This window comes from Lepisosteus platostomus, chromosome 1 (assembly GCF_059453375.1).
Source record: "Lepisosteus platostomus isolate fLepPlt1 chromosome 1, fLepPlt1.hap1, whole genome shotgun sequence".
NCBI lineage: Eukaryota > Metazoa > Chordata > Actinopteri > Semionotiformes > Lepisosteidae > Lepisosteus > Lepisosteus platostomus.
The window spans coordinates 64,686,513-64,814,077 of NC_142611.1; the positions used below are offsets into that span (position 1 = coordinate 64,686,513).

The following is a 127,565-nucleotide window of genomic DNA, read 5'->3' on the forward strand; positions in this document are numbered from 1 at the left end:
CACATATTAACAGATAAGCCTGCTGGCCAGCACCTCTCCTGCAGCGCTGGTACCCCACAATAATGCCAGGCAGCCTGGAACAAGAAGTGGGGTACCCACAGCAATACACAACAAGCTCACCTCCGTGTTTGCGTCCTCCAGGGGGTTATTGAAACATGAGTGACTGCTGGTCAAGGCTTGTAGCCTGACAGCCCCCGCCCGTGCAGAAAGTGTGGGTGAAGCTCACTCTGTGGAAACAGGGACCCCCTCAGTCAGCGGGGGAGCGCTCCGATGACAGCTCACACACTGTTTAAAGCCATCAATTACAGTCCTGCTCTTGCACACTGCGTCACCCTTCTTGGCTCTGCGGGAGAATCCAAAGTTGCTTACCTTGTAATTAATTAATTATACTCCGCCGCACCCCCCCCCCCCCCCCCCAGGTCTGAGAGCAGCCCCTCGTTTAATGTTTAATTAATAAATTAATCAGCCGCTCTCTAAACGGCGCGCTCTGATCCCAGCCATTCATCACGCAGGGCTGGCAGTGCACCTCACCGTGTTAATTAGCGCTGGTATTTGAGAGAGGGAAGGTGTCCTGTGCCCGTCAGCATGCCAGCTCTCCTCATTAACATTTAATTCCACTTCAACACATCCTCCAGAGAAACAAAGGGAAAATAATAATGAATGTGCAGCAAGACCCAGAAAGACTCCTTCAAAGGTAGTGCTCTAAGAATGCTGGTATACAGGTACTTAACTCTCCTTCTTCCCCTCTCTCTCTCTCTCTCTCCCTTTTTACATTTTTCTTTGTCTTCTGTTTGCATCTGTCCACTGAACCTTTTATCACTGAACCTTTTTCTCTATGTGCACATCATCTGTTTTACTTAAGAACAAGAAGACGTTAATTCGACCAAGAAAACTAGAAAGAAGATAAAACTCAACGTTTCAGTTCGCCTCTTCAGGGGTGCGGAGGGGGCAAAGTGGGAAGAGGCAGAGATATGAGCTATGATCCTGAAATGCAAGAGTGCTCTGTCTGTCTGTCGATGGCTCTATGGGTATGGCTGTCTGGCAATGGCTCTGTAATAATATTTCCTTACGCTTACATAGAGCTTTTTTGGACTCCCCTCCATCACCAGCAATGTGTAACCCACCTGCATGCCAGGGTAACAACCATACTTATCGAGAAACACCCTGAGATTTTTAATCTTGGACCTTGATTTTATGTCTTATCTGTAGGACGACACCTTTTTTTACAGTATAGCGTCCCTGTCACTGGGGCATTAGGACCCACACAAACCACAGGGAGAGCGCCCCCTGATGGCCCCACTAACACCTCTTCCAGCAGCAACCTTAGTTTTTCCCAGCAGTCTCCTGTCCAGATGCTGACCAGGCTCACACCTGCTGAGCTGCAGTGGGCTGACAGCTGTGTGTTACAGGGTGATGTGGCTCTATGGGTCTGTCCATAGATTGCTCTGTTTGTCCATTGATGGATCTGAGGGTCTTTCTCTGTCAGCGTCTCTATGGGTCTATCCGTGTGTCTGTTGCCGTCAGTCTGTAGTGTCAACCCACCCACTACCTGTCTTCCCGCTTAAAGAGCGCCTTTCGAAAGTATTCAGACCCTGACACGCTTTTCACATTATGTTGCTTAAAAAGTTGCAGTCATGACACGTTGTAGTGTAAGCACAGGCTCCTCCACACATTTGAAGCCAAAAAAACAAGAAAGAAGTAACATGAAAGAAAAATGGAAAGATCATTCAAACTTTATGCTGTGGCAAACCTAAATTAAATTTGGCGCACAACATTGCCTTAACGAGCCCCACGATTAGTCGGGTGGCCTCTGTTTGCGGTTATTGTGGTTCACAAGGTTTCAGAATAAATACACCCATCTCTGAAAGGAACACAAGAACCAAGGAGATTTCAAAAGAAATCAGGGATGAAAGTTGTATTAAAGCGAAGATCAGGAGAAGTGTGTAGAAACAGTTCAAAGACCCTTCATATCTGCTTGAACAGAGGAAAATCAATCATTAACAAGCAGGAGGAACCCAGGCTGCAGAGATCAGGCAGACACTCCACACTGAGCAGCCAGACGAGAAGGGGACGGGTGAGAGGTGCCACTGTGGAGCCAATGGAGACTTTGAAAGAGCTGCAGAGCTCAGTGGCTGAAACGGGAGAAAATGAAATGTGCATCAGTCAGCAATATCCTGGTCTTTCCACAGGACTAAAAGTGTTATATCTGACACAGACCTAAAATAGTACATCACTCAGGCAACATCATCCCACGTGGGATCTCCTCCAGGTGCTCCGGCTTCCTCCCACAGTCGAAAGACACGCTGGTGGGTTAATGGGCTTCTGGGAAGACTGGCCCTGGTGTGAGTGTGTGTGTATGTGTGTGTCCTGTGATGGACTGACCCTGGTGTGAGTGTGTGTGTGTGTGTCCTGTGATGGACTGACCCTGGTGTGAGTGTGTGTCTGTGTTCTGTGATGGACTGACCCTGGTGTGTGTGTGTGTGTCTGTGTCTGTGTGTGTCCTGTGATGGACTGACCCTGGTGTGAGTGTGTGTTTGTGTGTGTGTGTGTGTGTGTGTGTGTGTGTGTGTGTGTGTGTGTGTGTGTCCTGTGATGGACTGACCCTGGTGTGAGTGTGTGTCTGTGTTTGTGTGTGTCCTGTGATGGACTGACCCTGGTGTACGTGTGTGTGTATGTGTCTGTGTGTGTGTCCTGTGATGGACTGACCCTGGTGTGAGTGTGTGTGTCTGTGTGTGTCCTGTGATGGACTGACCCTGGTGTGAGTGTGTGTGTGTCTGCATCTGTGCGTGTCCTGTGATGGACTGACCCTAGTGTGAGTGTGTGTGTGTCTGTGTGTGTCCTGTGATGGACTGACCCTGGTGTGAGTGTGTGTGTGTCTGTGTGTGTCCTGTGATAGACTGACCCTGGTGTGAGTGTGTGTGTCTGTGTCTGTGTGTGTCCTGTGATGGGCTGACCCTGGTGTGAGTGTGTGTGTCTGTGTCTGTGTGTGTCCTGTGATGGACAGGTGTCTTGTCCAGGATGCATCCCGCCTTGCGCCCGTTGCTTGCTGGGATAGGTTCTGGCTCCCCTGATGCCCTGAGTAGAATGAAGTGGTTACAAAATGGATGGAGGGACGGGAAGAGTTCACCCTCCTCCAAGTCCAAGACAAGGACAGCGCTTCTCATCGCCACTCCAGTATTGTCTTCGCACCCCAATTCCCCCTGTGGGAAGGGGCTTGACTCTGATGGCTTCGTCCTTGTGCGCCAGAGAGAAAGACATCAGTAAATGTGACGCAAACGACTGTGTTCCTGACCTTTCTCCAGCCTGTGCTGCAATTCACTGAGTTACTGGGTATTTTGTTTTTACCACACTGCCTGTACTGCCATTATGCTCAGCAGCAGGCTTCTAAACACTGTTGCTGCTGTCTCATCTGTTTGTGAACGTGACAGGAACCCAGAGACAGTCTCCAGTGAGACTTCCCCAGAACTGAACCCCCCTTCCCCCACGACCTCCTGGCCCCCCCATCACTGTTACAACAGGGTCCCTTGTCACTGCAGTCAGGGGACCAGAAGGCGCCCATTAACATCCCCTCTAATTGGGCCCCTGCCAGCTGCTACTGCTGCCTCCCTGTTCCCATAGCGACGGGGCCTAGCTGTCAGTGCTGAGCCTGTCTGGGAAAAGGAGTCAAACATCAACAGAACTGGAGATGGGCCCACATTCTCCACATGCTCAAAGGAAAAAGGAAAATAACAGCATCAGGGGTTACTACCGGGATTAGCAAACATCTCAACAAAGAGTTCAATGTGAAGTTATGGATGGAACAAGGCTTTTACATCTGAGATAGAGGTAATCTAATGATCTAATTTCAGTGTCAGGTGTGCTTTATTGATCTCACAACCACACACGCAAACCAGATTTCTGATTTAACTTCTCTTAACAACTTACAACAGTTTTTCCCACTTTTTCTCACAGTGGTACTAAAGTCTGCTGCACTGACTTCAGTCAGGGACAGTTTTGCTATTATTCAATCCAAAAATATATCAAAACAACAAAAAATAAAACAAAATGAGACAATGTTTGTTTGCAATAACGTAACTCTGTGTCTGTGTGTCTGTCTGGTTAACATGAATTCTCCAGACAGGAAAACTAGATTCCAGGAGACAATTCAAAGTCCCAAGACTGTCGGATAAACTGATTTCCAGACTGAATTGCAGCTCTAGTTTATATAATCATTCCTAAAACCCCTGAAATCAGATGCATCTCTCTCATTCTCATTGCATGCATTGGTCAAGACAGAAGCAGTACACCTGTGTGACACTAAATATACACCAAAGCTCTGGAAGGCTGTAGGCAGACCCATGTCCTTAAGACATAGCGGTTGAACCCAGGGTCCTGAGTTTGAGTCCAGCACGTCCCACCCTCCCCAAGTTCACGGAGTGTTTGCCAGGGTGGAGCACAAGGTTTGAACACAAGTGGAAACTGCACAGCAATGCACTTAAACCAAGAACAGGAGGCACGGGGCGCAACTGGGTTCAATTCCCTCGGCCAAGGTGTGAGTGTGCCTGTGTCTGTGTGCCCTGCGATAGACTGGCTTCCCGTCCAGGGTTGTACCCTGCCATGTGCCCGCTGCTTGCTGGGATAGGCTCCGGCTCCCCAGTGACCCTGAATGAACCACTGAATGGATGGAACTGGAGGCCCACTCGAGGTTAGTGGGAGTGTGGAACAAGCTGCCAAACAAGAAACCAGGAAGTGGGGGGAGTTTTTACCTTGCAGGCATCTGTCCCCAATTGATCCAAAATGAGCCTCATGGGCTGATGAGCACTGCTACTCTGCAATACGAGCAGAGCGATTTGTGTTAGGGGCCCAGCAAGGAACAAATGCCTTCTCTGTTCTCTGCCACCCCTTTCTCCTTCCCAGCTGCCACCCTCCAGACCCCTGTCTCGCCCAGCAGGTACAGGTACATCCCTGGCGCAGGGGAAGGCAGACGCTCACCACAGGGTGGGTCTCGGTGAGCCATGCTTTTCTTCACTGAGACAGTCGCTCTGCAGAGGAATCATGTGGGCAATATCGGAGCCTATTCCAGAGCTCCTGATCCAGATCCAATCAGGGATCTATCACAGAGGGCACAATGACCCGCCTGCGCGTTCGTTCTGCAGCCAGAGAAGAAATGCACGTTTTACAGTACCGCTGAAACCGCATTGGTGTTTATCCCTGCCTTAATGGGCTTTAACAACAGCCTCTGCAGTGATTTCAACAGCCCTGCACTCACATTAGCGCAGTGAGGGGAGGAGGCTGCAGTAAATTCAGCTCCAGACTCCTGGAAAAAGCAGCCCACAACAAGCTGGTGGAATCAAATGCCTGTCCCCAGTTCAATATCCCCCCTACTGCGACCAGATATGTTGCAATTAAAGGAATTATGGCAGAGCAAGCATAGCTGTGGTCAGATACTGAGATCCTGCATCCTGGAAAAGCCACACAGGCCTCTTGTCTTCCCATGCCCCTGACTTCTCAAAGGCTGAACCGGTCCCAAATTACCACACCGCTCTTCCTGAAGTCTGTGCTGAGCCCCAGGGGTAAATCCTGAGCAGCTGGCTTGGTCCCCGGGGGCCCTAAGCGGATACTTCTCAGCTCTCCTGAAGTTGCAGGAGTTTCCAAACCCACATTCTCCCAGGTTCTCCCGGTTCCCTGACTGTGCTTGGGGTAAGAGATGGGTGTGGACGCGGGAGTAGAGGATGAGCAGATTAGAGAAAGACAAGAGAAAGACATGTCTGTGCCCTGGTTCCAAAGCCAGGCACAGATGAGCAGTGTGTTAGTGCTCGGTCACTCACTACAGGAACTGGGGTACCAGAATCCAGAGGTCAGCACTAGGTCACTCACTACAGGAACTGGGGTACCAGAATCCAGAGGTCAGCACTAGATCACTCACTATAGGAACTGGGGTACCAGAATCCAGAAGTCAGGGCTCGGTCACTCACTACAGGAACTGGGGTACCAGAATCCAGAGGTCAGCGCTCGGTCACTCACTACAGGAACTGGGGTACCAGAATCCAGAGGTCAGCACTAGGTCACTCACTACAGAAACAGGGGTACCAGAATCCAGAGGTCAGCACTAGGTCACTCACTACAGAAACAGGGGTACCAGAATCCAGAAGTCAGCACTAGGTCACTCACTACAGAAACAGGGGTACCAGAATCCAAAGGTCAAGGTTAGGTCACTCAGTACGGACAGAGAGGTACCAGAATCCAGAGGTCAGCACTAGGTCACTCAGTAAGGACACAGGGATACCCCACTCCAGTCCCCAAGGCCTGCTGTATCTGCATTCTGCCACAGCTCTGAACTGCACCCCTCAAGTAACGATGGGCTTAAGTGGAGCAATTTAATAGCTCTCCGCAGCACTGCTGATCCAGAACCCACTACCTCAACTGCCCGTACCCAAACAGGGTGGGTATCCCAAAAACAACAGGGGAGTCTCACTTAAACAGAACACAAACAGCATTAGAGTTACACGAGACTGGTTCCTCTGGAATTCACGCAATCCCTTTCCTGTCATAGTGCGTTGATCAGCAATTTCTTTTTAAAATCGATGTTCAAAACGATAAATTCTCCATGTAATTTCAGTGCATGAAGGATTTCCAAGCGATCCTCTTTAGAGATCACTTTCATGGTATCTTTAATTCAAGCCTAGAGAGATCCTGAAATGAAGAAACATCAGTTTCTATCATTGTATGGTTCAGGCTAAAAAAAGTGAATATGTATACCAGGCACTCACAAGTTAACATTTTTATCTTGCACCTCTCTTCTTTTCATTTCAGTCTCTGCATCTCAAGCATTTAGAGGGGGGCTTTATAAAACCCATCCTGTGAGAGAGAACGAGTCTTTCTTGAGTTGAATTATTAATGAGTCTGGTAATTTAAGAATAAAATCAATTGTGAAAATAAAGTTACCTTTCCCCCTCGGTTTTTACAAGAGTGTACGTAGTGTGAATATTGATATAAGACTTTTCACTCTTTTTTTAAAGGTTTTGAGTGTGAATAACAGCCTGCTCCACAGCAGACGAAAGGGCTCCATCTATCTCTTTGTGTGGAATCTCAGCAATTCTAAAAGTAAGGCTGCTTTTAATGAAAAGAAATAAATCATGGGCGTATTTAAGAGACAAAAGTCCCAGTGCAATCATTTCCGAGCTGTAGATCACAAAGCAAAGACAGACGCACACAAAAAAAAGAGGTTCCTCCAGCACAGGAGAATAAAGAAGTCTCCAGAGACGCCATCAAAAAAAAAAAAGTTGACAGGCAGAAGGCAGCCATTTTGGATGACAGCAGCTCTGACTTCTGTAACTGCCTGAGGGACAAAATGGCTGCCTCCGAGGCAAGTTAGTAAACACTCCACAGAAATGGAAGCTGTGCATCAGGGAGAGGCACGGCAGGAAGGAAAACATCAGGTACTCACCGAAAGAAAAGACCACATTTACCCCACCCTTAATGTCTGCCGCAGCCTGGAGGAAGCATCTTTTTTTCACCCAGAAGACAAAAAGACCTAGCCATTACCCCAGTCTCCAACTCTGTTCAGAGAAAGGGAGAGCACTCGTTCTCCTTGACACCGCAAAATCACGTCAAGACCACAGTCCAGGCTCTTTCAGCAGCACTGAGCAGAAACATACCATGAAATCCCCTCGATGGCGCGGAATTCCAGTCAGTGTGCGTTCTCACAGGTGAACGAGAAAGATTTTCCTGAAAATCCAGGACCCCTGGTGAAGACACAGCTGACCGGAAAGTTCTGGGACACACCTGGTTGAACAGACATGGTGTGCCTCCCCCCCCCCCCTTTGGACGATGGTAGCATCACGCCACGAAGTGGAGACGTTTCCAAAAACCGCACGCCAAACGAAGATGGCTTCGCTCGATCCGTTGACCTACAGCTCCTTCATCTCCCAGCTCCCCCGTGAGCCGGCGAGCGCAGGCACAGCACCCCCACGCACGCCGCTCTGTGGAGCACCCCGTCTCCCTCCCCAGGCCCAGCGATCAGGGGAAGATGACAGCGCAATGCCCGGCAAGGACCGACAAGCCTCCAACGGGCTCCAGAGCCTCCGCGCTCCTCTCTGAAAGCGGCAGGTGTGTAGCGGAGAGCTGAAAGGGGAGCGGAGGAACCCCTCCTCCGGCGGGCGATGTGAAATCTCAGCGGCCTCTCCATGAGACTCTCCTGCGGTACGCTAGCGAGAGGCCCAGAGGCTCCGGGCGGCAGGACAAGAGCTCGTCTCGGATAAAACGGAGGCCGGGGGCGGGCCGGAGAGCGCGTGGCTCCCGATTGGGCGCGGGATGGGGGAAGGGTGGGGCCGTGGGACAGCGCCCAAAGAGGGGGTCGCAACACTGCCGCACTGAGGCTCCGTGCCCCACCCTGGGGGCTCCCCGTCCGAGCACCGGTGACGCCGCGAAGCAGACGGGCTCCTCTCCGTCTCGCGGTCGGGTCCATCCGCCATCTGGTCCCGGGTGGAATTTTTGATCAGCAGCTCTAATGCAGGTTTGATCTGCCATGACGCCCCCAGAGCGCGGTGGCCCCCATTCGCTTCCAGTCTGGTCGCTGAGGCGCAGCCTCGCTCTCCCACTCCCCCTCTCTTCCTTCTCTTCCTTCCCTCCGTCTCTCTCCCCCTCGCCTGCTTCTAAATCGCGCCCGTCTCTGCAGGACCATCCCGTCTTCTCTCTCCCCCCCCCCTCCCCGTGTTCCCCTTCACACTGTCATTTCTGCACCAACCTGCGGGAGAGAGACAAAGCCCTCCCCTCTTCCCCGTCTCGTCCCACGTTCCCCATGCCTGCTCGCAGAGCGCTCCCCGAAAAGGTTCTGAGCGTCCTGTCCCGCGCTCGCTCGCAGAATACCTCCTCTGAAATTCTCTGTTCGCCCCAAGTCCACCGTTAACACCTCCTACCTTCTTTCCCCGGCCCCATCACCGTATCGCAGCTCTGCAGCTCTGCAGCTCTGCAGCCCATTGGCTGTCCCTCACTGGGAGAGGAAGGTGTGTGTGTGTATGGGGGGGGGACGAGCGCCGGTGCTGATGGGATAGCGGAGCGTGCCCAGGACAGCCACGGCCACAGGCTTCGCAGTGAGGCCTCGTCCCGCCGTCCTGTCCCCAAGGGCCAGAGGCCGTCAACACAACGCCATAGAGAGCAGCCCTGTCCCCGGGGCTGAACTAGACCAGGCTGCACTACAGCGGAAAACATGTGGACCAGACAGATTCTCTTTTGGAAAGGTAATGGAAAAAACCAGGCTGGATCACAGTGGAACAGGCTGGACTTGAAACCAGAGACATTCACTTGGCCTGGTTTGGGTTGGAATGGCCTGTACTGGCCTGGACTACTGTGGCGTTGATTGAATTTCCTGAAAGGATTTAGTCTCCTTGAAGAGTAACAGTCACTCCTGGTACTGCAGAGACCGAGGGTCTAGTGCTCGTCATTCTGCCCATGAGCCCCTAGTAACCTAACTCAATCATTTTTTCAATTGGCTAATTGGCCAAATTACTGTAGATTCCAGGTCAGTAACTCCACTGAGGAATTTAAATTCCCTATAAAGCCATGTTGGACTAAATGCTGTCACGGCTGGTGTTAAACTATAAGGGGAGGGGGGCAGTTTCTTCTTCAGCACCTTAAGTCTTCTGCACATTGCAAGAGAGGACGTCACACGTTCTCTGAACAGGAGAGCAAGCAAGAGGAGTATGTGCCTTCTCCCTGATTTACTTAACACCCTGGAATGATATTAGGTACCAAATTGAGACTAAAATATAATACACAGATGTAAGGATGATCCACAAACAGGCAATGCAGATCTCGGGTGACAGGATTCAATTCTGGATCGGGGCACATTCTGTGTGGAGTTTGCATGCCTGTCCAGGCCTGTGCGCGTTTGCTCCTTCCTCTTTGCTGTCTAGGTTAATCAGGGTCTCAAAATTGCCCCCCCCCGTTTCTCCCTGCCCCCATCCTCCACAGCCTTGAGTGCATGTCTGCTGGGTAAGGCTGCATCTTGCCGAAAGCCCCCCCAAGGATAAAACGGTCACTGAAAATGGATGGATGGACCATAAACAGAGAAATGCAGTGGAGGCAGCAAATCAGATGGGAGCAGTGACCTGTAATGTCACACAATGTCATCAGCAGTGAGGGGTGTTTAAGCATCCCGCCCCAACGCCCAATCTGCGAACAGTCCTGTCACTCATCCATCAACTCATCATCCATCACTTTTCTACAGAGCTGACACAGCCGCTGTGTAACTTCAGAGAATCCCAGTACATCGCAGGGCTGGGGTTCGACAGCGCCCGTGTATTACAATCTCTGTAATACATCCTGTTTTGAGTTAGTCCTGTCTTTCAGTCACAGTCACCCTTTCTAAATCAGGCTGATAGATGACCTTCTCTCCCCTCCCTGCTGAACATTCGAAGCCGCCAACAAGAGTAACACCTGGGTGTTCAAAAGAAAATTCAACCAAAATGCACAGACCCCAACCTCCCAACAGGCTCTGAAACAGCTGCTGCATAACGTGGGAGAGATTTAAATCTAAATATATATACAGTATATATTCAGGCTCGTTTCAACAGAAAAACAATGGTTTGAAGATCAGCATCCGGCTTTTGAAGTAATGGCTGTGGACGGGCAGTAGGCTGGTAGGACCCACAGGGCTGCATCAGTAAGAGGGCCTCTCCAGGGTCCGCAGTGCCTGGGTCCCGCTTGGTCAGCTGCAGAGCTCACGCTCCAGCAGGAAGCAGGCAGTGATTCCAGTTCAGCAGCGGTGCCCTGCGCATTTCGAGCTCATCCCCTGCAGGGCGTGGGGCTGCCTTGTGCCCTGTATTTCCTGGATGGACTCGGAGATCCCGTGATTTCTTGCTCTTGGAAGAGGAGACAGTTTCCTCTCAGAGTGGCTCGGGGGGGGCACACAGCCAGTCAGTGGCAGGGCTCAAGCTTAGATCTAATAAGCGGCTCTTGCGGATGAAATCATCGGGCTTCCTGTACCCAGGCTCCCGTCCAGCACTTTCACAACTGTGCGCCCTTCACCGCGAGACTGCCGGCGCAGGAGAAGAAACGAGCTGTGGTCTGCGAGGAGCGAAGGACAGACAGTAACAGGACTAACGTGTTGTGTGCCGTAGGGCTGTGTGGCACACGCTGCGCCCTGGGGCCGGACGGAAGGGGCATGGCCGTCTCTCCAGGGAGAGGGTTACTGTTTACATCAGCGGCCGGCGCGAGGACACAGAGGCAGAGACGTTCTGCGGGGTCACCGGCTGAGGACTTTTTCAGAGGACCCCGCCTAATGCACATGAGCCTGACCACTGCAGACAAAGACTTCACTGCGCTAATCGCTGAGCACGTCACAGACATCAGTACATCTAGTCAGTTATTCACCTGCTTCTCGTATCGCAGCACTCTCATGCACAGTGGTTTGATTTCATCTGTACGGCACGTCCACCCCCCCGAAGGTGGGGAGTGTTCTGATACAGTAACATGTACTCTGGTGCTGCGGCAGGAAGTGGACCGGGACTCTTCCAGACAAAGACAGTGCTGATTCTGCCAGAGGCTGAGCTGCTGTGTTTTGCCAGCTTCATCAGTTTGGGGCCGTTCCCAGTTTTTTGCTGATCCTTCCTTTTGGATGCTGATCCCTGGCCCACCCCCCCCCAACCACCACCACCACCACCCGTTTCCCGTTTCCCAGCCTTGTGCATGCAGACGAGCTGACAGGGAGGCGAGGGATAACGAATTTTGGCCCAATTAGCACTGATCAAGATTAATTAGACAGGAGTATGAATTCCTACTCCTCCTCACCCCCCCCTCCCCACACACACACGTTTACCCAGGGAAACAGTGGCTCTCCCACCCATGTCACTGTGTTTCTGACAGAACACTGACAAGCAGGAAGAGCTGACTCTGAGACACACACATGCCTGCAAAAACGATTGTAGTGTGTTTTCCACTGCAATGTATTGTCCTGCATCTTACTGTGCTCTCCTGTCCTGACCTGTCTTATACTGCACACTATTGTTCTGTCCTCAGTAGTCCTGCTGTGTTCCACATTTCACTGCTCTGTGTCGCACTGTACTGTGTTGCAGTGATGTGAGTTATATTATTGTGTGTTGCACTGTAGTGTGTTGTTGGGCTCATTGTTGCACTGTAGTGTGTTGTTGGGCTTATTGTTGCACTGTATTGTGTTGCACAGTTGTGTGTTTTAGGGTTCTGTGTTGCACTGTATTGTGTTCCACTGTTGTGTGCTGTAGGGCTCCATGTTGCACTCTTGTGTGTTGCATTGTTGTGTTTAGCACTGTTGTGTTTGGTAAGGCTGTATTGCACTGTTGTGTGTAGCACTGTTGTGTGTTGTAGGGCTCTGTATTGCACAGTATTGTGTAACACTGTGTGTGCTGTAAGGCTGTGTGTTGCACTGTTGTGTGTTGCAAGACCGTGTATTGCACTGTTGTGTGTAGCACTGTTGTGTGCTGTAAGGCTGTGTTGCACTGTTATGTGTAGCACTGTTGTGTGTTGTAGGGCTCTGTTTTGCACAGTATGTGTAGCACTGTTGTGTGCTGTAAGGCTGTGTGTTGCACTGTTGTGTGTAGCACTGTGTGTGCTGTAAGGCTGCGTGTTGCACTGCTGTGTGTACAACTGTTGTGTGTTGTAGGGCTCTGTATTGCACAGTATTGTGTAGCACTGTTGTGTATTGTAGGGCTCTGTTTTGCACTGTTGTGTGTATCACTGTTGTGTGCTGTAAACCTGTGTGTAGCGCTGTAAGGCTGCGTGTTGCACTGTTGTGTGCTGTAAGGCTGTGTATAACACTGTTGTGTGCTGTAAGGCTGTGTATTGCACTGTTGTGTGTGGCCCTGTTGTGTGTTGTAGGGCTCTGTATTGCACTGTTGTGTGTAGCACTGTTGTGTGCTGTAAGCCTGTGTGTAACACTGTGATGTGTAGCACTGTGTGTGTTGTAGGGCTGTGTGTTGCACTGTTGTGTGTAGCACTGTGTGTGTTGTAGGGCTCTGTATTGCACCGTATTGTGTAGCACTGTTGTGTGCTGTAAGGCTGTGTGTAGGACCGCCCTGTACTGCACTGCTCTGTGCACAGCAGTGTGGCGATGTGGTAGGGGCTGGCGGGGTTAAGCTGTGCAGTTCACCGGGAGGTGGAGATTTATTCCGCCGGTGAGCCATCTACCTTCCCCTGACAGATTGGACACCCCTGTGCCCCGACGACGCTGTAAAAATCACTTTCCAACTGCCGCGCATTTAAGCCTCGACAGGTCCATTAACACACGGCGGCCTGCGTGGCCCCCCTCCATCAATCTCCCGCTCACCGGGGCCCCCGTCGCCCCCGTCGCCGCGAGGGGCAGGGCGCGGCGGCGCGCCGGGCGAAGTCGCGGAGGGGGTGAGAGGTGACGGCCGCGTCCTGCTCTTCCCCCAAACCGGCTCCCTTTTGAACCCCCCCTAAAGTCTGAGGGGGTGGTGGAGGGGAGGGCTGTGTAGTTCAGTCCTGAAAGCAATCTGATCTTGAGAGGGTGGCGTCTGGAGAAGCTGGAAGGACGGTCCGCGGCTCTCCTTTAGAGCCCGGCAGAATGATAACAACACCAAGAGCTTAGTGCCTGCCTCAGAGCAGCTTGTCTAGGTTGTTATTTACATAGATACTTTATTGAATATTATTTATTTATGGCTTTGCCTCAGAGCACACCCGGTACCAGGGCTGTGACTCAGTTCCCTGCGGCCAGAGAGATCGGGGAGGAGCACAACAGCGGCGCGAGGGACTACCGCTCTGTCTGGGCTCAGGGTGCGAGGAGCCAGGGAGGTGTGACCTGTGTTCCAGTTGTCACCTCATTTCGGCCCCGCCACCTCACCGAAACCCACCCCTGCGGCTCTAAGAAAATAAAAATATAACATAGCCGTTCCGGACGCGATCGGGATCAGTGGACCCGCAGGTGCAACACATCACTTCCCTGAAGAATTCCTCGCCCGCCCCTGCGCCCCCCCCCCCCCGACTCCCCCCGCCCGCAGGACAGGGCTCCAGGGCTCAGCGGGCGTTCTGCTCCTCTGACCCGGTGCCGGGTCGCCACGCTCTTCGGCTCGCGGCACGACAGAGGCGTCACCGCATAGCCCAGCGCCAATCCCAGCACACACCACCAGGGAACAAAGGTCAACACACCTTGGGGAGGTCTGAGGACGAGGAGCCCTGGGACACGATGCCCTGCCCAGCCTCGCAGACGGGCACAGAGCACAGGGGCAAGGCGACACAGATGCCTTTCACACTCCCGAACCCAGAGGGGGGCGTGTGAGTGTGTGTGTGTGTGTCAGGACATAATGCAGAGTAACCTTTTTTAAGGATGCTAGTCAGGTAATGACTTTTTTTTCCCCTCAGTTGCAATTTTCCACATGGGCACACTGAGGAAAATAAGGTTCCGAGTGAGAAAAAAGCCCCGATTTGATCCTGAAACGAATGCGCAGGGGTGGCTGGATTTTGGCAGACAGGACTGGCCTTGAGTTTTGAAGAGCTTCATGGTTCATGGCCAGAACAGAGGGCGTTTTTTCTTTATTATTACTGTAATCTTCCATAGCCTACAGCACTCTATAGCACGCTGTACCTGGCCAGAATGTGCTATAGTGCAGTGTGTCAGAGCGTACAGCAGCTTGCTTCATTGTGTTTCATTACACTACACTGTGCTGTACTACAATGTACTCTAGCGCTCGCCACTACACTGAACTGCAGAAAATTCTACTGTATCATGTGGTACTGTCCTTCTCATGTTTCATTCTTCTGTGTGGATCTATCCTGTCCTGTTTAACAATGCTGTCCTGGAATGTACTGTTAAAATGGATGTACTGCATCCAATATTTCTGCAGGTGTCCTGTCCAGTTTGACAATACTCCAGTTTACTGTCCTATAATAGACAGTAGTGTGTGGTGTCCTGTCCAGTGTTACAATACTCTCCTGTACTGTCCTGTCCAGTTACAGCACAAATTTGCGCTGGCTTCCTGTGCACAGTTCGAGAACAGGGCAGCGTCCCGCCATCAGAAACCCTGAGCTGGTGAGCGAAGCTCCCTATGGGCGAGATGCCAAAGAACAGGCCTGAGGCTCTGCACTCTGACCCACCGACGCTACACTTCAGTTTCTCAACCGGAGCGCCACAGACTCCTGGATCAGTCACCTATTGGAAAAATACAAACCTGAAGAAATACTGTTCAGATGTAGCAGTGGTGAGGAGTAAGCAGAGTGACGCCTTGCACGTTTTTGGTGCGCAAACAGGAGACAAAGGCCGTGCTCTCACACTGCACGCCTGAGAGTCTCGTGGCTGAGCACGAACCGGGCCTCGGGATGAGCCGGTTAAACACTGAGCCAAGCGAGATGAACACTAATGTCGCCGCGCCGGTGATGTACAGGAGAGGGTGTGGGGATGCAGTATGAGGCTATTTAATTCATGGTGTCGTGGGATGCGAAAGGTGGAGAAGCATTGCGCTAATTCATCGCCACTACCCCAGGACTAGCTGTTTTAGATAAAGGGGTTCCAGGCAGGGGACAACACAGTGGTGCAGTGGATAGTATTGCTCATTTCTAATGCTGAGACGTTGGGTTCAAATCCCGGGGTGCTGTCTGTGTGGAGTCTGTACGTTCTCCCCATGTTTGCATGGAAGCACCGGGATCCTTCTGCAGTCCAAAGTAGGCTGGTGGGTCAATTGGCTTCTGGCAAGACTGGCATGAGTGTGTGTGTCTGTGCGAGCCCTGCGATGGACTGGCATCCTGTCAAGATAGGATAAGTCCCGGATGTCCCCTGGATGTCTTGCGCCTGGCCTGATGCTTGCTGGGATAGGCTCCAGCTCCCCTGCGACCCTGTGCAGGATTAAGCAGGTTAGAAATGGCTATGTGGGAGGGTTTGAGGGAGTGCATTCCTGTTGGGCTTCCACATCCTGCAGACCCTCAGGCAACAGGTCATGTCTCACCACAGTAGCAGCCGGCGCTCACTGCTGCCTTTGAACTGCCGGCTGTAAATGCCTTCCTATCGGATTACACACAGAGGAAACACATCCCAGGTTTATGGCGTCTTAAAAGAGCACGCAGTCGCTGTGAATCATGGGATCTGAAAATCAATTAACCATGGATAATATTAACGAGCTGCGGCTGCGGATTTTGGCTTTGTGCGTGCAGGAAGCTGATTGAGAAGTCCCTCTACCCGTTCTGCCCTCCAAGCACTGTGAAAAAATAGTGCTAATTCATATTAAAGTCCTTAATTAATTGATAGATCAATTGATAATGTTATGGGTATGAATATTAATCAGAATATTCAGGGCAGAAATATGAATTGCCTACTCCAATACCAACACTATAGGAGACAGAACTGACTAGTAAAATGTCCATCTTTTGCATCTTTTGCACATCGCGAGTCAGTATGACAGATGGGTAGACAGCGATGAGACGCTGACAGGTTAATAGATGGAGATGTGGATGGGAGGACAGGTGAACAGACACGAATGGAGAGAGAAAGTGACTTTGGCAGCTCTTGTCTGCTGGTCACCCATGCGATGCCGTGATTTATCCCCTATGCTCACGGACAGGAGGAAGGTGGCTTTCCCAGGAAAAACACGAGTGCTGGTGCAGCATGGAGTCAATACTGTTGACATCACTCTCACACACACACAGCTCCCCTCCAGCTGGCTTCAATTACAGGAGCACAGGTCTGGTCAGTTTAAACATCACAGTGGCTTCACAGCACAGGGGGCAGGACACTCAGAGACAGAGAAAGACAAATAGACAGAGACAGAGGGACAGAGACACAGACAGACAAATAGATTGAGGGACAGAGAGACAGAGAGACAGAGACGCAGACAGACAAATAGACTGAGAGACAGAGGGACAGAGACACAGACAGACAAATAGATTGAGGGACAAAGGGACAGAGACAGACAGACAAATTGAGCGACAGAGATGGACAGACTGAGGGACAGCTAGAGAGATAGAAGACAAAGACAAGAAGACAGAAAACAATGAGACAGAGAGAGAGTTAGAGACAGTTAAATAGGCATTTAGGCTAACAGTGACAAATAGAGTGAAAGTCAGAAACAGCTAGATAAAAAACAAAAATTGAAAATATATATGACTGAGAATGTCCTGTTTGTGAATTGTGTGCAGCTTCAGATCACACCGTCTTTCTCTCGTGCTAGTTTGAGCAGTGTCCCTGCAGGACAACAGACTGCTGGCCCGCAGGCAGCTGTGATTGCTCAGGGAGCCCCAGAATTTCTGATCACATTTTTGTCAAAGCACATCGTGGGGAGCAATGAGTTCTGCCAGGAGAGACGGGATGCACCTCAGTCCCACACATCCCGAGAGGTTCTGTTGCACTGGACGTCACTTCTCTTGCAGGAGCAGAGTAAGGCATAACATGCAAGCATTTTAAAACAAGCCCCCCCAGCAATAATTGTGAGAGGTTGGGCCCTTGAGTGTTGCACTGTTGTGTGCTGTAAGGCTGTGTTTTTCACTCTTGAGTGTTGCACTGTTGTGTGCTTTAGGACTGTGTGTTGCACTGTTGCGCGTTGTAGGACTGTGTTTTGCACAACAGTGGCAAGTGTATCAAATCCTGTACAGCCTGAATAATAAACCCTGCGTACTCTTGCACACAAGGCCTGTTTTGTGGCAATGTGAATTTCCACTGAAGCCGGTGGGTCTGTGTGCGCAGTCTGTACAGAGGAAGCTCGGGAGGGGGGCGGGGGGACCCCAGCACCGCTGCCCCTCTCAAGGCTAAGGGGAGGTGTGCGCCCCCTCCCCCAGACCAGGATTGATGTGACAGCAGGGTGACAAGTGTCTGGAAAGCACAAAAGAAGCACCCCCCCCCATCCCTCCTCTGAGTCAGTGCCTCAAGCCACACAGCCAAGCACAGCCTCCCTGTATCTATCCTCCCTGTACCCAGTACAGCACTGGTCAGCAAGGCCTCTGAGCGACTTTACTCCCCGCCAGCTGTGATCTCTGCTTTGTACTGCTCTCTATGGCTCACCCTCGTTCCCTGTCACACCTACGTCCTGAATGCAGTGATACAGTTTCTGCCTTTGAACACCTTTAGTTGGTTTAAGATAAGGACCTCCACCATTTAAACAGAAGAACTATACGGACGTTTCTACTGTTCCTTCAGCTCCTGCGGTTGTTCCGCCTGCTAATGAACTTACTAGTGTTGCAGCAACTACTATCACCATTACTGTTAGAGCTGTTCCTGTAATAAATGACAGTGATGTCATTATAATTATGAATGTTGTAGCGGACCGCTGTAACGATGATGAGCAACAGTGATATTATTAATGCTATTAACCGTCTTCTTCAGGCCTGGCTCAGAGCCGCAGTGTTCCCAAGCTCGGAATCCTGTGGGGATTATTTTTATTGAAACAGCCATCTATAAATCACCCCCAGATTAAGATGTGGAGGATAGGGGGAAAAAAAGCGCTAAATTGGTCCAGTTAAGTAAATAATGAGTTGGATCAGAGTCATTAGAGAACGAGGAGACAAGGGGAGAAAACCACAGACCACTGCAAGCAGTGTCCCTGTGAAAGCATTAGTCTGTCTGTCTATCTGTCTGTCTGATCTTCTGCTTTCTCAATATTGATGTTGCAAAACAGCAGTCCTGCTTCTTAGCACCAGCTTTTAGCAACACGTTTTTAAAAACCAACTTGAAAACTGCTTTTGGACCTCTGCTGCTACTGTTTTTTTTTAGTTACACTGCCGATAGCTCACTGGGGCTTTTCTTTGTGCGTGGGCAGGCAGCCCAGTGGGGCAGTGGTCCTTATCGCTGCCGCGCAGAGCTGGGGGCACTTGTTCAATTCCAGGCCTGAGGTGCTATCTGTGTGGAGCTTGTACGTTCTCCCGGAGAGAAGGAGCTGGCCCTGGTGTGAGTGGGGCTGTGAGGCTCAGGATCTGCGCCTGTGGCTGGGAGGTTGCCGGCTCAAATCCCGCTGCCGGCAGAGGAATCCTACTCTCCTGTGGCCCCTGGCACGTGGGTCCCCAGGACCAGGGTGGGGAACCGCTGGTGCAGAGGTTCTGTGTTGCTGATGTTTGAGAGTAGTGAAGAGCTCTGAGGGTGTTTAACCTGAAAGGCGCCATACAGAAACAAAGAGTATTGCTATACAGCCCCTTCCTGCTTTTACTGTAGAGAGTTGGGGGTACAAGGAGGGACCACATTGTGGATGGGACACCACACCAGGCTGTGCAAACACACACACACACACCTTCCCACGAGTGGGAGTGGGAAGGTAGTTGTGCCATGACATTGTAACCTGGACAACCTGTCTGTGAACTGCGGGAGGAAACCGAGTCACGCAGAATTAACGGGACTGGAGAACGTGCAAACTCCGCGAAAAAAGGAGCTCCGGGTCGGAACCGAACCCCGAGTCAGCAGGAATAGAGCCCAGGAACAGAGCTCAGTCAGAAACGTGTGAGGATGTGACTGGGAGAGGTGGAAAGGTACCCGCAGAGCGTGGCATTTCTACGAAAGCAATTACGGAATCTTCCACGGGAGCCTGCAACTTTAAATCACCCTGGCTTTTTTTCCTCGCTGCGATGACGTCAAGGCCATCGTGAACTCCCCCCCCCCCCACCACCTCCCCTTTCAGGGACAGGGTTTTACGACTGCAACCTGACACCGTTTCTGTGTCCTATCAGCGACAGGGCCGTAATTCACATCAAAGGGCACCCGGCGCCCAATCGCAGCCCGCCCATAAATTCGCCTGTCACGGGCGGACCAATGGGAAGCGCACATTAAATCACGGCTGTCAGGGAGGCGGCCAATGGCGAGGCGGCGGCAGTAAATCTGTCACGAGCCCGTTTGTTAGCTGCCGCTGGGGAATCCGCGAGGAGAGAGAGAGAGAGGAGAGTCGCAGAGCGGCAACATGCCGTGAAATGAAAGAGATGCCTTTTTTATTTCTAAATCGTAAGCCGCAAATAAACACACCAAGGAGTATTCACAGCCGTGGAGCCCGGGTCTCCCTGATTGCAACGATACCAAACACGACCACAGTCGAAACCGAGCCCTTAACTGGAGTCTTATTGTTAGGGTTCACAACAGGATCTGGACCGGCTGCCATCGAGCTACCTTTTCCTAAGTATATATATAGTATTAAAATTTTAACTTAAAGTTAAGTCTGACGAAAAAAAAAGACCAGTATCGCATTTCTACGGTGTTATCTATGGTGTTAAAGCTTCATATCCATTATTTAACTTGATTTATTTGGGCTTTGCTTCCCCTCTCTTACATAGCAAATAAAAACACAAAAGGAAAAACGTACATCACCAAAATCCAGCTGAATTTTCCCCGTCACTGTGAATGGCAGCTCTGAGTGGACAGTGCCACAGCTACTTTGAGCTCTCACGTTTATTTACAGTCCCCTGCAAAAGTACACACAGCCTTCACATATTGTAGCTTTAAAGCTTGCTGTCGTGACATAGCAATTACTATCGGTTATACACACAAATAAGAAAATAGATCATACGAAACAAAACTGGAAAAGACATGATTCAGTAAATATTCAGACCTGCTGCTGTGGCAAATGTGAGTGCAAAATCACCTTAACAAGCAAACCAGTGAGCTGAGCGGCCTCTTGTCTGTGTGCAGACAAGAGCAGTGGCTCGCTTGGTTGCAGGATAAATACGCCCGCCTCGGGCAGCTGGTGAATTCCGACCATGGAAACCGAGGAGGTCCCGGAACAACACAGGCATGAACCTTGCGTGAAGCCCCAGATCAGAGGAAGGGTAGGAAAAACATTTCAAAGACGATGACTACCCCATCGGGCAGAGTGCAGTGGAACAGGAAGAGAGAGGAAGGTGTACCAGGCTACCCACCCAGGACCTGCCCAGATCAGACTGGGCCGCGGGGCCGGCCGGGGGAGACTGGTTAGGGATGCTGCAGTGAGACCAGTGGAGACTCTGAAGGAGCTACAGAGCTCAGTGGCTGAGACGGGTGTCCAAAGTGCCCATGTGTGGCAAAGAGGCAGGAGGGAAGCCATTCCTGAAATAAATACCCCACAATCCAGCATGGAGTCTGCAACAACGCGTTTCAGTGATACTGCACACAGATGACAAACTGGGCTTCTGTGGTCGGATGAGACACAACTGGACCTTTTTGCTTTGAATGCAAAATGTTACATCTGAACCACAGAGCCCCTAAGTCAGTCAACACTCTCCCTGCTCCCCAGCGTGGTGGGGGGGCAGCATTTCTCTGCTTCTCATCACTGGCTCAGCTTGTCAAGGCTGAGGAGAACTGGCAGTACTGGCAGATCGCAGCAGAAAACCTGCTCCAGACCTAAACCCGGGACAAAACTTCACCTTTCAGCAGGACGATGACCCGAAGCACAAGGCCAGAGCTACTCTGGGGTGAATGAGTGTCCAGTCATGTCCTATCGGGAATCTGAGAAAAGGCTGGACAACAGCTGGTCACAAGATGTCCAAGCCACTTGAGAGAAATGGAGCATTAAGTTCAGGTGTCTGAAAACTAATGCAAACAACATACTTCATTTTTTGTTTCTTTATTTTTTTACCGACATTTAGTGTAACTTACCTTACCGTCATTAGTCTTCAGTTTGAGCATGTGGATGAACTATTCAGTTTGTTAAAAAAAGTCTGTGCATCATTTAGTAATTGCACAAAACGGGACACCGTGGGAAGGGTCTGAATACAGTTTGCAATGCACAGTAACTGCTCTGCTGGGATCAGTCTTAACACTTCTGTGCCCGTAAATACTAAGACCGCAGCTACTTCTGGGAAAAACCATTATGGGTTCCGACTTCCTGTGTTGAGCCAGCGTAGCGTCTCCTTGGCTGGGATGTGGTCCCTCTGCACATCTGTATCCAGCTGTTTGGACACCTGGACACAGCTGTCCTGCAGAGAAACCCTTGTGGGTGGGGGGGGCACCTTCCTTCAACACGGGACGAAGTCATGCCGATTGGTTTTAATGTCTGCAGCAGCGAAACTGAACCGTGTAGCACAGCGGTAAAACGATAACACTTCCAAACAAAAAAAAACACAGCAAACAGTTGGGCCGGGTCAGGGCAGGAGCATGGTGAAGGATGGAGGAGCGCGGTAAAGCGAGGCTCTCGGTGGAGAACCAGGGTGAAACAAAGGAAATCCAATGGACGAAATGACGGGAAAACGAAAACCATGTCAATTATGTGGTGAGCGTTCTGGCGCACTATGGCTGCCGTCGCATCATCCAGGTGGGGCTGCACACTGGTGGTGGTGGAGGGGATCCCCATTACCTGTAAAGCGCTTTGAGTGGAGTGTCCAGAAAAGCGCTATATAAGTGTAAGCAATTATTATTATTATTATTATTATTATTATTATTATTATTATTATTAATAATTTACCAGTCGTCCGTCATGAGATGACTGCAGGAGAGGGGGCTGAGCAGTCTGTTCTTCTGTGCTTATTTTGGTCAAGAAACGAAAATGTGCATCTTGTCGCCTATTTGTAGAGCTGTGTGGCGTGAAAGCAGAGGGGTCGTGAGAGCAGTCAACGCACCCCGGATTCAGGGTCACAGTGAGAGGTACCGCTTCCCCCTCTCCTAAAATAAAAGTCCATTCCAAACTCCGTTTCCTAGACCTGCTCCTTCCCAATCCACTGATTCCGAATCCAGGACAACCGATACTGTGACAGGGGAGACTGGAATGGTTTCAAAAGGGGAACTCTTAACAAGGGATTGAGTAGCCCATAAAACAGCAATTAAAATAGAATTAGAGATCTGTAAAGTAAATGGCTGACTTCTGGCCCAGTGGTGTTTATCTATTTTGTTTGTTCAGTTTGTGACAACAGCTGGAAAATGATGTCCTGTCCTCCTCCAATTAAGGAAGGCACTAAACGGAGGCGAACAGGGCTGCAGCAACGCCGGGACTCTCTCCTGCCTGCGGAGCGCACTCTCCCCGCTCTCATGGAGATTGATCTCTTCCTGCAGCACTCTCGCCAGCTGTAAATCACAACCCGCATCTGCCTGCCAGTGTGCTGTTATCTTTCCTCTACATACCAGTCGTGCAAGTGAGTGTGTGGGGTGATGTGTGTGCATGTTTGTGTGCGTATCTGTGTGCGGTAGTGTGAGTGGATAAGTGTGTCTGTGTGTGAGAGACTGAGTGTGGGGGTCAGTGTGTGTGTGTGTGAGAGACTGAGTGTGGGGGTCAGTGTGTGTGTGTGTGAGAGACTGAGTGTGGGGGTCAGTGTGTGTGTGTGTGAGAGACTGAGTGTGGGGGTCAGTGTGTGTGTGAGAGAGAGACTGAGTGTGGGGGTCAGTGTGTGTGTGTGTGAGAGACTGAGTGTGGGGGTCAGTGTGTGTGTGAGAGAGAGACTGAGTGTGGGGGTCAGTGTGTGTGTGTGTGTGAGAGAGAGACTGAGTGTGGGGGTCAGTGTGTGTGTGAGAGACTGAGTGTGGGGGTCAGTGTGTGTGAGAGAGACTGAGTGTGGGGGTCAGTGTGTGTGTGTGAGAGAGACTGAGTGTGGGGGTCAGTGTGTGTGTGTGAGAGAGACTGAGTGTGGGGGTCAGTGTGTGTGTGTGAGAGATTGAGTGTGGGGGTCAGTGTGTGTGTGTGTGAGAGACTGAGTGTGGGGGTCAGTGTGTGTGTGTGAGAGACTGAGTGTGGGGGTCAGTGTGTGTGTGTGAGAGACTGAGTGTGGGGGTCAGTGTGTGTGAGAGAGAGACTGAGTGTGGGGGTCAGTGTGTGTGTGTGAGAGACTGAGTGTGGGGGTCAGTGTGTGTGTGAGAGACTGAGTGTGGGGGTGAGTGTGTGTGTGTGAGAGACTGAGTGTGGGGGTCAGTGTGTGTGTGTGAGAGACTGAGTGTGGGGGTCAGTGTGTGTGAGAGAGAGACTGAGTGTGGGGGTCAGTGTGTGTGTGTGAGAGATTGAGTGTGGGGGTCAGTGTGTGTGTGTGAGAGACTGAGTGTGGGGGTGAGTGTGTGTGTGTGAGAGAGACTGAGTGTGGGGGTCAGTGTGTGTGTGTGAGAGACTGAGTGTGGGGGTCAGTGTGTGTGTGTGAGAGACTGAGTGTGGGGGTGAGTGTGTGTGTGTGAGAGACTGAGTGTGGGGGTCAGTGTGTGTGTGTGAGAGAGATTGAGTGTGGGGGTCAGTGTGTGTGTGTGAGAGACTGAGTGTGGGGGTCAGTGTGTCTGTGTGAGAGACTGAGTGTGGGGGTGAGTGTGTGTGAGAGAGAGACTGAGTCTGAGGGTCAGTGTGTGTGTGTGTGAGAGACTGAGTGTGGGGGTCAGTGTGTGTGTGAGAGAGACTGAGTGTGGGGGTCAGTGTGTGTGTGTGAGAGACTGAGTGTGGGGGTCAGTGTGTGTGTGTGAGAGACTGAGTGTGGGGGTCAGTGTGTGTGTGAGAGACTGAGTGTGGGGGTCAGTGTGTGTGTGTGTGTGAGAGAGAGACTGAGTGTGGGGGTCAGTGTGTGTGTGAGAGACTGAGTGTGGGGGTCAGTGTGTGTGAGAGAGACTGAGTGTGGGGGTCAGTGTGTGTGTGAGAGAGACTGAGTGTGGGGGTCAGTGTGTGTGAGAGAGACTGAGTGTGGGGGTCAGTGTGTGTGTGTGTGAGACTGAGTGTGGGGGTCAGTGTGTGTGTGAGAGACTGAGTGTGGAGGTCAGTGTGTGTGTGTGAGAGACTGAGTGTGGGGGTCAGTGTGTGTGTGAGAGAGACTGAGTGTGGGGGTCAGTGTGTGTGTGTGTGTGTGAGAGACTGAGTGTGGGGGTCAGTGTGTGTGTGAGAGACTGAGTGTGGGGGTCAGTGTGTGTGTGTGTGAGAGACTGAGTGTGGGGGTCAGTGTGTCTGTGTGTGAGAGACTGAGTGTGGGGGTCAGTGTGCGTGTGTGAGAGAGACTGAGTGTGGGGGTCAGTGTGTGTGTGTGAGAGACTGAGTGTGGGGGTCAGTGTGTGTGTGTGTGAGAGACTGAGTGTGGGGGTCAGTGTGCGTGTGTGAGAGACTGAGTGTGGGGGTCAGTGTGTGTGTGTGAGAGACTGAGTGTGGGGGTCAGTGTGTGTGTGTGAGAGACTGAGTGTGGGGGTCAGTGTGTGTGTGTGAGAGACTGAGTGTGGGGGTCAGTGTGTGTGTGTGAGAGACTGAGTGTGGGGGTCAGTGTGTGTGTGTGTGAGAGAGACTGAGTGTGGGGGTCAGTGTGTGTGTGTGTGAGAGACTGAGTGTGGGGGTCAGTGTGTGTGTTAGAGAGTGAGTGTGGGGGTCAGTGTGTGTGTGTGAGAGACTGAGTGTGGGGGTCAGTGTGTGTGTGAGAGAGACTGAGTGTGGGGGTCAGTGTGTGTGTGAGAGAGACTGAGTGTGGGGGTCAGTGTGTGTGTGTGAGAGAGACTGAGTGTGGGGGTCAGTGTGTGTGTGTGTGTGAGAAAGTGAATGTATGAGTCAATGAGAGTCAGAGTGTGAGGTGGTGGGTCAGTGTGTGTGAAAGAAATCCATGTGTGATCCATGTTTGTGCTGTAAAAATCATAAAACAATGCTCCAGAATTACACCAAAGCTCCAGGCCAAAAGATGGATTTTTCTAAATATTTATATCTATGTATTTTTCCCCACGCGCAGGTTTGAGGGAAGACGTCTTTTTTCCCCCGATGGCTGAGTTATGGCTCAGAGGATAAAATGGAGTAAATTGACTCAGGGCTGTTATGGGCTAGCCTTGAGACAACTTTATTCTCTATTCCAGGAAAACCCATAAACAGGAGTAAAACACCAGGGCCGAGGGAGAAGAGGCAGTTACAGGCGGGGGAGGGAGTCTCGGGTGTGCTTCGGAGAAATCCAGGCCTTGTGAACATGCCGGGGCCCTGGTGGTGTCCCCCACCTCTCTCTGTTTCGCTACTGCACTGTCAGCCCAATCGACTCCCCTCAGCTTTCCGCCAGCTGAACCCCACATCTTGTGAACCCCGCATCATTAGTTGGAAGATTTGCACGTTTTTTTTTCCCACTCAGAAGTCTGGGATTTTATTTTACTTATAAAATGCAAGAGTTAAAAGGGCGATTCCAGATGGGCGACGCTCTTTGATCAGCTCATTAAAATGAGCTACTTGATCGACTGATCAGGCTTATACAGTATACACTGAAGTGCACTAAGAATGCAGCAATGCCATTAGTTCCTATACTCACTTGTGCTTCTATTGCTTTTATCATGCAAACCTTTCACATTATGCTGGTGGATGCTGCACATTGGTGGTGGTGGAGGGGATCCCCATTACCTGTAAAGCGCTTTGAGTGGAGTGTCCAGAAAGGCGCTATATAAGTGTAAGCGATTATTATTATTATTATTATTATTATTATTATTATTATTATTATTATTATTATTATTATTAGGTCAGGCAGGTGGTTTGGGTGCTGCAGTCTCCTAAATCCATGGCATGTTCCGTTACAGGATAAATGTGGCCAGCTCCCAGACGCAGCCTTCAGATCAGTGAAAAGAATGACTCTCACGCGGACAGTACAGTCGCCTTCTCTCAAACCCCTTCACTGATCTGTTCCAGAGCACAGCATCGGTCGGGGACACCACAAAAACACAAAATCAAACAGAACCAAGTGTTGAAATGTGGTTGTGCATCTTGGCCGTCGGTGTCCAGCCAGCCCGGGAGAGCTCCTAAAGTAAGCTGTGTGAGTGTGTGCATCTGCGGCTCTCCGTGTCACAATTCCTCTTCTTGAAGTGGGCGGAGAAGGACATTTGCAAAAGGGATTCTGGCAAATGACACAAATGCTTCCTTTCTGCCGACAAGAACTCCGAAGGCTCTGTGGATGATGAGAATTTATGGAGCCATCCACGTGCACACACATACACGGACACACACACATTCCAACTCCCTTCACACACACACACACACACACATCAGTCACAAGCTGTGTTTAAAGCTGTCACGCCCCCGACACAATTATAGCATGTTATATACAGCGTGACAGACTGTGCTGTTTTGGACTATTATACTCATTACGGTATAATTAATATAAATTACCTTATTACTTTATTTCTCACCATAGTAGAATAATTAGCAGTCCTTTCACATGGAAGGACCTAGTCCCTGATCGCCCAGTGGTGCTAAGATTGTGATGAATAGAGATATTGAAGCCTGGGTGGGGGGGCAGTCAACCCTCTTCCTGAATCCTGATTTCACTAATTATTAAACCTGTGTGAAACAATTATATCATCACTAGGATGGTGTTTTGGGGTGAAGGTGGGGGGGGGGCGAAGATGTAACTGGGGTGACTGACACTTCACCAGCAAAGACTGCAGCCAGATACTGTGATTATCAATCAACCCTTTGAGAGAAAGAGGCATCCTAATTCACCTCGGAAGACAGAGGATAAAAGAAGCGATAGGATGAACTGTGGATCTTATCCAGCTGCTGCTTGAAATATGTCTGGGTGTCCACTTCAACACCATGGCTGGGCAGCTTGTTCCACTCTCCCGCCACTCTTTGTGTAAAGAATTGCCTGCTGTTTTTGGTTTTAAATGCACTTCCACATAGTTTCCACTTGTGATACCATGTTTGTATTTTACTGTTGATCTTGAAAAAGATCCTAGTTTGAGTTGGTCCGTAACATTGAGGATTTGGAATATTTCAAACCAAGACTTTAAACATGAAGGTTAAATATGAAGCTTAAATGTCAGAATAGGACATCCCTTTAAGCCAAATATGTAAAATCCCAAATCAGTAATGTCTTACTTGTTTGTAACATTAAGGCCACAACTGTGCACCCATGATTACACAAAAATCCAATGATTGTTTCATGCTCCTGTGCTTCTGATCTCATCCCAGGGCTTATCCCAGTCAGTTTACAATCTTTTCCAGCGGAATCATGCCACCAGGCCATGATACTCTCTTGCATTGTTTCTGTCTAAAGAGACATTTATTTTTCATAGATAAATAGCAAAATAGCAGCTAACAATTACCAGCCTTGTTAACTCGTTCCTTCCTGCTGATTTGGGCTGGACTGTGCCCACTGGCTGCTCTGAGACTGCCTGGCCTGTTCTGGGCAGAGGTTTCCCAAAGGGGAAAGACTCACGACGTTCTTCAGAAACCCTCAGAGTTCCACCAGGCTTAAAACAGACAATCCTGATGACTCAGTTCCCACTGCACCCTCAGATTCCTATTCCCACCAGTACCTTGATGACAAAATTGTCTCTTTACTTAATTGACACTTAATTACTTAATTGGATTCTGCTGCACTTAAGTAATTAGAGTTTAGCTGAAAATTCCAAGTGGTAGTCAAGGCCCGATACAGACCCACACGCTTCACTGATATCTTCGGATTGCTGTCCAGAAAGCTTACTGCCTTTAGCTGCCCAGCCCTGAAAATATCTTGACAAGTTTGCTCAAGAAGAAACAGGATGCAGCACACACAGCAATAGCTCTGCTACTGATACGGCTATTTGTTCCAACGAAGTAACCACTGCCACTACCACAACCACTGCTGCTGACATAAACACTACCACAACCACTGCTGCTGACATAACCACAACCACAACCACTGCTGCTGCCACAATCACTACCACAACCACTACTGCTGACACAAGCTCTACTGTTGTAACCACTGCTGTTACTTCTTCAGTCTCTACTGCTACTACTGTTGCTGCTTCAAGTACCACTGCTGTCGAGGACTGTGTGCACTTGTGACTGTCTGGTTAGGTCACCTGTAGGAACGGGAACATCAGGAGCCATTGAAACCATCCAGCAGCTCCACACTGTCAGGATATTGACAAGGGCAGGAAGCCTCAATTTATGTTGATTAGCGTCATCCACCAAGGCTTACCTGTAGAAGATAAGGGACACTAATGGGCCCTTGAGGAAATTAAACCATGAGAGTGGTTCCTAACCCAGATCCGGGGGGACCAGTCTGATGTATTTGGTTTGAGCTGAGGTTTTAAATCACTGGTCCTATGTGATGCCCATAATTGATCAGCTAATTTTAAGATGTTTCTGCACTGAATCTTGAGTGTCAAAATTGCCCAATGTGAAGCATCCTATTGCCAACAACCTCAACACACAGAACTGGAAGCAAGGATCTCACAGTCAGGGGGCGTGGCTCAGGATCTCGCAGTCAGGGGGAGTGGCCCTGTAGCTCACAGACAGGGGGTGTGGCCCAGGATTTCACAGTCAGGGGGTGTTCACTGTCGTGGGGCGTGGCCCTGGAGCTCAAATACAAGGAGCGCTGTCCTGGAGCTCTCATGTCCTCAGCCAGCAGAGGTCCAACTGTTTCCATTCCAGCCACCCAGGGGAGGGGCCTGCCAGACCTCAGGAGGAAGAACAGGGCAGATACCACGTACAGATCCCTCTCAGCATTTCCTGAGCTGAAAGCCAACTCCAATATGCCCCCGGAGAAAACTGAAATCAATTAGCCTGCAATTACTAATTCAGCTAGAATGAACAGCAGAAGACACAGAGCTCCCCCAGGAGCAGGGCTGGAGACCCCTGATCTATAACAGCAAGACTGGGCTGATTGAAGGTGCATTACAAGGATTCATGGTGTCAGTGCAATGGTCTCTGGTTTACACTTACTGTATTCCAGGACAGTCAGGACATGACGTCAGTAACAAGGGAAAACTCATCTGGGCTGTTTAAGATATGGTAGAAACGCTCTTCTATTTTTTTAAGTTGGGGTGGATGGATGGACACATTTTTTATCCTAATCCTTTTCTACAATTTCCTTTGTTTCAGGAAGCTTTCAACCAATTCCTGCCACCAAGTGCTGAATAAGACAACCATGGAGTAAAAACACACACTATTGGGTTTCCTTGTAACACCAGGCCAAACTGTTACTTCATCCAATTCAGGGTTGCGGGAGAGTTGAAGCCTAACCTGGCAAGCAACAGGCACAGGGCAGGATACACCCTGGACAGGACACCAGTCCATCACAGTGCAGGTACACACAGACACGCTCACACCAGGGCCAGTCTTCCCAGAAGCCAATTTACCTGCCAGCGAGTCTCTGGACTGTGGGAGGAAACTGGAGCATTTGAAGGAAACCCACATGAACACGGGGAGAACATGCAAACTCCACACAGACAGCACCCCAGTAACTGAGCCCAGGAGCCCAGCATTGCGAGGCAGCAATGCTGACCACTGCGCCAGCCCCGAAACTGGTATCATTAGAGACAAGAGCAAAGAGAAGGCAGGTGAGAGATTCCACCCACACCCACTTGTTCACCAGTGCAGCCCAGACAGCCCGAGAGCGCGCCGCAGTCTTCCTCGGCATGAGTAGTGGTGGCAGGCTGTAGACGGAAATCAATATATTGACGGCATTTGTGTCCTGCTTTTCGCTTCAAGTATCCTTGAGCGCTGCACCCACCCGGGCAGCGTGCAGCAGCCCATGTGCACTAGCATGTAAAGACAGCAAGCTTAGAGGCTGCTAAGACAACCTTCGTGCACGAACCTTCGTATCATGGCGCGAGGTCTCGCTTCCTGTCCAGGTGCGGGTAACCAGGCAACCGCCCATTCCTTCCCGACATCCCTTGCACCTTATTGCTACGCCCGAGGACATTAATTAATGGAAGCACGCCCGTAGATTATAGTCTGGCTGTCAAAAGCCTTTTTAACAGGGAGTGTACCTCGATCGAGCGGTCCAGCGTTGCTTTATAGTTCTGGGTCCTCGGTTTGATTCCGGGCGGAGGTTCCTTCTGTATAAGTCTCGCATTGGACTGGCGTTCACCATGTAGCACTGCAAGTTTCGCGACCCTTCCCAGAGACATTTTCTGGCCGCTGTTATAGTCGTATCGTTTACTCACGAAACCCATGAAGTATCGACAGACTTTTTCGCGCCCTTGTCCGACGAAGCGCTTAACTGGTTCCGCACACCAGGCGCACTTCCATAATTGGTGGTAAATAAATGCAATGTCACCCGAACATTTGCAAGTAACGTGAGTCTTTAGGATAAAAACACACATAGTGCAGAAAAATAAATATTCCGTAGCGGGGTTCAATTAGAAAAATCTTATGTTCTTAAACACTGATCATTTAAAAGGCTAAATAAGACAGTTAAAATTTGACAGAGATCCGAGGAAGTTTTGTTTATGTAATTGTAGGCGTGCATTTCTCTGTAACCACCAGAGGGCGTAAGGAGACCATTCAGTGTTGCGCCGCGGTATAACTTTCTTCGCAGCTGACAAATCCAGAGGTATTGCTAAATAAAACAATAACTTTTGCAGTTATCTTAGGTGAGATAGAAATATTACGATGCGACTGAGCAAATAAGTAAGTAATGTAAGCAAAGTTAAAACATTCATTTCAGGAGGACAGTTTCAATTCTTTGCCGTCATTAAGTCTAGATATATTCTTTTTCTGAAAAGGCTTACGTGTATTTATGTGGTCCACCAGCAGGTGGCGCCCTTGCCCAGGTTTTGATGAGCCTTCCGGAAAGAGATTTCCTGGCGGCCATTTTACTTCTCTGGCAGCGCGCCTTTTTCAACCAACCGATTCTACTGCAGCGTAGGAGACCCGTTGCTAAACTGAATCCGGAGTCTTCTTCAAGGGGACTTTCTGTGGGGCTTTGAGGTGTAGCAAAACAATAAAAAAGTGGTGGAAAAACCTTCCACCTGTCTATTTTTAAAAACACCCGGTATGGAATCTCAGTGTTTACTGCAGCATTGCTGCCTCGCAGCGATGGGGCCCCGGGTTCAGTTCCGGATCAGGTGTGCTGTCTGTGTGGAGTCTGCATGCTCTCCCCGTGTTCACGTGGGTTTCTCCAGGTGCTCCTGTATCCTCCCACAGTCCAGAGACGTGGCCCTGGCACGAGTGTGTGTGTGCCCGGATGTCTGCGTCTGTGATGCACAGATATACCATCCAGGCTTCGCCTCGCCCGGCTCAGCTTTGCCCGTCTTGCGCCTGTTGCTTCCCAGAACAGGCTCCAGCTCCCCCACAGCCCTGTGTTGGATAAAGCGATTAGAAAATGGATGGATTGGGATCTCTGTGACCTATTTGAACACATGACTCTTGTTTTCAAAGCTCTGATAAGTGTTAAGAGTTTTCTAATGTGTTAATGTTGTCTTGTATGTGATGCTGTGGCGGTCTCACCTGAGGACAGTTCTAGGAGATAAATGACAAACAACGCTTCGGCCTTGGAGCTTTCCTCGAGCAGACTCGAAAAGGGCTCCACAGATGAAATGCTGTTTTTCTTCTCTTTTCAGCATAGAATAGACTTTTACTTGTTCCTCTGCAGCCTACGCATGCTGATGCAGCTACCTACTCAAGCTACTTCAGGATAAATGACAAGTACCTGTTCTGTCACCACCTGAATCGGTCAGTTCATAACTTTTAAGATTGAGGTTTCTGCCCCTCAAAGCTTTTTCACAGGGACTGTACACTATAGCAGTACAGTGTACACTGTATATACTCTTCTTGCTAATAAAATTACATTTGTCTTTCTGGTCCCTCGTAATCAAATAAATAAATGTCTGTTCAAGGCTGTAATTTTTGTCAAGAAGTGGTAGCTCAGAAGCTGAGCAAGTTTTATTTGTATTTATTTACGGCACAGCTCTGACAGAAGCCAGGTCGCCATCACTCTCTGTCCCACTCAGTTTCTGGTCACACTCAGGACACTCAAGGTGTTCTTGACCCCCAGCTACATGGGGCACCGTCCTGGGCATGAAGGCAGAACAGTGCTGGGTTACCTCCTTAGGGGCGGAGCGGTGGCTCTGTGGCTCAGGATCTGTGCCCGTGGCTGGAAGGTTGCCAGTTCATATCCTGCAGCCGGCAGAGGAATCCTACTCCGTTCGGCTCCTGAGCAAGGCCATTTACCCCAGTTGCTCCAGGGGTGCTGTACAATGGCTGACCCTGCGCTCTGACCCCAAGCTTCTCTCTCCCTATCGGTTTGTATGTGTCTCTCATGGAGAGCAAGCTGGGGTATGCAAAAAGACAAATTCCTACTACAAGAAATTGTATATGGCTAATTAAGTGATCTTATCTTATCTCTTACCTGGGAATGAGGGGGGGGGGGGGTGTCTATCGCTGGATTTGGATCTGTAGGATAAGGGGAAAAGCTTTGGGAAAGCACGTGTGTGTGGTGGATGTCATCGCCAGCTACAACCTCTACCCTTAGGCTGCAAATTCAACAAAACCACAGTTTTGAAGAGGAAGATCAGTGGAAAAAAGCTAAAAACACCATTTCATTTTTAAACGGCACACATGCATAAAACAAATTAACAGGTCAGGAAGAATTTCAGCAATTTTATTCATGTTTTAACCTGCATGGAATACAGTTCCCACAACCGGATTTCAGAACAATACATTGTACAGTGTGTTTTTTCAGTGCAGTCACTGCTTACTGCCCGTCCCCCAGATGGCAACCCACAGTACAGCCAAGCCAGGGCACACACATTCCTAGACCATTAATACAGCAGGATCATAACGCCAGACAAAATCCGTGTGCTACACGGTGACTAACACACAGCCGCTGAACCAGCAGGCCTTCCAGCCCACCACAGAGCTGAACTCTGCTCCAACCAGCTCCTAACTGGTAAACTGATAGTAGGATCCACATGGCCAAAATGGGGCCCTCGTTATGTGAACGTACTGCAAAGGAGTGGACAGGATGTGACCCCCCGGTCATGTTAGGAAATAGAAAGATGAAATCGAAGTAATGGAGGTTACAGTTTGTCTCTGGTCTCACAAGAGTCGTGCACATTATGGGGAAGAAGTCTCCAGCTTTGTAGCTTGGGGTGGGGTTATCGAAGAACACTTCCCAGCTTGCTGCTCCTAAACCAGGAAATACCGGATCCCAGCCACGGCCTGCGGCCCTCGCTTCTGCAGCGCCAAGTTCCCACCTGCTCCTCTTTCACGTGGCTCATCTCCCACCACCAGAACCACCTAAAGGAAACACGTAACCTTTCCCTTTCCGCAGCTGAAACGTCATGCCGCACTCAAGGGTGAAAAGGCTGAGCAGTGCTTTCTCACGTAAACACCGCCGTTGACAACACAACCCCAAGTCCTGCTCTCGGAAAACACACCGAAAGGCATAGCGACTATCGAGCATTGAAGAACTCTGCTGTAAATAATGACGCATCACTGCTATTGTTTGTGCTAATTATTACAAGGGTGGCCTCTCTGACAACTGTGAGCGGAGTGATGAGGTTATAGAGGAAACAACAGTGTACACAACAATCCTCTACTTGGAATGTGAACAGTCATGAGGGAGCTCAAGGCCCAATGGGAGACGAGCTGCCCTGCGAAGATTCCGCATATTAATGAGCCCTATTAATATTCATGAGCCCGTGGGGGGAGGGGCAGAGGCAGAGGGAGAGCGAACCACAGCCAAGACGGAACACCAGCCTCTGACCGCTCACTCCATCACACAAAACGCTCTCATCCTCGTCTCGGCCAATAGGAATGAACGGCTCAGGTTTTTTTTTGTTGAAAAAAAACTATGCTGATTGGTGGAACAATCAGACCTTTCAGTGCAGTGATCAGAAGAAAATAAGGTCCCAGTTCAGAGTTATCAGAGGCAGCAGTCTCACGGGGCTATATAATATATAATATGGTCAATAGTTAAGCCCACAATCTCCCCCCAGGAACAGACAAGAAGCCTGGGAGACTGTTCCCACGCACCCGTTTGGCACCCGGAATGCCTCCCATTAAATGGGGAGCACTGAATATTTCTGAAGAAGAAAATGTTCAGTTGAGCCCGTCTACTGACTACTGAGGACTTGTGTGTGAGACTGCTGCCCTGGAGAGAGAAAGAGAGAGGAATCCACAGCTGGAAGAGGGGAGGGGGGGGTGGGGAGATCACAGGAAGGACACGTTCACTTCTGTGTGTACTCTCCCCTGGGAGCAAGCAAGTGGCTCTCAGCTCCTGTCCTATCGCAGCAGAGACCACTTGATCTGTTCTTTGGCAGACTGAAGCACCTGTCAACGAAAGAGTGGAGCAAAGTTAAACAGGCCAGACCTTTTCCAAGGAGTCTATAAATCTAATGGCTCCAAATAACTGTCCATCCAGCGTATATCCACACGGAGCACGCCAGCCTCCCGCAGAGCGCACACGCCAGCCTCCCGCAGAGCGCACACGCCAGCCTCCCGCAGAGCGCACACGCCAGCCTCCCGCAGAGCGCACACGCCTCACGGGGCACGCCACCCGCCCGCAGAGCGCACACGCCTCACGGGGCACGCCACCCGCCCGCAGAGCGCACACGCCACCCGCCCGCAGAGCGCACACGCCTCACGGGGCACGCCACCCGCCCGCAGAGCGCACACGCCTGACGCCTGCGGAGCCGCGGCGGGGCCACGAAGGGAGACCAAACAGAAAGACGGAGAACAAGGGAAAAGATACTTGGCAAATAATGATACAAGCCTGTAAAAAGCTAGAAGCTAAAGATGAGTAACACTGCAGAGAAAAAAAATAAATCAATCAATCATTGTAATTCCTGGAACAGGAGACAAACTGTAAAGCGCACGGAAAGAGTCGCTATTAATCAACGGCACAAAAGAACTACCTGCAGTCTGTCAAATGGCTCTTAAATGAGGCCATTAATCAGAGGGATTCACAGGCGTTCGAGCCCCACTGACTCCTGCTAGCGAACAGCAGTCTGTCATTAGCAATCATGCTCCACACGCAGGAAGAGCTCTTCCGAGAGGAGCTGGGAGAACCGCGCGAGGAATACCAAACATCACCCGGAATCACGGCTGCCGCTAACAACGCTCCGCCTCGAAAGCCGGAAAAAAAGACGGCCTGCTCAACGAAAAACAGGGAGGAACATGAAACCCCCCTGCTTTTAGTCTTTTTACGTTCCTCAGCCGAGACGGGGGCTAGGGTTCGAGCGGGCGTGCTGGGGCTAAGTCTGGGCGCAGATCCACATCTGTCTTGTGGAACAGTGCTGGATTCAGGAGAGCAGCTAACAGGTTGGAGGCTTAGAACTACTTCCCGTGCCAAAACGCTCCGTATTACCGAGTCACACTCCCCCCCCAGGTGTTGAGACAAGAGTATGGAAATAAAACCACAGAACTCAAGACTGCGTCATGGTCTCACCTGGGTGACCGTCTGTTCTGTCAGAGGAACGTCATCCCCCTGCGAAGGAGAGAGCCAACATGTCAGACACTCAGCAAGGACAGAACAATCACGTCCTAAAGGCAGCAAAAATAAGCAGCAGGCTGTAGTTTCAATGCAATCCGCTGCAGGGCCAGCTTAGTAATAGCAGCCCCGACTGCTGCATTAAACCCCACTGTCAGCTTTTTATTTAATTAACGTGAACACTATGCCATGCCAGGCCTTCAAGAGGTGCACATTAGAGATAGACACACATCCTGCAACCTCCGTGCTTCGGACTCGGGAAGGATATTTTTGAAGGTGAAAAGCCACTGGGGGCTGCCTGTGCCTTCCGTTTGAGGTTCTTCTAATCTGGGATCACCTGCTGCTTTCTAACCGGCTTGGAAAACCGCGTGCATGTTTCTCTGATGCGCGTGCCGCGAGCACCGCAGGGACTAGCAGGAGAGGACTCGCCAACTGGAGGACCAGCGCCATTTCCTGCTGATGGCACTGTAGGCCCGCCAAGGTCGCAGAAGGTGGGGGTGACCCAGGCTATTACATAGAGAACCAGCTGGTGTGTGAGAGACTCGTTGTGCTAAGGCCCAACACAGAGAACCGAATCGGTTACTTAACCGGGTCAGGGGGAATGTTTAACACGTCTCTTGAAGTGCCTTTGAGCATTCCTGGAAATCCTGCAAGATAGGGACTTTGAAAGAGCAGGACTGGCCGTCGTGGCAAGCCAGCTGTAGTGAGGATAGTAGTATCAGCTGAGCTGAGTACATACGCTGATTATCAATTAGTTAATAACTGAAGGGCTCAGGGCCACAATTAAGACTAATTTGGAACACATAGTCTGCTCATTGGTAATTGGATTTAGGAAAATTGGCCCTAGTGTGTGTGCCCTGCAATGGACTGGTGTCCTGTCCAGGATGTATCCTGACTTGTGCCCCTGGCTTGCCAGGATAAGCTTCAGCACCCCACGACCCTGTATGGATAAAATGGATTAGAAAGTGGATAGTTGTGATATTGAGGGACTCACAGCAGTGAATCGTGTTGGCCTAGTTCTCAGTGAGAATTATTTAGATGAAGCATAAGATTCGTGTTGTATTTGTGGCTGAATAAATGCTCCTGTGCGCGGTTTTTGCTGTGCAGTGCAATTTCCACATGGTCGGGCCCCAGGAGACACCAGGTGAGAGGGAGGTCTCATCTTTGCTCAGCCTGGTCTCTGCCGATTGCCCTGGGCTCTACACGAGGGCAGGAAACCAAGTGCCCCGATCGCAGAACCAATCCTAGTTTTATTTCAGTAGTTGAGCTTTACAAAACCCTGCCCCTGGAGGAGTGTTCAGTCTCAGGATACAGACGTGACCATGCCCCCCCGCCCCCCTCCAGAAACAGAACAGGGTATTCAAGAGGCTTAACTTTTTACCCTTCACAACAATCAGAAGCAGCTTTGGAGGAACCCGACACACGAGACTCAACAACAACTCGGCGGAACAAAACCGCCCTTGAGTGAAAAACGGACGATAAAACACAGCGCTGCTCCGGTCAAGCGACGCAATCCAATTAAGATTCATGCTTTAACTCCACAGAGCTCAGCCTGCAGCACAATGGGGACCTTTACTCCACAGCCAGTTCAGAGTCATCCTAGATTTTAATTCCACACTCATTCACACTTCAGAGATCAAAGTAGTTTTCCATCCATCCATTTTTTAATTGTCTCTTCCAATTCAGGGTCGGGGGGGAGCCTAACCTGGCAAGCAACGGGCACAAGGTGGGGTGCACCCCGGACACCCCTGTGAGGCAGCAATGCTGACCACTGTGCCATCATGTCGCCCCCATTCTGTCAGAATGTGAAGGATAAAAATACAGTTTCCAGCAGGGTGGAAAGCACTGAGATTGGGGAAAAAAACAAGATAGAACCCGCCCCTCCTCTGAGATCTGTGGGTATTACAGGGATGAGGCATATCTGCGTACACAACCACAAGCTTGGATAATGCTCAAGTAGGAGGGGCGCAAGTGTGCTTGGACCCACAAATTCTCTATCCACCCCCCCCCAATGCAACCTAGTGCTGGGCCTGAAGAGAAGAGGAGCCAATTTCTGGGGTAAGTTCTGCCTCTCTGGGGCTGTCGACCTGCCGTCTCAGTCTCATCTTCGCTGCTCCTCCTCGGCCTTCCCGTCTGTCCCCCCACAGGAAGACTCACCCTCAAGGCCACGCGGTGAACCACCTGCTGGGGGTCGCTCTCCAGGATCACCCTGAGGGAGAGAGGAAGAGAGGGGGGGGGGTGTTGTCAGGAGGCCCATCTGCTCGAGCCGCAGTTTCTGAAGCGCTGGTGCCCCTACGCTTTAAATCTGTTTTTACACATCTGTGCTCATTACGTGGAGCATAATTACCCAGAAATGAGCTCTACAGTACAGGGGTTTTATTTGTGCATTATAACACCTCAATATTATTTACCTCCAGGCCAAACCCCCCAGAAACTGTTTGACTGAAGAGGACAATTCAAAGACAATCTCCGAGACGGACAAGGTAAAACTGACAGGTAACAGGTCTTTCCCCAGGAGCCACTTCACCTGTTAGCATGTCTTTGGACAGTGCGATCTCTAAATGAATATAAAAGATCACCTGTTTAATTGATCCCAGACAATTCGTTCCAAGACTTTAGTAATTGGCTCTATGACCTCAGCGGCTCATCATTTAATTACATCACACAAAAGATTAGGGAAATGATGGACCATCTGCCCCTGATGCACGGTGCGAGTACTGTACTGAATTGTGTTGAAGAAATGTCGTAGGATTATAATCCCAGTATTTAGATAGTATGCTATGTAGTTATCAAATGCTGGTTGGCTACAGTTTCTTCGGGATCCACGCTACACATTCCTCACAGCGATGAAGGAAGGGGCGGAGCCGCCTGTGTGCGCCAGGCAGATTAGGAAGCAGAACAGGGTTTGTCTTCGGAGACGGGAGGGCAGGGGTCCCAGAGCAGAGCGTCCCCTCAGGGGATGCAGGGAGTCACTACTGGCCAGAACTCGGACTGTGCCCTGGCTGACCGCGCCGCCATCTGGGACACTGCTCTCCAGCGGCTCGGGAGCTCCTAGCTTCCCCCTTTGCGTCAGCGCGGCGCAGCCTGCCACGCCGGCACGCAGGCTCTCCTCCCGAGAGGAGGGGTAACGGGGGCTTCGTGCACCCCCACGTCCCCCGTCACTGAAGACATTTCACTGCCAGCAACAACTGCTGCATGCTGTATTCTTGAGCGTTTGATAAATAAGCTTTGATTGACTTTCACCTCGTCCGTCTCGGACCGAATCTCTACACGGAAAGCAAACAGGCGCCCAGCTGGAGGGGCCCCGTCCTCCGACCGCTGGCGTCCCGCGACGGAGCCGCGGCAGGGAATGAAAAACACCCGCGCCGCGAACCGCCTGCCACCCGAGAGCGCGATGGGAGACTGACTGACCCGCCGTCCACGATCTCGTCCACGGCCAGAAACAGCCCCTCCATGTTCTCCAGCAAGGCCCTCTTCTCCACGTTCTTCCTGGAGGAGGGGGAAAGAGGAACGCGCGTCAGCCACCTCGCCGCTCCGATCCCTCAACGGGGGCGACTAGATCGGACCGCCACCACGGGATCTCCCCCCTAAACACGAGAGCGAAACCTCCGGGCCGTCGGAGATCAAAAGCTGCTTTTGGAGGGTCTTTTGCGAGACTTCACGCGGAGAATCAGTCTGATGCTTTGCTGTTGGCCCGAAGAGAGCTGACCGCTTTGCTCTGCGGCAAAACCCTCGAACTCTAGTTCTGGAGAGCCCCAAACCAGGAGGCTGTACCCCCAACCCTGGTGACCCTAAATCTCCTATTTCCAAAGAGTGGGAACACCTGTAATTTATTGAGCAACAAAGCCAATAATGTGATCAAATTCTTTTGCCCAAATGGTGTCAAGATTTCTGTGCCACATGATCTGTCCATCCATCTCCTAGCAGCTTCACCTACCACAGCATGTCTCTGGACTGTGGGATCTCTAAACTACCATAACAGATCACCTGCGGAATTGATCACGGTTAATTTGTTCCCGGTCTTAAGTAATTGGCGACCTTTAAAACCTGCTGTATCAGGTTTTAATTAAGAACTTCAATCTAATTTGCATGTTGCAGATTACAATCCCCATACTCGACACTGTTTATTTTTCTTCTTATGCCCTCCCAGTGGAAATCTGCCTTGGAATTTATGGCTCGCAGATCGGTTTGGCTTTTTTTTTTAAATTTAAACTGTGTCTAAAAAGCCTCTTTGATCTTAATTTGTCTCAACGCCTCTGGGTCACGCCGGCAGTCTCTTACCTCAGCATCTGACTGAGAGAGTCGAACAGGCAGTTCAAGACGGACATGAGCATTAACTGTTTATTTGAAAAAGAAAAAGACATGGCCTGGGTTAAACTCTGCGATTTTAACTCTGCATTTTTAAAACAGTGATTTAGATGTGGAACTGAACATTATAAAAAAAACGAATGCAATGTCTTTCTCCACTGGGCATCAATCAGCAACGTCTGAACTCATTTAATTATAATAACACTCTTATCATGCATATTGCCTGCTTGTGTATCTGATTACTGCAGCACCCCTGTGACATCACCCGAGGCCAAAGCTCACTGCAACCTTTTCCATTTGATGACGCCTGACCCCGTTATTACCTCGTTCTCGTGCGAGCTGCCGATGACATAGAAGTACAGGTCGATGTTGCTCTTGTAGACGACTGTCAGCCCCTCCAGCAGAGCGATCTCGCCTGTGGGGGACAGAGAGGCAGACAGAAACAGGAGGGGGGGAGAAAGGAAGGGGTGTTGGATGGGCAAAGACAGAGGACAGGGAGGGGTACGGGCAACCATTGAGTAGGTAACTTTTAAAAGCAATCACTTGCAAAATGATAATGGTTTTGAAAATGTTACGTTCTGAATTTTTATTTTTTTAACTCCCCTCCCATGCGGGGGTCCATTTTTGGAGCCGGGTGTGTCCCTAAACTGGGTCTCTCTCTGGATTGGTTGAAGAGAGCGGCTCGTTTTTAAAACGCCGGTACGGGACGTCCACAGAGAGAGGTAGAAGAGAGGTGTGGAATAAACTACGGCGACGTTTTGTGAGACTGATGTTGGTTTGTAGTTTTTGGTAAACGCGAGCTCTGCCGGGTTGTTTACTGGGCTGTGGTGGAGATTGGGAGTGTTGTGGCTCGTGTTTTTTTTCTGTTTTCCGTTACAGCTTCGTTTAGTGTAATAAGTTAGCTTGCGGAAGACTTTTCTTAGGCTTTGCCACCCCCTTTCTTGGGAGACAGGTTTAGAGGGTATGGGTTTGTAGGAAGTGCAGTATTATTTTTTTTTGTTTGTGTATTCCTTCCGTTTAATCCATGGCTCATATGTTAGTCCCCATTCGCCCCTAGGCTGAGCCATATTGGGGACGTAACAAAGACCTAAGTATACAGTGACAGCACATGGACCCTGTTTCCCAGGGATCTCTCCCGAAGCAAGCCATTCCTTTCCGAGCCTCCAAGTAAAAACTAGACGACGGCTGCGTCTCGCGGATGAGGTATAGGAGGAGTAGGGTTTAATCATGAAGAGGACGGAAGTGGGACGTGCATTTAAAAGAGAACACAAGAAGCACTTCTTTTGCCCAGAAGGTTGTCAGAGGGAGGAACAAGCGACCCAGCCACATGGTCGAAGCCTATACTTGTGCTTACTTCGTGACACAGCTGGATGACATCCTGGGATCAATTAGCAATTAATTTCCAAAACTGTCCAGATGGACTGAAAGGCCTCTTCTTGTCAGTAACCCCTCCTATGGTCTTAGGAGGTAGGTTTACGTCAAAAATGAGAATCCGGCTCCTCGAGATGGGAGCAAGTGTAAAACGGGGAAGAATTTCAGCTGTATTTCGGGACGTCAGGAAAAACAGATCAGAGGCCCTGCCGAGGATGGCGAGACAAAGCCAGGCAGCGGACGTCAAGAGTTGGGGTTCACTGCTCTTGGTTAAGTGGGGCATCAACAGCGTTTTTCTGGGAGAAACCACCCAGACAGGAGCAAAGGTGACGTTCCAGTGTACAGGGGCTCACAGAGCAACTTTCATCCCTCCATCCTATAACCACTTCATCCAATTCAGGGTCGCGGGGGAGCCAGAGCCTATCCCGGCAAGTGTATGGCGGGAATACTCTACAGGACACTCATGCCTCATGGATGTAGAAACTTATTAAATTTACATTAGTAACGAATTCAAGACCAATTTTTGGCTCCAGATGAAGAGATGCATCCCCCTACCTAGATCAACAGGGCTGTGGGCAGGGAGAACCCCAACATGTGACCAGTGCAGGTATGCGAATGAATTAAAACACAGCAGGTTGATCTTACTGTCAGTGCGGTGCGTCTTGTTGAAGATGTTCTTCTCAAAGGCCTTCTGCTCCTTCACAGAGGGGTACGTGTCATCGTAATACTGCGGACACAATCAATCGGTCTTAGATTTGTTTTAGGAAGTTACAGAGCACTTTACAAAGTTACAACAAGGCACGCATGGAAGAGCTATTACAGCAGGAAATGAAATGATTGACATAAAAATGTAAGAGAAAACCTCCTTACCTTTGCATACAGCCTCTCGCCATCGTTATCCAGTATTAGTACAGCTTTCACTGTGTACAGAGAGGGTTCCTGTTTGAAGAAAAGGAGTTTCTGGGTCAGTATAACAGCAACACACACAACAGAGTGAGAGGGGCACATTCTACTGAAATTGCCTAATTTGCCTAGAGTGATGAATCAATGTCAAAGCAAACAAGAGCCTATTTCCCTTGAAGTTTCTGAACTATAACCTTGTGTCAGAAATGAAAATAGGACCCCACACTGCACTGCAGACTGAGACAACGCAGGTTTCAGGACACACTGCTTTATAAGCCAGCACCATCAGTCATTCATCCAGCTGCTTGATCCGATTCAGCCTATCTTGGCAAGCAAACAGGCACAAGGCAGGACACACACTGGATGGGACGCCTGTCCATCACAAGACCTGACACTCACACTCACACCAGGGCCTGTTCTCCCAGAAGCTGGAGAACACACGCAAACATGAGAAGAACATACAAACTCCACACAGACAGCACCTCAGGAATAAAATCCGGGACCCTTGCACTGTGAGGTAGCAACGCTAACCACTGCAGCACCAGGCGGCGCTATTTTGACCATATCTAGAGTAAACCTGCACAGACACACCAAAAGGTGTAAAAACCTGAACTGGACTGAACAGCTGTGGAATGGAAGTCTGAAAGTCCACTACTGACAGTAAATGAAAGGAATCAGGCTCTTGTGGCTGCCTACCGCCACTCTCCGTGTCAGAGTACGTGTGCCCCACTGGGAGGTGCTGTCAGTACAGCCGAGTATTTTCGTTCTGCCTCCGGACGCCGAGCCTGTCTCGTCTCCCTCTCGCCGCTGCCGAGCTCCCGAGACAAAGTTCTGTGATGCACTGACTTCCCTGGAGTCACAGTCTGAGTGTATAACAGAACTTCACCTCAGATGCTGCCTTCACGTGCCCAATCTCTCACCTCCCAGTCGGACAGTCGGAGCGCCCAGGCTGCGTTACAGCCGGTCAGTCAGTCGGAGCGCCCAGGCTGCGTTACAGCCGGTCAGTCAGTCAGAGTGCCCAGGCTGCGTTACAGCCGGTCAGTCAGTCGGAGCGCCCAGGCTGCGTTACAGCCGGTCAGTCAGTCGGAGCGCCCAGGCTGCGTTACAGCCGGTCAGTCAGTCGGAGCGCCCAGGCTGCGTTACAGCCGGTCAGTCAGTCGGAGCGCCCAGGCTGCGTTACAGCCGGTCAGTCAGTCGGAGCGCCCAGGCTGCGTTACAGCCGGTCAGTCAGTCGGAGTGCCCAGGCTGTGTTACAGCCGGTCAGTCAGTCGGAGCGCCCAGGCTGTGTTACAGCCGGTCAGTCAGTCGGAGCGCCCAGGCTGTGTTACAGCCGGTCAGTCAGTCGGAGCGCCCAGGCTGCGTTACAGCCGGTCAGTCAGTCAGAGTGCCCAGGCTGCGTTACAGCCGGTCAGTCAGTCGGAGCGCCCAGGCTGTGTTACAGCCAGTCAAAACCTAAAAAACATGAAAGCACTACTTTACCCAAGTGGTTGTGGGAGTGTGGAACAAGCCAATAACCTGACTTCTCTCGAGTAAAAAAAAAAACAGCTGGAACCTAAGATCTATTAACTACTAACTACCAAATGGGCTAGATAGGCCAAGTAGAACTTCTTGTGTGCGACTGTTGTTCAAGCTGTCAGAGTAATATTTTAGAGCTTTTAATACAGAGAGTACTATCCTAGAGAGCCCACAAAGCCAGAAACTTAGCTAAGTGCCAGGCAGTCAGTGTCTTTTATTTCATCCCAGTTAGTGTGGTCTTTCATTCCTCCTATGTAATCCTAGACAATTCTGCACACAGGCCCTCCAGAAAACTCCCCGATTCTCTGCATCAGGTCTGACCTTTAAAAAGCATGTTTCGAGGTCAGACGGCCAGGGGGGTTCGGCAGAGTCTTGCGGGCTGTGCAGCCTGAAAGCGCGTGTCAAGGGGAGAGATCCTGCGATGATGTCACAAGGAACAGCCCTTACAGCAGCCCCTGGTGCTGGGGGAGGAGGGGGTCAGTGATAAAGCTTTAGCCCTAGAAGACTAGACTCACAACATGGGTCACGACTCAACGACACTGCTGAATAACACCCCGTTGGCGCCGCGCTGCACCGCGGCCCTGGGTTCAACTCTGGACCTGGGGTGCTGTCTGTGTGGAGTTTCTATGTTCTCCCCATGTTTGCATGGGTTTCCTCTGGGAGCCCCAGTTTCCTCCCCCAGTCCAGAGATACACAGGTATGTCAACTGGCTTCTGGGAAAACTGGCCCTGGTGTGTGAGACCTGTGATGGACTGGCCCTGGTGTGAGTGTGTGTGTGAGACCTGTGATGGACTGGCCCTGGTGTGAGTGTGTGTGTGAGACCTGTGATGGACTGGCCCTGGTGTGAGTGTGTGTGTGAGACCTGTGATGGACTGGCCCTGGTGTGAGTGTGTGTGTGAGACCTGTGATGGACTGGCCCTGGTGTGAGTGTGTGTGTGAGACCTGTGATGGACTGGCCCTGGTGTGAGTGTGTGTGTGAGACCTGTGATGGACTGGCCCTGGTGTGAGTGTGTGTGTGAGACCTGTGATGGACTGGCCCTGGTGTGAGTGTGTGTGTGAGACCTGTGATGGACTGGCCCTGGTGTGAGTGTGTGAATGTGTGTGCGTGACCTGTGATGGACTGGCCCTGGTGTGAGTGTGTGAATGTGTGTGCGTGACCTGTGATGGACTGGCCCTGGTGTGAGTGTGTGAATGTGTGTGCATGACCTGTGATGGACTGGCCCTGGTGTGAGTGTGTGTGTGAGACCTGTGATGGACTGGCCCTGGTGTGAGTGTGTGTGTGAGACCTGTGATGGACTGGCCCTGGTGTGAGTGTGTGTGTGAGACCTGTGATGGACTGGCCCTGGTGTGAGTGTGTGTGTGAGACCTGTGATGGACTGGCCCTGGTGTGAGTGTGTGTGTGAGACCTGTGATGGACTGGCCCTGGTGTGAGTGTGTGTGTGAGACCTGTGATGGACTGGCCCTGGTGTGAGTGTGTGTGTGAGACCTGTGATGGACTGGCCCTGGTGTGAGTGTGTGTGTGAGACCTGTGATGGACTGGCCCTGGTGTGAGTGTGTGTGTGAGACCTGTGATGGACTGGCCCTGGTGTGAGTGTGTGTGTGAGACCTGTGATGGACTGGCCCTGGTGTGAGTGTGTGTGTGAGACCTGTGATGGACTGGCCCTGGTGTGAGTGTGTGTGTGAGACCTGTGATGGACTGGCCCTGGTGTGAGTGTGTGTGTGAGACCTGTGATGGACTGGCCCTGGTGTGAGTGTGTGTGTGAGACCTGTGATGGACTGGCCCTGGTGTGAGTGTGTGTGTGAGACCTGTGATGGACTGGCCCTGGTGTGAGTGTGTGTGTGAGACCTGTGATGGACTGGCATCCTGTCCAGCGTGCACCCTGCCTTGTTCCCGTTGCCTGCTGGGATAGGCTCCAGCACCACAGTGATCCTGAACTGGAAGAAGCGGTTAGAAAATGGATGGATGGATTCGCACCACTTTCTCGCCGCTAGATCCAGTCAGTACTTCCCCTCTCGAAACCATAATCGTCAAACACGGTTCTTTTTTTTTTTTTTTTTAGCTCCCTCCTCATAAAATCCGGAGGCAGCTGCCTCACTGAGTGACTGACTCTGCTCGGCGTCCCCCGTAAATACTCCAGTAACGTGAACAAGCGGAATTTCACCCGCACCGCAGACAGATGCTGACGAACCCATCTAGCCAGCAAGACAAAAACAACTCACAAAAGGGTAACTCGCTACCTTTCAGTGTATCCTGTTCTCGGTAATCCCGGTGTGCTAAGACGAATACAGAAATAGCAGAAGCAAAAAAAAAAAAAACAACAACTCGAAGAAATAAAGATCAGTAAACCCACATGAAAGCTAACCGCCCCCCCCTCTCCCGCCACCCCGCCTTCTCTGCCCTTTGCCCGGCTCCAGCTCGCACTCTAGTCCGGCGCTTGGAGTGAACTTACAGGCCGTCAGCCTATTAAAAACAGTAATTGAGCACACGCACATTTCGGTCCCCTCTCTTTCAGTGGGGCACACCCCCTTATCCTAACCATTCCATTAATGTTATTCGGTATAAAATACAGCGTATTATTCTCACACGACTCCCCCAGGTTACAGTACCAGTATTAAAGAATCCATCTTCCCACACTGCCGACGTGGAGTGAGCCCAAAGGTAAGCCGCTGCCGATTGGCGAACGCACAACGTCAGTCGCAAATCCCTGTCTCACGAATGGCCAACCGCCACTGCCAATCAACATGCTGAGCCCACCCAGGAGAGCTTTGTAAGCTATTGTGATTGGTTGTAATACTAGAGGCCAACCTATGTCGCCAACATCAAAATTAACCCGCCCCCTCAAGGCAACGTCCTTGCGATTGGTCCAAAAAAAGGGCGGTGACATTCAAAAGCCCAACCCTTCTAGGTTGCTAGGCAACAAGTTGGTTGTTACATTTTACTATGACTTTTTACCTCCTAGCTCGAAATGCATACATTAACGTAGCCTAATTCTGAATTGTGCATAGCACATTGTAAATCCCTACACATCTGTAGACGTAATTTATTTTTCGTATAAAAAATAACTCGCGTCCATGAATTTTATCTTTGTATTTGTATGCAAGCAAACAATTGGAAATACAATAAAAATTAACATGCATTCTACACTTATTCGCTACTTAAGATAATTATTGTTATTATTACTACTATTAATGAACATAGTCCTGTTCATGGACTTAAAATGGATGGATAATATGAATAATTATTAAATACTATAGTTATTATTAATTAAAATAATCCACCTGTCTTCTAACCACTTCTTCCAATTTAGGGTCACAGGGGAGCCAGACAAGCAACAATCCCGAGGCAGGCTACACCCTGGATGGGATGTCAGTCCATCACAGGGCACACAGACACACTGTGGCTGGTCTTCCCAAAAGCCAATTAACCCACCAGCTTGGAGAGGAAAGCCGTGTGAACCTGGCTCTGTGGCTCAGGATCTGTGCCTGTGGCTGGAAGGTTGCCAGTTCAAATCCCGCAGCTGGCAGAGGAATCCTACTCCATTGGGCCCTGAGCAAGGCCCTTCACCCCAACTGCTCCAGGGGCGCCGTTCAATGGCAGACCCTGTGCTCTGACCCCAAGCTTGTCTCATGGACAGCGAGCTGGGGTATGTGAAAAGATAATTCCTAATAAAAGAAATTGTAAAGGGTTAATAAAGTGATGTTATATATAAAGGTCTTATATTAGTTGGTAAGTTAGGAGTGAACACCAATATTAAAAAAAAAAAATGTGAACCTGGGGAGGACATGCAGACTCCATACAGACAGCACGCCTGGTCTGTAACTGAACCCAGGGCTCTACAGCTGTCAGGCTGCGATGCTAAGCACTGCACCACCATGCTTCCCTTCTTATACTAATCTATCAGAATGATTGAGACTCCCCAAGGTCTCTGTCCAGACGGAATCAGGCCTGGAGACGGTCTACAGAGAAACTATAGGAACCCTCCCCACACACGCAAGCACCTCCACCCTTCCTCTCCCTGCCCATGTGTCAGACAGAGCAGGAGGGGACTCTGGTTCTCAGAGTGAGTCACCGGCCACTTCCAGCCAGTGAGCTGACCCGCGCTGGGGTCCTCACACCCACACACACCTTGTCATCAGAGGCACAAACACACGCACACGCACACAGGCACAAAGTCAATAAGAAAGAAAAAAAAAGAGGATGTTGTTGACAAGTGCCAGGAAAGTTTGGCCAGGGTACTGTGGTTTCTAGGAGCTAGCTCTGGCATTGCAAAACAGGCCGGAAGCAAGCGAGTTCTTCAGAAACCAACATTTCACAATTGATCCAGCCATGATAAATGAAAGCATACTGCAGTTTTCTATTATGTGTTTTCTAACAGGCACCCAGAAACACACACCTGCCCACACTGCCACTTCTACCCCACCCCCCCCCCTCCCCCCAACCAGAGGTGCAACCAACATAGTCACACAGGGGCAGCAACGTGGCACAGTGGTCAGAACTGCTGCCTCGCAGGGCCGGGGCCCTGGGTTCGTTTCTGGAGAAGGGGTGCTGTCTGTGTGGAGTTTGCATGTTCTCCCTGTGTTCTTCACGGCCCCCTCTGAGAAATGGCATGCTGGTGGGTTAACTGGCATCTGGGAAAATCTGCACTGGTGTGAGTGTGTGTTTGTGACCTGAGATGGACTGGCGTCCCATCCAGGGCGTACCCTGCCTCACGCCCGTTGCCTGCTGGGATAGGTTCTGGCTCCCCCGTGACTCCGTACTGGATTAAGCAGGTTAGAAAGGGAATGGGTGGATGATAATAATAAGATGCATCGCGTTTGCTCATCGTGACCGTGTTTCATTCTTATTAAATAAATAAATAAATAACCGGAGGGAGAGGTTAGTGGAGGACCGGATGAGCACGCAGAGAACACGCACGGCGCCCGAGGGGCATGGGACCGGGCAGCACGCGTGGGCTTGGCGGTTGGGACCCGCGGCTTCTCCCCATATCCTGGGCCGCATCAGCAGGGCAGCCGGACCGTCGAATCCTCCGCAGTGCAGGAGACAGCGTCGGGTGATTTCTTTAGGACGTGACGCCCGGCCAACACTTTGCCACGTAGACCGCGACCTCTTGACCTCTTGCGAGTTTGCAGTCCTGACGGAGGAGGCTGGAGAGCTGCACTAGGCCCAGGAGCAAGCCTGCAGCCTGCACGCCTGGCAGCTCTTCTCACACAGTTCACGGAGTCCAAGTCAGAAAATACCAGCTCCAGACAGCCCAGCTTTGAAAAACTGATTTCAGAGGGGGGGGTTGTCCGTCACCTCGTCCATCCACTCGTCCTTCCCGTGAAAACTTGTGGACCGCCTTGATAAAAAATCACAGCTATATCACGAAATAATTCGCTGATAGATACTATAGTGTGTATAGATATATAGATCTGTAGTGTGTAATACATAATATGTATGCAACACTATAGTACTATAGTTCACCAGTCCAGTTGAATATCTCACTTTCTTTGCAAACTTTCGTCGTACAGAGATGCAGCTTGTCTCACAGATTTGAGGAAAAGCTGGCAGCAGGGGGGTAACTTCCGAGAGAATATGGGGGAGTCAGGGAGGAGACGCTGATTTCCGGTGGACTCCCGGAACTACCGGGAGAGTTGGGATGTCCGCAGCTTACCAGGAGCCTCACCTGTCCTCCTCCACCCACTGTGACATTTCGACCTTTGGTGGGACCGCGTCAGATAACCCTGCACTGGCCTGCTCCCTCTCGCTCTCTCTTCTTTCCAAATTCGCTGGTATTCTTCAATTGCATTTCGACATCTGCCCGAGCAGCGTGTTGTGAAAGTAATGGTCGATCGTTGCAAAACCTGATGGTTAGCCGCAGTTCTGTTGCAAGTGTATTTTAGATGGAATTTCAGTAATTTTTTTAATTGTTTTTTTTTTTAGGAAATAATGTCTTCGCTGCAGCATTAAACACTCTAAACGGGCGCAGTCGGGTCTGTTTTTATTTTTTCGTTTTTTTTTTTGCGGAAGGCGAGGTTGGACGTGTAAGTTCCGCAGAAAAAGGAGACGGTTCTCTTGGGCGCGAACCGAACCGGATTTCGGGATTTCGATATGACGGCGCCGGCGTTAAAGTACTCCACCAATCAACACCGCAGTTGCTTTTTGTGCTGTTTAACCTTTTCTAAAATCGTTTTCCTTAATTGCGTTTTTGAGAGAGGCGGTTTTAAACGATTTGTATAGATCAATTTCCTTATTTCTCTTAAAGAGGCTTTGAGTCGTATCTCCGAAGATACTGATCCACAAAGAAGGGCAGAGGGCGAACGAAAATGAAAATCTTCCAGACAGAAAACGTCAGGAACGAAACAGTTTGTTAGTATTAGTAGTAGGTACCAAAACTTCAACTTTATAATGGGAAAGCGCTACTGCAGTCATTTTAACAGAAACGTTTTTTTATCCCACATACAGTACGAATAGAGTACAATGAGGACATATATTCTTAAAAGATAGAGTTATTGGTAACACAGATAAGGAGGATGCTGTCACGGCCTGAAACGTAACTTCAAGCCTCTCAGTTTCTCCGATGAAAGATATACTGTAGGAAGTATTTTCCACTTATCTCATTTTAGTTTTGTTTTCTCTAGAAGCGATTTTATGTTTCAATGACGTGTCATTTTGTAGCTCGGTTTATTGTTAAATATCGGTGCCATTACTGAGCCCGAAGTGTGATCTCTTCCTGGGAAAAAAAAAGCACTATGTAGCCTCATGTTGTCCTTAGACATCAAGCCTTCAGCCACTGATTATTTTTTTAGCCCCGGAAAGAAAGCTACACAGCGCTCTGAAGCGTGGAGCTTGTTCCACACACCCACAACCCTGTGTGTAAAGAAGCGCTTCATTTTTTTTTAACATGAAAAAGTGCTTTCACATAGTTTCCACTGGTTCCCTCTGAGACAGGGAAGTTTGTCTGGCTGTAGCCAGAAAGTCCCTGTTGTACACGTTAGAGTCATGTGGCTGAAACAGGGGGTCAAAGGTCAGGAATCACCCCCAAGGGGGGCCAGGGCGACATTCACATCCCCCCCACAGGTTTTCAATGAAGCAGCACAGACACAGAATTATTCACTGAGATGAGGGAGATGAGGCAGACGCTACTGTTGTCACTTGACGCTACGTTAACTGCTGTAACTCTCGGACTGCACAGTGAAACACGAACCAGCTGGCACAAGTGGAAACTTTACTTTTTTACACAAAGGGTGGTGGGAGTGTGAAACAAGCTGCCCGGCCATGCCCTCGAAGCTGATACTCTGGCTGCTTTCTCGAAAGACCTGGGTGAGATCCTGGGATCAGTTAAGCTACTAATTATCAAACGGGCCAGATGTTCTTAAGCCAAGGAACACAAAGAACATAACATCAGTGTCAAACAGAAGATGATTTCCACCTGAGAAGTCCAGATCACCCGCTGGGAAGCCTGAACATCGGGCTGTGGGGCGAATGCAGAGGGGCTGTTTCGCTACAGGCGGTTTCAATGCTGTGCTTCGATTTTGTAATGCTGAAAAAAAACAGTTGTGGTCACGCGGGCCCTCGAAAACACCCTCCTACACAACACCCTCAACACAGCAGTGTCCTGTCTTTCAGACTGCAGCGCTGTCAATAGAAGCCCTATCAGTACTGTAACTTCCTTCCATCCGTTCTCTAACCACCTCATCCTATTCAGGGCCACGGGGGAGCTGGAGCCTATCCCAGCAAGCAGCGGGCGAAAGGCAGGCTACACTCTGGGTGGAACACCAGTCCATCACAGGACACACACACACACACAGACAGACAGACGCTCACACCAGGAGCAATTTTCCCAGAATACAATTAACCCACCAGCATGTCCTTGGACAATGGGAGGGATCCCGCGCACACACACACACACGCACACACAGAACATGCAAACTCCACACAGAGATCACCCCAGGTCTGGGATTGAGCCCAGGGCCCCAGCATTGCGAGGCAGCAGTGCTCACCCCTGTGCCACCAAGCCAACCAGTACCTTAACCGAAGCACACATTTTCCAGAACGTTTTTCGGAGGCTTACTCTTTAGTATGCTTTTTAACTGTTTCCCCTGGAAAATACTTTCCTTCCAGGGTCTCCTTTATTTCCCCAGTTTACTTATTTATTACCCGGGGCAGGAGAATGAAACAGAATGAAACTGTTGTGATTTTAAATGTACTATATCTTGCACGACGGTGCCCTTTGATCCCAAAGTCTCATCCAGCTGTTTCCTGAAGGATCCCAGGGAATCTGTGTCAGCACCATGACCAGACAGCCCATCCTTTCCCATGACTCCTTGTGAATCCTGTTCTCACTCCTGAACGCACCTCCTCTTACTTTTCATATTAGGCCCTGGAGTCCTGTTTCTCTGCTGATCTTGACATTTTCAACTGATGTGTTAATTAACTTACCTTTTGTGTCTCTCAGGATTTTGTCTTGGAATTGTGCAGGAATTAGCCATTTTTCCTGGTATGTGTATTGCATAGCTGAGAGCCCTTTTAAGCAGTTTGTTTTAATGAGAGCTGCATTCCCAACTTGTAGCCTGACACAGTCAGATATGTAACCAGCACATGTACTGGTACAATGGAATTCGTACTTACAGAAAGTCTCTCAATTTTTAAAACAAGTGTAAAAACACAAAGTGCAGACAGAGCATCACGACAATATACAAACAAACAGTAGTCAATGTACAAGTAAACAAGTAAACAGTTTGAATGTAAACAATGCAGACATGTAAACAATGACTGGAGATGTGCAATAAATAAGAAATCATAAAGAGGTAGACGGTGATGGTGTAGGTGTGGTCCGAGGGGGATGGCTAAATGTGTTCGCCAGTCTCACTGCTTGTGGATAGAAGCTATTGAAGAATCTAGTGGTCAGTGTCCGTATGCTCTTATATCTCTTGCCTGAGGGCAGTGGGGTGAAGAGCTCATGCCCGGGGTGGTGACTGTCCCCTGTGATGGCCAGAATTCTACCACGGCAGCGGTCCTCATAGATCTGTTTAATCTCGGTGAGACTGCAGCCGATGATCTTCTGGGCCACATTGACCATTCTCTGCAGTGCCTCTCTCGAGAGAGAAGAGGAGTTGCCATACCACATGGTGATCCTGTTGGTGAGGATGCTCTCGATGGTGCAGCAGTAGAAGTTCACCAACACAGGTACTGGCATCCCCCATCGTTTGAGGCACCTCAGGAAATAGAGGCGCTGCTGAGCCTTCTTCAAGATAGAGTCAGTGTTCACAGTCCAGGTTAGATCTTTAGAGATGTGAATTCCCAAAAACCTAAAGCTGGTGACTGTTTCCACTTCCGTTCCATCAATACTGAGTGGGCTGTGAGTGTGCAGCCTGGTGTTGATGGACCAGTAGGGGGCACTCTTCATTCTAGATCTCGATTTCCAATCCCCCAGGATAGTGATAGGGGATACAGAAAGAGGTGATATCCTTCAGATGACATTATAACTACAGGTCCTGACAGCTACTCAGTCATTAAAAATCCCTTGGGCCTATTGCATTCATGCATACCTTTAAGTTCCCTCTTGCTTCATGTGTGGCTTTTTGTACAGAACGGCAGGTATTAGATTTTTTGCTATTTGTCCTTTGACAATTTTCTTAATCAGATCAATAACATCGACTTGGTTTGGCTGATGCTCAAAAACGCCATCAGTCAGCATTGCAAGTTAACTGCACACTGTTTAACCTCGTGCAATTAAACATGATTCATTTCCAATTTAATGCCTTTCAGTGCATGGGCAATTTTTAAGATCCCATACGGTCACAAAGTGTCTGGGTGAACATGGAGTCACCTCAGTTACCTACGTTTTGTGCAAACGTCAGTCATAATTCCCACAGTCTCAGACACTGTCAGAGAAGCATTGACAACAGGAAGAGAAAAAGGAGAAAGAAACTGAAAAAAAGGAAAACGCACTCGACACAAACCACTTTTTTCAAGATGGGTGTACAGGGCTTGTGATTCCTGGTATCCCTCACGGTGTGTGTGAAATTAGACACTGTCTGTATGGGCGGGCTCAACCTTTTTTTTTTAAAAAAAGGCCTGGATGATTTTAAAAGCAATGTCTGCTTCCCAGAAGATGAGGCCAATTTGCCAGTCGTGGGCTTTTGTGGATCAGAGCCAGGGGACTGGGGTCAGGGGTTCCAGTAACACTGTGTCTGTGGTGCAATCCAGGCAGTGCCCGGGCAGCAGTGGGCAGTGCCAGGCAAGCTAGTGATGAGCTCCATGCGAGCTCTGGTGCAGACACACATATATCGTTAGCATGCAAGCACATGCATGCCCCTGTAGTGCTGCACACGAGTCCAGATTCTGCAACAAAGACAGAGGGAATGGGACACATGCCAACAGCTCCATTCACAGGCACATGCCTGCAAGCACAGGTCTGGTCGCTCTCTGCTGGGACGCGAGGGAAGAGAAGCTGTAGGAGGCAGGCCGGGCGGTCAGTCTGTGGGGCTCGGCTGGGTGTGGGGGCAGCAGACGAGCGCCACGCCGCGGATGACAGGGCTGCTGGGAACCTGGGGCCAGCTGCCCGGCAAAGCTGCCGCCCGCGCCATGACATCACCACAGCCAGGTAACCACGGCGACCCCTGGCTCACCCTCCCCCCGTCCCCCTACCCCCACAGCCACCCCCAGCACAGCAACCACTGCGGCAGACCACAGCATCCAAATAACTGCTCTCAGCTGGGTCAGGGCTGCTTTCAACAATACCCGTCTGATTGTGGAATATTTGTTTTTCCTTCGTTTTACATCCCTTCCTAACATTTACACTTTTGAGCTGTAATAGACCCCCACCTCTGTCCTGCCTGTGTAAATCATGGTCCAGGAAACAAGAAGGCCTGTCCGTCTTCAGCTGAGGGATGCTGTGTAGCTATGCAATACATTGTAAGGCCTTTATTGACAGGGTCAGGGGCTACTGTTGTTGTTGTTGAAATTAGGGCCGCCTCAATCTTCAGTAAACGTTTCAATTTTCAGGACGCCTGCAATTCTCAATGGCTGCTCTGGAATCAGAAGAAATAAAACACTAGAAGGCCGATTCCTGACCTTGAAAATCTTACGTTTTTAGATTCTTTACGCAAAGGGTGGTGTGAGTCATTCGGTTCTATTTCTCATTGTCACAACTCCAGTGAGGGTTGTTCTGGGAGCAGATTTACAAAGCTCCTGTTGAAACCAGTCACATTGGACAATTTGGAGCAGCCGTTCAAACCTAGGAAGCACAGCCCTAGGATGTGGAAGAGGCAACTGGAGCAGCTGGCGACGTGCAGACTCCACACAGAAGGTGCCCAAAGCTGGACTCAAACCCAGAACCCTGGCACTGTGAGGCTTCAATGCTCACCCCCACGCCACATGCAATATTGGAGCTGTGCACCCCTGGTGCAGGGAGGGACCCATTCCAGACACCCAGAATACTGCTGCTTGAGTCCCACCGTCCACTGATTTTGTGGCACCTGGGCTATCCTTTCCTAACCTTTCTCTTTTGTGTCTTGTCCCTGGCGTTTCACCCTTTTAACTTTTTTTTTTCGTAGATGCGTCCAGTTCCTGAATTTCGTTCCTCTTTCTCTTAGCGATATTTCCTCCTTGCTCAACGTGCGCTGGGAAGACCTGTAGCCGAGGCGGCGGGGTGCAGATGGTCAGGTCAGACCTGGTTTCATTCGTGGTGCCAGTGACAGCGCAGGACTCGGCCAGCATTTAAGCATAAAGAGATAAGACAGCTCTTATTGTAGTGCTGGGGTTCAGTGTCAGAGGAAGGGCTGGTGCAATTCACGGATAACGAACGGGCTGCACTAAATAAATATATATAAATTAACTGGGCTAAGTGGCATCCGTGCCAAAACTACCCCCTTCTTGTCCATTTCCTTACAGTGGGCAAGAGTGTCAGTCCAGTACACCTGGCAGCTGATGATGTTTTGGCTCTCAGAGGCTACAGGAGGCATTTTGCTCTATGCTGAGCAACAGGAAGGGGCTCCAATGTGCCCATCTTGAAATGTCTGTGATCTGTTAGTGCTTTTCCCACTAGTATGCTTGTTGTGCCTGTGCTGTTCTTGCACAACACTTTCACAATGCATTCACTGTGGCGGCCTCAAGCTCGGTGGATTCATCTGCCAACTGGCCAAGTCACTGACCAATCAGAGGGCTTGACCTGGCCCAAGTCATTGACCAAGCAGAGGGCTTGGCCTGGTCCAAGTCATTGACCAATCAGAGGGCTTTACCTTGCCCATGTCATTGACCAAGCAGAGGGCTTGGCCTGGTCCAAGTCATTGACCAATCAGAGGGCTTTACCTGGCCCAAGTCATTGACCAAGCAGAGGGCTTGGCCTGGTCCAAGTCATTGACCAAGCAGAGGGCTTGGCCTGGTCCAAGTCATTGACCAATCAGATGGCCTGACCTGACCCTCACCCTCACATGGCATCCCCCTATTCGGTTGGCGCTAGGCTGCAATATCCATGATTCTGACAAGCCGCAAAGTGAGACACACAGTTGCTGAGATCTTTCTGTTAACAGGAGGTGTCTGCTACTATTTCATTGCGAGTGGAACAAACTGTGGGGCCCGGAGCAGTTTGTGAACTGTTGATGTCACGGCTTGGTGTTAAGTCTAGAAAAGAATCAAAGATAAGGAAATGAAAATGTTTTTTATGTGGCCATTCAGCCCTTCTTCGCCCTTTCTGCCTGTAGACCAAAGACAGATTCCCACGCGGTCGGTGTGTGCCACGTTAGCCACCAGAAAACCAGAACAAAAAGAATATTGTTATTGGCAAAGTGAGACAACACAAGAAGTGCAACAGCATCAAAGATCCATCAGTCAATTTTCAGTATGCTTGCATCATCTGGCTGAGGGTTATAGCAAACATCTATTCATTCTCCTCACCCCTTCATCCAATTTCAGGGTCCGGGGGAGTCGGAGTCCATCCCAGCAAGCACCGGGCTCGAGGTGGGGTCCTTTCTGGACAGGACGCCAGTCCATCTCAGGACTCATACAGACACACACTCACACCCACACAGACACAGGAAGAGCATGCAAACTCCATACAGACAGCACCCCAGGAATTGAGCTAAGGACCCTAGCGCTGTGAGGCAGCAATGCTGCCTTTTTACTGGAAGCAAATTAATTTCACCCACCAATCTGAACATGAAATCATACCGTAGTTCTGTAACTCATGTCAGGAACGTATCTCCAATTATTGCGCATTAAAGCACACCTGCATTTCGACAGATTGACCCCAAGATCAGCTGGTTATGATTCTCTATAGAAGAGTGACGATTATACACATTTCTGAACTGAGCAGTTCTCTTTGGCTGTGGGGATCCCTGACCCCCTCTCTGGAGTCCCTGTACCCCTGTTTGAAAGCTTCTGCTGTTTGGTCCAAATTTGAAGTGACCCCCCCCCCCCCAGATCAACTCAATAACTGATAGGCCGCTCTCCAGTCGCGACTGGGGACAGGGATATCAAACTGATCAATATGACTTATTTTGTGGGGAATGGTAATTAAGCAACAGTAAACATTTGGCAAGGGCTGACAAGTTAGTGTCTTTCAGCTTAAGGGCAACTTTCCATTCAGCCTCGGTGTGTCCTGGGAGACTATGGGACCAGATGGTGTCTTTCACTGGGGGAAGACTCAAAAATAGAAAATTTCATCACCACACGAGCGGAAAATAAAGAGATGGAAAAAAAAAAGAAAAGAAATACGACCTCAGACACCACACCTCTAATTTAGATAAAAGAACATTATAAAAAAAAAACAGCAAAATCATCAAACATCTCGAGGCTAAATCACCACAGCTCTTGACCGCAGTGGTGATTTAGCCTCAGTGGGGGGGCAGGCTGGTGTTTGCGAGTCTCTGCAGTGACACCGCTGTGTCTCCTTCCTGGAAGCAGACCAGAGCTTGGAATCCAATGGCTCTGGGACTGTAGGCGAACCGACCCGGAGCTCAATGGGTCGAACGGCCTCCTCTAACTTATGGGCTTTTCTGATGGTTCTGATGATAGAGTGCAGGGTTTGTGTGTGCTGGGAATGTGTGTGTTGTGTGTGTGTGTGTTGGGGGGGGGTGTGTGCCAAGGGTGTGTGTGTGTGTGCTGGGGGTGTGTGATAGGTGGATGTGTGCTGGGTGTGTGTGTGCTGGGTGTGTTTTGCAGGGGTGTGTGTGTGCCAGGGTTTGAGTGTGCTGGGTGTATCTGTGCCGGGTATCTGTACCACCAGGCTTTTCTGTACCAGGCTTGTCTGTGCTACGTGTGTCTGTACCAGGCTTGTCTGTGCCATGTGTGTCTGTGTCAGGTGTGTTTGTGCTGGCTGTGTCTGTGCCATGTGTGTCTGTGTCAGGTGTGTTTGTGTTTGCTGTGTCTGTGCCAGGTGTCTGTGCCATGTGTGTCTGTGTCAGGTGTGTTTGTGTTGGCTGTGTCTGTGCCAGGTGTATGTGCCATGTGTGTCTGTGTCAGGTGTGTTTGTGCTGGCTGTGTCTGTGCCATGTGTGTCTGTGTCAGGTGTGTTTGTGTTTGCTGTGTCTGTGCCAGGTGTCTGTGCCATGTGTGTCTGTGTCAGGTGTGTTTGTGTTTGCTGTGTCTGTGCCAGGTGTCTGTGCCATGTGTGTCTGTGTCAGGTGTGTTTGTGTTTGCTGTGTCTGTGCCAGGTGTCTGTGCCATGTGTGTCTGTGTCAGGTGTGTTTGTGTTTGCTGTGTCTGTGCCAGGTGTCTGTGCCATGTGTGTCTGTGTCAGGTGTGTTTGTGTTGGCTGTGTCTGTGCCAGGTGTCTGTGCCATGTGTGTCTGTGTCAGGTGTGTTTGTGTTTGCTGTGTCTGTGCCAGGTGTCTGTGCCATGTGTGTCTGTGTCAGGTGTGTTTGTGTTTGCTGTGTCTGTGCCAGGTGTCTGTGCCATGTGTGTCTGTGTCAGGTGTGTTTGTGTTGGCTGTGTCTGTGCCAGGTGTCTGTGCCAGTCCTCGGATCAGTTTGCTACTGGGCTATGACCAGCTCGGGTTAGGACCTGTCTGGCGTCTGCTGATTGTAACATGTATCAACACACACAACAACTGCATGATCTTGTCCCAGTCGAACCCGTGCTTGCAGGAATGTGAGAGGTTTTACCAAGCAGAAAATTAACAGAAGTAAATGTGAGCGAGTTGATTGACAAGGACTGACAAATTTCATGATGCCAATTAAAATAATATTAGCTGTGGATTTGGGAATTAAAAATGGAGGTGGACACCATGTTTGGTGGGAGGATATAAGTCTGAAAATCCAGCACTAGCAGCACAGCAGTTTTAACAGCATCCCATTCTTTACACTAATGGTAGTGGGTGTCTGGAACAAACTGCCCAGCCATGTTGATGAAGCCCATACCCTGACTTCTTTCAAGAAACAGCTGGATGAGAAATTTCAATCAGGACAGGATGCACCACTTTACACAAAGGGTGTTGGGAGATTGGAGCAAGCTGCCCAACCATGTTGTTGGAACCCATACCCTGGCTTCCTTCACAAAATGGATGGATGAGATACTGGGATCGATATGCAACTTAGCTACTGAACAGGTGAGACGGGCTGAGTGCCTGCTCTCGTTCTTGTTTGAGCTGTTCTTATGTTCTTGAGAGACCGTGTTACTCAATACACAAACTGTCAGGCAGGCACTGTACTCCTGGTCCTTGCCTTGCCTCTGGGGAAACTGTGGGCAAACAGCACACCACAGGAAATCAGCTACTGCATGCAGGCAATTTGCGCAGCTCCCCCCAGGGAAAACATAGATCCACCGTGTTTCATTTCTTTTAATTCCCTGTTTATTTAGCTGTGGACTGATTTTCATGAGGTCTCAGCTTTTGCCTTCAGCCCCTGCAGCATCTGTTCTTGTATTTTATGCTGATGTCTAAGAACAGATACAGACTTCCTGTTAAAGTTGTAGCCTCCATAATGTGATTTGTATTGTACCTCTGTAAAGGTAGTATCAAAAACAATTTATGATCTCTTCTTTTTCTTCTTCTTCTTCTTCTTCTTATTATTATTATTATACAAGGTGACGGACAGTACCGTGAAGTTACTCTAAAAATGGAATGCAGATATTCTGTTTTGCAACAGAATATGTTACAAAATAATCTCACTTAACAAAAGCACAAAATGTTACAACAGCTACAGTCTCTTAAATAATACCACATATATACAGTACAGCAAGTACATAAATATGACCATAAATGAATGGGCTTTTTACCATGGAGGAGATGTGGGTTCAAATCCCAGGAAGGACACGGCATACATCTTCTTGGGAGCAAACCCTGAGCGAGCCCTGGGTGCCAAGAGAGACTCTCTAGAGAGATGATTTGCTCATCCTGACCATTTGTGCCGTCTCCCCTGTTAAATTTAACAATTTGGCATGAACATGTTTTTTTCTTTGTGGGTGGCGATTCTGTTATCGCTGCCTCAGAGACCTGGGGGTCTGGGTTCAATTCCTCTGGTGCTGTCTACAGGGAGTTTGCATGTTCTCTCCAGGTTCACATTGGTTGCTGGCAGGTTCATTGTCTGGGGGAAAATTGGCCAGGTGTCTGTGTGTATCTGCGCTGTGATGGACTGGTGTCCCACCCAGGGTGTATCCTGCCTTGCGCCTGTTGCTTGCCAGGATAGGCTCTGGCTCCCTCGCAACCCTGAATTGAAGAGAGCATTTAGAAAATGGATGGATGGTTTTTTCTGACCCAAGGATTGTGAGCAGCTGTTTTGTTGAGTTTGATGAACACTTTATATAGGCTGTCTGAAAGGGGAGTTCTGCTCTCCCTGGCAATGCAGAAGGTCTGTCACTGCTTGCGGTTAATGTACACAATCACCAAGCACTATATTTAAGCTTCGGAGCTGACTAGATGGGAGTGCATTGTTTTCCCTCTGCCCAGGTCTCTGAAGACCTTCCTAACAAACTTGTTTCAAAAGCACCCCGAACGGCACTGTGGCTTCTTTTTGTTTTCCTGCAGCACCTCAGAACATCCAAGCCAGGTCAATCGTCCAGCGCTGATGAAGTCTTTGAAAGGAAGGATGTTGCTGTGATCCCAAAGGACTGTGGGCAGTCACAGGAGAGAACAGTCCAACAGGCAGGCTGAGCTGAGGTTCCAGTGAAGGGGATCCGGCTGGACAGTCCTCACAGGAATAACCTACCAGCGGGAGGGGTGCTATAGGGGTGATGGTTACCAAGAAGATCGGTCCTGTGGCACAGGATCTGTGCAGCTTTCAAAAGAAAAGGTTCATCCAGATCTTTATTACACCCATAACCTACAGGTGGGGGCTAAACATTGGTGGTGTTGGAGGAGAATCCCCATTATGAGTAAAGCACTTTGAGGGAAGTGTCCTGGACAGTCAGGTCATTCAGGGTGATGACGCCTTGGCACCACAACGCCTTCATGGCGTTCCCGACCCCTGACCCCGTATCCCCAACAGCCAGCCCCTGTGTCTGTCTGTGCCCCTGGTGGAGAGTCACGTGTCTCGGAGGCCAGCTTGATTGGTCACTCCTGCACATGTTCACTGGATTTACAGAAATAATCTGGGCTTGGACGGAACCACAACCATCCTCAACTGGTCTTGGCCCCATCCGGAAAAGTGGGACCCTGCGGGAGAGATCACCACTCAGAGGGCAGGTGGGCAGGTTTATGTCTTACCTTTGCGTTATCACAGTTAAAAACCTGAAACACTGAGGCCATGAGACTAAAATATTTGAATCACTTCCAACTGTATACTTCAGTGCTTTAAAACCCAGGGTCGATGTTTCATCCTTCTCCCTCCCTGGTTGTCACATTGCTGATAATCCGTGCTGTTGAGTGATAACAGCACCTAGGCGGACCAAGCACATGTGCTGACATGAGCACAGTGTCTCTCAGGTCAGCAGGATAACCAGGCCACCCTGACACTCCAACAGTAGCTGTGAGATTCATTCACACAGGGAAGGAGAGGGCCCAGAGCTGCAGACAGCACAGAGCTGTAATTGCAGGAATCGTGTCTTGACTCTTTACTTGGTGTTGAACGTATTTCGTGATAAGATGCACTGATTATTGGGGAAAGTTTCAAAACACAATGCATGCTAGTAGATCTTATTTTTCTTTTTTTATCAGGTTAAAAAGGAAATTAATGTTTGCTTTTTTCTGCGCAATATAATCAGCGCCTTCATCAGAGGAGCAGCCTCAAAAAGAAGAGGAAGAAGAAGGAGGAAGATTTGAATGCGAGGCAGAAGAAATAGATATTTGCAGCTGGGAACTGTGGGACCTTTGCTCGGACAGATGCGTCTTGCCATCTGTTGCAGGAAGTGCTCAAACACAGTGGAGAAGACAGGCTGGGAAGGAGTGAGGGAGGGCTGGGGAGGGGTGGAGAAGCCCCAGTTGTGTGCGTGGGGGGGGGCGGAAGTTCTGCTCAACTCTGATAAAGATGCATTAGGTGTTCACCAAGGGAGCCGCTAACCGCTGTGGTTTTTGCATGAGAGGAGGACTGGGGGTCGGCCTCTGCTATCGCCACGCCGCTCCGTCCTCCCTGTCCCGGCCCGTTGCACAACACAGAGCTCAGTTTAGCAACTTGCACGGCCGAGCACACTCATGCGTACACACACACACACACATCAGCACGCGCACGTGCACACCAGCAGGTAAAAGAGGCACTCGTGCAAAAATCACTCAACACTCAAACGGTGGCTGATACATGCAAAAAGAACAGGAAGTGGATGTAATCAGTGGAATCAGTGGATTGGCTGATGTCTGGTGTCAGTCTGTCTCTCCATGGATTCAGCAGGTTTCTGAAGATAAAGAGTCTGGACCACACAGAGACACAGCGTCAGCTCCAGCACAGTCACATGAATACCAGTGCACATAGAGGCAGTGTCATCTCCAACACAGACAGGGACACAGATACCAGTGCACATAGAGACAGTGTCATCTCCAACACAGAAAGAGACATGAATACCAGTCCACACACAGACACAGTGTCAGCTCCAACACAGTCACACAAATACCAGTGCACACAGAAACACAGTGTCAGCTCTAACACAGAGACATGAGTACCAGTGCACACAGAGACACTGTGTCAGCTCCATCACAGACAGAGGCATGAATACCAGTCCAACAGAAACGGTGTCAGCTCCAACACAGGCTCGCACATGAATACCAGTACACAAGCATGTTCAGAGCATAGTGCACAGAGCAGAGCATGATGCATAGGCTTTTTTGTGAACTGAATATTTTATTCACAATCCAAATGCTCAAACTGAACTTTTTAAAATGTTACACTAAATGTCAGTAAAAACTAATGAGAAAAAACTGAACTATGTTGTATGCATTAGTATTCAGACTCATGAACTCAATATTTAGTGACAGTAATTATAGCCACACAGTTTATTGGGTTAGTCTCTACCAACTTGGCATGCTAGCCTTGCACAATATTTGCCCCTTCTTTTAGTCAGACTTGCTTCATTTCTCCCAAGTGGCTTGGACATCTTGTAACCAGCAGTTTTCTTGTCTTTCCACAGATTCTCAATAGGATTCAACTCAGGACTTGACCAGGCACTCACTGATATTCACTTTCTTACCCTTGCGCCTCTCCAGAGTAGCTCTGGCCTTTTGCTTTGGGTCATCGTCCTGCTGGAAGGTTACAGGTCTTGGGCAGACTGAAGCAGGTTTTCCTCCAGTACCTGCCTGTCCTGGCTGTCACCATGCGTGATGGTAGGGATGGTGTTTACTGGGAGATGTGCGACGTTGGTTTTGTGGCAGATGTCATGCTTTGCAATTACCAGAAGTTCCACTTTTGTCTCGTCTCACCACCAAACCTTCTGCCACATGTCTGTAGGATCATTAAAGGCTTTGTTGCAAACTGCATGTGGGATGGGAGATGGGATTGGCACTCTGTCATGCAAGCCGGCATTGAGGAGAGACCAGGATACTGCTGAGTAACTGAGCTCTGAAGCTCTTTCAAAATAGCCAGTGGCCTCACAGAGCTGCCCCTCACCAGTTTCCTCCAGGCACTGCCCTGATGGGACAATGTGCGTTCCATTTCCTGGTGATTGAGTAAATTTGATGCTGACAGGGATGTTCAGAGCCTTCGATGTGTTTTATACCCTTCTCCTGATCAGTGCTTTTCAATGCCTTTATCCCTGACGTGTTTTGAGCAAGATCCCTTAGTCTTGCTGGGTGAATCTTTGTGTGAAATTAACTACTTGACTGAGGGACTTTATAGAGGTTCATGAATTTACTGTCAAATTATATGAACCTTTCATTGCGCACAAACAGAGGCCACTCATGTACCTTGTGTGGATCATTAAGTTAACTTTGTGCACCTAAATTAATCTGAGTTTGCCACAGCAAAGCGTTTGAACACTCATGAAATCCTGACTTTTCCAGTTTTCTTTCATAGAAATGATCCATTAATTTTGTTCTTTTCTTTTTTTGCTACATCAAAGTGTGGTGACTGCAAGCTTTAAGGTAATAAAGAGTGGACCTGCACCAGGGACTGATCACCCTGGCAGGGCGCTCCCTGCGCCTGTGCACGGGCTCACACGCATGCGCACACACATGCCAGCGAGGCAGCACACCCTGCTGTGAGCACCAGCACTCCTGAACCGCCAGCACAGCAGCAGTTGATTTCTGAACTGTGGACTGATCTTCACTCTCCTGAGAATTTTAATTCAAAACTCAAACCCTTATCCCTCTGCTTAGGTTTTAAATACTGGTCCTAAAGATATACTGTATATCTTAGTATATATTCACTAAGAGTCATTAAAAACACCTCCATATGGTGTTGGAATCAATGGCATCTGTTGCATTTCTAGTGACTCCAGTTATATATTTCTAACTCCTTCCAGGTCAGGGTCACAGGGGAACCGGAGTCTATCCCAGCAAGCAACAGGCTCAAGGCAGGGTACACCCTGGATGGGACACCAGTCACAGGGCACACGCACACGCACACGCACACACACACACAGAGCAGGGCCAGTTTTCACAGAAGCCAATTAACCTGCCAGCATGTCTTTGGACTGAGAAGAAAATGAAGCACCTGGAGGAATCCCACACCAACACAATGAGAACATGCAGACTCCACACAGACAGCACACAGGCCCAGAATTGAACCCAGGGCTCCAGCGCTGTAAGGCAGCAATGCTGACTGCTGCCCCACCCTGCCACTGAGTATATATTTGGATTTTTTTTTAAATTAAACAGAGTTAAGAGTGATCAAAGCTTAACTCCAAATTAACACACATACATGTGCGAATGTTACCCATATGCTAAAGTGCTGAACAAAGACACCAACACCAAACGTTACATATTAAATATTAAATATTAAATATTTAATATTATTTCCACGTAAATAAACCAGCCAGCTAAGCCGCTGGGACTCGTACTGTGTAACGTGGACGGAGGAAGACGTCCACTGATTCGAATATCTAGAATTAGATTTTGTATTTTGTTTTAGACTTTGGATCTCTGTCCATTTGAGTGGGGAAATTCTAATAGTTTCGGATGTGAAGTTGTAGGTGAAGGACCCTGTACTAACGAGAGATTCAGCCTGCTGTTAGTCGGTTAGAGGAGAGGCGACACGGCGAGATAACATCGCAGAACGGCTTCAATTAAAACCTGTAACTGACAATTAGCGGGGGGGACATTCCAGGTTGACGTCATCGGGAACAATCCCTACACCTTTTCCGGCTATGGACATACCGGAAGGGACAATGTGGGGAAACTTGGAAAAAAATGTGAAATGACGATGATGCGCGGAAACAAGGCAGAAAACAGACAGAAATCTCACTGACCTAAACCTAAACAAGTACGTCTCCCGCCGCCCAACACCATGTTGAGAGGAAGAGAGTGGAAACGCTGCGTGCCGGAGCACGGACACTGCGGGACGTGTCCCGCCCCGAGCCCGGGGCCCGAGGTCTCCGCAGCAGCTCTGGCGCCGGCCGCCGTGGCACGGGAGTCGGGAGCGAGGAAGGGCAGTGGGGCCGGAGGAGAAGCGCCGGGCAGGACAGTGTCCGGCGGACCCAACCTGGTGCCAGAGCTCCCTGCGGTCACTACAGACGGTTCGGAGGGGGGGGGCTGGGCTGTCTAGACGGGCCCAGCAGCCCGAGAGAGAGAGAGAGATACACAGACAGGGGAGATAACGGGAGCGACCGAGAGAGACTGAGGGGGCCGAGGGCAGAGAGAGAGAGAAATATAATATTTGTGAAAACATTCTCCTTCTACTCCGTTTTCACCCTGTGTGGTGTGTATTTGAGAAGGACAAATAAACAGAGTCAATGGAAAGTCCCCTTGAAAGCAGAGGAACATTAAGTGTTTGTCTCAGACCCCAAACCACTGTGACCTCAGTAATGAGAGATCGGCTCCCCTGTTTTCTTTGGGGGGGGGGAGGAGGAGGAGGAGGAGTAGGCTGGAGGCTTGGCTGTGTGTTGGGGAATTTGGGAAGTCCCCCGCTCTTGATTCCTGGTAGGACCCCTCCCACACCTCGAACCCTGACCAGCCGCCATGTGACAGCGGTTCCTTCCCTTTCTGCGGCATGCTGGCAGTGGGCAGAATCCTCAATTTTAGGGCCCCGGAACAAAAGGAGAACACACCGTGCAGCCCTGCGGAGCTGAGATTCCTCAGTACGGTTTGGGAAGGTAACAGCACGGTCAGGCTTTTGGAGCTGAGAAACAAGGGGCGACAGTAAGGATCTCAGGCAGTGGAAAGGCCCTTCCCATAGCAACGGCTATAGACCCTGTTCCCTTCATGGGAAGTGGGCAGGGCACCGCCATCTCGGGAAGAGCAGTTCTGTGAATGATTCCATCCATTTTCTGTCTGCTTCATCCAGTTCAGGGTCAGAGTGGACCGGAGCCCATCCCAGCAAACAGGGGGTAAACGTCAGGGTGCACCCTGGACAAGACAGCAGTCCATCACTGGGCACACACAGACACAGACTCTCACACCAGGCCCAGTTTTCCCAGAAGCCAATGAACCTGCCCGCTTGTCCTTGGACTGTGGAGGGAGTCCACACAAACACAGGGAGAACGTGCAAACTCCATGTAGACAGCACCTCAGGATGTGAACCCAGGACTCCAGCACCGCAAGGCGGCAATGCAAACCACTGTGCCGGCCTACGTGAATTCATGTCAGGATTGAACTTCACCTGGCCTGAGGCACCAGGTAAGGTGGTCAGAGGACAAGCCAAGCGAAGTCTTTAACAGCGTTCTGTGTTGCTCTGTATCAATCCGTGTTTCATATTTAGATGGTACTATCAGTCACTTTGTTTAAAGGTGTCTAATAATAAAAAGGAGAAAGGCGCAGCACGGTGGTGCAGTGGTCAAATTGCTGCCTCGCAGTGCTTATGCCCTTAGTTCAGTTCCTGGGGTGCTATGCGTGTGGAGTTTGCAAGTTCTCCTTGTGTTAGCATGGGTTTTCAATCCTGGCATCCCACCCAGGGTGTACCCTGCCTTGTGCCTGTTGTTTACTGGGTTAGAGACTGCGACCCTGTACTGGATTAACCAGGTTAGAAAATGAATGGATGGATAACAATAACAGTAACATGTGTTGTGTTGCTCATTGTGACCATGGGTCATTAATAACAACAGTAATCAAGCCGTCTGTGTTATCACAATAATGATAATGAATTGCATTTTTATAGCGCTTTTTATCCCAAAGGGTCACAGAGCTCTTTGCATGCAGGATGGGGCCCACTTCTGCCACTGCTGAGGTGCTGCCCCCCCCACCTGGGTGATGTGAGAAGGGCCTGGTGGTCACTAGAGGGCGCTGCCGCTCTCTGGCCTGCGAGGGACAGCCCCGAGTCCCGCGGTGGGGTTACTGGGTAAGGTCTGATGGCTGCTGTGTCTGAAACGCACTCCGCTCCCCCTCCCCTCCCCCCCTGCACCCGTCCCCGGCCAGCCGGCCAGAGGAACAAAGCGGTCTTTCTTACCTGCTTGAGGTGTGCATTCCAACCCCGCTGGCAGAAGTCACAATCTGCTGCCCCCACCCCGCCCCGCCGCCACACACACGGCTCTCAACCCCCGCCGGCTGTCTTTAACTCTTTACCTGCCAGGTGGGGCTCTGACGGATTGGCCCTGCTCGTCAGTGCAGGCAGCCCAGCGCTCCCACCTGGGCCCAGAGCTGGAGCCTGAACCCCCCCTGCGGCCAGCAGGCCCGACGACAGAACTGCAGGCGGGCGGTTTCGGCCCGTCCAGCTCCCTTCATCGGGTTCAGCTGATCAGATGGCGTATCGCTGGAATGCGCGTGTATGTGTGCCTGCGTGTAGGCGTGTACACGTGTTTGCATGTTTGTGTGTGGGCATGTGTACGTACATGTGTGTGCTTGTGTATGTGCATGGGGGTGCATGGTGATGTGCGTGGGGGTGCACATGCGTGCGTCTGTGTCCTGGGTGAGGCCTGGCTTCGTCTGACTGCCAGACTGAGAATTCGGGGGGTCTGCGATAAGACAAGAGGGGAAGAGATAATAAAGAGGAGTTGAGATGAAAATGGGATGTTGTGTGTGTGTGTGTGTGTTGGCGGGGTGGGGGGGGTCTCAGAAAGGCACCCCACTCGCCAAACCCTCTCAAAGGGCCACCCTCCACAAACCCCCCCTGCCCCGGATCTGGGATCTGGGACGTCCCGGTGCCGAGGGGCCGTCCTGTGGCCGGTGGAACATCTGCTCTGCAAAGGCCGAGCGGCTGAGTGGATTTCCCTGCAGTGGCTGCGCTCTCCTCACCACAGCAGGGGCGGGAGTGGAGGGGCTGGCCAGGCGAGGGGGTGGAGAGGTGGGATAAGGGAGGGGGTAGAGTTTGGGAAGGCTGGGCGGGGGGTGCTGATGGCTTTATTTCTCAGTTTGTGGTATTTCTCTCTTTCTCTGGAGATAAAGAGAAGAGCCGGGCTGGTTGGAGGGGAGGTTGGATGGGAGGGGTGTGTGTGTGGTGGGGGGGGGGGGCGGTGAGTTAGGAAATAAGAGAGAGAGGGTGGGTGTGTGTGTGTGAGCGAGCGCATGTGTATGTGTGTGTCAGTGTGTCTGTGCGCTGCAGGAAAGGTTGTTACATCGGAGACCCATCCCAGTTATGTAAGATCAGCCAGCGGGGACAGGCTGTGTGGCTTTCTGAGTTTGTCAAGCGGGGAGCGCGCACGCACTCACACACACGGGGGAGAGAGAGAGAGAGGAACCGGCGCGGACGCCGGGGACATGTAACGGCCACCGCCAGGAGCCGGCCAGCCCACGGAGCCACAGGAGTCTCCCCCATCCCCTCTCTCCCAGCTCCCGGGACTATCACCCCCCGCCTGAAGGGTGTCATCCTTGGCCCACCTGTCCGAACCCCAGCCTCCCGGACATGCAGCTCAGGTAAGATCCGCGGCGCCGCGGCCGGCTGAGGCCCGACCTCCGCACCTGCCCGCCGCCCGTCCCGGCCGCGGTCCGAGGGACAGGACTGCTGACGGACCCTGCCTCTGCGCGCTGGGCAGAGGCCAGAGGGTCCAGAGCTCTGTGATACTGGCGCTCGTGTGTCCCCATGACGCCGTGACATTGCAGGAGGGCCGCAGAACGAGATGTGGGTCCGCGGACATGCTGGGTGCAGAATGCAGAACTGTAGGAGAAAAGACACAGAAAAACTTCAGTACTGAGGATCAGGATGATGGTGACGATGATGGAGCTGGCAATCTCAAATCTCTGCTAAGGAATTATTGCAGTTTTGTGTAGCTTTCAGCGCCAGAACAGTTTTTCCCAGCAGTCCGGAAAAGAAAGGATACATTGTTTTTTAAAACTCAAAAATACATTAAAATGTCTTCATATTTTTTTTTTTAACAAGGCGTCTAAGGTTGCTACCAAGATACAGCCTATTGTATTATTGTAAATGTTTCTTCCAAAAACTGCTCCAGATAATAACGCCGCTAAGTTTAGACTTTCTAGTCTGCATCCTTTTTGGCAGAAGGCAAAAAACAATTCGTTTTCAGACTCGCGTAGAGAAGAAAAGGGATAAATGCCGGCACTCGAGTGGGGTCTGTGGGTTTTCGGGAGGCGGTGAGGCTGGCTGGTGGAGGCAGTAGTGGATTTTCATTGGCTGTTGGAGAAAAAGGTGTTAATGAAATTAGAACACTTGGCGTACCTGGACCTGCCTCTTGATTAAAAGGAATGTGTAGCTCCGTGTTTTGTAAAGGGCACCTGTTGCTGGGTCTCTGGGCTGACAGGACTCCCCCATGAGAGAGACAGCCCACCAGTTTCTCTGGCCTTTAACGTACTTAATGAGCTTGTAGAATACAGTGTTTTGAGGCTGATGACTCGGAGAGCACAGCCACTCTCTCTAACAGTGAGCCGCCTGTCTGGATATACATGGACTACTGCTGTGTAAGTAGTGTATTTTTACACAGCCTTTCACAGCTGCAGTCTGCTGGATCGGGTCTCTGCTGAGTGTATTTTGTTCTGTCTTACTGATTGACTCTAAATCAGCCATAGTCACCAGTGCTACCCCTGTCTGTTTTATAGAATTATTCTTACAAATCAGGATATTGTCACAGGTTAATTCTGTGTGCAAACACAGTTTCACTCAATGTGTGAGCAAAAATATCTGACTCGCAGACACTAAAGAGGGTAGCAGAACTCACATGCCGGGATTCAGTCAAACTGACAAGATGTATAGTCGAAGAAACGCATGATCTATTGAGTGTATGGTGCAGAGTCAGACTAATTGCATCAAATTATCTAGAAAGAGAGCATATAACTTCACAGAGAGCAATCAAACTTAGGACCTAAAAAACTCTGTAACGGGGAATTCATGCATTATGCATGCATTGCAATATGAATCTACTGTAAATGATGGAATGAAAATCCACGGTGTCTCTCAGCTGAATCTTCTTTTAAAACGGGACAGGTGTGTTTGTACTTCCTAACAGGTGTTCTTACGCCTGTTGCTCTGCTGCCTTTAGGAAGATAGCCGCTCAGTTTTCCTCAAACCCTGCTGCAGGCTGTGTCTGCGAGCCCTGTGGTCTAATTTTTGTACCTTATTACATGAGGGGATGTTACCGTGTGACCTGTGGCGTTAACTGGCGTACAGCTGTAGATTATGAACGTTACCCTGTTCATATTTCACAGTCCACTGAATGCGCTTTGTGATGAATCAATGCGTTGGCTAGATGAATTACTGTTGATATATATCTGAATATTCTGGTATACCCACCTATACAGGATGCTTATCAAAAACGTCAGCGGTAGATTTGTGTCATAATTGCGCACTCCTGGGGGGCTTTCCACTTGACTGTGTCACACGCTCTCCCGGGGCTCTGCCTCTAGACTGGGGAAGTCCGCCTTTCCTCCGGGGGCACGCCGGTCCCCTGGCTGAGCACGGGCTGGTGAGCACTGCGGCCGAGGCCGCCTCATCCGCCCCCCACATGGGGGCCAGCCAGGGCCGCAGTCCAGCCCTTCGGTACCGCGGCCCGTCTGACCCTGTCTGCACTTCCGAGGGCTCTTACACATTTTCAGCTCCTCGGCTGGAAAATAATCTGATTTTTTAAAATGGTGCCTCGGGCCTCGGTGCCGGTATCCGGTATAAAGAGCCCGGATGGGTCCAACCACGAAGAGAGCCGAAGTCGTGAGTACAAGAGTTGAGTCGGCCCGGTGACGTCCAGGTCGGACCCTTAGATCACGTTCCGGCAATAAAATGGGCCGGATTAGCGCAGAGTGCCCTGCGCTGTTCCGAACATTCCTGCTCCGAACATTCCTGCGAACCGGCGCAGGGGGAACTGACAGTTGTAAGGCAGAAGAAGAGCAGATGTTCACTAGGGAGTGCGCCTTTCCCATTCGCTGGAGAAAATTCAAGCAGTTTTCTTCTTTTTTTTTTTGTGGGTGCCGGACAGTGACAATCCAGCACAGTGTTTTCCAGGAATCATGGGATATCTGGCCCGGTACAAGGCTGGGACACTTTAGGCTTGTCCAATTCGCGCCAACGCAGGCATCCAGACTCCAGGACACATCCTCAGAGATATAGCTTGTGGTACCCAGGACATTCCCAAAATAAACTCAGCTAGCCATTTTTCCAACACACCTTCAGATGATGTACCGTGAAAGGCGCTGTATTCAATACAGATTATTAATAATATTATTGCCAGAGTGGATTTCAAACCCATCGACCTGTGAAAAGATACTCGAATACGTTAAGAGTGCTTGTGGTTTTGCAGACAGCAGTCCTCCCAATTCGTTTAAATAAAGCTGAATTAAACAGAAGGAAGGCTAGCTGGGAATTGAACAGTGCGGAACGGGAGAGCTCAGGCCAAGCCAGGAAGAGGATAAAGCAGGGATCCGCAGGGTACAAATCCGGTAATGTGAAATAGGGCAGACGGTTCCCCAGTCCTGTATCCCAGGACACTGCCTGGGGTCGGTGTGTTACAGCTCCAGGGAACACTGAGCTTGGCTCTTGCACTGAGTCTCTTGCATCTTGCTGAGTCCCTGTTCCAAATAGTTCCCAGCTCTGGAAGCACTCGTCTGCGGCAGGACGCAGCAGGATGTTGTCTCTGAATATCCCTGCTGTGGCCTCCATGAGTCTTTGTGTCTTTATCTTTACTCAACGAAGGATCAACTCAGCAGGAGACGCGCTGCTTGGATTGAGGCTCTGAGGCAGCATGGAGGCCGTTTTTCCGAGCTGACCAGACTGAGCTCCGTCAGGCCACAAGGGCATTCCTGGCACTTGGTAGAGCTGGATCGTGATAACCCCCTGATTTACCGAGTGCTTTTCATTGCGCTTCAAAGGCGCTTTCTGACAGGGAACTCGCATCACCCACCCCCTGAAGTGCAGCCCCCCATGGGTGACACACAGCAGCTCAGAGGAGGAGAGAGACACTGCTGCTCCAGGCGGATTAAGAGGGAGCTGTAGGAAGGAATGACTACAGCCCCGAGATGTGCTGGTGCGTCTGTTTCTATACAGGCACTCTATTGATACAGACCAGGGACACAACTCTTTGGAGAGTTTTGTTGCATCGGAAATCCTGACTGCATAGCCGAATCCATGTGTTGCTGAACTGGAGCAGTTTGAACCTTTTTGCCAGTTCTGAAGCGGATGGCAATTTAAACAGACCTGTGACACCTACTGGGCTGTGTTCCTGGAGGAGCAGTGCTGTGCATCACTGGTCCAGCTGTGGATCTGAGCCTGAAGTGCAGGCTCAGAAGTGAAGGCAGATCTCTAGACCGCACTCCGCAGTCACTGGCCCATTGTGCAGCAATGGAAAGGGTAGCAATTAAAAAGACACAGAGAGCAGTGTTGTTTCTCGATCGCTCGTGCAGTGAGGAACGTTTACAAAGTTTGAAAGCATTGCACTGGCGTTCTGTATTCCTTGCAGTCCCAGGCTGTTATTTTTCATTTCTCAAAGACTCAAACCACAGCCAGCCCTCGGCATATCAGCTCCAGGAAACTGGCTCTCAGTTGTTTTTTTTTTTATTTAACGTGTTGTTGCAACACGTAATGTCGAAACAGAGCCTGTCGGAGAGATGGCTGCCCTGCTCTCCTGCGGCGCGGCGTGCGAATGCTGGAGGAAATCCGCCGCAGAGACACAGCTGGGGCAACGACAGCACTGACGTCCTATCTCTAAACTGGCTTTTGCAAAACGCACAGAAAGGCACAGTACAGTACGGCACCCAGCACTGCACTGGGCAGCAGCAACAGTTCTGTAATAAAAAGATGCAGTACTGCGGAGCATCTCTGCAGCCTCTTGAATGTGGTTCTGCAGTACGCTCCTGCACAACACCTGTGATACAGTGTGGAATGGCACAGTGAAGTGTGGTGAGTGAGAGTGGACAACACTGTGCAGTAGAGCACAGAGAGTCTAGTCCTTTTCAGGACAGTTCTGTTTAAGCCATTGTAGGACAGTCCAATATAGTCCAGTGAAGTTCAGTTCTTTCCACAGTAGTGCTGTCCAGTTGACTGTAGTACTGTAGTACAGTTCAGTCCAGTGCAATGTAGCAAAGTGTAGTCTGATGCAGTACAGTAGTCCAGTGTAGTTCAGTACTCCAGTGTAGTATAATCCACCCCAGTGTAGTTCAGTAGTCCAGTATAGTCAAGTGTAGTACAATCCATCACAGTGCAGCCCAGTGTATTACAGTCCAGCCCAGCACAGCAGGCAAGCCCAGTGTAAAAGAGTTCAAATTCTGCATAGTCCAGTGAAGTACAGTACTGCAGTGCAATACAGTGCAGTCCAGTGTAGTACAGTAGTCCAGTGTAGTATAGTACAGTCCTGTGTAGTACAGTACAGTGCAGTCCAGTGTGGTACAGTTCAGTCCTGTGTAGTACAGTCCTGTGCAGTCCAGTGTTTGTACAGTGCAGTCTAGTCCAGTGCAGAAGAGTTCAGATTCTGCATGTCCAGTCCAGTGAAGTACTGTAGTACAGTGCAGTCAGCTGCAGTGTAGATCAGTGTCATTTACAGTCGTGCATACATTACAGAGCATCACGTTGCATGCAGTTCTGTGCAGGATAGTTGCTGAATAGTGCAGCTCAATGCTGTGTAGCACAGTTCAGTTCAGAACAGCACTGCACTAACAAATTCATTCTAATTCTTTAAACAGGATTCCGCATTTCGCAAGCGAAATGTTCGAATTAGAAAAATCTGCAGTCTGCAAACATCATTTAATGACGATACCCCCTTTGTTTTCTTAAACAAAAACAATTACAATCGTTTATACATCGGATTGCGTGTGCGTTTGAAGTGTGTTTATTTGCGATCGCTGCTCACAAGCCGCGGAGAGCATTCCGAGAGCTCGGGCGGAATTTGAGAGCCAAGGTGGCTGATTCGCGGCACACAATCCGCAAGGCTATATTGAAATCCGAGCCAGGAGCAGAAATAAAATACCTCTTCTGTCTAACCCGGAGATGAAAAAACGCATTCCTTCCATACAAACTGAAATCTTCCTTCACATAAATAAACACTCTCGCAAGGAGGGAGGCGTAATTGTGCTGTGACTGGGAGAGACTCTTCTCCGGTAAACAAGCTATTTGGTTTCGTGGCCAAAGAGGACAACAAAGCGCAACAAAGGAGACAAAGGCGAGGGAGAGACAGAAAAAGCTCATCAGAAAACAATTCGCGTCGGACCCCATCAGTCACTCAAGCCCGCGTCCGTGGAGAAACAGCGACGCAGAAATCTGCGTTATTGCGGGGATTGATCCGCCCCCATCCGTTATCGTAACGTTACTTATAAGTAAGAAAGAACAAAAATCTGAACTGAAAAAAAAGAACTGCTTTTTAAAAATATATATATATATTTTATTTGAACACTAGAAATACAGAGGAACGCGCCTCATCAGCCTCTTGACTCGGACCACAGGAGCGAGGCGTCGCGAGCGCGCGTTGCGCCAGGGCGCACGTGCTGCGAGAGCGGGAAGAGGGACCGTCCGAGTGGAGGGGACGCGCCGCTCGGACTGTGCAGGCAGTCAAAGCCCCTCATCCTTTCCCCCGCGGACCTGGAACAGGCAGGAAAGAAACTAGCGCAGGAGACCCTAACCTCCCGTTCCAGAAATCAAAGATGTAAACGCCATTTTCTACCCTGCTCAATCCACTTGAGGGTCACGGGGGAGCTGGAGACACCAGTCCATCACTGGGCACACACACAAAGACGGGTACACACACTCGCATCGGGACCAATTTGACCAAAGCCAATTAATCTACCCACATGTCTCTGGACTGTGATAGCAGGTAAACCCACATGAATGCAGGGAGATCATGCAAACTCCACACAGACAGCACCCCAGGTCTAGAAATTAACCGAGGACCCCAGTGCTCTAAGGCGGCAATGCTGACCACAGCGCCACGGGCCACCAGACACATGCATATGATATAAAAAGCGATTTCCCTGGATCCAACCCAACAGTTTTATCCCTTATTCCATCTTCCTGATGTGGCCACGGAGTCACGGGGTCGCTGACATCACCCTGAGCCCTGAGCCAGAGCTGTGTGACCAGTCGCAGGGTGAGCTGGGATAGCTCCTTGCACTCCTCTCCTTGTGGCCGCGCCGTCTGGCCCCCGCCCTTGGGGGGGCCCTACGCTAATCGCAATGCAATGAACATGGGGGTGTCTGGGCTATAAGGCTCAACCTGCCCTCTGAGGGGCACCCCTGGGCCCCGGCACGCCCCTTTTGAGCTCACTCACCACGGCCAGAGCAGCTCAGGCATGTGCTCCATGCGCACATGGACGCACACTCTCACACATGCAAACATGCTCACACACTCACACGCACACGCAAACATGCTCACACACTCACACACTCACACTCACACTCACACTCACACATGCAAACAGGCTCACACACACGCAAACATGCTCAAACACTCACACATGCAAACATGCTCACACTCTCACTCACACATGCAAACATGCTCTAACACACAAACATGCTCACACACGCAAACATGCTCACACACTCACACACGCAAACATGCTCACACACTCACACACAGCACGGCTCCCTTTCGACAGAGAGCTAGATGTCCGAGTGGGGGCACATGTCATTTCCACAGCAGAGCCCACCCTGAGTAATGAGCCCAGGAGCTGCTGGGCTGCTCTGCACGAGCACCTTTGACAGCAGGCCCTCCGAGGGTCAGGGAAGGGGGCGTGGCAGAGCGGCCTGCTCCTTCCCAGGTGCCCAGTTCAGTTTCCTGCCCAAGGCGACTGTCTGTGTGGAGTCTGCATGGTCTCGACCATGTGTTCACAGGGGTGTTTTCTGGGAGCTTCCTCCCACCTCCCCAAGACTCACTGCCTGGTTGGCCGGCTGTGCTTTATTTCCCATTTCACCAGGAGCTGGGGAGTCCGTCTGGAGCATGCTCCGTTACCCAGCTCCCCCACACAGCTGACTGACTGCAGGGCCGAACGAGAAAATTGGCAGACACAGAACCGGTAAAAAAAAGCCCTTCTAAAGAAGCAGGTTTTGAGTCTGGATGTGAAAGTGCACAGGAGAGGTGACTCTGATCTATGGGGAGAGAGTTCCAGAGCTGTGGGGCGCAGCGGGAGAAGGCCCTGACACCCACAGAGGGGGACAGATGGGAGGCCAGAAAGCTAAACACATTGAAGAGCCCAGCCAGGCCCCCGGAGTCCGTTAGTCAGGGAAGCGGCTGGGAGGCAGCAGATAGTCTTATCAGAGTCCAGCACAGCGGCCCGCAGGGCGGCTGATACTGAGAAGCCCTCTCACTCCGCAGTACTCGGAACTGGCTGCCAGACATGCCTGACACATGGAAGAGCACACACAAGCACATAGCAGACACACAGGGTTTCTCCAGTGCTTTGTCCCCAACCTCCAAATGATTTCCATCGAAGTTTCGACACCTTTCAAGATCAAACGGAACCAGCTTTATTGGCGTGAATGATAAATGACAGTGTTGCCAAAGCATATAGAATCAGAACAACATCTACAGACGTTTATAATACAATATCCTGCACAGTGGTTCCTCTCTGTCCTGCTGCACGTTGTCTTGCCCCTCCCAGCTCGCCAGCGCCCAGTGAAGTACGACTCCAACACCGGCTCGTCTCACAGGCTCAAGGGCCACGTGAACTGAATATCTTCAGTCTTGAAGGGCGAATCAGTTCAGGATCCGCCCAGCTGTCCTCTCCTTCGGCACGAACAGGGAAACGCACGCCGGGGGCTCTGGGGGAGCCCAGGGCCTGTGCAGACTGTGAACGGGAGGCGCGAGTCTGGAGCTCCATCCCGCAGGCAGGCCCCGCTGTCGGAGACGGAGCTCTGACTGCTTCCGGGAAGAGACGGGACGCACCACGGTCCTCGGACCAGCCTCAGGCGGTCCGGAGGGTCTCTGTCCGTCGGCAGCGTTCCTTGGTTCCCATTCCTGCTCTCTCCCGCCTCTCCATGCGCAGTGGGGATCACCAGCCTGGTGCAAATCCAGCAGTGGTCACTCTTGGCCTCCATGACATTGCAGTGACATGTTACCCAGCACTATTGACACCATGTAAATACTTTGCTTGGCCACGTTTTTACAATGATTCCACTGCGCTTTACCCTACTTTGGCCGATGGCATAAAACAGCGATGTTTATGTGACTTCCTCTATGCATGTTGGGGGGTGGCGCGGGTATTTCCTCTGAAGAGTCAGCCTCTGAGCAATGACTCCCAGTTGCTCTGTTGGGCTTCACAGCGGACAGGCTTGTCTGCTGGCTCCTGTCGTTCGGGGCCTTGGCCGTGGGACTGTGTCCCCCGTCGATAACGCCTCCTCTCTGTCTATCTCTCCGCTCCAGGAGGAGCTGTCGCTGCTCCATCGCGTCCTGAATGTGCGCGGCTGCCAACTGCATCCTCCCACTGCGGAGAAACTGTGAGGTGAGCGGGCTGTCTCTCTGGGGCCTGACGGGCAATAAGGGAATTATGGGAATAGTTCCCATAATTCCTAGCACACGTCTTTTGCTTTCTTGGACAAACACATTTTTTTCCGTATCTGTGCTGGTACAGAATCGACTGTGTTTTCTCTCGATTCAATTCAGTTCAGTTCAATTCAAGGTGCTTTATTAGCATGACCGATGGGTACAATCAGTGTTGCCAAAGCAAATAAAACTAATGAAATTCACATGAAACAAAAAATCAAAGTTAAAAAAAATACAGACATATTACAGCCATCTACAACAAAGACATATCATAAAATGTTTACATATACTGTAGGCAGATGGAGCATGATTGGGAGACAGACTCAGTTTTCTCTCTCTCTCAGGGGCTGGCCCACCCTGGCAGACTCCATGGGGGTGTACCGATGTCCACCGCTGTGCCTCCGGCTCGCCCGCACCGCCCCCTCCCGGAGGCGGAGATGGACTTCACCTGGCAGGAGCTGATGGCCATCACGGAGCTACAGGTGCGCGCGGGGACAGGGCTCCTCACCCCTCCTCCTCAAAGCGCTCGGCAGGTTCTGAACCCGAGCACAACTTGTGCGTACTCCGCCGAAGGTGGTGTCCGAGGAGCCGGTGGAGGGCTCAGCTGGGACAAATCCCACCGAGATCGGGGTCACCGGGACCTGGTTTGGACACCCCGGACGCACTGGGCCTAGGAGCGTGTGCCGCGGGTGCCCGAGGAAACCTTCTCCCCGTGTTTTCACATGTTCCCAGTTTCCTAGCTCTGTTCTCCCCCGACACTGTGGTTTTGACAGACCAGCTGACACTGTAGCGCCCCTGTGTGGCGGCCGACAGGAAGGCGTCGCCTTCAGTGTTTTGTTCGGCTGCTCCAGTCGACAGCGGTCGACCCCAGGGCTGTGCAGGAGATGCAGCGGGGGGAGATCCGCCCTGGCGTGTTTTAGGACCTGCCCTGTAGGAGCCTGCGGAATTATTCCACTCTTTTAGAGCGTCTTACAGGCTGCACGTTTTACTGATTTTACACACACGCACATACACGCAGCGCTCAGGCCTCAGAGATAAGCTGTGCAACAATGGGCTGATTGAGTGATGAAGGGATAAACGAAGAGGGGGGGGAGAGAGGGAGGGTAAGGCTCACCCCCAACTCCCCACCCCCCCCTCCCCGCAGCACAATGCCCATCTGTTCCTGAGAGAAACCTGAGCGCACCTGAGAGGGATCTCTGGTGTGGGGGGGGTGTGTGTTTCACCTCCTGTACGTGACGCACGGATTTGAAGGCTCTCATCTGATGCGCCAGATCGCTGTGCTGCAACCCCGTCGTGCCACACTCTGCAGACAGGACTACCGTGCTACCCCCCCCAACCTCTGACCTCTGACCCCTGACCTCTCCTCCTCTCTCCCTTGCACGCAGGAGTTCGACGTGCCAGGCGAGAGCCCGTTCGAACAGGCAGCTTACCAGCCCGTGTGCCCCCAGCTGACCCCGGTGGGCTTCGGGTTGAGCCAGCCCCCCCTGGAGCCCCCGCTGCCCAGCTGTGGCCCGGGTCCGGGCGACGCCTTCGAAAGCCCCTACACGGAGGCGATGCCCCCGGGGGCGCCAGCCTGCAGCCTGCAGCGCCTGGGGAGCAACATCGAGACCCTGTACGGACACGCGGGCTCCAGGCTGCTCCCCAACCCCCACTCCCACTCCCACTCCCTGCAGCCCCCGCTGATGAGCCTGCTGGAGCACATGAGCCTGGCGGGGGCCGGCGAGGCGGGGGCGCCCCCCTTCATGGGCGCCGGGCAGGGGCGGGGCCCCCAGGGGGCGGGACTGGGGCCGATCAAACACCCGCCCCCCTCCGACGACCCGGAGTCCGACTCGGGACTGTCCCTGGGGTCCAGCCCCCCACTGGCCTCTCCGGGGAACGCGGCCGGGGGCGCCCCCCCATACGGCGGCGGGGCGGCGGAGGCCGGGCTGGGGTACAGCGACGGGGAGCCCCCCCTGGAGATGGAGGGCATGGCGGAGCCAGGGAGGATGAGGCCCGATTTCCTGTACCCCGTGGACTACCAGCACCCCATGAACCACTACCCTTACCCCGTACCCCAGCCCTCCTACAGCCTGCCCCCTCCCCCTCTGCACCCGCACCAGCAGCACCAGCAGCACCAGCAGCTCCAGCAGCTCCCCTCCGACCTGCAGCCCCACCCGATCGCGCCCGCGGCTCTCCACGGCCTGGTGCCGGGCGCGGTCGGCCTGGCGGGCTGCGGCGCCGCCGGCTCTAGCAGGGTAACCGCCCCGTACGGGAAGCCGAGGGGCCCTCAGGCCCGGGGGGCCGGCGGCGGGGGGGAGGCGGCGGCCGCGGCGCCCCTGACGCGGGACGAGCGGCGCGCCCTGGCGCTGAAGATCCCCTTCGCGCTGGAGAAGATCGTCAACCTGCCCGTGGACGACTTCAACGAGCTGCTGTCCCGCTACCAGCTCACCGACGCCCAGCTGGCCCTGGTGCGCGACATCCGCCGGCGCGGGAAGAACAAGGTGGCGGCCCAGAACTGCCGCAAGCGCAAGCTGGAGAACATCGTGCACCTGGAGGCCGAGCTGGGCCAGCTGCGGGCGCGCAGGGAGCAGCTGGCGCGCGAGCGGGCCGAGTACCAGCGCGGCCTGGCCCTGGCCAAGCGCCGCCTCTCCGAGCTCTACGCCGACGTCTTCGCCCGCCTGCGGGACGAGGAGGGGCGGCCCTACTCCCTGGACGATTACTCCCTGCAGCAGACCAGCGACGGCAGCGTCTTCCTCGTGCCGCGCAAGCCCGGGGAGGAGGGGGAGTGACCCGGGCCGGGTGGGTCGTGCGCTCGCTACCCCCCCCCTCCTCCCCCAGGGCAGGGATCTCCGGCTTCCGTCTGGAGCGGCCGCGGGGGCCCAGTGTTTAAAGACAGCGCAAGAGCCGCCGCCCCCGACAGCCCGGGTCAGTGGGGTCGGGTCCGGAGTCCTCTCCCCTCTCAGCCCTGTGTGAGACTCGGGACCGAATTTCAGCTGATTAGGAGCCGTTCAAAGCGCCCGTCCCCCGACAGTGCCTTTCCCGAGCGCGCTCTGGGTTGTGACCGAGGCCGACTGTGTGCACCTCCCCCCACAGAGACACGAGGCGCACAGAGGAGTCCCCCCTCCCCCCTCCAGAGAACCAGAAGCTCAAGGCAGGAGCGAGGAGATTCGGGAAGGGACGGACCCCCCGCCCCCACGATGTCGACGCTCCTGGCTCCCCGTTTTGCGCCCCTTCACTGGAAAGCGGGGAGCCCATATTGTCGCAGGAAGAGCCCCGCTGTCCTTGGCGCTCAGGAGCCCCAGGCTGTGCTACAGCGCCCCGTGGACAGTCTGCTTCTCGACAGTCTCTCCGAGAGACAGACTTCCAAGATGGGGCGGGGGTCCACACAGAATTCCCATACGAGATTACCCCTCCGGGGGGGGAACGCCGATGAACGGGCAGTGCTGCAGTTTGGCATTCACACAACAAGCGCCTCTCCGGGCTCTCTCTCTCTCTCCTTGGCGTTGCACACCGACAGTGGGGGCGCACTGCGAGTAGAGACCCCTGTTCACCTCTGAGCCTTAACCTCCACAGCACCAAACTTCCACGCAAAGAGAATCAACTGGGATAGTCCCTCCCCACTAAACCCCTGGAATTTAAGCAGGATAGGGATCTCCTTCCATCTCCCATAGACATGCTAGGTGAAGGGGTGCCCTGCTGTAAACTGGCATCTCCTCTTTGGGCAGTATGTGCCCAGTGTGATCCCCAGAAAGTCGTGATTCACCTGGAGAATGGGCGACTTCCTGCTCAGAGCACCGATCCGGTCAAGGCATACAGGTCATCCTGTCTCACACGTGCTATTGATGGGTCAGTTAACACACCAGGCTCCATTAAGGGAGCTCTGCTCCTTGAGGTGGGAAGGGAAGAGGGGCAGTTTTGCTCCAACCGATTGCCTAGTTTCACAGAGCACCTGAAAATGGATGACAAATTCCTAATGCCTTCAGAAACCGAACACTTCATAAATCCCACTGGATCAGGGCTTTCTGGAGGCAGGGAAGGGAGACCCCTGGGTATAAGCAACAATGGTATAAGACAACTACCACAGATTGGACAAAAGGGCATTTCAGAGCCAGATGTTCTGCTCTCACAATCCCACTTTCCAGCAAAGTGCACCCTCCCCACAACCTCCGTATCCAAATCCAAAAGCCAAAGCGCGAAGGCGATTGCTTTGTACAGTGTTGCATTAAAACCAAATGTCTCAGGTCTACAAATGTATGAAGAACCTTGCTGTACATCATGGGTGGCCAAAGAAATTGCAATAAAATATTTCTCTAATCCTCTTTGAACTTCTTTTTTTGTATACCAGGCGTTAAGAACTGCACAGCCCAAACAGATTTAACACAGCATGACCAGGACACCGCTGTTCCTCCCCGCCCTGCTGAACACCATGCACACAGGCAGACCCATCCGATTTTGCTCCGCGTCTTATAGAAACTTGTATGGGACGAGGGGTCATGTCCATTTATGTAGCTGCTTCCCATGCAAGCCCAAATCTCTCTCCCAAGTTCAATCTGGGGAGCACTAACGAACCCAGAACCCCCAGTGCAGGAGACGTGGCAAAAAGGTACAAGTAAAGGAAACTCCCTCGGATTACCTTACGGGATTTCTGCAAAACAAAAACAAAAACCCAGGCTTGGTGCGCTTTGCATTTCTGTATTTTATTAGAAATATAAAAACCATTACAAAACTGGTAAAAAAATAAAAATTGCTGTCCTGCAGACTTCCAGTGAAGCTTTTTTTAAAAGCCATCCTCTTCGCATTCCTTTAAAAAGCCTGCAAGACAAGAGAGGGAGGGGGGCGAGAGGGTTAGGAGAGCAGAGCAGAGCCCAGCAGGCCACGGCACATCGCACGAGGCAGCGGGCCAGCCGGCGCATACTTTCCGCCGCCAGCGGCAGGCCCACGGGCCCGCAGGAATTTGCTGCGTCCGGGCAGCGGATTCCTCTGTGCCCAGGCACCCCAGCTGCACGGCCACATGAAGGGGCTCGCGACGACAACTGCTTGATTAAAGCAAGTCAGCGAGGGCTGGTGGCTGGCTGGCCCGGGCTTACATCACCCGGCCACTGGGGAAAACCGAGGGGTTATTAAAAAAAAAAACAGGCAGGCAGGCAGGCAGGCAACCCCCCTGCCCCGGGAGAGGGGGGGGGTCACAAGACCCCCCAGCTGGCCTCTGATGGCACCCAGATTTCACACCGATCCCTTATCTCCCCCCTGAGAGACTCCATCAGGAGTGGGCGGGGGGGGCATGAAAGGCATCAAGCAGCAACACAGCAGCTCCCCCTGCTGGTGAGCGGCGATCAGCCCCCGGCAGAGCGCGAAAGCCAGAGTGAACTGGGGGCCAACAGGTGCACCAATAGGAGCTAAAAGCTTAACCCTTTGACATGATACAAGACGCACTTGAGAGACGGATACAGACGGTCAGGAGGCTCGAGAAGGAATAAGGACTGGGGTCGCAGCAGGAACTGGGACCCCGTCGGGCTGGTTTAACCCTCTTCCTGATGAGCCCTCCATTAAAAAGAGGACTGTGCCCCACGTCAAGGGAGCTCTGCAGCGGACTCCGACCCCGGGTAGCGGAAGAGGCGCCACAATTCGCCCCCCCCCCACTGCCCCCCAGGAGCCGGGCGCACCCCCTCCCCAGGGAAAGGGTCAAGGAGCTGCTTCAGTAACCTTCGTGTTGGGATTGTACTGGACGCACCTTCTCAAGGCTGATCAACATGCCCACTTTGTCACGTCAGGCTGGAGGTGCCGGAACATCCTTCCCTACCAAGTCCTGAGAACAAGATCTTTAAGTTAGTACATTGTGCACAATTAAAATACAAACACTCACAAGCAAGTGACTAAACTGCTGATCATTATGGCTTGAATCAAGATGCCCTTATTCGATTAACTAGGTTAATGTCATTTCTGAAAATCGGTGGAGTACATGGTTGTCCAGGACAAAGATTTGCTTTCAAGTTACCTTCTTGAGATATCAAGCTTCCCAGCATGCATTAGTGCCCAACGGAATGTGCACCAGGCGTCGACTTAACCTGCTGGCCACCAGGGACCAGCAACACTGACCTGTGCACTTCCAAGTCCAGAGCAAACTAAGTTCACATGAGGACAAAAGGCAAATACAGATGCTGAACTTCAACTTTCCCCACCCCTTTCATTAAAAGCCTAACAGTCTGGGTTTGAATCAACCAGGCAACTTTTCCCAAACCTTACCACCTCCCTCCAAGAAACGACAGCCAAACCATGAATATGGGTTTTAATCTGCTCCACCCCTCCAATCACGTGCATTTCTGTCATGCAAGATTTGACTCCTTAGTTGGCATTACCCAATTTTATATACCCCATTACAAGAAACTTCAAAGCTACTCAAACCTGTGAGGTTTTGTTCCAAAAACTAGGCTGTCTTGTATCTGGGGAATAACCCACACTAAAGCGTCACACACAGATTAACATACCCTCAAAATTCCCTCTGCATCACCTGGTTTAATTTGAACTGGCTGAAACAAACCCTGGACTGAGAGAGGATTAAGAACTTAAACAAAAGTTGAAAAATCTGTTCTTACCTACTAAGCACGGTATAAATATACCCCTTTCGTAGCTGCTGACTCTGCTAGTCTTATTAGAGCAACGTTCTGTACTCAGAAAGACTTCTCTGGCTCCTTGCGATGATCTCTCTGGCTACTGCTCTCCCTGGCAGCTGCCTCCAATGGCTAGCCTCAAGATACGCTCGTAATGCAAGCCTCCAGCCGGGCAATGTGGCCGAAACCAGCGCTAAAGACTCCTAGTGGCACCGTTAACCTTTCCGAAATAAAAGGGTCCTCATCCAGTGAAGAAATCAGGCTTCCAAGCACATGTAGAAGAGGAGAGTGGGACTTGCTCTTAATCCCACACTCCACAAAAAAACCTTCCAACTCAAGCAGTCTTTAGGAGCCCCTTTTTTTCCCCCCCAAAGACCGGGGAGCACGAGCCATTCAAACGATAAAAAAGGGTCGCTTTAAAATCCAGTGCAGAAGTGCACTCACACAAAAAACAGGTTTTAAAAAGACACCCCCCCCCCACAATCACCCTTCATTAATACTTGATCTGTCTGCTCTGGGTGATGGCCGAAGTGAAGCAATGACCAGCTCAACACCAGCTACCAAGCGTCAAAAATCCTATTTAAAAAAAAAAAGCCCAGCAGAAAAACCCAGCTGGCCAAAAAGAGTGCAGTTCACAGAACATCCAGTAGGAAAGCATACCGGAGTACAAATATACAAGAAACTGCAAAGGACAAGGGGGTTTTGCACTACACTTAAAAGCTTGGTTAGCGACGGCAAGCTGGATTATGCTGAAAGATGGCCGACGGATTGCTGTGCTGGAGTCTGAAGGGCTCTGGGACACGGGGACAGGTGAGCCCGTGCAGCAAACTTGTGCTCAGGTGGAATCGACCGCCTGATCCACGTCTGCGGTGCACGACTGCCCGAGCAGGCTACTTTCACTGCTGCAGTACTCCACCTGCCGTCAGGAAGCATGACGGCGCCGAGACCTCTACCCAGTCACATGTCACCTACACAAACACTACACACCTTTTTTTTTAAAAAAAGTGTAATGTGGTTTATTTTGACTTGATTAGTTGCAGTTACACTTATAAAAACACACACACCACACAGGTGCTGCCAAAAAAAAAATCTACATAAAACCATCTGGAATGCTTGACGCTTTTTACAACAAATTGCAACTACAAAATATCCTGCTGGATGGCATTTTTTTTTCCACAAACACAGAAACCATGTTTGAAGGCTCAACATGATACAAGGAGTCTCTACATTGTTATTTGTACACTTCATGCTCTTCCATGTAGCAGCTGTAACCTGCCACAACTGTGCTTGGCTGAGCAGATCTAGGGTGTGAACCTGCTGCTTCCCTGTCACTTCCTGTCGCTCTCCTCTCCTAAGTACTGAACCCTGTTGAACAATACGGAACAGCATTATTAATCTGTGTACTGGCTTCATGTATAATAATGAATCTACATTGAAAACAAAACTTACAGGGAGGCACCCAGGAGCAAAACCATCACTTTGTGTTGTGCATTGAAACCCTCCCAGAAAACAGAAACCAGCTCTTGAGCAGAGCCAGCAGAAAGGAGAAAGCTTTAAGTCAAGGCCAAGGAGTCCAACACTAATTGGATTTTAATTGAAGGCTTTTTTTTTTTTTGCCAGAGCAGGGGTATCAGTGCTGAGAGTTGGGGGAACACATGAAGGTTTGCTTCTGGATCCTCTGCAGAAAGCACTATTCAGTCACAGGTTAGTCTAACAGTTACATATTCATCAGGCTCTTGTATGTAGAACAGCTGTTTAACGTGAGCCAAGGCTGAGGAGACCCATCTTCAAAGTTACTCTGGTCTCTCAGGTTGAGCAGACTATGCAGCGACACAAAGACAAGAGGGTACCGAAACGGGGGTGCCCTTACCTCCTCAGAAGTGGGGGGGTTCCCTAGAACCTTCGGCCTCCGGCACTGCTTCCATAACCCCCACTGCCTGAGCCACCCCCATAGCCGCCTGGGAGACAAGGAAGAAAGGCCATGAATAAGAGGTGGGGCTATCGCTCGTTACCCCACACGAGGAGGGCAGAGCCAGTTGGCACCTGCCCGGGACACTGAACGGCCAATTTCACACTCGGGAAAGTTTCCATCCCAACATCAGCAGCTGGTTTTCCTCCATCACTTTGCGATTGCATAACCAGTTAGAATATGACGGCAAAGCTATTGGTCAGAATGGGAAACGTGTCGAGCTGCACGGCTCATCGCGCCAGTGCTAGTGTGATAAGTGAACACAGGGACGGTGCTCCCCCCTCCCAGTCGGAAGGCTGCAGCTCGGGCACGTACCCCCATATGGGCCTCCGCTGTTCCGGCCGCTGCCTCCTCCGAAGTTGCTCCCCCCCTTCATGGGGCCGTAGCTGGAGGAGGACTGGCTGTTGTAGTTGCCGAAGTCGTTGTAGTTCCCGCTGCCGCCGAAGCTTCCTGCGAGGCCAGAAGAAGAAAAATAAATAAAAAGATCCGGTTAGCCCCGTAGGGCACCGGCACAGTTCAAGTTAAGCCAGGCTCTCCCCTCGTGCGCTGGGGTGCCTTCACGAGCCCTCGATTCAGAGTGAGCTCCTGCAGCTTTCAGGCAAAGCACAGTAACCAGCCGGCCGAGCAAGTCCGGACCAACTGAGGCAAGGTTGAGGGTACAGGCAAGATACCTCAGCCCTGAGGCACCCAGCTCCACCTCTTGACTGGGATCCAGCACTGACAGCATGCGGAAACTCGACCTCCTAGCATGGTGACCGACAGACAGACGGTCACCCCACCCCCACCCGGAACCAGAACGCAGGAGGCTTCAATCAGCTGCTGGAACGTCAGAAAGCACTCGGCTGGTCCGCTCGGGCACTCCGCGAGGCCACCACAAGCCGAGGCAGAAAGACCCGGAGACCCCGCCGCGCACCGCTCTCCCGCCAGGAGAGAGGCCGAGACCGTGGCCGCTCACCTCCTCCGAAGCTGCCCCCCCCTCCGTTGTTGTAGTTGTCGTAGCCGCCTCCGTTGCCTCCGTATCCGCCCCCCTGCCCGCCGCCGTAACCCTGCCCTCCGCCGTAGCCACGGTTACTCCCGTAGCCAGGGCCGCCGCCGTAGCCGCCTGCAGGAGAGAGAGAGAGAGAGAGCTCGATGAGGGAGGCACGTCGGCACGCGCAGGCCGCAGCCAGGTGAGGGTCTATCCCACGCGCCCGCTGTGGAGCCGCCTTCGGGCGCGAGAGAGACGGGAGAACAAACCCCCCCCCAGGAAGAGGCAGGAGTAGGAACGAGGCAGTGTGGACACTCAGCCGGTCAAGTCAAAACCGGCAAACGAACAGGCGGGATTAGATGGAAACAAGTCTGAGAGGTGTGTTCAGTCAAAATCGAGCATCAGCTGCCAATTTTCCCCTCTCACACCCGAAGAAGCAGCCCCACAGCTGAAAGAGACCCCGACTGCGGGTCCGGAGCCACGGATCCCCTCCGGACACTGGCGATAGTGGAATTCAGCTCTTAAAAGGAGAAGCTGGGACGTTCAACCCAGGCCGCAGTAGAAATATATCTTACATATACTATTAAAAATAAACAAGTAGCGATAAATCCAAACTCACTGTCTCCTCCGAAGCCGTTGTAGCCCCCATCTCCTCCATATCCACCACGGCCTCCAAAGCCTCCTGGGGTAGCAGAAGAAAAAAAAACAACCCCAAGGTGGTCAGTGCAGTGTAACAAAACAACCTGAATAAAATTAAATCCAAGAAATGCCAGGGGGGGTTGGGGTAGGGAGGGGACAAAGCAAGTTAAGGGGAAAAATGATTAAAAGGAAGAGAGATAAAAAGGAAAAAAGTGGTTTTGAACCACATACCACGGTCACCGAAGTATCCATCACGGCCAAAATCATTACCTCCAAATCCACCACCTCTGCCAAAGTTCCCTGAGCTGCTGCCCCCACGTCCTGGAAAGAACGAATGTCACCACAAAAGGACACCAGGCTCGGGGGAGCATTTTAACCAAGCGCACGTCTTGAGGCCTGCACAGCGCCACAAAACCTTCACAGTCCTCCACACGAGAGCCAGGAGGAACCCAGTGACAGACCACTGCACCGATCAGCTACCAAGCAGGACAGATGGACTGGACGGGCCCCACACACCTGTGTGTAAGGACCCAGTGCTTTCTCCTTTGGTCAGAATAAACCCCCAAAAGCACTCGGGTCTAAAGCCAAATCAATTCTGAGATAAGAGCACCCAGGGTCATCCCCCTCTCCCAAAAAAGAGCTGAAAACACCAATGGCACAGGGTCCAAGACCCCCCCGCCCCACCCCAAGCGCAGAGGGCTTACCTCTCATGTTCATCCCTGCACTCGCCATCTCCTGCTTCGACAGCGCTTTCCTCACCTCACAGTTGTGGCCGTTCACTGTGTGGTACTTCTGGACTGCGGAAGAGCGAGACAGGACAACGGTCAGAAACTGGGGGGGGGGCACGCCCCAAACCAGGGGTGCAGCACCACACCCCCAAAACCCCCTCCCCCCCTAAATACCCAGAGCCAAGAAGCCAAAACAAAGATCCGTTTAAATCACATTCGCACCCCGGCATAAGAACGTTCGGCACACGAGTTTTTGCCAATCTGAACATGAAGAGATTGAGCGAACTTGTCTTCGGTTCGGAAAGGGTGGATTTATGATCTTCCGCCTTCCGAACAGATTTCCCATGAACGAATCGGGCTCGGATACCGGGGTACGGGTGTACATTGGAGAGGTACTGGCACACGTCGCTACGGTGGCCTGGCAGGCTCCCCCAGGGGCGCCACACCCCCCAGCACAAGGCCCGTCGCCCCCCACCCCCACACTTACTGACGATCCGGTCCACGGAGTCGTGGTCGTCGAAGGTGACGAAGGCGAAGCCCCTCTTCTTGCCGCTGGCCCGGTCGGTCATGATCTCGATGACCTCGATCTTGCCGAACTCGCTGAAGTAGTCGCGCAGGTGGTGCTCCTCCGTGTCCTCCTTGATGCCGCCCACGAAGATCTTCTTGACGGTCATGTGGGCGCCGGGCCGGGTCGAGTCCTGGGGGCAAGGAGACAAGGCGGGTCACGAGAGGAGGAGGAGGAGGCTGTGGGGTCAGTCCAGCCCCCTAGGGCAGCTACTGGCTTAAATCGACCCCATCCATCTGGGGGGTGGTGGGGTACCGGCTTCAATAACGTGGCTGAACAGCCTGTTCCCCACTCCCACCACTCTTTGGGTAAAACGGAACCCGCTGCCCCAATCAGAAGACTGAATGGATATTCTGCAGAGCCGAAAAGGAAGCCAGGGAAACCAGCTTCAACATCAGTTCCCTCCTACCACCACCCTTTGCGCAAAGACGTTCCTCCTGTTCTGGCTCCGCAGTGCGGACAACAGGTCCAGCCGGGGACCGACGAGCCCCCCGCGTGTACCGGGGTGGCAGGCAGCGGCTCCACAGCTCTCTGGCGGGCCCTCGATCCGGAAACACTCTCCCCAACCCCAGGGAAAACAGACAGCAGACTGGGGGGGGGCTCACCTCTCTAGACACGGCGCGCTTGGGCTCCACCACCCTGCCATCCACCTTGTGGGGCCGGGCGTTCATGGCAGCGTCCACCTCCCGCACCGAGGAGTACGTCACGAAGCCGAACCCCCGGGACCGCTTCGTACTGGGGTCCCGCATCACCTGGGGGGAGAGAGAGAGGGGGGGTCACATCAGCACTGGAGGCAGAGGGAGAGCACTGCGCCGGGCCCCTTAAACTGAACCGGTTCCCCCCCAACCTTTAGGAAACCAATCAAAGTCACAGTGGTGGGGTCACCCAACCAGGGTCCCGGGCGGGACGCTGCCCTGAGTTCTGGGACTCCCAGCCCACACAGATCACGGCCTGAGCTTTTAGTCCGCTGCCACTCGCGGCCGCCAGGCCTAACAAACACACCCCCCCTCGCACAGCCAGGGCAAAGGGCAGGCGCTCCCCGCACCACAAACCGGCGCGTCCCGGGATCGTTTACACCCGCCCCCACACCGCGAGCACGGGGCCCGGGGGGGGGGGGGGTCTCTCCTCTCCTTACCACGCAGTCCGTGAGCTGTCCCCATTGCTCGAAGTGGGCTCGCAGGCTCTCGTCCGTCGTCTCGAAGCTCAGCCCTCCGATGAAGAGCTTGCGCAGCTGTTCCGGTTCACGGGGGGCCTGCGGGGGAGAGCGGGGGTTAGAGACAGGAAGCGCTGGGTAAGAGGCAGGCCGGACCCGCCGGTCACCCGAACCCGGCCGGAAACCCGCGACGATTGCACGCCCTGCAGAGCTTATACGCAAATGAAAACTTCCGGAGCGTGTCCTCCTACCCTCTTAGGGTTACACACACGTAGATCTGCTCCGCTCCGAATCAGCAACGCCAATTCCAGAACGCAGAAGCGAAGCGGCCCCAGGCCGGCGCGTGGGCACGCTAGCCAGCCCGCGTGAGCGCGGAAGGTTCCAGACCGGAGACAAAGGCCCTGGCAGGGCGCATGCGCGAGCTGCAGCCTACACTCACCGTCTCAATATTTACTAACACGGCCGCCCAGGCTCCACAAAACTGAGGAGCGCGTTTTAACAGCGTCCCAGTCTTCATGCGGGAAATAAGCCGCATTGCACAGGTCTAACTGTTGTAAGAGCGATCTGGGACGACTGACCCAGGGCAGGACTTCCAAGGCCTGGGCGCCATGTTCGTTACACCAACAGGAAACAAAGAAATGGATCCGAGTCCTTTTTTCTTGGATTTGCAATATTTGTGTATATTCACCGATTAACGGTGTTCCCATTTGCTCCGGATACAGAACGCGGGTCGATGCTACAGCCACGCGAGACAAGCGTGTCTTTCTCCTGGGGAAAGACACACGATTTCGCTCGCAGGCGCGTGGCCTGCACACCCACCGCCCTCACGAAATGGCGGAGCGACAGATCGCACCTCACCAAAGACAGAAATAAAACACAGTAATGAACTAGAAAGACGGGAAATATACTACTGAAGTGAACAGTAACGATGTGCGTCTTCCCCCTTCCACAATTTCAGCAACAAACGAGCCACCGACTTATGAAAACACAGATGTCTTTTATAGCTACGACCTTTTACACCAATAAGCTTTAACTACCACGTTATTCAAAGCACGGGTATTTTGACTAAAAGGTCCTAAAAAACGCCTAGTAAGTTGCTTTAGTTTGAAGAAAAGCAAAAACTTACCTCCTTAGACATTACTACAAGATCTGTACCAGCACAGCGCCTCTTGCTGAAGGAACAAGGTCGAAAGAGCCCTTCTCACTGCTCAGGCTACTGAGTTATGAAGACGGTAAGATCCGCCCACTGGCATCAGTGATTGGCTAAAAGTTCCCGCTGCAGCGCGGAGCTGGGAGAGTTGCTCAAAGCTCATTGGATAGAACTCTCGTCTATCTGGTCCTTCTAACCAATCGCAGAAATATTGTCGGAATAATCGCACTCCCCCCGTGTTGTGAAGTCGGAATCCGATTTGCTCCTCTTCCTGCTAATCATTGGGGAAGGCGTCCGAGCGATCGCGGAGAGAGCGGCCGGTGACGCAGTCGTGTTGTGGGGAGAAAAAGGATCCGCGTACTTGCGTGAATAAGGAGTCAATTAAATCAATAAAACATGAACATCGTCTTCATGAAATGTCCAAAGAAATCTGCCACCCAGCAATACTGGCCCATGCAACTGCATAAGCATGTCATTTTAGATGATTATTAGTGGTAGATGTATTACGTGGAATTGTTACAGCAGCTATACAGAGAGCTAGGCTGTCGCTTTTGCAAATAGGCACATTCTAAGCACTTTGAAAGTATGTTTTCCTATTATTTTTCACAGTAGTTTTTAGGTCTAATGAATACAACTCCTAACGTCAGAGATACAATTCCTAAACCCGAGACACACGGCTTGTTTGTATCAGCTAAACCTGCTTGTTTGGATTCAGAGGACCAGGGAAAATGGTCCTGGTCGAGATTTTGCATGATCTTGTTTTTCATCATCATCATTATCATTATTATTGTTGTTTGAAGCATTTTTATCATCCTGACGAGCGGGGAAAAGCCGTCTTCTTATCGCAGAAGGACCCCTTCAAAGCTCCCTGCGTGCGCGTGCGCGCTCCAGCTATTGTGTGTTTTTTTTTTTGGCGCGCGCGTCTACGCAGTCAGGAGGAGAGTCGGAGAGGCGCTCGAGCTGCAGCTGCGGCGGCGGATTGGGTCGTAACGTTTTCTCTCCTGGATTCAGACGGTCTCTACACCGACTGGGTGAGCCAAATTCTCGTTCAGTTCGCACCAACGAAGAGCTGGAGGGGTAGGCTTCTCTGCGCTATGTTAACGAAAACGTGCGAAAGAGAGTTTTTATGGTGGGCAGGGGGGGTCGATTTGAACGTTTCTTCGTTCACGTCTCTTATGTGAAAGCGGCGGGATTGAAAGAAACAAGATGGGGGGGGAGGAGGAGGAGGTAGGTGGGTGGGGTCGTGTTGGGCCGAGCGGAAGAGCGACATTGATTGACAGTCGCCTCGGCCACTCAGAGAGGCGGCTTCCTTGCGTTGGCGGGGTCGCTGCACCAAGCGTACAAATCACAGACGCGTCAGGTAGGAGGGACTTCCTGTGCCAGGGTGATTTGCGTTACGGCCATGTGTGTTTGTATTGCAAATTGGGGTTATAAACTGGGATTTACAGGAGAAGGCGGGTTTCACAACAGATAACGCATGGAGTCTACTTTTATAAAAAAAACAAGTGTGTGCAGCGATTCAGTTTGCCTGGTGAATGGCGATTTTTGCAGATAAGCGGTGCTGCTCTCTGCCCCCACCCCCTGTCTTGTCTCTCTGTGTGAATTCATTCGGAGCTGCCGGAGCCCGGCATGCTTCTCCAGAGTAAAATCTGGAGAAAAAAAAAATCTCGCCCCGTCTCTCTCAAGACGATAAGGCTGTGAATGGAGCGGAACCTTTAGTGAGAGTGTTGTGACGAGCATTGCACGCCTCCCAAACCGTTGTTGTGACTTGAAATCGGGTTGCCTGGGTTTGGGACTGAACGTTATGCTGAGTTCTGCTTGCGAACTTGTGCTGGCGTTTTTTTTTTACCAGGAAAATGACCCCCCACCCCCACCCCCACCCCGTGCCAACAGACGCGTACGGTGTAAAAGCCTTTAAAAGGAATGCCCTTTTCCTTGCTCACGGTGAAAGCTCAACGCTCTCCTTAAATCTCGGGCGCGCTCACAAGACGAGGGAATTAAACCTCCCCTTGGAACACAAAACACAAAAAACAAACGGGTGCCGGTGTCTCTCGGTAAGATAAGAGACTGGTGTGTGTGAATCCAAGCCCTCCGGCAAACTTCTTTAAGGTCCCGAGTGGAGAGGAGCCGGAAACGCACAGCTCTGTGATTTTGTGTTTGTCACATGCGCAGGCCGGGTTGGCGGTGCGCATCTTGCAAATCGGTAACAGGGACCGATCACCCCCATTGAAAGAATCAAGCAGCGACAATTTTTTTTAATGTAGGTCATCAAAGAGTGGCGCCGATCCCCGCATCTGGGGGGTATGATGGGCTTTAGCGACGGCAGCGGGCATCGCAGTTTAAACCGCGGAGCGCCCCTGACGCCGCTTCTGTGGGTGTGCGAAAGTGTTACTCATCGGACGCGGTCAGGTAGCTCCCAGATCGGGAGAGTGTTCCCCCCGGGCTCGATCGGGAAGCCTTCCGCTTCCAGTTCAGGATTTCCAGCCGTCGCGGGCGAGTTCAGCTCCGGGTCTGGCGGACACGGGGTCTGCGAGGGAGTGGGGTCGCGACTGAAGTCAGCGCAGGCGAGAGCATTCGTGGCACTTTCTGAAAAAAGGATAAAGACAATGTAGGGGAGCGTAGAGCCCGATAATCTCACGGGGGAGATTGATGAATCTCCCCCACCCCCACCCATTGATGAATCCGGAGGAACCGGTTTTGGATTGATTGCTGACGAGTCTGATGAAAGTATCCCCACCCCGTGCAATATTACCAGCGTTGTTTTTCTGAATGTTGGTCAAAATGTGTATCACGCTGCACCTCCACGTGCTACAACCCCCCCACCGGGTGATCCACACGCATCGTGGAGAGCCAGGCTCTCGCACCGCACGGCCGAGGTGCGTCTTCGGCTCCTGCATCTCCTGCACTTTTCTTTTTGTAAACACTTCAAACACGTACAGGACAACAACAACAAAAACATGTCTATCCAGGTGAGAAAAGGGAGAGCTGGATTAACTGGAGAGATGCGCAAGTGAGTGTTAAAAGCGATAGGCTGATTCATGCATATTCATGCTTGCCGATCTGGGAAGAGCGCTTTAACTCTTTGGCGTCTTGTTTCCCCACTGATAGGCAAGCTAGTCAAAGTAATCAGCTGGATCAAAGGAAGCAGCTGTAAGAATCGCCATCAGCAGAGAACAGGGGTGGGGGGATCCTTTCAGTGTAACACAGGGGCTTCCTTTCCTGTCATTGTTCTGTGGGCAAGACGCCACCTTCGGATGGCAGAATCTGCCGCGCGTGGTTACTCCTTTCAGAAGCCCTTCGGGGCAGCGGTGTGGAGCGGCCGGCCGGGGCTCTGGACTCCTGACCTGTGGCCACGGGTTCGAGGCCGCGAGCGCGCGACTCTGCAGTCACGCCCCCCCCCCCCCCCCCCCCGATCCCTCCAGTGAAACGGCCGGCCGTGCAGAAGAGGGCGAATTGGACTCTGCTTGGTGGAAGAGCCTCCGCGGAATGAATCCTAGCCTTGTCCCGAAGTTCGCAGCTCTCCCAGATGAAGTCCGCGTGGCGTGCTTTTTAAGGAGTATTCTCCTCCTTGCGCGCAAGCAGTCGAAGGCGTTTTCCTCCCTGATTGTCCCAGACCTTCTTGCATTCGTCTCTGTAGCAGCCCCAGGCTCTGAATTGTCTTTTCTCACCTTTTTCTTCCAGGCAGCAGCTGGACTTGAGCTCTTCCTGTGGGGGCACTGACACCCCTGGAACTGTTCTCCGTTGTTGGCACAGACCACAGTCTTCAGGCCTGGAGGATTTGCAGTAAGTCCGCAAGGCTTAGGCCAGCTCTTTAACCACCTGTTCAACAAGCATGGAGGGAAACTCACCCGCTGTAGAAATGTGTATTCTCCCATGCTCCAGCCTGCGATTTGCATTTCTGATTGGACAGGATCGGCCATCAGCTCCCTCATTGTGGCCGCAGCTGAGAGAGGCTACTTTTTAAACATGAAACTGCACATGTACCATACATTCATATATATATATACAGGATTTTTAAAAGGGAACACGTTTTCAGGGAAATGTAGTGCTTCGCTGCATTATTGTCCAAGGGTGGTAACAGCCGTTTTGCCATTGTGTGTTTTTATGATGGGGAATTGTACTGTAAATGTACTGCAAGGGGTGAATCAGGAGCAGGCTGGCATTGCAGCCTCGCAGCACTGGGGCTCGGGGGTCCATTTCCTGACCTGGGCTGCTGTCTGTGTGGAGCTTGCATGTTTTCTCCTGGTTCACATGGGCTTCCTCTGGGTTGCTCCGGTTTTATCAGAAAAATCTGATAAATCCTGCCCACTCTTTGCTCGCCATCTTCTGGATTACTGATTTGCTCTTAAAGAGCCAGCTTTTAACAGTGTGAGTAGCATTATTACATGTCTGTATACCTCCCTTTAAAATGCAATTCGCATGTCTTGTCTCTGCTGAATCCCAGTGGAGCAAAGCCTGTTCCTTGTCCTCCTTGTCCTTTGATTTGAACTAAGCTTAACATTGAGAGTAGTGGGGCGGCCCGGCAGCGCAGTGGTTCGCCTTACAGCTCCGCAGCGCTGGAGAACCAGGTTCAGTTCCTGGGGTGGCGTCTGTGTGGAGCCTGTCTGCTCTCCCCGTGTTCGTATGGGTTTCCTGCAGGTGCTCCGGGGTCCTCAGATTGTCCAGCGACATGCCTGTCGTTTGTCTCCGGGGGTAAACTGGTCTTGGTGTGGGTGTGTGTGCCTGTCTGCCCACCTTCGTGCATTCTCTGGTGAAGCCCCGACTGGGAAACATGAGAAGCAGGACGTAATTAGTCTGTCATGCTTTCTCGTTCAACAACGAGTGCAAGTGATTGAGAGCGTACGAGAAGCTACAAACGAGAGAAGGCCATTTGAGCCATCTGTCCTGTTGGGTGGTTAGCAGCTAATTGACCCCAGGATCTTGTCAAGCTCTTTTTTGAGAGACACCATGGTGTCAGCTTCAACGACACGGCTGGGCAGCTTAATCCACACTCCCACCTCCCTCTGTGTAAAGAACGCACCTCCTGCTCACAGTTTTAACTGCACTCGGATCCATGGGGTGTCAACCGCCAAGCAGGCGAGATGGGCCGGATAGCCTCCTCTCATTTGTAACTGTTCTCATGTTCTTATTTGAAAATGTTGATGCTTTGCAGAAAGGAGCTAGCAGGCACGTATGGGGGTTGGGGGTTGTGTGTGTTGGCGAGGAGAAGTGCAGTTGTTTCAAAGCCCTTCTTGGAAGAATTGAGGTCTTGCAGTGGTTTATGTGGCCATGCAGAACAACCAGACTTCCGAGCCCACCCACCCCACACACTTCTGCACTTGTGTCCAGAGCGTTTCCCCAATGCTGTCTACCATGTTGCGGTCTGTCTGTCTGTCGCTGGCAATGGAAGGCTGTGTATCTAATGTAAACGGTGTGCTGTCAAAATCTGACCTGACCTTCTTTCTGCATGCCTTGGCGAGGTGCCTGGTTCATTGCCGGGGTTCATGTACAGGTAGTGAGGGGGTAGGGTGTTACTGAGCCCTAAAAGCACAGTGCCAGCGTAAGAGACAATGAGGGGAAACCCCAATAAAGTGCAGGCTCAGTGACCACAGCCTGGCCATAGAAACTGGACACGGACAGACCTGTCTGTACAGAGAGGACAGGCTCAGTGACCACAGCCTGGCCATAGAAACTGGACACGGACAGACCTGTCTGTACAGAGAGGACAGGCTCAGTGACCACAGCCTGGCCATAGAAACTGGACACGGACAGACCTGTCTGTACAGAGAGGACAGGCTCAGTGACCACAGCCTGGACATAGAAACTGGACACGGACAGACCTGTCTGTACAGAGAGGACAGGCTCAGTGACCACAGCCTGGACATAGAAACTGGACACGGACAGACCTGTCTGTACAGAGAGGACAGGCTCAGTGACCACAGCCTGGCCATAGAAGGAAACGAAGAGCTGCAGTCTGGTAAACAATCTCCTGTCACAGCCTGAGGAAAAGGGACAGACCTTCTCAAATATTAGTTAGTGTTCCAAATATTTGTAAATATTTCATTAATCGCTCTTCCTTGGCAACACTGCAGTTTATCAGTCATGCCAATAAAGCTCTTTGTGAGATCAGAGAGCGGTGTTCAGGGCACCGTTTATGAGCCCTCTCAGTGCTGGCCAGGCTCCCCCCTCAGATTCCACCCTGAAGCTTCAAGCCCAGGATCGGGGAGTCCTGAACCCCACCTTCAAGCAGAGAGTTAACGCTCATTTCCAACCTCTTACTCCTCGGGAGCCAAAGAAGATTTTTTAAAGGCAAACTGTATTTAATCAGGCATTGGTAGAGGTTCATTCTGCACCAAATGTTAAAAAAACAAAACAACTTTTATATAGGAATAAAAAGTAAAAGAAATAAGAATAGGAGCTGTATCGATAAAAAAAAAAAAGGGACTGTCTTTCATATAAAATATAAAACCGAGATCCTGACTCTCCAGGGCCATTAAAACTCCCAGGGTGTTGCTCAGGAAGAGTAGGGGTGTAACCACGGTGTCCTGGCCACATTTCCCCCCGGCCTTTACCAGTCATGGCCTCTGAATAACCCCCATCTCTGACCTGGCCTCATCACGCTGTTCTCCTCCCCAGTGATGGTGTGTGTGGGTGTACAGGCACGTTATCTAGGTGAGAGGAATGGAGTCCACATTACCCGTAAAGCAGAAGTGTGGTGTGTCCAGAAAAGCGCTGTGTAAGTGTAAGGATTATGATGATGATGATGATGATGATGATGAATAGGCTCCCTCCTGGAACCTCCTCAGTGCGGATCCTGGATTTGGCTTCTTTTTCCTCATTCCCTGTGTCGCTCCCCTGTACTGCCATGGCTCCCGACGGTGTGGTGTGGTGTGGGGGTTCAGCAAGCTTGGGGAAAACTGGAAGGCGGGGGGGGGCTCGGCCCGCATGGCTGGGACAGGCTAGTCTGGGCTCAGCTGTGGCGCGGCGCCGACAGTGGGCACACCTGTGCGCCTGGCAAGGGGCCATGGTGTCTGCCGCGGCCCCTCCCAGCTCTGCCTGTCTGGCGCCCCGTCCCCACAGCTGCTACCTGGGGGCATTTGGGGAATTTAAAAAAAAAACGCGTTGAGTGTCTTCAGGTTTTATTCCCCACCTCGCCCCACCCCTCCTGCTGAAGGCTGCTTTTCAGTTCTGCTATGGACAGGCCTCTCTTTGCCATATGATTTCAACCAAAACGAGTGTTCTGGAAGGTTACAGGAGGAAAGGTGTTCTGGGCAATAAAAGGAGACTTGCTATTATCATAGCAACCCTGCTAACCATCTGCTAACTGCTTCATCCGGTTCGGGGTCGTGGGAGAGTCGTTGTGTTGCATCCCAGCAAGCAACAGGCAAAAGGCAGGGTACACCCTGGACGGGACGGGATCAGTCCCTCACAGGGCGCGCACACACACACACACACACACACACACACACACACACACACAGGACCAATTTTACCAGTTACCCCAGGAATTGAGCCCAGGGTCCTAGTGCTGTGACCACTGTGCTGCCCTGCGTATTATTTGACTGGAGCTACTGTATGTAATCTGACACTGTAGTGAATTTAGAGCCACAGTTCGAGCTCATTTCACTCCATATGAGTGATGGGGGGGGGGAGCGAGAGTGTATTGACTTAACCCGAGTCGTTTTCAGAGGAGTCGGTGCTGCAGGAGCAGTCCTGCTGAGGGTGGGGGATTGTATGAGGATCTGAGAGCTGGATGTCAAGACCCTTATTAATTATTAGAGATGAAATCCTCCTCAGGGCCTATCACCATTTAACACCATGTCGCCTGTGCCCACGAGCACCATTCTGTATGTTTGCACAGGAGTTTTACTTCCTTAGCCAGGATGAAAATGTGGTGAGTGTGTAACTCCCCCGGGGGTGAAGCCCTGGAACTTCAGAGGAAAGAGGAAGATTCGGTAGGAGAAGTCAGTTCTGCGTGGCCCTCAAGGGGTTAAAGGTCCAAATGGGACAGGTTGTCACGCGCTGGGCTGAAGCCCGTCAGCGGCTCGGTCGACAGCTTGGCCACGCTGGATCTCTGAGTGTAGTTGTTCCTCTTGCTCACCAGAGGGCGCCGCTTCCCCGCGCTGCTGCTGCTGCTGCTGCTGCTGCTGCTGCTCGACCGCCTGTCTAGCATAGTCTGCCATGGGTAAGAAGAATCAGCGGCGTCTAGACGAGGAGGAGGAGTCGTCCGAGGAGGAAGAGTATGTGGTGGAGAAGGTGCTGGACCGTCGGGTCGTGAAGGGGCGTGTGGAGTACTTCCTCAAGTGGAAGGGCTTCTCAGAGTAAGACGGTCTCTCTTTCACCCCCCCTCTTCCGCCTGTTTCGCCCTCCCCCCTCCCCCCTCCCGGCTCGCTGGCGCTCTCCTTTCTCCTGGGTTTTATTTTTGGCATCCCGGTTCTTCCTGTGTGCCTCCTCTCCCCCCTCCTTTATGGCTCCTGATGAGAAATTTGCTTTGCAGGCAGGTAAAAGGCAGAACCCAGTACACGGGACATTTACCACAACGTGAACGCATTAACAGGTAGAAACGTACCTTTCTAAAGGGGAAAAAAAAAGCATAAATTGATTAAAATCTAGAGTAGACCAGATCACTTTATTGGCCATAAGCAATTTCATGTATTAGGAATTTGTCTTTTCGCATACCCCATCTTGCCCTCCATGAGACACACAGACAGGGAGAGAAGCTTGGGGTCAGAGCGCAGGGTCAGCCATTGTACAGCACCCCTGGAGCAGCTGGGGTTAAGGGCCTTGCTCAGGGGCCCAACAGCATAGGATTCCTCTGCCAGCTGCAGGATTTGAACCGGCAACCTTCCAGCCACAGGCGCAGATCCTTCACCACAGAGACACCGCCCCGCCCCAGGTTGTCCAGAGCCGGCAGATTAATAGCCGTGGGGATGAAGGATATCTCAGATTTCTGTGCACCAGAACTAGGTGGTGTAAATCAAGGCCCTGGGGGAAGGAGCTCAGATTTGCCGTCCCAGGGCTGGTCGTGACGGTCAGTGATTATACTGGCCCTCTGCGCTGTTCGGTTGACACTAGACGTCTGCCAGCTGTAGCCGTTGTGCACCGATAATTCGCTGTCCTGCCCAGTCTGGTTTAATTGCGTGGATTAAGGTTACCCACCAGGGTTAGCGCAGTGGGTGTCGGGACAGATTAAATACATTTTCCTGGCTGCTCCCGAAACCCGGAAGATCTGCTGCCGCAAGAAACGCGGGGCTGCCTGAGCCTCTCGGGGAGTCCGGGATCCGTCGGGAATTTGAGCCGGGAGAACTGGGGGAGCTCTGGTTGAGTCCGAGCAACGCCCTCCCCCCGAACATCAGGGCGCCATCAGAATTGTCCCCCGTGTCTCCTTGTCTCCTCCCGCGCCGCAGCAAACACAACACGTGGGAGCCGGAGAAGAACCTGGACTGCCCGGAGCTCATTGCCGAGTTCATGAAGACGTACAAGAAGGGCAGCGGGGCGGGCGCCGGCGGGGGCACGCCCAGCGGCGGGGGGGGCGGCAGCCGGGGCAGCACGGGCGCGGCGGGGGGGCGCTCGCGGGACGGCGCCGGCGCCAAGAGGAAAAACTCCACCGAGGAGGACGAGGAGGACGGCAAAGCCAAGAAGAAGAAGGAGGTAAGGAGCGAGACGGCCTGGTTTTTAATGGCGTTTTTAACGTCTCTGTGTTCGTCTTGGACGTTGGGAATAAAATAGCTACCGGTGACGCCCAGGTGGCTCAGCTGGTAAAGGTACTTGCCTGAGCTCTGGTTGCGGGTTCGAGCCTGGGTCTTGTCACTAGTTGAGAGGCAGTGGATGCAGGCGGATGTGCCTCTTCAATCCACACTCGTGCTCTTGTATGAGGTGGCGCTTTTTGTGAGCGACACTCCTCTCCTCCAATCAGCTTTAACCCTCCGGTATGGGGCGGAGCTTCCTGTGAGGGACGGAACTCTCCTCCAATCAGCACGTACTCTCCAGTATAGGCCAGTGATGTGTCAGAATGTGAGTGGCTTGGGTGGCGGGCAGGGCCGAGGAGTCTGCTAGCACTTCCTGACTCTTGTTTGCAGTCAAGACACAAAAACCCACAATTGGCCATACCAGATTGGGGTTGTATAACAAAAAGTTTGTTAATTTGTAGGAAGACCTAGTAAGGCTATCCTTGTTGTGGGACTTTTTTTTTCTTGATATTTAAAGCTAATTGCGGCCCCTCTTGTAGCGAAGGTTATTTCTTATTTGAGAAGAGTTTAAGGCAGGTCTCATCGTGCTGCAGAGCTCTTCCGTGTTTGAAGGCAGGCAGTTTCCTTCTTGTTGTTTAGGATGATATCCTGATAGCCCGGGGCTTCGAGAGAGGCCTGGAGCCGGAGAAGATCATCGGCGCTACGGATTCCTGTGGGGACCTCATGTTCCTCATGAAGTGGTGAGTGTGTTTCTGCTGCTGCGGCACTCCGGAGAAGGGGAGCCCCACGGGGAGCCTGGAGGGGTGTGTGGGCACGCATGCAGGTTTGATGATATCTGAGACCATGTCAGCAAAAAGCGTCCATACCAAGAGCTAGCTGAGTGCTAATGTCCTTACCTAAAATGCATTTGCTTTGTTGATCCCCTCACAAGACCAGCTGTTATTTTATAATCCGGATGAGATCCACCAATTTTGGTTCCTCCTTGATCTTACAAATGTTTCGGCCAAGTAGAGAAGGGTGAATCAAACGGTAGGGTTCTCGCAAGGAAGGAGATACAGATGTCCGCGCTGGAGCCTGGGCTGTGATCAGTTTGCTCTGGGTCTCGATTACAAGCTTGAGGTGGGTTACAAATCAGAGGAGACCATTTGGTAGTTAGTAGCTAGTTGATCCCAGGACCAGGCTTCTTTCAAAAACGTGTGGCTATCAGCTCCAGCAGATTGGCTTTGTTGCTTGTTCCAGACTCCCACCACCCTTTGTGTAAGAAGTTCCTCTTGTTCTCAGTTTCAAATGCTCCTTTGTGTTGTCTCTGCTTGTCCTCAGGCTGGTGTCTCATTATTGATCTCAAAGACATCTGTGGGGTTGACTGTCAGTCCCCCTTGAGGATTTGGAATATTTACATCAGGTCCTCTTTGTTGTCTTCTCTGTTCAAGACTAAAAAGGTTATAAATGAGGCCTTAATCGTGCGTTCTTCATTTTTAATGTAAACTCGCTTGACTTCTGGATTCTTTAAAAAATTCCGGAGCTTTTTTTAAAGTATCTTAATATTCTTTGCCTTTTATAGTGCGTCTCCATTGTGCAGAAGATGTAAACCAAGTACCGGCATAAACACCTGCGGTCTTTTCCATAAGTAGCCTGTTCTGGCTCGCAGTTTTCCCATTTTGTATGTATAGTTTAGTTTTACTTGCCGCCTCAAACACCCAGCTGTCTCTGTGCGACAGACATCATATCTGAGGCGTTTGTCCGGGCTCCAACCTGCTATCCGAGCCTCCTAGTTTTAATTTCCTGCTTCCACGGCGTTAGCTCACATTCCCGTCTTGCGTTCCTCCGGACGGCCTTCTGGCCGAGCGGGCCGTCGCTCCTGTGTGTGTGTGGAAGTGAGAATTGACCGTCGACAGGGCTCCTGTACGCGTTGGGTGAAGCCAGCTGTGGTAGAAGCAGCGGGGAGGCGTTGGGGGCAGCGTGGTAAAGAATTAAGATGGGTTGGTGACCCACGATAGGAAAACGAAGAAAGAAAAACATCCGAAAAAAAACAGCCTGGTCTGAGGAAAGCCCAAACCAAACGCTGGATACAGAGAAGGTGTGGGGGGAATTCTGTATCCTCGGACCTTGTGGCGTCGAAACCAAATGCTACAGAAATATTTGCTTTGCGATCTGAAACCTTGCGGTGTTTTTACTTCGGCCTCCGTCCCATCTTCCCCGCACGGAAGCCTGGATTTCCCCCAGCTACAGCGCCTTGTCGTGTAGCAACAGCGAGCACAGCACTCAGGATAATAAATCTTGCAAACTCTTTGCTAGCCGTCCTCTGGAATACTGATTGCTCTTAAAGAGGCAGCTCTTTAATTAAATACACAACGGCGTGAGCAGAGGTATTTCACGTCTGTATACCTCCCTTTAAAATGCAAGTCTCGTGTTTGTCTCCACTGAATCCCAGTGTAGCAAAACCAGTTCCTTGTCCTCTGCGTGAAGGATGGATTTAAATTATGCTTCATATGGAGTAGTCGAGGCGTCCCGGTGGCACTTTGGTTAACATTACAGCCTCACAGCGCTGGAGCCCTGGGTTCAATTCCTGGGGTGCCGTCTGTGTGGAGTTTGTATGCTCTCCCTGTGTTCGCAAGGGTTTCCTCCAGGTGCTTCAATTTCCTCCCAAAGTCCAAATACAGGCTGGTAGGTTAATTGGCTTCTGGGAAAACTGGCCCTGGTGTGAGCGTGTGTGTCTGTGTGCTCTGTGATGGACTGGCGTCCTGTCCAGGGTGTACCCTGCCTTCTGCCTGTTGCTCGCTGGGCTAGGCTCCAGCTCCCCTGAGATCCTATAAAGGGGTTAGAAGGTGGATGGATGGTTCGCTGACACGAAAGAGCCCCATAGCTTGTAACACCTGAGACGCCTCTGTGGCACTGAGAGCTGGTGATTTCCACCTCCGTCCGGCGTGTGAGTGTTGTGGCCGTGTGGCGTGTGGGCCTGGCAGCGCAGGGGCTGACGGCGCTGTGCGTCTCGGTTTTGCAGGAAAGACTCGGACGAGGCCGACCTGGTCCTGGCGAAGGAGGCCAACGTGAAGTGCCCGCAGATCGTCATCGCCTTCTACGAGGAGCGGCTCACCTGGCACGAGGACGGGGACAAGAAGGAGAAAAGCACGGTGAACGTCTGAGCCGGGCCTGGGGGGGGAGTGGAACGAGAAGCGGCGTGGGAGGGGTTAGGGGAGGGGGCTGCCGAGCCGGAGACAGACTCTCGCTCCCCTGACCCCTGACCCCCCTCCCCTCTCCGTGGTTGAATGGACAGGTTACAGACAAACAAAACACAACAAAGAGACACTGCCCGCTCATCACGAAACCCAAGACGACGACGATGACAGTGACCCGGGCTGTTTTTATAAAACTGTACAACGGGAGTGACTGGGGTGGGGTTGTGGGGAGGGTAGACTGACAGCTAGAAGTGTCCCAGGATGCATCATGCTTCTCAATGTATTTTTTTCAGTATTTTTTCAGATTCATTCCTTTTATAGTTTTCTTTTGGTCACAAATGTTACAGCCTGTCGGTATGGGGGCCTGACGCAACTGTGCTCTTTGTAGATTTATATATATATATTATTTTTTTTGTGTATTGATAGGCGTGTAGGAGCAGTAGCGTAGGGTTTTTAGTTGCAAGGAGCCTGTAGGTCAGCAGGTTTCGGCAGAGTTCCCTGTGGACATGCTGGGCCTGTCCTGCCCCAGCTTCAGTACAAAGGCAGGAGAAAGGCTGGGCAGATGAAGAATAAGAATTAAAGAGATTTGTGCACACTGATGTCTAGACAAGAGGTGTCAGACAATGATATTTGAGCCTGTCTACGCACAGTCTCCCCTTAGCTGCCAGTGGGTAAATGTTCTCCTGCACCACTCTTTCTTTTAAGGAGGTATCATGGTTTGTTGGCCTACTGCATCTTTCCCGCGGGCTAATCTGCCACAGTTTCAGCAGAGCACACAGTCGAGCGGGACTGTAACCCTGGGAGGGAGTGTGGTGGTGTTGGCGGTCTGGTTCATAGCCACAGGACCTTGGGTTGCTGCATTTGCAAGTAAGAAATAAACCAGTTTCCGATAGGTTTAGTCCAGCTGCCTCTTCACTCTTATTCTGGGCTGGGGTGCCATCTGTGTGGAGTTTGCATGTTCTCCCCAGGTTCTCCAGCTTCCTCCCACCTCCCAAGGACAGGCAGACGAGCCTCACTTGGCTACTCTAAATTGTCCCTTTCTTCGAGGTCTGGAGCAACAGGCTGGCGCCTCAGCCCACATGGCCTTGACCTTATGCTGTCTGCAATTCTCAAAATCGAGCTCAAGAACAAAGCCATACTTTTCTTTGCATCAGGAAATCCCCATTGGAACTGAAGTCATGGGCTAAAGCGAGGATTCCCCTATTCTGGTGCTCGGCGACCTCTGTTTTTTTCCTTCCGAGTGACTTTAGCTCACTAGATCTCGCGTGTGTTCAGGTAGATCTTTTCCTGATGTTGTTTGCAGCTCTTGCTAAAATGGTGGCTTTGGAGGGACTTGGCTGGAGAAGCTGAGTGGTTAGCTGTGGTGGTGGGGTGTGGAGGTGATCTCCTGCTGTTGCCCAAGGGGTTCAGCGGCCCAGGATTGGGGGAACCCTGACGTACAGCCGTGCCTCGGAGGGTTGCAGTCCTGCGGGATTTGTAGGTCTCGTTACACCAGCAGCAGTTGGGTTATTAGGATGCCTCACACACGCACACATACACCAGGGCCAGTTTACGTAGAAGCGACTTCACCAGCCAGCAGGTCTTCGGATTGTGGGAGGAAACCAGAGGAGAAACCTAAAGGCACCAGTATGAACCTGAGGAGAACATGCAAACTCCACACAGACAGCACACCGGGTCCAGAATTGAACCAAGGGCCTGCTCTGGGTTTTCAATGCTAACCGCTGCACCACTGTGCCACCCTCTTAGTGAAACTGTTCATCCATCCATCCATCCATCCATCCGGTTTCTCCATTGATCGCTTAGCTTGAATGGTAAAACTCCACGCAGTAGGTCCGTTCAAGCGTCGGGCCTGAGTTGTGCACGTCGAATCAATTTTGAACCCCTGCCTCCCAGCACTCCGATCACGCCCGTTCACATCACTGCTGCCCTCAGCTCGGGGCCGCCCTGGAAGGAGACGCTCGAGTCGCACGCGGAGCTGACCTCATGCTTCAGGCCGAGCGGCTTCCGTGCGGGAATTGGGGGGTGTAAAATTCCTGTGGGAGCCTGCGCACTCTGGCTGGGGTTCTGGACACCCCCGGATGTCACGTTTTGAGCTGGGAAGGCCGACCTCACGTTGCTAGCGGGGAACTTCAAGACTCATTTTCTTGTGGACTGGAGCAGTTTGGGAACGATGGAGGCGCATTTCTGACGTGTTTTAATAATGCAAAGGGTATTCCTCAGCCTTTTGCGTTGTGGGATACCCTCCCCAAGACAAAACAAAAACAGGGTTTTAGAATCTTTGGTGTTGACTATAGTGAAACGTGTTCCTAGCAGTCTGTGGCTTAAAAGTATTAACATCACTTGTTTTTTTTTAATGTTGTAAACATCCCTTCCTCCCCTCCCCCTCCCTGACCTCCAGCACATACATAAATTACTCCCATTTTTTAAACATTTAATTTTTTTAAAGAATTCTTAAATCTCAACGTATTAAAATGTGCAGCGTTTGTGTACGTTACCATGTCATTGGAAGTGTTAATGTAAAAGACTGCTCTGCACTTTTTGATTTTTGTATGGTCTTGTATCAAAATCTAGTAAACTTAGTTTTCAACATTCTAAAAAACGATTTTTATTGTTTTCTCAATAACTTTCCTGGCTTTGAACTCTGTTTGTGTTTGTGTGTGTGTCTGTGGGGGGGGGGGGGTCTTAATTCATTTGTGAGGCTGACACTTTATGCATTAACCCCATCCAAGATCCTGTGAAAATGAGAAGTAAAAATCTGTAACAGTCTTGCAATTCCTGAGCCATTAGTCTCACTGATTGGGCTCAGTTTGAATGAAAACGAGAGGAGATGGGTGTTCACCAGCATGAGGTTTGAGGATCTCTGTCCCTGAACAAGAACAAAGCACAGGAGATTAATAGGCAATGCTGAGAGAGAGTTACAGGTGCAGAAAAGGTAACTAGACCTTAAAAAATGTAATTTAACACAGATCCAATCTGAGTGAATCAGATCATAAGGGGTGTAGAGGTTGACATTTTGCCCATTGGAATGTACTGGATTAAGAAATGTGTTTCAGATTGAGAATAGGAAACTGCTTTACACAGGTAAAGGTGCTTTGGGACCAAACGCTGGGAGAAGCAAAATCATCCTTTTGCTCATTTGAATGTTCAGTTACTTAGCATGTTGAGCCTCAGCAGCTGAAAGACAGACTTGGCCATGAAGAATTATCATTTCAAAAGAATATTGTCGGCACAGCCAGAACTTTCAGCTATGGTGGGACCTGGCGAAGGTCTGGTCAGCGAGGACCTGACTGGTGCCGGTGTGGTCAGTGTGGAGGTGACCAGGTCTAGGTGTGGTCAGTGAGGAGGTGAGAGAGAGTCTTTAATAGGGGGGCAGGTTGTTTTACAGCAGCAGGGTCGGTGTACAGACAGACGTGGAACAAACCGACAGCAACAACAATACCTGGAACAAGGAACGACAGGAACAACAGTGACCTGGTGTGGTCAGTGTGGAGGTGACCGGAGTAGGTGCGGTCAGTGAGGATGTGTCCTGGTGTAGGTGTGCCCAGTGTGGAGGTGACCTAGCACAGGTGTGCCCAGTGTGGAGGTGACCTAGCACAGGTGTGGTCAGTGTGGAGGTGACCGGAGTAGGTGTGGTCAGTGAGGATGTGTCCTGGCACAGGTGTGGTCAGTGTGGAGGTGACTGGAGTAGGTGTGGTCTTTGCGGAGGTGACCTGGCGCAGGTGTGGTCAGTGTGGAGGTGACTGGAGTAGGTGTGTCCAGTGTGGAGGTGACCTAGCACAGGTGTGGTCAGTGTGGAGGTGACTGGAGTAGGTGTGGTCAGTGAGGATGTGTCCTGGCACAGGTGTGGTCAGTGTGGAGGTGACTGGAGTAGGTGTGGTCTTTGCGGAGGTGACCTAGCACAGGTGTGGTCAGTGTGGAGGTGACTGGAGTAGGTGTGTCCAGTGTGGAGGTGACCTAGCACAGGTGTGGTCAGTGTGGAGGTGACCGGAGTAGGTGTGGTCAGTAAGGATGTGTCCTGGTACAGGTATGGTCAGTGTGGAGGTGACCGGAGTAGGTGTGTCCAGTGTGGAGGTGACCTAGCACAGGTGTGGTCAGTGTGGAGGTGACTGGAGTAGGTGTGTCAAGTGTGGAGGTGACCTAGCACAGGTGTGGTCAGTGTGGAGGTGACTGGAGTAGGTGTGTCCAGTGTGGAGGTGACCTAGCACAGGTGTGGTCAGTGTGGAGGTGACCGGAGTAGGTGTGGTCAGTAAGGATGTGTCCTGGTACAGGTATGGTCAGTGTGGAGGTGACCGGAGTAGGTGTGTCCAGTGTGGAGGTGACCTAGCACAGGTGTGGTCAGTGTGGAGGTGACTGGAGTAGGTGTGTCAAGTGTGGAGGTGACCTAGCACAGGTGTGGTCAGTGTGGAGGTGACTGGAGTAGGTGTGTCCAGTGTGGAGGTGACCTAGCACAGGTGTGGTCAGTGTGGAGGTGACTGGAGTAGGTGTGTCCAGTGTGGAGGTGACCTAGCACAGGTGTGCCCAGTGTGGAGGTGACTGGAGTAGGTGTTCCCAGTGTGGAGGTGACTGGAGTAGGTGTGTCCAGTGTGGAGGTGACCTAGCACAGGTGTGGTCAGTGTGGAGGTGACTGGAGTAGGTGTGTCCAGTGTGGAGGTGACCTAGCACAGGTGTGCCCAGTGTGGAGGTGACCTAGCACAGGTGTGGTCAGTGTGGAGGTGACTGGAGTAGGTGTGTCAAGTGTGGAGGTGACCTAGCACAGGTGTGTCCAGTGTGGAGGTGACCTAGCACAGGTGTGGTCAGTGTGGAGGTGACCGGAGTAGGTGTGGTCAGTAAGGATGTGTCCTGGCACAGGTGTGGTCAGTGTGGGGGTGACCGGAGTAGGTGTGGTCTTTGCGGAGGTGACCTGGCGATGTCAAGGCAGTCTGAGCTGATGTCTGCGTGTTGCTGTGCTGTTTTTAAACAGTCCGGGAGGTGTGACAGAAGGTTTTCATTTGTAAAGTGGCGTTTCTGCCGCAGCGACCACCAACCCGCAACAGGAAAGACGCAGCGCCACCTGCTGTGCGCACATATCTGGGAATATCTGCACAGTAGGCATGCGGTTTATTACTCATACTACACACTTCCAGAATCTAAATGGTAAAATAGCCTTATATCTAGAGAAATTTACATTTCTCCCCTTCCAAAATTAATTGGCAGCGTTTCGGAAGAAAAGCATCTCGAAATGTACTAGGTACATAAACTAGTAAAACGGTTGTCCGTTATTGCTGAATGACCCTTTTTCAGCTCCCAAACTATATAACTTTCCTATTTTGGCTTATTTTAACAGTTGTAGTCGACACAGACAATGCAAATTGTACTACTGAATTGTTTGCTTTATCGGAGAAACAAGCTCTTTGTTTCATGTGTCGTACACGTGCTGTATGACATTTCGCTATAGCACACCAAATAACAACACCCAAGCCATTGGCCTTCCCCTGAGGGCACCCTTCATATTCCTGAATGTTAAACCGATGCCGTATTTATTTTTACTTTGATTTATTTATTTCTGTGTTTCCCCGTAATTGATGGGCAGAGCCCGCCAATTCCGCGTTTTCAGGCAAACTTTCAGCAGATTTTGTCCGTCAAACCCGAAGTCCCTTGAAGCGAGGAACAGCTCTCTCACCCCGGTGATCTCTCCGTTGCCCATAGCAACGGGATCCGGTATTCTGGTGCAGTCTGGAGTTGTTCCCTCTGGGCCGCTGAACTTCTCCTTTTCAAATATTGATTTGAACAGCGCGAACAGGTAGCTCCGTACAGTACGTGACTTTGGAGACAAACTCTGTATATCAGTGAGTGAAATAAGAATAAATTGTAATTACTGGACTAGCAGGAATGCTGGGTGGCTCCGACTACTCCTGTAAATAATAGAGTTTTGTACAGTTTCTCCTAGGCCTCGGTGTCACCGTTTCCTTATTTTTCTCCCCTCTGCGTTATCGAAGTTTGTTCTTTTTATTCTTTGTAATGGGGCCGCGGATTATTACACCGGCAGAGGGCGCCCAAGTTAAGGCGAGCCTGCACCAGAAATGTCTTCGCGGCCAGCAGGTCCCCGAGATCGGTGTACGCAAACGCTTTATGAATTGCAGACAGAAAACTTCACACCTTCAGCCCGTGCCGTCTTACTCGAAGAGCACACTTCTCGCACTGTTAGTTTGGACGTGTAAACACTATTATGATTTATAACACACTTTTTTTACCAAATGATTTTATGCATATACGTGAGTTTATCAAGGAGCACACCATTTCCTATGTAGAGAAAGGAGCTACTCTGTGCCTGCCCGGTGTGGGGACAAATGCCACCCTTACGCCCCAAGAGAATGGCTCCCTGCGTCTTCAGCGGGGTCATTACATAACGCTGAACCCAGCAGATTCGTGAGAGCATAACATAACCCTGACAGCTTTAAACCTGGGGAGGGCAAGCAGCTCATCGCGTTGTTTCTCGAACGAAGCCAGGATGTGGCTGGATAGCTTGTCGCACTCTCCCACAACCCTTTGTGTAAAGAAGCGCCTCCTGTTCTCAGTTTTAAATGCGCTGAGTAGTATTTTTCCCCAAGCTCAGGAATACGCCTGGTTGCTCTTCTCCAGACTGATGCCAGAGCAGACAATGCGCTAACCAAATTGCATTCTAAATGAGGCCTTACTAGTGCATCATCCATTCCTTCTTATTATCTGCTTTGTCCAATTCATGGTCGCCATCATCCATCGTCCAGGACCATTACCTATCCTGGCAAGCAACAGGCACACTTTCCCCAGAATCCAGTTAACCCCCCAGCATGTCTCTGGGCGGTGGAAGGAAACCGAAGCACATGGACGAAACCCATGCCAGCACAGCACAGCATGCAGACTCCACACAGACAGCACCCCGAGAACTGAAGCCAGGGCTCCAGCGCTGTGAGGCAGGGATGCTGACCACTGGGCCATCACCATCCTCCCCTAACGCCTCCTTCTTCCCAAATGCCACCAGGATCTTCTCCAGGAGAGAGCTGGAGTCGGAGTAATCCCAGGTCATGACAGAGAAGGAAGACCGGTCACTCATGAATAGTCACCCGGAGGAAAGCCACCTGAACACAGGGAGAGCTTGCAAACTCCACGCAGATCATTTTAGCCTAAGATCCCTGTATTTAATGAAATCCTTTATTTTGATTATCTTGGTTGATACCTAGACACAGAAATAATACACCTGATCTCATCACCTTGCCCGATGAAGGCAATCATGCCTGTTGCATCCAGAAGGTGCACGGCACTTACACTGTTTTTTTGTTGTCCATGCAGATAGAGAGATAAAGATGTAGAAAACAGAGATGGAGAGAGAGGAGTTCCTGGCCATCCTGGAGCCTGGTACTCTGAAGGGCTAACTGCAGAAAGAAGTTTTCTTCTCTTGCTCATCTGAGCAATTAGCAACAGCTGCCAGATCAATAAATTGCCTCTTTCTGTCTCTCGGAAGAAAGGCCCATCAATTTTCGTCAAACCTCTCGATGATCGATGGCTTCAATTAAACTGGATTGTGGTGCGTGGGAGGAAGGACAGATGCCTGGCTGGCACAGATACACAGTGCCCCCCCCCCATCCTCTCTCAGTGGGCATTCTTACTGGGGCCCCCAAGGGCCTATAAATCCTTTTTCCCCATGCAGCGTTTTTTCATAACCAGAGAGATTTTTGTTAATCTTGCCAGCAGTTTTTCAATATGCAACCAATATGTGTCTCTGAGTCACTAGTTCTGGGGCAGGCGTGGCTCTCAGGACAGGCCCTGTGAAAACCTCCATGACCTTGCGTTTTTATGGCCAGAGGCACCAGAGTCCTGGGTTCGATGTGGCATCTGGATGTCACGGTGATGGACTAGCGACTGAGGCCTACGTCTATCAAGCACTTCCTGTAAATTGACATACAGACACAGACACAAGGAGGCTGTTTGGCCCATTTAAGTAATTTGGTCGTTAATCATTAGCGTCCTGTTTCCAGGGTATTGGCTTTAACAACACGGTTGGGTAACCTGTTGCACTCTCCCACCAGCCTTTGTGTAAAGAAGTTTAATTTGTGGATGCTCAAGTTACTTCTTATTCACCCCACAGTTCATGTGTGGATATTTCCAGCCTTCCGGAAAACCCACTGGGAATGCAGGACTGGCAGAAAGCTGCTTCAGGGAGACTGGCACATGCTTCATAGTGCGGTTAGATGTCCCATGGTTCTCTTGATCCCTTAACCCCACATGACTGAAAGACCGATGGAGAAATAGCTGTTTCCGCAGTGGGCACTGGGTTCAGCGCAAGTCAGAGTCACGTCTGATTTGGGCTGATTTGGGCTAATGAAAGGTTGCATTGAGGTCTTTCGGAAAATGAGCTGCATGTGATTCAGCCTTTGGCCTGTCAGCGCGGGGGACTGGGTGCGCAATGCTAGCATGTGATGGGAGCTGCGCTGTCTGTGGTTTCTGAACTGGCCGAGGCTTTGGCGAGCTGCTCCAAGCGGTGACACCCCCCTCCCCCCTCAGCGTTGGCAGATATCTGGTTTCCGTTTACAGCTGTCTCTGTTCCGGGTTAATTAAATTCCCAGCGAGTGCCGGGAAATGGGGCTTTTCCACCCCCAGCGCCGTTGGCTGGCTTGTTTGCAGACCGTCAGCCTCCGTCTCCGGGATCTCCTGCGTGCTAACCTGGAGAGTGCCCGTCGGGGAACCCGAGATGATTTCTTGCTCTCTGGGTTACGGTCGGACCTGCAGCTCGCTGTACATTCGCAAAACCCTGACAGGTTCGACCAGAAGCCCAGTGCAGACTCAGGCCGCACGTGGGTGAGACGCCACCCTTCCTGCTAAGGCGTCTGCATCTGGCCCTGCGAGACACACGGGCGTGTCCTACAGCGGAGGTGCTTGAGCCTGCTCCCTGTGGTGCCTGGAGTTTTGCCCGCAGCCGGCGAGGAGCTCTGTCAGCAGTCAACACTCGTCGGCACTGCAGAGCTCCTTCCTTAATCCCTTCCGGTACAGACAAGCCCACCCGCAGCTCCACGGCTTCCATGCCTCAGAAGAAAGCCAGGCTGCCGGAGCCGCCATGTTCCACTCTCTCTCCATCCCTCTCTGGAGCAAAATGGATCCAAATTCCAAGGAGAGCCGGGGAGGTGACGGAGGGGGTTGGGGGGTGCGGGGCATTTAACAGCCGGAGAGCTGGACGCAAACCCCAGCCTCCTGCCCCCCCTGTCCATTCCTGCTCCCCCCCTCAATCGTCTCCCTCCCTGGATGACTCACTGCGGAAGGGGAGCAGAGGATCTCCAGGCTGCTCCTGCTCCAAATGGAATGCAAAAGGTCACCAGTAAATTTCAGGCCCTCCGGTTTATTAACCACAGGCCAGGGATTTGGAGGGGAGGGCAGGGAGGTGGAGGTGGCGGTGGTGGGGGGGTGGGTGGAGAGGTTATAAAAGACAGGCTTTTAAAACCGCTCTGTGTGCAGGAGAGCTGGAGCCATTCTCTCAGAGGGGCCTGGCTTTGTTTTTATCTGGGGGGGGGGGGGTGGAGGATAGGGATATTTTCTTCCTTACCACAGGCGAGCTCGGGAGAAACAACGGGACGCTGGGCCGTTAAGAGTGCGGAGTGCCGATGTGCAGGAGCGCGGATCCCAGCGGCTGCGACCTTCCTGCTCAGGACACGGTTCCGGACTGGCAGAAGAACAGGAGTTTGCTGGCATGAGCAATAGAGAGACGATGAAGCAGAGTGGCAGCAGGCTGAACCCCAAGACCGAGCCCAGTTCAGAACAGGCACAGCCTCAGTGCCCAGTGCCCCGTGCCCAGTGATTGACCACAGCCCCCCTCCCTCGCTAATTTAACCTCTCGTCAGCAACATCTCATGTTGCAATTAATAATGGAACACAAGCCTTCTCGTTCTGGACTACTACCATGTCTTCTCATTCGTCTCAAGTGATTTAGGATCTCCGAGGGAGTCAGCATGAACTGATTTGATCTGGGGTGAATGGGGTCCCTAGTGATCCAATTTAGGGGGTGTGTACACGCATGTGTCTGTGCGGGCGTATGTGCGTTTGTGTGTGTGCTTCTGCACAAGCAGCTGCAGCATAACCTCCTGCACAAATTGGTTCCAGTGGGCCCCGACCGACAGGCGGAGCGGAGTCTGCTGTAGCACATAAACACAAACAGATGACTGCGGAGAGCCGCTCTGGCACAGAGGACTGGGAGCAGCCTCAATCACTGTCAGCACCTCGCAGGCCCGTGACCCTCATGTCCTTCCTTCCATCCTCCTGCCCCCCTGCGCCCCTGCGCCCCTACCCAGAACCTCCTGCTCTCTCTCCCTTGCCCTGAGATGCCCACCGCTATGGCGACTGGGGTGGAGAAACATACACCACTCACACTCACACACATACTCATATGAATACACACAGACGTGCACACTCACATGACTAAACAGAGATGTGCATGCACACATATGAATACACAGAACCGTGCACACACACTCAAATGCATGCACAAGAGATGTGCACACACACTCACACGAAACAGATTCGTGCACACACACACACACTTACACGATCACGCAGAGATGTGCACACACACTCACACGAAACACATATCCGTTCACACACACAATTACATGATCACGCAGAGACGTGCACACACACTCACACATATCCGTTCACACACACAATTACATGATCACGCAGAGACGTGCACACACACACTCTCACGAAACACAGATTCGTGCACACACACACTCACATGAACACACAGATTCGTGCACACACACTCTTGCATCCTGCCTCGGCTCTCTCCGGGTGCTTTGTGATGTGACACAGAGTTGGTTGAACGTATTCGCATGACTATAGCAGGGGGCAGCTTCTCTCCTTGATCACGCGGCCTGGCCGTGCTCTTCTGACATCTGGAGACAGCCTGAACCTCCTCTGGCATAATCCTCCGATCAGAAAGCTCAACCAGCGTGTGTGCGCAGCCTTATCATCCCCATAACTGACCACACCACGAGCTGGCTGGGCTTTGCCACACTTCTCTGTGCGTTGCCATGATCATGCTGCAGTGTTCCGCACTTTATCGCACTTTTACTACAAAATGCCAGTTTTATGTGAGGTATCTGAGGGGGGAATGGTGGTGGGGCTGTTGCTTGCAAACCCCAGGCCAGGAAAATGATTGTCGAGAAAAAGAAGGATTAGCAGGTGGGAAAATACCCACATCTGCAGATTAAAACAGCAACCCAAAAACCTGACCTTCACTCCCCGCCCCCCCCACCCTTGATGTTGAGATTGAGATAAATCATAAATTATTTATCACCTTCCCTGCATGTCACAGCACACATATGAGCCGTGCATAATTTATGAAACCGTTCGTATGTTCGGGAAGGTGGGCTGGGATTATACCCCAGGGAGGTCACTGTGAGGAGATACGCGCCTTTCCCTCTTTGTACCTGCAGTTTCTTGCCGGGGCTGTAAATAGGAAAATAAACCGTTTCAGTGGTTTTCGCATTAAAACCGCAACACGGCTTTGAAGACGCCACCTTCTGTCACCTTCGAAACCTTCAGGGTGTTTCGACGGCGCCTAGGCTGAGGGCCTGCAGCACGGGCCCGCGCAGCCGGTGCTGCAGTGAGATGCTGGAGCTGTCCATCACCGTACACTGCGCCTCTGGCTCCTGGATGGACTCCGGAGGCCGGCGTGTGGGCACGAACGCAAGTGAAAAAGGAACCAGCCCGCTCCATGTGATTGAAAATCACCCGGGCGTGGTCCTTCCTGAGCTGGGCGGCCGGTGCCGGGATGGGGGATGAGCCCGCAGGGGCCCGGGCACAGTCTGATCGCTGGAGTCCGCAGTCCTTCTTCAGGAAACCAGGAGAGGCAGAGGCTGAAAAGCACATAGCCACCTGAGTCGGACTTCCCTTCCCCCTGCCTGCCGGCCCAGAGGAGGGAATGCGGAGTAGGAGAGGGGAATGGAAGCACGAGGCCGAGGGCAGCAGAGGGAGGTTGTTTTAGATCAGACAGACACCCCACAATTCCCGCAGCCTCCAGAGCCGGAAGGGCCATCAATCGCGCGGAGGGGAAATAGGCAGCGCAGTACGGGATCCTCGGTCACACAGCCTCAGGACCTGGAAGGGAGCCGCTCAATAATATGTTTTGTTGTAAATGTCTTGCTAATTGTAATTGCTTTGGCAACACTGTAATTCATCGGCCATCCCAATAAAGCTCTTTGAAAGAGAAGGAGAGAGGATGAGAGGGAAGGACAGGGGTCAGGCGGCCTCTAGAGTAAGTCTTGTAATGGGGAGGCTACAGGTTCGAATTCTGAATCTGACATATAATTAAAGGCACCGGTAATACTTGGACACTCACTATGCCCCGGGCTTCGAGGAGATCATAGTGAAAGGTATTGAGCCCACAGTTAAAGACCCCTCAATCCCTCAAGGCAGAGATTGTGGGGGGATCGTTGTGTGGTACAGAGAGGAACTCCGTCGATCCATACAGCCAGTGAAGGGAGGAGAGTCATGTGTTTGCTTTAAAATCAAAAGAAATATCTGTCGGAAAATGAGGTTGTCCTATATCTACACTCCCCCCACAGAATACCTTTACTACAGTGAGGAAATTCTCCAGTCTGCACATGGAGAGGGTGAGAGAGGAGAGGGAGTGAGACAGAGCATGACAGAGGGTGAGAGAGCAGGAGAGAGTGAGACAGAGCAGGACAGAGGGTGAGAGAGCAGGAGAGAGTGAGACAGAGCAGGACAGAGAGTGAGACAGAGCAGGACAGAGGGTGAGAGAGCAGGAGAGAGTGAGACAGAGCAGGACAGAGGGTGAGAGAGCAGGAGAGAGTGAGACAGAGCAGGACAGAGGGTGAGAGAGCAGGAGAGAGTGAGACAGAGCAGGACAGAGAGTGAGACAGAGCAGGAGAGAGTGAGACATAGCAGGACAGAGGGTGAGAGAGTAGGAGAGAGTGAGACAGAGCAGGACAGAGAGTGAGACAGAGCAGGACAGAGGGTGAGAGAGCAGGAGAGAGTGAGACAGAGCAGGACAGAGGGTGAGAGAGCAGGAGAGAGTGAGACAGAGCAGGACAGAGAGTGAGACAGAGCAGGAGAGAGTGAGACATAGCAGGACAGAGGGTGAGAGAGCAGGAGAGAGTGAGACAGAGCAGGACAGAGAGTGAGACAGAGCAGGACAGAGGGTGAGAGAGCAGGAGAGAGTGAGACAGAGCAGGACAGAGGGTGAGAGAGCAGGAGAGAGTGAGACAGAGCAGGACAGAGGGTGAGAGAGCAGGAGAGAGTGAGAGAGGAGAGAAGGGCAGATACAGACTGAAAGACATGGAAAAACAGAGACATAAGAGAAGTGAGAAACACTCAGTCAAGGAGCAAGACAGATTCAAGAATAAGTATGAGACTAAAACAAAGAGAAAGAAAATTCTCTCTAAAAGTCAGCCTGCTGTGGCGCTGGGGTTATTATCTTGTGGGAAGAGATGATTGGCTGGGGTCTGTCTTTTCCCTTTGCTACCCTCCCCCCTCCTCTCCTCCTTCTCTCCTGGCCCAGGGAAGAGTTATAGCTGCCATAAAAGGCAGATAATGTATTGTTAACTAATCCTGTCTGCTCAGCTCTGATATATCCTTCTCTCTAAATCTCTGCGCCCGTAATAAAATGCAAATGCTAACGGTTTGCCCTCCACGAGCTGGGATAATTTTTTATGGGCAGGAAGGAGGAAAGGAGGCTGGGGTGCAGGGGGTGTCTGGGGGGAGGGGGGAGGCGCTGCGCCACAGTCAGGCAGGTAGGCCTGAGGTAAATGAGGGGTGGGCTGGGGGGCACAGGATGTCTTTGTTGTCCAACCCATCGTGCGTTTTTGCAATACTTAAGAAAGCGTAGAATAGGACAAACCAGAATAGGAGGGGATAGGACAGGATGAGTTGAAATAGGATAAGATGGAAAAGGATAGGGGCATTGCTGTCTAGCGGGGCCAGAGCCCTGGGTTCAAATCTGAATCTGGGGAGCTATCTGTGTGGAGTTTGCATGTCCCTCCCTGTGTTTGTGTGGGTTTCCTCCAGGAGCTCCAGTTTCCCCCCACAGTCCAAAGACCCAGGCTGTACCCTGCCTTGTGCTCATTACTTGCCAGGAGAGGCTCCAGCTCCTCCGCGACCCTGGACTGGTTACAAAATGGATGGGATAGAGGACAGGACAGGATTAGTTAAGATAAAAGTTCTGATAGGAGAAGATGGAAAAGATAGGAGAGAAGAGGAAATTATTTGTCTCCTCTTCACCAAACATTCACCCATCCTCACTAATGCTTCCACCTGTTTAGCACACAGGGTGATTCTCGGCTCCACTCCTGGATCAGGACCGGGGGGCTGTGTCTGGAGAGGAGCAGGAACAACGCCACTCTTCAGCCTACCATCCTGGCCAAATTTCCCATTGGCCCTAACCAATCATGGCCTCCTAATAATCCCCCTCTATGAATTGGCTTCATTACTCTCTGCTCTCCTCCCCACTGAGAGCTGGTGTGTGGTGAGCGTTCTGGCGCACTATGGCTGCCGTCGCATCATCCAGGTGGATGCTGCACATTGGTGGTGGTGGAGGGGAGTCCCCATTACCTGTAAAGCGCTTTATAAGTGTAGGCAATTATTAAATTAAATTATTACCATGAAAGAGCTGTATTCTCGCACAGCAAATTTACCTTAAATTGACTCTTGGGCACTTCTGTAACTTCTCTGTGTGTAATGGGGACTCCCCTCCACCACCACTCCTGGGTGATGTGACGGCAGCCGTAGTGCACCAGTACACTCACCACACACCAGTGTGGAGGAGAACAGATTGATGAAGCCAGTTCATAGAGGGGGATTATTAGGAGGCCATGATTGGTAAGGGCCGATGGGAAATTTGGCCAGGACGCTGAGGTTACACCCCTACTCTTTTCAAGAAACGCCCTGAGATTTTTAAAGACCACAGAGAGTCAGGACCTCGGTTTTACGTCTCATCTGAAGGACAGCGCCTTTTTACAGTATAGACACACTAGACACACTCACTATATTGGGGCATTAGGACCCACACAGATCTCAGGGTGAGCGCCCCCTGCTGGCCCCACTAACACCTCTTCCAGCAGCAACTTTGGCTTTCCCAGGAGTCTCACATCCAGGTACTGACCAGGCTCACACCTGCTGAGCTTCACTGGGCTGCCAGTTGTGAGTTGCAGGGTGATACAGCTGCTGGCTGAAGTCTGATACTGATGCAGTCTCTAAGGCAAGGGTATCCGGTCCTGGTTCTGGAGGGGGTGCTGTGTCTGCAGCAGGGCTGTCCAGTCCCGGGCCTGGAGGGGGCGCTGTGTCCGCAGCAGGGCTGTCCAGTCCCGGTCCTGGAGAGGACACTGTGTCTGCAGCAGGGCTGTCCAGTCCTTGTCCTGGAGGGGATGTTGTGTCTGCAGCAGGGCTGTCCAGTCCCGGTCCTGGAGGGGACGCTGTGTCTGCAGCAGGGCTGTCCAGTCCTGGTCCTGGAGGGGACGCTGTGTCTGCAGCAGGGCTGCCCAGTCCCGGTCTTGGAGGGGACGCTGTGTCTGCAGCAGGGCTGTCCAGTCCCGGTCCTGGAGGGGACGCTGTGTCTGCAGCAGGGCTGCCCAGTCCTGGTCCTGGAGGGGACGCTGTGTCTGCAGCAGGGCTGTCCAGTCCTTGTCCTGGAGGGGATGTTGTGTTCGCAGCAGGGCTGTCCAGTCCTTGTCCTGGAGGGGACGCTGTGTCTGCAGCAGGGCTGTCCAGTCCTTGTCCTGGAGGGGAGCTGAGCCTGCAAAGCTTCAAAGCCCTGGCACCGAAAGAGCAAGGAGGAACACAATTGCCCGAACAGGGACTTAAACCCTGGATCCTCAGATTAAATGCCTGTTGCTCTTTCCAAGGGAGCTATTCAGGCTAAAGAGCTGAGAGAGCCTTTGGGCTTAAATCAGTCTCCAATCTGGCAGAGAAGCTCCGCTCCTGTTTAGCTTCCGAAGCCGTACAGGATGCGACCCTGGCGCTGCAGGACGCGGGCCATGTCCTGTCGGTGGTGGTGACGGTCTTCCCAGTGGCGTGCTCGGTGTAGGTGACGCCGTTACGGATGACCGCCGCGTCCAGGAACACCTTCAGCACCCCGCGGGTCTCCTCGTAGATCAGCCCGGAGGCCCACTTCACTCCGCCACGGCGGGCCAGGAGCGGGATGGCGGGCTTGGCGATTCCCTGGATGTTGTCGGGGAGAACCCTGCGGTGACGCTTCGCGCCTCCTTTCCCGAGTCCTTTTCCGCCTTTGCCTCTTCCCGACGTCTCCGAGCTCTTCGATTTCGACACAGGAGCGGGGAGAAGCTGGTGTATTGATCCCATCAAGGCAACAGCGAGCCGCTTGGGCGGATGGGAACCCGCAGACACCCAGGATTGTTCACCCCTGCGCTGGGCTGATCAGGGCTGTGAGGCTGGAGGGCTGGAGGCCAAAGGCTCTGCCCCCACCAGCAGCAGAGGGGAGGGCGTAGGGGGGTAGGGTGGGCTTTAAACCAAGCCCCACGGGGTTCTGTCAGGACAGGTTTCCCACAATCCAATGCTCAAAAACATCCAGGCAGTCAGCCCATCTGTTGTTTTTCTTCTGAAATGCTATATAGTGCCTTTTAAAGATCAGAACCACTTGGAAAAAACCCCAGAGAGGGAGCAGTGCAGGAGACATGCAGGCAGTACCAGAACATGTGGTTGTTTGTTTTTAAACAGAAGACGCACGGGGATATACCAGCAGGTCCGGGGGGGGGGCGGGCCCCACTGGCGGATGACCTTTGACCCCCCTGCTTCCAGACGGTGTCCCACGCGCTCGGGGGGGCCTGGGTTCGCCGGGGCGATATTTCAGCAGAGACTGGTGTCACGCTTGCTGTAACCCGCGGGAGGAAGCTCATTATTGATCCGCCCGCGCGGCTTTTCAATTACGCAATACTCTCCAAGAGGCCGGTAATTTGTGTCCCTTCATAATTCTGGGCTTGTCCAAGGGCTGTAATTGGGCCGTAAATTAGCTGGAGGAAGTCAAAAGAAAAGAGATAAAAAGAATGCTAAAAATTATAACCACTTAATCAAGGATAATATGATCGCCCCCTTGAGAAAAGAATATTGCTGCACATACGCACACAAACTGGACAGACGCATTAAGCTTGCGTAAAGACTAGGTTATGTGGGTAAGTGGTGCAAAGCTGACAGGCAGTCACAGCTTTCTGAAGCAGAGTGAAATCCCTAATTGTCTTACAGGAACATTAAAGCCACGCTGTGGGGAGAATAAACCTTCCAGTGCAGCCCAGTTCATCCATCCCTTTTCTAAACAGCCTCATCCAATTCTGGGTCAGGGGGCAGCCCGAGCCTATCCCAGCAAGCACCGGGCACAAGGCAGGGTACACCCTGGGCAGGACACCAGCAGTCCATCGCAGGGCACACACACACAGACGCAGACACAGACACACGCGCTCGCACCGGTGCCAGTTTTCCCATTAAGCCAATGAACCCACCACTGGGGGAACATGCAAACTACAGACGGAACTGCGCCTGGGGTCTGGAACTGAACCTGGGTCCCAGCTCTGTGAGACCGCAATGCCAACCACTTCGTCCCCGTCTCATCTCAGAGTATATACTTGTATACGTGTACGCTCTAAATGTACACGTGTATATATGTGTAAGAGAATTGGTGAGTGGATATCATATGAAAACAGAGGTGGGATAGGATGGGAAGATGTGTATGAAAACAGGTCAAAGAAGGAGGGAATATACAGCAAAGATGAGGAAACAGAATGCTGTTGTTCAGACTAGGTCTGTGAATCAACATAACCCCAGCCTCATCCATTATGTTAAATGCTTTACACAAAGAAAGTTTTAAGACCAATACGAGCACGTCTTGTGGTGAAGGTCGGCTTCTACCCCCGACCTCGTTGATGTTGAACCTGTAAAAGTGACCTTTCATGACCCTTTTCATTACTGAAAGGCGGTATACGAGTTCATTCCGTTTAATCCTAATGGCCTCAACGTTTCAGGCCGCCTGTCGTTATTTCATGAATTACAGTAAGACCAACCGGCGGCGACGCCGTTCACGGGGCCTCGTCCGGGTCCGAGGCCGCGCGCCGCTCGCGAGCCGCTCCTCCTCTCCCCGGAGCCTCGAGCCGCGCTTCCGCACCAGCTGCCTTATTCCTCCCGAAGCGCCCATCTCCCCACCTCAAATTGGGCGATTTTTTTCCCCGTCCTGACAGGGCAGAGCGCTTTTATTTTCCTCTCAGCGCCGTCTTTCTCCAGTGCTGTCTGGGCTGCAGGGTTTATGGGCGCTTCGGAAACGCGAGAGCGCCGCGCGGATCCCCCGGCTGGTGAATTGATACCTCCGCCGCCGCCCGCCTCACTTCAGCGGGATATAAACTACAGCCGCTGGCGCCCTCGCTTTTCTACCCCTTTAAAAAAAAAAGGAATTGTAGCAACGATACAAAGGTGATAAACAGGCGCTTGGTGAATTAAAAAACAAATGAATGTGAATAATTATTAGACAGATAGATAAGACTTTATTAATCCCGTAGGGAAATTGATGTGCCACAGCAGTCCAGCCCACGACAAGCAAAAACAGACATTAGAATAGTTATAAAACAAAAGACAACAAAATAAATAAATAAAAAATAAATAAATACAAAGGTGGATGCTGCACATTGGTGGTGGTGGAGGGGAGTCCCCATTACCTGTAATGGAGTGTCCAGAAAAGCGCTATATAAGTGTAAGCAATTATTATTATTATAATTATTATAATTATAGGTGTGTGCAAAATGTGATGATCATAGTCACCGTAAAAACAATAAAATATGTGCAAAATATGCATAGGTTTATACAGACTGATTGTCCAAAAAGTACAAAGGAGCAACATGCTGTCCATAGACGAGCAAATGAAGGGCTAACAGTCCTAGCCTAGGGCAGCGTTATACACCCTGACAGCCGCCGGGAGGAAAGACCTATTATTTATATTTATTTATTATTTTCATTGCATGATATTCCCATGTAACCCGCGTGGTAGTTAGGAAGTCAGTTGACCCCAGGATCTCATCCTGCTGTTTCTGGACGGAAGGCAAAGTATCGGTTTCAACCGCATGGCTGGGCAGCTTGTTCCACACTCCCACCACCCTCTGTGTAAAGAAGTGCCTGTACGATTTCCTTTGTTCTATTTATAAATAACACAACACTTCACACACATACATATTTATAATTATATATATATACATTTATTCTGAAATGAGACTTCAGCAAGGAATAATTTAAAACCCTGAACTCACACATTTTACATCTTGGTCTTATTCCTGGTAGAGTTCAGGGAACGCATTTAAACCCTTAATTCAGAGGTCACCAATACTGGTCCCAGAGAGCCTGAACCCCCCCCCAGGACCAAGACTGGACACCCCGCAGACACACTGACCCCCCAGGACCAGAACTGGACACCCTGCAGACACACTGACTCACCAGGACCAGGACTGGACACCCTGCAGACACACTGACCCCCCCCCCCAGGACCAGGACTGGACACCCCGCAGACACACTGACCCCCCAGGACCAGAACTGGACACCCTGCAGACACACTGACTCACCAGGACCAGGACTGGACACCCTGCAGACACACTGACCCCCCCCAGGACCAGGACTGGACACCCTGCAGACACACTGACCCCCCCAGGACTGGACACCCTACAGACACACTGACCCCCCAGGACCAGGACTGGACACCCTGCAGACCCTGCATGTCCGGAGTTGTGGGATGGACTCATTTCCATGATTAATTTGATCCCTTTGATTGTTCTCAGTATTTCGATGTGTTGGAGGGTTAGGTTTCCTTAAACTGCTGCGTGTAATCTTTCCAAATCTCATATTTCCAGTTAACCTATGGTGCAGTTAAGAGACTGAGCTGTAATTAGGATGTTGAGAAAATGGAAAGCTGGGCCATGAGCTGGGCTCAGTCAGGCAGAGCAGTGTGGTCAAGGCAGGCTGTGTTTTATAGCAAAGGAACAGGTAACGGGTTTATTCCTGGCTGAAAAGAAGAGAAAGGAAACAACGTTTCAGCTGTGGAGCCTTCTTCAGGTGAATATTTCATAGAATTTTAGTATTCGGTTTTCATATTTTTTATTTTGGGGAAGAATGTTTTTCTAATCCCAGAGTATTTATCACAGTGCAGTAGAAAGTGCACCTCTGTCTCTGTTTCTCCCCGCTGTCAGTGGGAGCACAGGCTGTCCTCTCTGGGCAGCCAGGTCACTCTGTGTCCAGTGTCTATGTCCAGGCTGTGGTCACTGAGCCTGTCCTCTCTGTACAGCCAGGTCTGCCTGTGTCCAGTTTCTATGTCCAGTCTGTGGTCACTGAGCCTGTCCTCTCTTTACAGTCAGGTCTGTCTGTGTCCAGTTTCTATGTCCAGACTGTGGTCACTGAGCCTGTCCTCTCTGTACAGCCAGGTCTGTCTGTGTCCAGTGTCTACGTCCAGGCTGTGGTCACTGAGCCTGTAGTTCATCAGAGTCTGTTTCTCTTTGCTTCGCGTGCTGTGTTGTCCCTCAACCCAGTGTGTTGTGTGTGCGTGTCCCAGTGGGTGAGACAGTGTTGTTCAGTGTGTGTTGTGTCTGTGTGTGTCTCAGTGGGTGAGACAGTGTTGTTCAGTGTGTGTTGTGTGTGTCCCAGTGGGTGAGACAGTGTTGTTCAGTGTGTGTTGTGTGTGTGTCCCAGTGGGTGAGATAGTATTGTTCAGTGTGTGTTGTGTGTGTCCCAGTGGGTGAGATAGTGTTATTCAGTGTGTGTTGTGTTGTGTTGTGTGTCCCAGTGGGTGAGATAGTGTTGCTCAGTGTGTGTTGTGTTGTGTATCCCAGTGGGTGAGATGGTGTTGTTCAGTATGTGTTGTGTTGTGTGTGTGTCCCAGTGGGTGAGATAGTGTTGTTCAGTGTGTGTTGTGTGTGTGTCCCAGTGGGTGAGATAGTGTTGTTCAGTGTGTGTTGTGTGTGTGTCCCAGTGGGTGAGATAGTGTTGTTCAGTGTGTGTTGTGTGTGTCCCAGTGGGTGAGATAGTGTTGTTCAGTGTGTGTTGTGTGTGTGTCCCAGTGGGTGAGATAGTGTTGTTCAGTATGTGTTGTGTGTGAGATAGTGTTGTTCAGTGTGTTGTGTTGTGTGTGAGACAGTGTTGTTCAGTGTGTGTTGTGTCTGTGTGTGTCCCAGTGTGTGAGACAGTGTTGTTCAGTGTGTTGTGTTGTGTGTGAGACAGTGTTGTTCAGTGTGTTGTGTTGTGGGTGAGATCTTGCTGTGTGATCTGTTCACTCTGATGGGTGTTGCTCTAGCAGTGCTGTCAGTGAGCTTCAGGACCAGCTGGCTGAGGGGCTCTTCTCTGGGCTCAGCTCCTGTTTCAGCAGGCCTCTGTGTTGTCAGGAGATTTGGTAACTGCTTGTGCAGACCATTTCCATGCTAGTTTTGATTATGGGCTCTGTGTTAAAAGTATTTTTACCAGATGTAACAGGATCTCAGATCTAAGCACTGTACTGGCAGTACTGGGATGGGATACCTCTAAGGAACACCATTTTGCTGCTGTAAGTACTGCTGGCTCCTCCCTCTGGATCAGAAATCCAAACCAGTGTCCCAGTATGGTGACTGGGGGCGCTGTGCTGTTGGAGATGCCCTCTCGAGTATAGGATTTTAAACACTGGTCACGATTGCCTGGTCATGAAAGATCCCACTGCAATGACTGAAAGATTGGGGCTGTTAACTCTTGTGTCCTGGCTAAACTCCACTGGTGCTGGTGCAGTCTGGCCTCTCTAAACTCCTCCTTTAATTCAACTGGTAGAGCTACAGTATCTCTCAGTCCCCTCTCTGACATGCTGTGTGCTGGGGCTGGTGCAGAACACCTGCTGTATGTAGGAGCTGTACTGTTCATGCAACCCTTAGGGCGCCTGATCGATAAGGGCTTTATCACGACCACATCGTCACAAATCGCTCCTCGTTGAAGACGGCAAGGTCTTTTCCGAGTTACTCCACTGGTTGCAAATTTGGGAGCTGTGGGTCTTGCCTCATCGTGTCTGGGCCTGAACTGTGAATCCTGTACGGGAATCTTAAAGGGCCAGGCGCGGTATGCTTCATGCAGCCACAGCACTGCGGCCAAACAGACCAAGTAAAAAAAAAAGTTAAGAGGAGAGTAGAACCGGGAGGTCACGTGTTTTGTCGTTTTGCGCGAGGGGGTGTGCGGCTCGCGGCCGATTCGGAATTGCCTGGCTTCTCCCACGCGCCGCAGACAATGAGATTCCATGCTTGACGGACACGATATCGCCTCCCCTCCGTTTCTGCTTCGCTCCTCTTCCTCCGTGTATCTGCCTGGAGGGGGTGGCGAGACGCCTCGGGGGAGAAATGAGCAGCGGATCGGCCGAGGGGAGGTGGGATAAGAGAGGAACCACTGACACGTAGAGAAGACGTGATGATCATATGAAAGTAATACCTGTATACTTCAGTGGCTGGGAATCTGTGGAGGAGAGTGAATAAACTCTATATTTCTTTATTATTATGTTTCCTAGAGCTAGTTTTGCTGTAGTCTTTTCTCGGAGGATTTTTAAACCGCACGCTGTTGCAGTATCGGCTCGAAACCAACGAGATTTATGCCATATCCCTCTTATGAATCTGGTGAAGGCTCCTTGGTTTAACAGTAGGACACACGGAAGCG

General features: G+C 51.4%; 5 protein-coding genes across 14 annotated transcripts; 2 read left to right on the plus strand and 3 right to left on the minus strand.

The window, feature by feature from the left end:
• Window positions 1-33,097: 33,097 nt before the first annotated feature.
• copz1 (COPI coat complex subunit zeta 1) lies at window positions 33,098-46,779 on the minus strand. Its single transcript, XM_088633543.1, has 9 exons — window positions 46,648-46,779; window positions 42,493-42,561; window positions 42,268-42,349; window positions 40,575-40,666; window positions 40,225-40,280; window positions 39,355-39,432; window positions 38,101-38,152; window positions 35,902-35,940; window positions 33,098-34,784 (listed from the first exon to the last, which is right to left on the minus strand). The coding sequence occupies exons 1-9, from the start codon at window positions 46,663-46,665 to the stop codon at window positions 34,737-34,739; spliced, it is 534 nt and encodes a 177-aa protein (XP_088489669.1). The 5' UTR covers window positions 46,666-46,779; the 3' UTR covers window positions 33,098-34,736.
• Window positions 46,780-68,898: 22,119 nt separating this feature from the next.
• nfe2 (nuclear factor, erythroid 2) lies at window positions 68,899-82,603 on the plus strand. 4 transcript variants are annotated; one of them, XM_088633545.1, is made up of 5 exons: window positions 68,899-69,324; window positions 75,234-75,479; window positions 78,191-78,269; window positions 78,655-78,792; window positions 79,696-82,603. In XM_088633545.1, exons 3-5 carry the CDS (start codon window positions 78,222-78,224, stop codon window positions 81,076-81,078), a joined length of 1,569 nt encoding a protein of 522 aa, XP_088489671.1. In that variant the 5' UTR covers window positions 68,899-69,324; window positions 75,234-75,479; window positions 78,191-78,221; the 3' UTR covers window positions 81,079-82,603. The 4 variants fall into 4 exon arrangements, with proteins under 4 accessions (XP_088489671.1, XP_088489670.1, XP_088489672.1 ...); XM_088633544.1 differs by lacking the exon at window positions 75,234-75,479 and having other exon boundaries at window positions 68,900-69,324; XM_088633546.1 differs by lacking the exons at window positions 68,899-69,324; window positions 75,234-75,479 and adding an exon at window positions 76,282-76,844.
• Window positions 82,604-82,965: 362 nt separating this feature from the next.
• Window positions 82,966-92,203, minus strand: LOC148678444 (heterogeneous nuclear ribonucleoprotein A1-like). Of its 7 annotated transcripts, none has more exons than XM_088633554.1 (12): window positions 92,045-92,203; window positions 90,901-91,017; window positions 90,371-90,517; window positions 89,688-89,898; window positions 89,177-89,269; window positions 88,743-88,793; window positions 88,453-88,515; window positions 87,822-87,968; window positions 87,182-87,316; window positions 86,768-86,855; window positions 84,021-86,262; window positions 82,966-83,101 (listed from the first exon to the last, which is right to left on the minus strand). In XM_088633554.1, exons 1-10 carry the CDS (start codon window positions 92,054-92,056, stop codon window positions 86,791-86,793), a joined length of 1,041 nt encoding a protein of 346 aa, XP_088489680.1. In that variant the 5' UTR covers window positions 92,057-92,203; the 3' UTR covers window positions 82,966-83,101; window positions 84,021-86,262; window positions 86,768-86,790. The 7 variants fall into 7 exon arrangements, with proteins under 7 accessions (XP_088489680.1, XP_088489675.1, XP_088489674.1 ...); XM_088633549.1 differs by having other exon boundaries at window positions 84,021-84,095; window positions 88,704-88,793; XM_088633548.1 differs by having other exon boundaries at window positions 88,704-88,793.
• A 750-nt stretch (window positions 92,204-92,953) lies between these two features.
• On the plus strand, window positions 92,954-107,511 carry cbx5 (chromobox homolog 5 (HP1 alpha homolog, Drosophila)). The gene is made up of 6 exons (XM_088633557.1): window positions 92,954-93,099; window positions 95,750-95,851; window positions 100,152-100,368; window positions 101,455-101,698; window positions 102,376-102,476; window positions 104,738-107,511. The coding sequence occupies exons 3-6, from the start codon at window positions 100,229-100,231 to the stop codon at window positions 104,877-104,879; spliced, it is 627 nt and encodes a 208-aa protein (XP_088489683.1). The 5' UTR covers window positions 92,954-93,099; window positions 95,750-95,851; window positions 100,152-100,228; the 3' UTR covers window positions 104,880-107,511.
• A 12,520-nt stretch (window positions 107,512-120,031) lies between these two features.
• LOC148678446 (uncharacterized) lies at window positions 120,032-121,503 on the minus strand. Its single transcript, XM_088600333.1, is given in 2 exon segments — window positions 120,032-120,915; window positions 120,918-121,503. Coding segments are annotated over 2 exon segments (375 nt in total). The 5' UTR covers window positions 121,233-121,503; the 3' UTR covers window positions 120,032-120,855.
• Between the last annotated feature and the right edge of the window lie 6,062 nt (window positions 121,504-127,565).

What these genes read in the sequence shown, in the direction of transcription:
- copz1 (XM_088633543.1), bottom strand. An exon ending in GCGAGAGGCTGTATGCAAAG is followed by an intron (nt 42,350 to 42,492) that starts GTAAGGAGGTTT and finishes TTGTGTCCGCAG; the next exon opens with TATTACGATGACACGTACCC. An exon ending in GCAGCTCGCACGAGAACGAG is followed by an intron (nt 40,281 to 40,574) that starts GTAATAACGGGG and finishes TCAAATAAACAG; the next exon opens with TTAATGCTCATGTCCGTCTT.
- nfe2 (XM_088633545.1), top strand. Translation starts at nt 78,222, where the DNA reads ATGTGCGCGGCTGCCAACTGCATCCTCCCACTGCGGAGAAACTGTGAG. An exon ending in CACTGCGGAGAAACTGTGAG is followed by an intron (nt 78,270 to 78,654) that starts GTGAGCGGGCTG and finishes TCTCTCTCTCAG; the next exon opens with GGGCTGGCCCACCCTGGCAG. An exon ending in TGGCCATCACGGAGCTACAG is followed by an intron (nt 78,793 to 79,695) that starts GTGCGCGCGGGG and finishes CCTTGCACGCAG; the next exon opens with GAGTTCGACGTGCCAGGCGA.
- LOC148678444 (XM_088633549.1), bottom strand. An exon ending in CTCCGTGGACCGGATCGTCA is followed by an intron (nt 89,270 to 89,687) that starts GTAAGTGTGGGG and finishes GCTCTTCCGCAG; the next exon opens with TCCAGAAGTACCACACAGTG. An exon ending in GGGGGGCAGCTTCGGAGGAG is followed by an intron (nt 87,317 to 87,821) that starts GTGAGCGGCCAC and finishes CTGGCCTCGCAG; the next exon opens with GAAGCTTCGGCGGCAGCGGG.
- cbx5 (XM_088633557.1), top strand. Translation starts at nt 100,229, where the DNA reads ATGGGTAAGAAGAATCAGCGGCGTCTAGACGAGGAGGAGGAGTCGTCC. An exon ending in AAGTGGAAGGGCTTCTCAGA is followed by an intron (nt 100,369 to 101,454) that starts GTAAGACGGTCT and finishes CCCGCGCCGCAG; the next exon opens with CAAACACAACACGTGGGAGC. An exon ending in AAGCCAAGAAGAAGAAGGAG is followed by an intron (nt 101,699 to 102,375) that starts GTAAGGAGCGAG and finishes CTTGTTGTTTAG; the next exon opens with GATGATATCCTGATAGCCCG.